The 144,179-nt window shown below is 41.9% G+C and overlaps 2 protein-coding genes and 1 pseudogene across 8 annotated transcripts; all 3 read right to left on the bottom strand.

The window, feature by feature from the left end:
- Nucleotides 1–3,385: 3,385 nt before the first annotated feature.
- Nucleotides 3,386–36,069, bottom strand: TFAP2B (transcription factor AP-2 beta). 7 transcript variants are annotated; one of them, XM_027127475.1, is made up of 10 exons: nucleotides 35,724–36,069; nucleotides 32,100–32,337; nucleotides 28,900–28,926; nucleotides 27,265–27,723; nucleotides 22,426–22,486; nucleotides 14,712–14,931; nucleotides 13,055–13,173; nucleotides 10,788–10,929; nucleotides 7,643–7,902; nucleotides 3,386–6,577 (listed from the first exon to the last, which is right to left on the bottom strand). In XM_027127475.1, the coding sequence occupies exons 2-10, from the start codon at nucleotides 32,178–32,180 to the stop codon at nucleotides 6,516–6,518; spliced, it is 1,431 nt and encodes a 476-aa protein (XP_026983276.1). In that variant the 5' UTR covers nucleotides 32,181–32,337; nucleotides 35,724–36,069; the 3' UTR covers nucleotides 3,386–6,515. The 7 variants fall into 7 exon arrangements, with proteins under 7 accessions (XP_026983276.1, XP_026983277.1, XP_026983274.1 ...); XM_027127476.1 differs by having other exon boundaries at nucleotides 32,100–32,236; XM_027127473.1 differs by lacking the exon at nucleotides 35,724–36,069 and having other exon boundaries at nucleotides 3,386–5,298; nucleotides 6,515–6,577; nucleotides 32,100–32,653.
- Nucleotides 36,070–57,619: 21,550 nt separating this feature from the next.
- Nucleotides 57,620–58,309, bottom strand: LOC113630902 (60S ribosomal protein L10a pseudogene; annotated as a pseudogene).
- An 11,285-nt stretch (nucleotides 58,310–69,594) lies between these two features.
- Nucleotides 69,595–125,314, bottom strand: TFAP2D (transcription factor AP-2 delta). The gene is made up of 8 exons (XM_027126820.1): nucleotides 124,766–125,314; nucleotides 123,273–123,770; nucleotides 119,729–119,789; nucleotides 109,213–109,378; nucleotides 108,917–109,035; nucleotides 95,510–95,651; nucleotides 89,243–89,356; nucleotides 69,595–70,108 (listed from the first exon to the last, which is right to left on the bottom strand). The coding sequence occupies exons 1-8, from the start codon at nucleotides 124,802–124,804 to the stop codon at nucleotides 69,889–69,891; spliced, it is 1,359 nt and encodes a 452-aa protein (XP_026982621.1). The 5' UTR covers nucleotides 124,805–125,314; the 3' UTR covers nucleotides 69,595–69,888.
- Nucleotides 125,315–144,179: the final 18,865 nt, after the last annotated feature.

The following is a 144,179-nucleotide window of genomic DNA, read 5'->3' as shown; positions in this document are numbered from 1 at the left end:
ATGCAGAGGCCTCTCCCGGCAGCATGTGTGACCCCTATTTGAGTCTGGACGCCTCTCGCCTGAGTCAGCTCCAGAAGGCTGCAGCCCGTCCGAGAGAAGGGAAAAAGCGAAAAGCAGCAGAGTGGGAAAGAAGAAATAGGTTCCGAACAAATGGGCCAAAAATCGCCGCTTGACCTTGCTAGTTTGAGACCAGCGGCAGCGTAGAACGTGTTGAACTTGTGTGACAAAAAGGCTCCCTCAATCTCAGCATAAACAGTTTGAAAAAAAAAGAAAAACGTTGCCCACGCCGCAGCCGTTTGCAAACTTAACCTCCAGGACGCGGAGCAAAAAGCCTGACGCGCCGACCGCGCCCTGGGTAGTCGCTAGGCCCGGAGTTACGCCCCGGGGCGCCGCGGCGCGTGCGTACGTGCGCGTGCGTAGGCGTCCGCGCGTGCGCGCTCGTTGACACTCGGCCCAGCCACCCGGAGAGCGTGCCTAGTCGCGGGGAGGGGCGCCGCGTGCGTGCGCTCCGCGCGGGCAGGGACGGCTTACGCGCGATACGTACGCACGCAGACTGGGCCAGGGGTGTGAATGGCTCAGCGCTGGTGCCTAGTCTCCGCGTTGCTGTCCGCGGTTGCGTCCTGGAAACGTGAGAAAAGGCGGTGGGAGTGCTCCAAGCTGTGACCTGAGGGAGGGACCCGTGCCAAGAAAGTGGACCCGGGGAGACGTTTGACTGAACTCGCCCTCAGGAAGCGCTGGGATTATTTATGAGGCCTGATTTAAAAGTAGTGGCTGCCAGGGATGTGAAAAAGGAGCTCACCCCAAGCTATGAGAGAAGTTATAGTCGTAAGAATGCTGTTTATGACGGTATAAATCAGTGTGGAGCTTGTGATGGGAAATAACGGAGAGCATGAGTTTGGGATAGACACAAGGAAACAAAGTCAAGAAGGAAAATTGAGTTTTCGCCCTCCGTGTTCTGCCCCCGCGCAGTTCCTCCTTTCCAAGGCGCCCACGATTCCTGCGGGGAAGCTGGGGAGGGGTGAGCCCACCCCGTGGCGGGTCGGGTCGGGTCGGTTCGGGTCTTCCCCAAGTTGAAACGAAGCTTGTTAGAGGGCGAGGGAATACATGTAAATAAACAACTCAGAAGATTTATGGGAAGGAGTTCAACTTTATAGGACTGTATTTATAGAGCCATTGCTGGTTCACTTTTTAAATAGATTAATGGGAAGCTAAAATTAATGGACTTGTGAGCTGCACATTTAATTTCTGAGGCTTCGACATGACACAACCGCCTTCGAAGTCCACGCACGGAAGGCAGCCTGCGTCGGGAGTCATGAGCGCCCCCAAGAAGACACACGTCCCATCGGGCCAGTATATCTCTGGTGGCTCTAAGCTCTGGCTGCCCGGGGTCCCAGGGAAAGGACCCCATGGGGCTGTTTTTGCAAATGAAGAGAAACAATGTGGCCTCATAAAAAAACAATCGGCTCTTCTTCCTCCTAGCATTATTTTTAATCAGGGCCCGTAAGCCGCTAATGCGGGCGGGCGAGCAGGCGGGCTTCTTGGCCACTGGAAGCCGCGCACCTGGGCTGGCTGCCTCCAGGTCACCTCCTCCAAGGTCACCCAGCGTCCCCGCGCTGGGCCTGTGGTCAGGGTCCACGGCCTAGCGGTTCCAGCTGCCGTTCTTTCCTTACTCCTTCTGCAGCCTGGTTAAGACAGTAACAAAAGGGCCGGCGAGGAGCTGTAACTAGCAGCCCAGGACCATTTTGTTAGGCAAGGCTCTCTCTGGCTTCCTATCTTTCCTTCCCTCTCCTCAAGTTCTTTCCCCACATTCAGGCCCCTCAGGACCTTGAGTTTGGGGTGACTGTCTCAGATCCTTGTCAAATGGTGGTGGAAAGAGGAAGTGGTCTGGAATTTACCTATGGAATAATAGATGGAAGGTCTGTTTCTCCAGAGCTGGTGTTAACCCTTCAGTAGGAAAACTTGCCATAGGGTATGGAAATTACTCATCACCGCCTTTGTATAATCCTAGTGGTAACCAACCCCTCACTCTCCAAAAGGCAAATGAAAAGGAAACTCAATGTAAAACATTTGAGCCAGAGACAAAGGCATATACCTATTTTCTTTCTAGATAAATGGATTGCATGCCCTCTTAATCACACTTCCCTTGTGTATTTTTTTCTTCCTTCTACTTCCCTTCCCTTTTTGATTCACTCATTTATAATTCTAGCCATGATACCCCCCCTTTTTTAGTTAATAGGGAAGCCAAGAAGTGGAAAATCTCACATAAAGCAGATTCCATTGTCCTTTCTGTCTTTCCCTATAGGGAAGTCCAACTGGGAGTGAGTCATCTGAAAAACAGAAAATTGATATGGGAGGCATATTATTAATTACCTGAGTGCCAACTATATGCTAAGCACTCTCCTAATCCAGGGTTTTCGAGATTTAACTTTGCCAGTTATCCTTAAATATATACATGTTGCTGTTCCTGCTTTTTACAATTAAACTAGACAATGTTGGAAAGGACCTTAGGAGGCCCACATTTTACAGATAAAGACTGAGGTCCAAAGAGAAACAGTGGCTCGTGCATACCGTTTAACAGCTTGGACGGATTTACTTTCCTAGCCTCAGGGAAGACACCCAAGCCTTGGGATGAAATACAGATTGAGAAGATGTTTGATCACTGCAGCCCATTAGGGCTGGGCTGCAGCCCATTAACCCAAATGAGAAAAGCTCTGGCTTCCCTGGGCATCCTCTGAGCCTAAGGTAGGAAACCTCCTAAGACAGCCTCTTTCCTCCTCTGGTCAAGGGAGCTTTTCCTCATTTGTTTACGGAAGGCCTTGCACTGCTGGTGAGGTCAGGGTTGGGTTCAGTCCTGAAATGAGCCAGTTAACTCCCCCAGATCCCAAGGTGTGGGGTGCAGGAGCCCATACCTAGCCCTGTGGGCTTCTGTCCTGCACCATCTCCGTCAAAGACATCATGGCAGAATGCCATCCCACCAGCAACATGAAGGGAGCATCATCTTTGACTTGGACCCAGAGGCCCTTCGTTCCTGGGACACGGACTCTTAATAACCTGGGAAGTAAGTAATTTGACAACCTCATTTTTTTAAAGGGCAATATAAACCAAGAGATGCGGTTAACGTGGGCTTTTATTGCAAATCCAGCTAGAAATAGGAGAGAAGAGTGTCAATTTGGAATTTTAATGAATCAAAAACACCTTCTAGTGAAAACAAAAGTGTCCATTTTTTCTGGGAGGCAAAATTTATTGTATTTATTGTAAGGAAAACACTGCCTGTGTTTCAATGATTGGGGGGACAAAAAGAAAAAAAATTCTTGGCCATAAATTGTTTCTGTCTGTAGAATTAAACAATATCTATACTCAAGAAACTGAAGATGAAAACACAACAAAAACACAACAATCTTTTTATTTATGTAAATCAGGTCAACACTGGACAATAAACCAATTTCTACCCATTACCATAACAGCTTGTCTATAAAGAACGGAAAAATTCAGATAGGATTCTACCTAGGGTCAAGCGGTTTGTTTTTTTTTTTAACCACCCATTCACAGAGGTATAGATTCACAGATAAATAATCCCAAACTACCTGCTCACCATATTTACACATTCCCATTAAATTAAGCATAAATAAATATATACAAACTTAACATGGATACCCTCCAGAGCTCTTCTCCTGAAGAGTCAATAGATTGATATTTCTCGATTGTTGTCAAAAACAATGTTAGTGAATTAGAGACCAACTCAACAGAGGAGTCGATTTTGGCATTTCAAGAATAGTGTTCATTCTACTTTTTAAAAGAAAACAAAACGAATTTTGTTATTTTTTTTTAACCTGATCATTTAACATACATCAGCACAGGAGGGGAAACACTGTTTGGGCTCTTGAGGCAACATCAGATGGTTTAAGGTTAATTCCTTTCCACAGAATGTATTACGCATACAGGATATCAAATGTGAGGACAAACTCCCTATAAACACTAAGTAGGGACGAGTTGCCCTTTTAAGTAAGGCTTTGTACCGGAGGAACAGTGTGTAGATAAGTTTGGGGTATTTCAGGTTTTCCATTCGACCGAAGTTTTCATAGGATATAAAATAGTTGCTTGAGAAAAAGTGGTTTCCTTGGCCAAAGAAAATAAAACAGCCAGGTCTTTGAAAGGTTCTTCAGTTCTTTATGTAGGGCTGGAGAAAGCTAAGGATGTGGTGCCAGGGAGAAGGAAAAAAGAAAGCGAGCTAACTAGGGGAGAATCCTCACCCAGAACAGCCCTTTTCTTCTCTCTTTGCTTCCAGGAGAGCCACAATACGTGCAAGAGGAGGCAGGACTGGACAAAGAATGGTCAGGAGACCTTTAGAACCTCCAAAGGAACTTGCAGAGAGGAAAGTGTGAGGGCAGCGCTGCCACGTCCTGACTCTTGCTTTCTACCTTTAGCTCTTTTGGTTTGGGACCGGGCACTTAGGAGTGGGCACGCGGCTTGGATACAGTGTCTTAAGAGTGCAGGGGTGGGGTGGGGGGAGAGCTGCAACTCACCTGTTTAGTTTGGAAACGAGACTCAAAGGGGCTTGCTTTAAAACGTTTCCCTTGACTTAAAAGGCAAACTCTTGAGTTAATCCCACTGTTTATTGATTTATGGGCCCAAGGAAACCAAATCTTTTAATAACTCAATTATCAGATAAACGTAGCAGGCCTGGCTAACGAAAGCAAGGGGGCGGGGGTCGTACAGGAAAGGAGAAGTGGGGGAGGGAGAGGGGGCAGGGGGTTCTCTCCACGTTGCGTGGAGGCGGGGTGCGGGGGAGAGATGCTAAGCGCTCTGCTCAGCCCGGGCGCCAAAGGAACGCCCGGAGGAGGGCGAAGGGCGACGAAGGAGCCTGCGTAGCCCAGTAAGACAATTCCTACCCCATCACCCGCCTTTGGGAGCCTGAGGGTGGAGAGATTTCGTACCGGCAAAGGCGGGGGAAGCTTCCGATCCCCTGGACATTTCTAGGCCACTCGCCCTCAGGAAGCACGCGCCCGGGGCGGCCGCTGGCAGCAAGGGGCTCGGGCAGCGCTGAGACCCCTCCCGCCTGCAGCCCGCGGGGCGCCGCCCCATTACCTACTGGAGCACCGTGCTTTCTCGGTCGCCTTAGCCCTTAGGGTGAGACCGAGAGCGGGAAGGGCCCGCGCGGCCCGCGGCCCCTCCAGCGGCTGATTCTATGTCCTCAACACGACTGGGCGCGAGTGGCCCCCACGCTCTCGGGACCTGCACAGTAAGAGCAAGGCGCGTCCATCGCGTCTCTCGCACGTCACACGCGTGGGGCGCGTTGCCCTGCAAGGAAAGGAGACGATGGTTTTCAGTGCGGTTTCTCCCGGCCTTTGGCAATCAGAATACGTCTAATGCAAGCGGCCAGGCCCTCGGACAGAGGCGCAGGCTTCTGAGCTGGGAAGAGATGGAGTGTCTACACGCTCCCTGAGGTCTAGTTCCCGGCCTTTGCACTCCTGTCATCTATGGCTGAGCCCTGAACACCCAGAGGCCCCCAAAGAAGCTGACGTGGATGGGCTGGGGTCTGACATCAGCCATTGCTTGGGCCCTCCTGGTGGTCTGAAACCAGCTCCCTAACTCAGCCCCCCCATAAAAATGTCAGTGCAAAACTCAGCAGGTTCCTAAATCCGACCCTCTAACCTCCCTCCTCCCCAGGCCAAGGCCCATGGGGCAGCAGACCTGAGAGTCCCCGTGGGTCCTAACTGTAAATCCTGCAGAACAAACCTCTGGATCTTTATATTCAAGGGATGCTGCAAAGGTCCTAATGCCTACTTTGTTTAAAGAGATGCGTTCATGCACACTCTATTTAGAGACCTAGGTCATCCACTCCTTCGCCCCTGGGGATTTCCCACTGCTTTGGGGATGGTGGGAACAATGGGTTTCAGATCTTATTTCAAGATAATGCTCAGGTGAAGCCCAAGAAAGGAGCAGGGCTGCCAGAAGTGAGAGATATTAAATGTATGAAACTTTATCCACTGGGAATAGTCCCATTGTATCCAGACAGTACCATTCAAAGCTGAAATACATCTCCTTTCACTTTGCATTATTTTACCATTATTGCCAAAAACAAGTGCACGTCTGGGAGGGGAAAAAACGCCTCATTCATAAAGCATCTTGTAAGAAAGCAGTTGTTGCTGAAACACGGGAGCTTGCACCACCCCCCTCCCCGCGACCACTCGACCACTAGCAAAGCTGCTGCTCTCCCCACAATCACCAAGGAGCCCAAGGAAATGGAATCCGCTTTAAAGGCAAGGCAATAATGTTAAAATACTGGGCTCCAAGAACACTTACTCCTCTCCCCTAACATTCATTTAGCAGCTCCCCACTTCCCCGGAATTCTGTGTTGAGGTATCTGTTAGCAACTAGACTCAAAGCTGCTTCAATCTCTTATTGGCCACTTTCTAAATTATTCCCTTTGAGCTTCTTTAAAGAAGTGCACCTGCAGAATTCTGACACACAGGCTGTGATTAAAAAGGGATCGGAATTTTTTTTTTCTCTGTACCTTATAGATTGTGTAGGAAGCCCAAGTCCTCTTTGAAGAAGCTCATAAACCATGCGGGCAAAGCTTTGGAAAACAGAAGAGAATGAAATGGTACATACCCCTCCGAAGGAATTACATACTAATCAACGTATTCATATTGTGTTTGGGTTTTACTATTGTTCTTAAAATCGGTAGATGACACATATGATAACAAATGCAAGATGCTCTGTAGGCAGATGCTGGCAAGGCTGGGAACTAGTAACGTTTCAGAAAAGAACTGATGAGGAGTCTGAATCAACTTATTGGTCCGGATTTTCCTCGGCCGGGCCGCGGGAGCCTCTCCTCGGCCAGCCGGCCCGAGAGCTGCAGCCACCGCCTGCGTCCCCGCGGGCCTCCCGCCCCGCCCGCCCTCGCCCTCCCTAATTAAGCAAACGGCCCGGAGTTGGGCCCCCTTGAGTTAAGGACACAGGGCGGGGCGGGGGCGGGGTCACCAAGGGGACCACAACAGCGCACCAGAGGGCTAACCACACGCCTTTTCATCCCGGAAGATTCCCGTGACAGCCGGAGGGAGGGAGGGCAACGTAGAAAAAGGGTGGCTGGGAGAGGGGCGAGGTGAGGTGGAAGGGCGGGGACTGCCAGAGAGTTTCCTAAAAATATATTAAAAATTTAAAAAGTTCGTGCGTCTCAGTCAACCAGCTCTCAAAGCACTGACACCGACACGGTTTCTCCGATTTTCTTCCAATAAGTTAGAGTTTTCTCACGTTTAGTCTTATGTTTATTTTCCAAAGGGAAAAAAAATCATGGTTTTCTTTTTATTACCAGTATTACTAAGCTCGAAAGAACCGAAGTGGAAAATCCGGACGGTTGTCTCCAAGTGTATCTTGAAATAGACACTGAGAACCGATACTGTTGCTCCGTGGTACGCCTCAAGTTTTTTTTTTTTAAGTTATTTAGCTTTGTTTTTTTTTTTAACTTTGATTGTATGTGTATTCTACCTAATATAATTCTTCCAAAGCCAATCCAATATTTTTAGAGCTAAAATTAAATTTTTTTTCTGTTTTCCTTTTGTATTTAAAACATTTTTCCTTTTTTTTTTTTTTTTAATTTTTCATTTCCTGTGTTTCTCCTCCTTGTCGCCAGTTTTACTACCTGGGCCTTCCCCAGACGTGTGCCTGTTAGTGGTGGTGTTGTTCAAGAACATCTTGTCCATGCCTTTGAGCGCCTCGGTGAGATAGTTCTGCAGGGCCGTGAGCGCGGCGCAAATGGCGGGGGCGCCGAAGCCGTGCGTGATGAGGCTGAAGTGCGTGAGGCAGCTCTGGATCCCCGGCTCCAGGATGGGGCTGGGCCGGCTGTTTCCGATCGGCGTCCGGTCCTGAGCAAGCAGATCTGTAAATTCTTTACAAAGTTGCCTGCAAAGGGGCGGGAGAGGAACAACAACAATAAGAAAGCAAAACAACAACAACAACGACAACAAAAACCACCCTCAGTGTCGTTGTCATTGACATTCTAAAGGAGACGCTCACAAGAGCCCAGGGGCGCCCAGTCACGGGAGAGCCGGAGAGCGAGGCTAATGTGGGCGATTCCGCTCTGTTTCCTTTCCCAGCGTTCTCCCTTCTAGAGCAGCTGGGACTGGAAGGAAAGCGGGGGTGGGGATTTTAGGCACCCCTTCCATCCCAAAGCCTGGCCTCTCCCCCCGCCCCCTGCCCGTCTTTCCCCCTTCATTCCAGGACTGCATAAACCTCGCTTTGGGAAATGTGCTATAGGCTTTAGCGTTTGATTTGCAATCTTCAGTAACTTTTAGCTCTTACCTGACAGTTCCTCTAAAAGCCCTTTCCCCCTCCTCTCCCCTGCCTCTCCAACCTCTTGGTGATCAGACTCAAAAAGCCAGGAAGGAGTTAGGGCCCTGGGCCACAAGCCTGTCCCTGGCACAGAAGCAGATTGCTGGAGCCTTGCGTGGCCCAGGGCAAGCAACTGTTTATTCCAGGAGAGAATGCCGATTCCATTCAAAGCAGAAAGCTGTTTACCTGCAGCATGTGAGAAGGGAAGTATTCCCACCACCACCACCCCTTTTTCCCTTTCTTTTAAAGTACAGGCTACTGAAGATCTTTGTACAACAATATTGTTGTCCATATAAAAGGATTCCCACATTGTTTAAATAAAACCTAAAGGTAGATGGTTAAGACTCCAGGGAGGGTAGATTTTTATCGTTGAAGGTTTTTATTTCAAGGCACTGACAATTTAGAGGAATCTCCCAGCCTTAGAAATCCTGCGTGCCTAACTATGGACTAAACTTATTTGAGAAAATTTTAATATAGAAGGTGGACAAAAGGATTTTAGCCCTGAAGGTCCAGTGGCTTGGTTCACCTTGTGGTCAGAGGTATGGCATCCCAAAGGTCATAGCCTTTCACAGGCTGGCAGACTTCTGCCAGCCTGCCTCCACCTGGTCTCCAGGGTGGTGAGAAAAGAAAAACTACAGAACGCCAATCACAGGCCTCCCTGGGAGAGTCTGACACTTGGTGACACCTGGCCTGGCCAACAGGTGAATAGGGCAGATACCTGGAGGCCCACATCAGTGACCCTGGGGCACCTTTTCCCAGGGGATTACTCCCGGGAGGAGAAATGGCCAAATTAGATGGGGAATACCTCCTCCCCAACCTGCAGCAGCCAGAAAAGGTGTTTGGTTTTAAGGCTGATGGGTAGAGGACACTACCAGGAATCCTCTCACTACTCGTTTCTCTGTTCGAAATGCATACATACATCCTCCCAACCAGGAAGACACGGGTAACAGTTCTGACCTAAATAGGGCAGTTCTTAAGTCAGACATACCTCAGGATCATCTGTGGGGTTCAGATACACACATCCAGGCCTCCACCCTCACTGATTCCCACTCAGGGAGCCTGGGGCTAGGTCCACAAATAATTATCTTGAAAATGCTCCCCAGCTGATTCTGATACTCCCCCCAGGTTAAGAAGTGCTGGCCTTAAGAGAAGCCACAAGCACTCCTTAGGGAAACCACAGAGTTGTTTGTGGAATCCTGTCATCTAATTTAGCCACTTTAGTTTTATTTTTTCCCCAAAGTACCTTTACTCTTTTATAAAGCACCAACAGTTCCCCTGCCACTAGCCACCAGGGCAAGGGGTAAGAGGGCGATTTACTGATAAAGATCTATTATATTGCTAGTTGGTACATCAGAGGAAAGCCTTCTAAAACGACGGTGGGTGCCAGGTTTTGATCGTTGGAAGAGATGGTTAAAGGCTTTCCTGAAGTTTGTACTCATTACCAAAGTGCCAAAAAGGAAATGCTGAACTGAGGAGAACAAATGCTTAGAGTCAAACATTTTAAATCTTCAAAGCCCAAACCAGGGTCTGTAAGCAATTAAAGTTCTGGGACATTAATATTTTTTGACCCTGCGGAAAGGGGCAATCAAATTCCAATCACGTCTCAAAAACATCTGGACAAATTTGAGCAAATGATTTTTCAGCCTTCCATATATTTCTTTAAATTACGCTGTCAACGGAACAAACCGCGTCCTCCAGCACTAAATAAATGAGCGCCGCTGTTTGGGCCGCGCCTGCGAGAGAAACGTGCTGGCGCACGCAGCGCCGCCCACTGCAGGCCTGAGCCGGCCATAAAACACCAGCAATATGACATCGAAGCCAAAGACAGGAGTAAATCAAATAAATAGAAAACCCACTGTAAAAGTTCAAATGAGCTCTAGACCTAAATTTAGCCAGAGATTTACTATTTTCCCCTCTGGAGTTGTAGTAAATTTTACGTCTGTGGAAGATGCCAAACAGCAACGTTGGAAAGAGAGTAATTAGAGCTGCGGGTAGAGATGGGTGAACGTGGGTGACATATAGACACCCTGAGCGAGCACGCGTGGCTGTGTGGATAAGACAGGGAGATGCGGACCCCACGGAGAGATATGCATCCAGGGATGCCGGAAAGAACTGGAACAGGGACCCAACCGGAAAAGGTCTGCCTGCCATCCCCAGGGTTGGGGATGTGAATTGTAAAAAGCCTGGATTCGGATTAATAATGCCATCCCTCTCAGAAACTAGGAAATAGAGAAAACACACAAATACGAAGCCCATAATCAACGCTGAGGGGTGGGTGCGGAGGGGGGCGGAGATGGGAGGGTTCCCTAGCCAGCCATCCACGGGCTTTCCACCACTGAGCTGCTTCCCTGCCCCACCGAGGAAGTCTGCGCTGCCGCTCCCACCGCCTCCTCCCAAGCGAGGCGGCTCCGCAGGTTGGGAGTCTGGGATGAGGACCACGAGTCCAGGACACTCACTTGGTGGCCAGCAGCATATTCTTCCGGGAGTGCAGGTCACTGGGGTCCGTGTGCTGCCGGTTCAAATACTCAGAAACAGCTTTGGCGGGAAACTCCGTTTCGCAAATGTACCCAAAATCCCGAGCTAAGTGAACAGCCTCTCCTGAAAAGACAACCGCAGAGGAAATAATCAGCACCCAGTCCCTGACCATCCCAAGGGCAGGAGGCGTTCCCTGGTCAATTCTGTTATTATTTACAAAAGAGGCCAACTGTTAAGGGTTAATAGCAAAGATGAGACAGATGCCCAAACTAAACATGGTTCTCAGACCATAATTGACGTTGATGGAACAAACTTTGTTCCTGCCGCTCTTTCCAGCCTCTCCCTGATCATCCTTCCAGCCAAGTCCTAGCTAGACATCCCCTGAACAGCTTCAGGTCTCCCACACCCCATGCTTTGTCTTAAGGGAAAGATGGGCAGGCATTCAGGAACCACCTCACAATTGCACGATAGACAGTGAGCTGGATTGTCAAGCCAGATTCCCTTTCTTTTTTAAAGCATCTGTTACACCTGCTTTAAATAAAATTTAAAAGTCTTCCTATCTTTTGTATCTTCCTATAATAACTAATATATACAAATATAGATCCCTGTGTGTCTATGTCCACATATATTAAAGAATATGTAAATCGTATATGGATCCGTTTCTATCTGGCAATGAAATATTTAATCTCCTTGTCAGTTTCCTGCCAGTTAGGTTTCAGGTTTCTCCTCTTCAGAGGTTCCTGCCATCATTCTCTTACTTAAGGACTTTCTACTGCACAAAGGTGACACAGCAGCTATAGAAAACCTGGACAGCTGAAAGATTCCTTAACTTATGTGGAAGCCCCTTTCGAATAAAGCATTATTGCCCTTTAAAGCACACACTTCAGGGTTCAAGGGAAGATCCCGACATGAAAAAGAGATATGTTGAATTATCCCATAGCTACGTTATTTTAAGGAGCATGACTTACTTTTAATCATCATTAGCATAGTAACCAAAGACTTCAGGTACAGTGCTTACAACAACTCATAACACTGAAAAACTGCCAAATGAATATTGGCATTTCAGTGCGTTTTCCAGTTTCCTTCCTTTTCCACCTAAATCCGTCTTGGGCTGAAATTACTTTGACTGCTTTTCAAAATGAAGATTGTGATATTAGCAATGCCTTAAAGGGCAAAAAGTAAAACCCCCAGGCTAAAAGTCAACCACTAATAAACGTGGTCTAGAAATTTAGTGACCGCTGTCCCTGGGGGTAAGTTTGGGCCAGGCAACTTTGCCTTAAAGATAGCAAAGTGCATTGCCTGTAAATGTGATGACTTTATGGTCGCTGCCTAAATATTCTAAGATCCCCTCCTCTAAAAACTAACTCCCCACAGGAGTGTCATAATATCACATCCATAAAAATAGAAGAAAAAACCAAGACCTACATGTTAGACTCTAGAGAAAATTCTACAACTTCCTCCATTAGGTCCATCTGGCTCTATTTCCTATCCCTTCCACATCCCACAGATTCAAATGCAGATCCTCTTGTTCTAGACTGTGGAGAAGATCCTGTTTATTACATACCATAAATATCATCCGCAATCCCAAAATGATGAGCAAATTAGAGTGTGTTTGTTATAAGTATGGGCCTTTAAATTCACAGCTGAAGATCATACACGACTCCGCTCCATGTTTCCTCACTCCCCACCCCATATTTTTCCTAGGTCACTGATCTTATAAAGCTGTATTTCAATAACAATAAGTCCCAGGTAATCAGCAGGAGATAGGGGCCCTGAGAGTGACACGAGTTTTAAAATAACCATTAGAGGTCATGAATGCAATAATAGTTTCATAAATCGACTGTGTTTTCTACTACTGACGACTCAGAGGTAAAATCTGGGAAGGAGAAGGGGTATAGAATGCATTGCTTCTTACAGAGTTACTGTTGCAGGAGTTCATACAGAGGGTGTTTCAGGCACCATGTCCTGCACCTGGCGGCAGAGACGACCCCTACACTGGCTTGGAGACTAGACCTGAGCACTCTCCAGAGCTCAGGGACCCTTGCATTGTCCCTTGGCCTCTGGACAATTGCCGCTCCCTCTAAGTAAAAGGACCTTTGAACTTCTCTCAAGCAATCGCTTGACATCCAACTCAAAAGGGCACAACAATTGCAATGATTTCCAGTTAATCATAAAACATGTAAAATGTCAGCCTTCAGCCGACAGTTAAGCTCCACCACTTCGTGAAATGGCCAAACGTCTTGCTTACCTTCCACCAGGGAGGTGAGTAACGTGACATTTGCTGCCTTGCGCCTGCCCGCGGGTAAATTCAAACCGATTTTTTCTAGCCTTTCTCGCAAAGATCTCCCCCCATTTTTCGATTTGGCTCTGAAATTGCAAGAATTAACATTCTGATTAACCTCAGAGTGTTCCTGAAACAAAGTTTAGACTTAGCAATCTAAAGCCCAGTGGAGCTTGAAGAGGTTTTAACTTGAGGTTAGCACTTTTTTTTTCTTCCTTTTGGTTATTTGCTGATAGTTTGCTGAGGTTTGCTTAATTTCTGCAATACAGAGCATAAAAAAAAATTGAGTCGTTTACTTTTTTTATCTGGTGAGAAAAAAAAAAAGATACCAGATGGGAATAATTAGGGTGTAGGTTGTCGGTCCAGAGAAGGTAGAAGTTGCACATTCACAAGCCCAGCTCTTTCCTTGTCATGGAGCCAGTGAGGTGAGCAGAAACCGGGCAAGTACAACCTTGCCAAAAAAAGGGAAAGAACTGTGTGGTCCAGAAAGGAGAAGGCTTGGCCTGAAACAGATGGGCTTTGAGAGGAAGAGGTCAAGAGTTGCTATAAAATGGAATTGGGTTAAAGGGGGAAGGACACTAATGACGATGGTAATCATAATAACACTAAAACTAGCATCAGAGAGAGTTTAGTTATGGGATAAGCACTTTATATTGATTACCTCACTTAATCGCATAGTAAGTTTCATATACCCACCATCAATGCCCAGGGGTGACTGAAAGAAACTTCCACATTGTGGGGCTCAAAGGACTCAGTTGAAAACTGAACTACAAAGTAGACCAGAGCAAAAGGACTCAAAGTGAGAAAAGTCTGTGGGTCACACCCTTACTGCTTCCCAACGACCCTCCTTTATGTGCTAAGGTCTGAGCAAAACTACAAGAAATAAACAGTTACTCTGACCTCTCTTGCTGTACTGTTCACCCAGCCACTTTTAGGAAAGAAAGGGACTTTCAACCCCCAAGATAGGCTAACTTGAAAAATTCATCTCATGCAATGTCACTTGCATATCAGGGACACTAACCAAAGGGTTCAGGCGTTAGCAGGGACTTTGGGGGAGGCGTTGAATCTTAAGATAAAAGCCACCTCCTTCCCCAGTTTCCACAAGGAGTCTATAAGATTGTCTTTCTCCAATATCGGAGAGCATATGAATGGCCCCAAGGAATAATTGTCAATACTTCTAAAGTGGTGTCATTGTTATTACTGGTGGTAGTACTGAAGAAAGGAAGTCACACAAGTCTAGAACAGAGCTTTACAAACTGCGAGGCACAATGCATTAGTGGGACTGGACCAACTTAGTCGGCTGCCAAGTGCACTTTCAAACAAAGTAGAGATCAGAGTACATTGCAGGTGCGAAAGGGGTTGCTCCATGAAACTCCTGTTTTAGGTAAGTTTAGGTTGTGGGTCCCATTCAAGGTAGAGAATGCCCCGAAGGGTCCTGGGGATGGGAAGAGGGGCGCCAGGTGCCGGGCAGTGAAAGTGGAAGGTTCCCAGCCCTCAAGGTGAGCGGAAGGGCGAGGCGGAGCGTACGGGGGCGCGCGGAGCCCTTGGCGGCAGCTGCACGCACTTAGGGATCCGGTTGCTAGGCAACCGCGCAGTATCAAAAGTGGTCGATACGGGGGGTTACCTTCTGAGGACGCCGCCGAGGAGAGACGCATTGAGGCATTCGGGGGGCGACAGCCGTCTCTGAACTTCCCCCACAGTTACTTTGTATTTTGAAGTTGAACTGAGCAGAGACAAACGGCCGGGGACCGAGCAAAACACCTCACCGGTGTTGACAGACATGCCTCCCAGGAAGCCATCCTTATTCATCATCAGAGAAGTCACAGATTTGGGAGGAACCGGAACTAGAGAGGGAGAAAAAAAAAATGCCATAAAGGTGACCGGGTTTCGATCCTGGTGACCGGCCGATAGAATGTGTCGCTGAGTGCGCAGGGGCGAGGCCACAGGGCAGGAGCCAAGCGGAAAGCTGCAGGAGGAAGTGTTTGTTCCCGTGGTTCTGCGGTGCGTTCAGAGCACTGTGTACAAACAAATGCAAAAGCCATCACTCCTCTGGAAACTTACCCCATGCGTGTGGACATGTGAGAGTCGCTTGCCACTGTCCCGCTCACTACACAAACCAAGAAAAACAAGCAACCGAGAGTTTGGATTGTGCTGTGAAACCTGGCAAATTCGATTCCATCACGTGCTGGCTGTGTGACCTTAAACATCTCACTAAACTTCTCTGAATCTTAGTGTCCTGATCTGTCTCCTGATAATCACATTTGGTGCTGAAGCCTGAAGGTGATCACCCCCATCAATGATATAAAATAGTAATACCAATGGTCTTTATGGGAACCCTTCCCTCCTCTCCTATTGGACACAAATCTATGGTCATCACTGGCAAGGATCAGGAGGGTGGGCATCATCTGTCACCCTGCCCAAGAACAGCCAAGTAATAATACCATTAAACAGGGAAGTTGGGCCCCAAAGAGCTGCTCATTTCTCTACAGTGGATCCCATTCTTTCCAACATCCTAACAACAGATTCGTTTAGAAATGAACCCAAATGCTCCTCTCCAGCGAAAGCAATTCTGCGGTGACATGAATTTTGTTTACAAATTAATGTAAAGCACCGGCTGGTGATTGTTTGGAGCAGTTATGATTTACAACAGGTGCCCTGATCAATCAACCAATCACTCTAATTCATGTGAGCAGCGGTCTTGCCTTGCCCCAGTTGTTTCATTTCGGCAAGTAATTGATAACAAACCGCACTCAAGGTATGTTTTATGCGGAAGTTAATAAGAGCTGACAGCTGGTTGCCACTGCTACCCAGCCGCATTCAGTCTCTTCAGCCTGTATTTCTGTTTAATTGTGTTTCAGTGTCATCTGCACCTCAGGAAGAGGCGGGGCTTGATAGAACCAGAGGCTGGCAATGAGCTGGGAATGAGGAACAGTGAAAGGTCAGCCTCCCAGTTCGCTGACAGTCTCCTTCCCTTGGACTTCTACACTGCTGATGCCCATTTTTCTTCTGTAGGCTCTAGAAGCCACTGGGCAGGCAACATCCCCTCCTGGCTTGCCCTACACCTTAGCTACTTCCATTGGGGTCTGAAGCCCCTCAAGCACTATTTGGTGATCACCAGTCCAGGGGATTTATGTAATGTTTCTGGCGTGAAAAAGGATGCTTCCATTCCCCCTCTTTAATAAAGACTCTGTCTCATTCTATAACTCTAGGAAGAGAAAGATATGCTCTTTCTACCATCTGGAGCCTAGAACCCCACACACCAAATAAGTTATATAACCTCCCTTGTCTAGAACAGACTAACCACCCTGAGGGTTCTTGAAACAGCTTATTCTCTCTACCACAGATCCTAGCACTCAGACCTCCATGATTATTTAGAGACTCCTAAAAGCCAGGTAGGTCCCAGATCTTTTATTCACTATGAATTGCATTTGGCCCTTTACAAACACCTGCAGAAAGGGCCTTCTGAGGAGAGTGGATGGGAAGACTGAAGCATTCCCTTTTTCTACTTCTTAGTAGACATTTTGGGATTTCTGGATCTGTCTACAGAGTCTGTCTCAGGGCAGATGAATGATGTGAGGTACCAGAGTGACTCTTCTGCCCTGTCACGGTGGTGGTGGGGAGTTACAGAGGGGGCTTTCTTATTTCTGATTCTCCTGATCATAGTGTCATCAGTGAAGTGCTTCTCATCTGAGAGTGAACCAATGCAAACTTGAAGTGCATTAATTAAATTTGGGTAAAATACGGATTTAAGTGACTTACTTAAAAAAACAGTGATTGGGGTGGGAACACCCTGACATTTAATTATCTTGCACAATATCCACATCTATTTTAATATGTCTTCTTTTTCACTGCAGTCCTGATTTCTATATTTCGGATTCATATTCAAGCACTATAAGCAAATAATATATAATCATGGTAACCCTGGAAAAACTTTTCCCCAAAATATAGACAGCCCTTTGTAGTTTTAACATGGTATGAACTACAGAAATAAAATGTATAAAAAAATCTCATCTTTGATATTCAGCAACATTTTAAAATGTAAACACTATTTAGAAAGAATATTTTAATGGCTTGCCCTACACCTTAGCACCAAGCTGAAAATAGTAAGTTCAGTTCCTATTTCCCGGACTGGATAACTGAGTATCTCCTGAGAACTGGAATTCTACCTGCTTTTCACAGTCCCAGGCGCCAAATCTCTTGAAAACCTAGGTCTATAGAGACATTCTATAACCTGCCCTCTAATTTCACCATTGTTAATTGCCTGATTTACCAGACAAGAGCAATTTCCTTTGGGGAATGTGTATCGCTCCCTCCCAAGGGCTGTACGTTTTTGCATATACATTATCGCCTAAACATCACCCACTCAGTCAGCTCCCCTCAGCATTCTGCTGTCTAGGGGGAGGGGGAAGAGGAGGGTGGCGTTGTTTTTTCCCCTCAAAGACCAAGACTATTAGAGCAGAGGTGCTTCAGGTTATATTTCTATTTTCTAATTTAAGTATCAATCTTGTTTGCACCCTCTACTCTCCCGTCCTCAGGTTCTAAACCTCTCTCCCACCTGGGCCTTTGCACTGGTCCCCTAAACTAGACTTTACATATTTCTTGTCCCTGCGCTTTTCTAAGTCCATCCTACCGTTAGCATCTACCTTCCCCACCACTGTCACACATGCTTTCCTCAGCTGATTAACCCCATATTTTATCCTCTTTGTCTTTTCCCTTCTGCTTTCCTCCAGCTTATCAATAAACCCAGGGAGTAACAGGGCCCGGTTGATTTGTTAGTAATTATGAGTGCACTGCCCTGCTCACGGAACCCAGAGATGACTAAGATAGGTTTAAAGCGACAGCAGGAAATGGTAAGGAAATGGAGCATAGCAAAACTCAGCGTGAAGCTTTCAGTTCTTTACATGTTTACAATTTTCTGTGCATACATTAAAACTGAGAGGTTTTTTTTTCTTCTTCAGTTCTCAGTTGGATAGCATGGCCAACTTCTGGACGTAACACCTCCCAAATTTGCTCCCCTCTCTTTAAACTTGCATTATATGGAAGGAAAAGACAAAAAGGTTTAAAAACTGATCAATATTTCATTACAAGGACTGGAGTTTTATTTAAGAGAGAGGAAGGAAAACTGGAGAAAATCTTATTCATTAGTGGACTCTACAGAGCCCAAGTGTTAATAAGTTAGCTCTTCATCTTTACTCTTTAAACTTAAGTATGAAATCACAGCTTTGAGATCTTTGTGTTTGACTGGAGGCAGGTCCTCTGTGGGTCTGACCTGCTGGTGGGAGAGAAGGAAGAAATGAACCCATCTAATAGATTGAAGCATAAGTCCCTCTGTAATGTACCTGGACTTAGATGTGGAAACTACACCAGGAAGCCACAAGAGGTAGAGCATTGCTTGAAATAATTACTTCTTACCAGCAGATCACCGCTTTCCTCATACTTGCATTGTTTCTCATCTACCTGTTGGCTAAATGTTATTCCACGTGTATGTAAGAGCATGGGTATAAATGTGACCACTGAAATCCTGGAAAGAAAAATAAAAGGATTCCCACAGAGAAAGCTGGAACTTAAAAAAAAAAAAAAAGTCCAGTGTTGTCATCCTTTGGGGGCAAAGCCTTCAAGAGGCTGAGTTAGGTCCCATCACTTACTCGGTGTGTGGGACCTTGAGAAAATAATTTGTCTTCTCTCTGTCTCAGTTTCCACACTGGGGGGTGGGGATGGGAGTTGGAGAAGAGTGTCTAACCTTTCCAGCTTTGAAATTCTATGAACTCTGATTACTCCCTGGGTGGCTGGAAACTGAGAGTCTCTAGTTGAATAAATACCAATTGGGATCCAAGTCAGCTCTGGAAATGTGAACCTCTCCATTTGAGAGGAAACTCATACCCTTCTCAAAGGCTCCAACAGATTCTGGGAGCTTTCACCTCCTAGGCCAGAAGGAGGAATCCCAACAGAACCCCTTGTAATTGAAATTGGCAATTTCCATATCTCCCCCCACCCAGAGAAAATCCACACCAATCAAAGTGCTTATGTGGGGAAGGGGCCAGACTAACGGGGAAAAAAGTGGGAGAGAACAGGAGGTTGGACTGAAACGAACCAAACAGGATATCCCCAAGACCAATGAAAATGCCCCACAGTCACAACATTTGGACCTTGGACTCCAGCCACTCTGGCCTTTCCAAGAAATCCCAGCATCTTTTCTGCTACCTAAGGTGTCAAGCCGATTGCATCTTGGCCTCTAATTGCACCAAAAACTTTTTCTGAAAGCCTAGGTGAGCCTCCTTTAGGTTAGGCTGTCGGATGGTGGCAGTGATCATTTACGTGAGCTGGGCACCACCCTGTCCCCTCCCAGCCCAGATTCCTAATCTTAATGGAACTGAGAGTTAAGAATGATTTTTTAATGTCTCGTTGGATTTTTAGACTGTTAATGCACCGAATCCTTCTCATTATTACTTTATTGATTGCTCGTGGACCAGCCCCCTTCAAATCGTATTAACCACCCTCTGCCGGTTTAGATTAGGAGAGTTTAAAAAGCACCTTTCATTACTCCCCCCACTCCTGCCATGGAGTTGAGACTCGCTGGCTTAATGGGAGCTCTAATGGGGCAGCTAAGAGGAGAGGGGCCCCCGTCCCTGCCGACTGCATTAATAGCTCAAAGGGGGCCAATACAGAAAATTAGCCGTAAACGAGCTCTGGAGATCTTCAAATGAAAGAGCCATTTATCACGCTGGCTACCTCCACTCCACTCGTTTGCTCTCTCTACTGGGAACAACTCATTTCCTCTTAACTAAATTACTTCAGAAATGTCAGCTAAGCCCAGATAGCAAACATAACAAGAGAGCTCACCTACAATCTATGGGGTGATATCAACACGGGTGAAAATGGGACTGGTTAAATTTTAGGAGGGAGACCTTCCATAATTAGAGAGAGAGACACACACACAGAGACATATATCCTGTATGTCTAAGTCTTCCGCCTCAATACATCACACAGAAGCAGAGACATCGAAACCTGGGCCAGTTGCTGCCTTTTTTAGTAATAAGGCAGAATTTTTTAAATCTCTCTAAAAGCCCATTAGAAAACAAATAAAGCAACCTAGTCCCTTGCCAGTTGTTGAAATTTAGAATATTTAGTTCAGGAAACGTTCTCACCTCCTCTTTTATGAAATTAATCTCTGGGAGTCATCCCTCATAAATGTGGTGGAGGGGCAAAGACGGGAGACCAGAGGGCAGGGAAGGAGCTAATGAACCCATAACCTTATTTTAAGTGATTCACAGTGATCTAGAAAAGTAAATCAACCACTTATTCCTCTTTTGCCCATGGCTCTCTAAAGATAAAAATATATTAGTATATTTTCATCATGTAATAAAGCAAATACTTGAAATATTAAATAATAGAATTGACCTCACACTTTATATTCATACCACACTCCCTAAATCAATAAAATGACTGGGGTGCCACTTAGACACTTTAAGCTGCACATTTTTAAAAAAGATTCTGGAGGCCATAAAAAGTACTCTGAGTTTCCAGAACAGAACCAGTGACAGTCAGCATTCTCCTCTTCTTATTCCTGGAGATACCCATATACATACGTATTCACATTTCACTGACAAACATATACAAGCCCTGAAACCAAAGCATCCCACATCTAAGAATATTTTCAGCTCCATTTTGTTAGGTAAGCTAAGTTCCAAATATTTTTATTGGCCTGGCTGTTAAGAACATTTCTGATTGGTCATCAGTTGGGCATGCCCTACAGCCAGCCCCAACGCTGTTTCTAGGATACAGAACCCTGAGCTAAGGGGTTCTAGCTTTCCATGAAAAGGGACGGGAAACTAAAACAGAAAAGAAACCAAGAAAGCCAATGACGAAGCGCCTCTCCTCCTCCCCATACCCACCTCCCATCAACCAGCAATTAACCAGAAGAGAAGACCCAGGAGGAAATGGTGAAAGTGAGCTGTCAGCGCAGTTGCAAATCAAAGCACGAGCCTGAGTGTCCCAGCAAACCCAAACCCCGGCATTAAAAACCCAAATGATACTATCTAAAGAAGAGCAGGAGAGATGTTTGGAGCAACACTTAAAATAGTTTTGCCCCAAACCCTAGTAGTCTTCTTGGGGATATTACGTTCCAAAGCCAAATGGCATCATTTCAGGGACAGCTTCCGCCTCCCACCTCCCACCTCTCAAAGCGACTTTTTCTGCTTTTGTGAGAGAAGAAAATTGAGGACACCTCACCCTGTTTGGAATCCTTCCTTCACAACCCTCCTATTCTACCGGCTTGATTCCGCATTACTTTCTGAAGCACCTTTTTCTCTTTTAATTGTTTTTGTGAATGTCCTCTGGCTCAAAGGAATCAGAAGAGACTGCAGCTAGGGATTGTTGACACCAAACAGAAGGACAGGCCTTGTCCAGCATCGATAAGAAAGAGTTACAGTAGTTAAAATTGTAGCTCCAAATACCAGTTCTTGTGATCATTAAAGATTGCACTGTTTACACATTCAAACGCCTAAATTTGTGGCATGTGAGTGACATTGGGGCCTTTCGGCAGGCAGCCATCCTAATCGCCAGGCATTCTCTCAGTGACTGTCAGAGAAGAGGGGGGAAAAATTAAGCAGCTGCAATACGCCCGAAATGAGTTATTGTAATTACATTTAATTAGTTTAATTAGTTAATTATTTTGCTTACAGCTGTACAAGAGACTGCAAACATTTGTTAATATCACATGCCCTTTAACAGTATGGGGTGATTCCACAGTCACACTAAATCATGAATGCATATGTAGGAAGATTGAGAAATGTGCGGAGCCCGGCGCAGCTTCTCGGGAAGAGCATATTTAGCAACACATTTGGCACAATTTTAAAAAATCTGAAGAAACAACTCATAAAACACAGAGAACTAGGAACAAAATTACCACCCCAAAAATCAAATACAAAGGCCAAGAGAGAAGGAGCTACCCCTAATGGCATAGGGTTTTTAGCTCAACAAACTCCAGTTATCAATGAAATAATTATAGCATATTTTTGAAAGCAGTGTCTCCCAGCCAGTTCCATACATGATGGTAGTTCAATTATTTACAATGTATCCAGAATTGCTAGCGAAGGTACTGTGAGAAAAATGGCAATAGTTTCTGTTCCTCTGTCTCTCTCATCCGGGTTTCTCCCTGCGGTCCCCCACCCCCATTCCTTCTTCCCAACAGGCATTTTCATCCAGATAGTCGCTGTGCTATGATTGTGAACAAACATTTGTGTCTTATAAAATAATGAAATCCTTCAAAGTGAAAACTCATCATAAAGACATGAACGCAGAGGAAACTTTTCTTACTTTGCGGGGGGAAGAATCCATACCTTTTTTTATGACAGACTGGTCCAATAGATTCATGCCGCTGTTATTGGCATCTTCAACTGACTGTGAATATAAAAACATCACTATTCAAATCGACTGGATATTAAAGAATCACACTCATAAATCATGTCATTCCAAACTGGAGTTGCTGTTATTTCCATTTATATTAATTCACAAAGGGAGGTTTTATTATTATCATTATTACCTCCAAATGGACACAGAAATGAAATACACCCAAATTATAAATTCTTCCAATGGAAGAAGAGGAAAAAGGAAACTGTGAGAGACATCTGGGATGCAGGATTGGTTTAGTTATTACATTAAACATAGATATTACATAGACACATAAACTTTTATATTATTTGCTCTTATGAGTTGTGAAAATCTAGCAGCACTGAAAGATTTTCACCAATATTAGTCAGAGCAGTTTCTGTTTTCTATGCTATCCCAGTGTATTTAACCCCAGAGTCATTTTACAAATACATAATAGTTTACGTTATAGGATTTTAATTAAAGTCTGAGCAATTTGGAATGGAATGCGAACAGCAACACATAGGAACACGTCTGCAGGCTGTCAGGACCGCACACCCACTGCAGTTCACACACATCCCTGTGCTGGGTGAGCTTCCTGCCGCAGGACAATCGCTTGGGGGGACCTGCACAATCTGCTCCCCTCCCAACCCTGCCACCTCTGCTACCCAGCAAGAAGCACACCTGTTAGAAAGGCAGTAACTACAGACACACCAACACACACACACACACACACACACACACACACACGGAGGATCTCCCAGTCAGCACCTGGGTAATGGCAAAGAACATTCACCTTCCTTGCCATTTTCATCCCAGAGAAGGAAAGTTTCGACCCTAGTTGTTGGCTGCATTTCAGAGGGGAAATAGCTGTTAGAATGATATTCTTACTGTCAGGGTGCACCAGAACAGGGTTCTAGCCATGCATCCCAGGGCATCCAAAGGCAGTAGATTCCCTCCCCCTACTCCCAAGAGAAAATCAATGCTAGGCCTTTCTGCCACGTACAGCTGCTTTCCTTGATCCTTAGGCACCTACGTTTGGACTAATCTGTCACCCACTCTACAAAGGAGTAAAAAGCAAAGGGCTTGTAAGGGGGGTTGTGTTTAGACAGCACTTCCCACCCACTCAAGCTGCGTCCCCAGACAGGGCGTGTGTTCATCACAAGGAAGAGACTGTGTACCCCAAACAAGCAGCACATTAGAAACGAGACGATCTAATCATGGAGGGGTCATGTTCATTTGTTTCTTTTCGTTTTTCGTAGCCACTCTTCTGTTCTCAGAAAGATGGGGGAAATTGTTATTCTCCGTAAGGACCATTTTCCATATTGCAACATGCCATCTCCAACTTAAGAAATAGTACAAAGCTTTAAAAAAAAAGAAAAATGCTTCATGTAACTTGTTCGGAACTCCCAGCAGACCCCACCATGCACACGGGCGCGCACACACATGATTCACGCCTTTTGTGCTCACGTGTCTACAGTGGCGACGTGTCCACGCAGAACAGAAATATTCGCCTGTGTCTGTGGGTGGGCAGACCCGCGATCTCACAGGCCCCGGACCGTGAGCGCCCACACCTCACCCTCACGTCGGTACGTAAATATGTATATACGCCTCATCAGCGACGTGGGGTAGTTGTGGTAGTTAATGAGAAGGCTCTTGTCTGATTTTCTATCTAATTACGGACGCCTGCTGGGTTTTTGTACAGGATATTCACGCAGCATGCTGGCGCTTAATCGTCACAGGGAGGATCGTAAAGATTTAATTAGGACTGCGTGCGGAAGCTCAGAAAAACGACTCCGACTCGTAATTACTAGACTTCTTTAGTTAAAAGTGATACCAGGGGTTGCTTTAAGACACTAGGGTGTGTTTGAGTGTGTGTGTGTGTGTGTGTGTGTGTGTGTGTGTGTAAGGGCTTTGACTTAACATCCTTATATGTTTACACTTAGGTAGTAAAGGTGATGAGAGGTTAGAGAGCAAAGATCGGAAGAAGGAAAGAGGTGTTCACAGCAACTAAACAAGCTCCAAACTAGCTGTCACCTCACGCTCTCTTTCTTTCTGATGCTGTTTTTCTGACTTTTAAACACAGCCGCCCCTCCCCACGTGCGCGCTCACACACACACACACACACACAATGGGTAGAATGTAGCATACCCAGAACCCAAGCAGCGATTTGCTGGCTTAATAGCCCCTGTGAGTAAATTGAAATAGAAATTGACAGGGTTTTATAGTTTCATTTAAAAAATTATTAGAAGCATTTGGTTAATTAGCTCTCCTCATTTGCTTCTCTCACGGTCGGGGCGGTGGCCCCGCGCGTGTGTCTGGGTCACACAACATCTCCCCCCAGCCCTAGGCCAGGTGAGCACCGCTGGGTGTGAGGGCCCCCGGCCTGGCGGCGCCCTGGGATCTGCCTGATCCGCGGCTGGATGGGGGAGGAGGATCCAGCACACACAACAGGCCCTTGAGATGGAACGAGTGACTGGGGTCCAGGCTGAGGCACCCCTGGTCCCTTTTACAGACAGGTGGGGCGCAGCCCACGCGTCCCGTAGCTGCAGGAAACGCGAAACGCCGAAACCGCCATCAGCTCCTGCAACTTCAGCCGCCGTCCCCCACCGCGTTCCAGATTCCTAAGTCAGAAGTGGACCCTCCGGGACTGGACGGAGGAGGCAGAGCCTCTGGATTCGAGGGTCTGGTCCTAGGTCCATCTCTTCCCCTGTCTTTCTTTGTCACCTGCCCCGTGTCACGTCAACCACACCCCGGCCTCAGGACGCCTGTCATCACGGCGGAGACAGAGATCGCCCCAGCCCCTGTAGTTCCCCTCCTGGGACGGGCGCAGAGTGTATCCCCCGCGACCCCTTGCAGTGAGGGTCGACCCGAGAAAGTCCCGCGGGCCTCCCCACCTCGCCAGGCGACCTGCTGGGATGCATCTGGGGAGGAACGGGGAGAGGTGGGGTGGGCGGGGAGCAGCGAGGGCCCTGGGCCTGTGCCGTCTCTGCTCTGGGCTCTGTCCACCTCCCGGATCTAAGCTCCGGCCACAACTCGGACAAGGGTGCTCTCCCTAATGCACACCGACCTGGCCCTGTTTTCCTCTGGTCCCTTGCATTTGACCGAACACTCCAAACCTCTCACAATTCTCTCTTTCAAAAAACAAAAAACTAAAACCAAAGAAATCTGTTCCCTCTTTGGGCGCAATCCTTGGGTTCCGTCGCCTAAACCACTAGGCCTGCCGAGTGTGGTGACACGGCCAGTGCAGCATTGCCAACAGCAATGCTGATGAGTTGATCCACTTTCATTATCTAGCACTTTGAACCGTACCCAGAAAGGTTAATTTAAAAACTTTTCCCCCCAGACATATATTACCCCAATGCATTAAAAAAAAACACGATTAAATATTTCCTTTCTCATATGATATTCTGAAATGAGCATTATCTCCAGACAGGGACAGTTAAGCTCGGCTAAATCAACAAAACTACCATTCTTATGACTATGGGTAAATCCAGCCACAACTCAGGTGATGCTGTCATTTTTGGAAATATTAAATAACTGAATTTCCTTTAAAGCAGTAAGCCATCATAGACTACACACAGACAGCATTTAATTCTGTCCCCACATTTTAACTGTTCAAAATACATTTTCTTCAGCAAGGTAAAGAGGAAGGACTCATGCACCCTTTCCCTTTCCCATATTGTTTTCCTTTTCTTCAGAGGTATGTCCATAATGATGCATAATATATACAACCATGCCAATGAGACCGAAGGATCCATTGAATACCTTTCAACCATATTTATCTTTTCTGGAGACTATTTAAATTAGGGAGGAAAAGGAGACCTGCTCAGAATCACCCAGAGAGTTTTTATAAATCATTTCTTTGATGTTTCTTTGTTTAGTTTAACCAAGTATTCTCCACCAAATCAGGCTCCATTGTGTAGATTGAAGATGGGATAGTGAGTGGGTGGGGGAGTGTTTGGAGCCTTTTAAGAAACAAACATATGATGTCTCTTCAACTGGGGTGGTGACACTGGGGAGAGGGTATTAGTGGAAAGGAGGACTGGAGAGGGATGTGGAGAACATTGCTCCACAGTCGTTTAATGGTCCACAGGGGGAAAAGAATCTCCAAAATCATATGTGTCCTCATGAATTCCCAAACAGAATTATGACTTTCTGGGTCTCTCCTCACAAATCTTCAATTTCTCAGATAATGACCCTGGAACTCAGTTATCTTGGAAAAGGGTTCAACAGCTCATGGGACATTCAAAGTAAGACCTGGCTTGGACAAAATAGCACACGTTTTTCTTCCACTGTGCATTGTCACGCTTAACAAAGTCTTTGCAAATCCAGCAAGAACCTCTATAGAGGTCCCTGCACCTCCATGCTGTAGCTTCAGGCAGTCAGGACTCCACCTGCCCTGTCAGGGGGCCAAGGCCCACTACTGGGCATGCAGAGCGGGTGGGTTGGGGAGGGCACCCAGCTTGCTCGCACGAAGCGCAAGAGAACAGGAAGGAGTCGCACAGCTAAGGCAAGACAAAAACATCTAGCCTTGATTCTGATGATCCTAAACTAGCCAAACACACATATATTTTTCTTCTTCATTCTTTCATTTCTAGTGCTTCTGGCTTTCCTCATCAGACCTCCAGAAATCGCCACTAGAGAGCCATACACGTATACACACAGTTACGTACGTGGTGTCCAGCTGGTGCTGTTCTAAAGATGAAAACTACCTCCCCCAAAGGAGACACAGCTGTCCCTCCCCGCCTGTCCCCCCCACCCGGGGCATTTGTTATTTGTTTACTGTGTGTTTGTTTGTGTGCCGTTACCTGGACATCTTCCATCCCAGGGTGGCCGAGACCATGCAGCGAGAGGCTGTCACCCATGCCCGCATCCAGGCCGTGGTGTGCTGAGTGCAGGAGCACGTCCGGCCGGCGGACCGAGTGGTAGTCCCTCCGGGGGTCGAGGCCCGAGAGCTGGGGCAGGGCGGCCCGAGGCTGGGGCAGGAGAGAGCCGGCTTCTGAACCCACTTCTTGCCGCTGTCGTTGCCCCCAGGGGTGCTGCTGGGGCTGGTGCAGGGGGTTCAGGGAGTAGGGGTCGTTGACGTGGGAGTAGGGGTCCTGGCTCTGGTGGTAGGGGAGCGGCTGGTAGGGGGGCGGGAAGTAGGGTGGCTGGAAATCTGACGACGGCGTGTGGGACAGCGGCGGAGCGCTGGAGTAAGGTCCTTGGGACACCGAGCCCAGCTGGGAGAGCCGTGAGCTGTGACTCGGGACGCCATCGTGCCGGTCCTGGGAGCGGAGAGGAGAAAGAGAGAGAGAGAGAAGGGGAGGAAAAAATACAATCGACAAATGGAGAAGCCCACCTACGGCATCTTCTTCTTCCCGAGACAGGGGACGCAAGAGTCTGAAACAGACTCCCAAGCTGACTCAGAGGGTACATGATTTCAGCAATTCCAAATGCGAGGCTTTGGGGGAAAAGGGGGAGAATCACCCACTTAACCAACATCTAAGCCCTCTGTTGGGGTGCAAAGCCGGCAAAAGGGGTGAGGGTAAAGTAACAGTGTGTATGGGGGGAGATTCTCAATTCCCTAATGAAAAATACAGGAGTCTGACATAGGGTATTTGCTTTTCTGGGTGTTTTAAACTATTTTTTCCTAACTCTTCCAGAGGCCCAAAGCATGACAAATAAAACTTCATACTATTGGCTTTGCTGATACTCTTCCTAACCCAGCCGGCTGACCAGGAGCTCCCCACACGACTTGGTCGTTCCAGGAGACCCAGGAATCTGCCTGATCTGAGTTTCCAGTCCCCCCTCCCTCCCCAAGAGGAATTAAATAATTTATGTAGTGTTTGATTGAAATGGATCTCATTCAAAATCATATCCTGAGTCCCTGTTAAAGTTGAACTGTGGTTCACAGGAGTTTTTCTAAGGTTGCTTTTCTAAATATATCTATTGCTGTCCTACTCCAGGGAGTGAAGATGAAGGACCTGGGATTGGGGGGGGGGGGGGGGAAAAAAAAAAAAAGGCCCCGACAACTTAGCGTGGGGCCTAAGGGGAGTGTTAAACTCAGTGAAAAGGGAGGGGGGAGGTGTGTGTGTGTGTGTGTGTGTGTGTGTGTGTGTGTGTGAGAGAGAGAGTTTCTCCCTCTCCTCTGTGGAAATGCCATGGTAAAGTCCCCATGGTTCTTTTTGGAGAAATAATAACCTAAATTTCCAAACTGCAATGGCAAAAAGTTTTTCTGTTCGGCCTCCCCCCTCTCCCCAGTTGACTCATGGAGCTCAGACGAACACACAATGCAGAGAAGCAGCTGCAGCCTCGTCCAATTATGGTGCTAAATTACCAAGCCAAAGGCGCTCGAAGGAAGACAGAGACGAGAGAGTGAGACGCACACGCAAGAGACAGAGACAGAGAGACAGTAAGAGGAGGGAGCATGCAATTCTGGTACAACGTGAATCCGGACTCACCATGGACGAATAGGTGTGCACTAACATCTGGAAAAAAAAGCCTGGTTACTGCTCAAAATCAAACAATGATTTAAAAAAAAAATCAAGGAGTCCAGCAGAGAAACGAGCTGGACACAGGAGCCGAGCTTGAGGTGTTTCCAGGACAAGCCATCAAAAAAAAAAAAAAAAAAATTTACCCCCCCACCAAACGAGATTGGCGTCGCCTGTCACACACACACAGAGCTGTTCATCGGTCTCTTGCTGTTTTTTTGGCTTTTTTCTTCTGCGGTTCTGCGGGGCTCCAGAAGCAGTCCTCTTCCGCCCGAAGCTGGGCTCAGACTGCTCGGCCGCCCCTTCCTCCCTCCGCTTGCCTACACCTCCTCATAATAATTGATATTCATGACTATTAATATTACACGAGTACTTTAAAGGGAGAATGGAGGACAAATGGAGCGTGAAGCAGCAGCGGGCGCAGAGCTCCCTACTATTGTAAATGACGTTCATTCAGTGGAGAATTACTAGATGTAATCAGACGAGGGGGCTGGCGAAGGCAGACCGGGGAAAAAGTTTAGCAGGAAAGAGGCAGAACTTCAATTAACTGAGCCGGGGACGCGCGTAAAGCAGCCCCTGCTCCCCTGGACCAGGCGGTGAGGGAGAGAGCATCGCTGGGGGCTTGTGCAGAACGTAGGTGTCCTGGTTCCTGGAGAGGGACTTTCCTACTGGGAAGAATGGATCGCCCTAGGTGCTTCCTGTGCAGATTAAAAAACAAAATAAAAAGGCGTTGCCTCCTCCTTTGGAGGGGAGAGCAAAGTAAACCGGTGGGCCCGGTTGTTTACAGTGACGTTTGCAGACTTTCACGCATACTGGAGATTATGCTTATTTATTAAAGGATAGGGGCGAGATGGGGGCTTTCCATCCCTCGTGCAGCCTTTCCCTCTTTAGTGCTCCTGCAGTCTGTGATTTTTTTTTACTTCAATTTAAAATATATGCAATCAATCTTCAAGTACACTAAACTTATCCTTTCCAGGCAAAGCCAGGGGCAACAGAAAACCTTTTTGGATGTTTCAGGAACCCGTTCAACTGGCCTAACTGCCATTTCTGTTAAAGTTCAACCTTTCTCCCGACTTAAATAGGCTCCTTCCACCGGGCTGCGGGTTCTCCTATATTTTTTGAGCAGAAAAATTAGGCAGATAGGAATACCTGCAGTATTTTCTCTCTCTCTCTCTCTCTCTCTCTCTCTCTCTCTCTCTCTCTCTCTGTGTGTGTGTGTGTGACTCTTCTCTCTCCCTCCCCCTTTATTCTGCCCTCTTTCCCTCTTCCACTCCACCCCTCCCTCTTCCTCCCTCCCTCCCTCCCTGCTTTCTTCTCTCCCTCCCTCCTTTCCCATTTAGCCAGTCTACCTTCCAGACTCTTAGAACGAGTTTTATCCTGCTTACTTTTCGGAACCCAGTGAAGTCCCTCTCTGTATACCCTGAGCTATTTACACCGTGGCCCCTTCCCCGCCCGTGCCAAGCCCACTTCGGGCGCTCACATTCTTTAGGACAGTTCGAGCTCCTTCGACTAGAGCATTATCCCGCCTGTTAAAGAAGGAAGAGGAGGCCGAACAGAAACAAACCCCACCAGGCGGAGGCGCGGCTCTTCGTTACAGTCAATACACAACCACAAAGAGGAAAGGAAAGCCCCAATCATCATTCCGCAGAAAGACGAATCTCCTCTCTCTCTCTCTCTCTCTCTCTCTCTCTCTCTCTCTCTCTCTCTCTCTCTCTCTCTCCCACACACACACACACGCACACGCACACGCACACACACCCCAAAATCAGGATTCGGGGCTGGGCAGAGCTGGGAGGCTCCAGGCGCGGGCGCCGGGCGCTGCTTGCGAAACGCAACCGGGCAGCGGCGGGGCGCGCGCGGGCTCCGCGGAGCCGCAGTCTGGGTCGCGGGGCTGGGCCGGCGGCGTCGGGAGGAGCCCGTTTCTAGCGTCCGCAAGGCGACTCCCCGCCCGGCTTTCAGGAGTCCTCCCGGAGCCGGCGGGATGGCGTGTCCCCCGCGGGCTGGGGATCCTCTTTGCGTCCCATCGCGACCGCCTCGTCCGACCGAGCGCTTCCCGCGCCGATCGCCCGAGACTTGGCTTCTCGTCCTCCCTCCCCTCTCCGACTTCCCCTCCTTCCGACCTCCGACTACTGCCCGCTCGCCAGCTTCTACCTTCCCCGTCCCTTACTCCTCTGCCCCTTTCTCTTCGCCTTCCGCCAAGTTTTTCTTTCCCGCTTCCCTCCCTCGACGTCTCCTCGGAATCTTCGCTTCCCCGCTTCCCCTCACGCCTAATTCGGGGACTCCCAGGCTGGTGAGCTCGGAGCGAAGTTCCGCGGTCCTGGGCCGCCGTCCCCTCTCCGCCCGGCAGCCCGGCCCACGCGCAGCCCCGCCGCCCCGCCGCTCCGTCGGCGCCCGAGACCCGAGCGCACGGCCGGGGCGCCCCGCCCGCGGGGAGGCAGGCTCCCGCCTGGCTTCGGGCAGCATCTCCACCCGAGTCTCCCTGGCCTCAGCGGTAAAGAATGGTGCGCACTCAACCCGGGCAGAAATTTTCGTTAAAAATGCCAAGACATGGGGTGGTTTGGACGCCCCGACTCTCAAAGAAGCAAAACACGAGAAAAAAAGAAAATTAAAAAATTGTCGGCTACGGCTCCTTGGCTTGTGCTGTCTCTGCATCCATCTATCCATCTGTCCGTCTATCCGTCGACCTCCCTCCTTCTATATTTTCGTCCTCTACTGGGATCCGTTGGTTATCGATTTCAAAAATGTTATTGAAAATAAAAATTAAAAGCTCGAATCTGTTACGAAGTAGTCTTGAAAACCTAATTCTCTCCCACACTCAAAACGTGGAGAGCCTCTGCCTTTATCAGTCTCTATTTTCTCTGCCCACATTCACTAGCACCACTGTTCCCCATCAGATCCTAAAGGGGGGGGGGGCGACGAAGAAAGAAAAATAAAATAACAAAAAAAAGAGAAATCCGCTAAGTTAAAGTAGTCAGATTTCCATCTTAAAGTCCTTTTTCAGAATAGCGAAGTTTCCCCAAGCCAGCTTTTCCAAAAGTTGGAGAAAGCTGAGAAAACCGACCGGAAACCTACGAGCAAATAGCTTAAAAATATAGATGAGTTGGGGGTGTCAAGAAGCTCAAATTCTCTATCTGCAAAGCTCTAAGATGCAACCGGGGGTGTCGGCTCACCTCATAGATATCTTCGTACTTGACATTCTCCACGAGCTTCCAGAGCATGATGGCAGCCGGGTCTCTAGGAGGTGAGTGCATTCATGTGAGGAGCAGATGTCTGGCTTCTCAGGACTCCGCTGTCTGTAATGATCCATCTATAATTGGAAATGGGGGATACACACCAAATCCGACGCTCCTCTCCCATCGCAACTTATATCTGTTGTCTCAAACAATAGGCTGGAGAAGTAAGCCTCAGCTGAGAGAAAAACATTATTACACACACAGGAGTTAGATGCAACCCACAGACATATATATTATAAAAATCATAAACACGTATTTATACCCAGACACCCACATTTAGTTATATAAGCACCCCTGGGTCACACAGAGCCTACAGACTCTGAACATGCATTTAAAGGAGAGAGAGTCGGTCAGTGTGATTAATATAAATATAGACATTTAAAAACCTCTATATTGAAAATGATGAATCATTGTAGCCACTGACTAAAGTCTTTACAGTTCATAAGGAGAAACCAGGGTGCCAACAGTCCCCCATTTTCTATGTAGATTTTTAAAGGGGACCATTACTGAGATTTTTAAACACAAAAGCTCCTCTTCTTGTTTGTTCAGCAGGAGGGTTTTGAAAGCTGGATTTGGGGATTTTAAGGGTGATCTCTCTGTGTTGATGGCTACACAACTTTTTCTTTTTTTTCACTGTACCTTAGTCACTGTAGAACAAAAAACCCGGCTCACCACAGTGACCATTTCTCATATTTTCCGGTCATTCTGCCCAACAAATTTGAAACCTTAAATACTGTATGAAGCACCTCAGTCTGTACTGCTTATCGTTTAAGGGTTGTTTGTCTGTATTTTCAGTGGATTTCATGTGCCATTCTTTTCTTGGCTGAAGTCTCCATTTTATGAAGGTTTTTTTCTTTTCTTTCTTTTTTCAGATGTAGGGAGCAACATACATGCACAATAACACAATATTAATTTCAAGCCTTCTTTGCAGAGACATGGGACATTTTATATCTGCATCTGCTGTCTATAACTTTTAAGTGATTTTAATCATGGAGAGTCAAGAAATGGTCACCTGAACCTCTGGAAGGTTTAAGCAGAATGTTTTTCAAGGAGATATTGAAAAATACTATAGGGTGTGTGGGGTTTTGTTTGTTTTGAGTGTATTTTTTCTTGGTAAGGTGATTTGTATAGCTTTTTTATCCCCCCAAGAAAAGGAAAACATAAACATCAACAAGAACAAAGTTAACCAAACTTCGAAAATGGGCACCCTTTAAGGCACAGGGTTTCCGAATTTCATCATAAAGTGAATACTTGCCTCACTGGCCCCTTTTCCCCCCCCCCCCCCCCTTTTTTCTACTTCCTTCCAGGGTGCGGAAGGATTCCCACAGCCAGAAGGGAAGTCCAGTGAAGGCTCTCTGCCCCTGGGGCAGAAAATAAATGACAGGAGGGAATGAGGAGGGACCAGGGCAATTTGGGGTGGAAGTTATTAAACCTGATAAGAGTGAATCTGCAAAGGGCGATTGTCTGTAAATCTCAGGACTGCTGAGCGCTGCTGTGCGCTCAGAAGAGAGGGCTCCGGCCAACCACGGTGGATATCGATTCGATAAAAACCAGGGAGATGCTTCATATCGTGCAGAATGAAAAATTCTGCAGATTTTTAATTTAATTTTTTCAAAGATAAGCCAAATGAAAGGAACTCGAAGAAGATGCTTCAGAAGGAACTTCAGAAATAAACCCTTTCTTCATTTCCTGTTTAATTTTTATGTTTTGCCTTTCCCTCCCTCCCTTTCCCTCCTTCCTTTTTCCTCCATCCCGTTTTCCTTCCTCCCTCCCTCCCTCCCTGACTCCCTTCCTTCCTTCCTTTTTCCTTCCTTTCTCCTTTCCTCTACGTTAAACATTAACAGCTTAAAGTATACAAAATCTGTACAGATTTTCCACTAGGAGCTTGAGCGAAGATTTCCTTCTTTGCTCCCAGAGCTAGTCTGGACATGGGGAGGCATTCTTCCTAATTTTGTTGTGTGGTGGGATTTGAAACGGCTTTTACCCTCCCTTTCCAGAACTAAAATCAGTCCCAGATCAATATTTTGCAAGATAAATATTATAGACTTGGAAACTCAGATTCTCTAGACAGAAATTTATTAATGGGAATAACTGTCTTTTCCTTTTCAAACCAATAACTCCTTTATCTTTTTTACCTAAAGATCATTCCAACCCAAATAAAAAGCGCTTGGAAAAAATCTTAATTTTTTTTCCTCTGAATGCTTTTAACACCTTTTTCATCTCTTTTTGGTATATCATTGCTTAGTCTATAATAAATAAACTCTAAAACTTGAAACTAAAAGAAAACCTCAGAGGGATACTTTTATATTAAAAAAACTACTTAAAAATATATGTTTTTAGTGTAACTATTTATATAGCCATATACACATAGATATAATTTCAAATTTTCATATGTAATTTTATTTTATGGTGAAATAGATATTTTTAAAATTAGAAACGTCTGGAAATATTTGGTTAACATTTATGTAAACTCTTCAGAAAAACTGAAATCTGGTTTATTAAGAATGAAGCATAAATTTAAAAATATACACACATATAAAGAGCTACTCAAAGAAATACATAAGTACAATTAAAGTCCGAGTCAATTTTTCAACGTGGGCCTTGTTCAAAAAATCCTAGAAATGGCAAGGGAAATTTTTCTTAGGGAACCTTCCGTAAGTCATTGAACGGGCAACAGCGCCCTCTGTCGGGATTTTGTGTAAGCAAATCCTGCACGGCCGCTCGATTTTTTTTTTCTTCTCCAGCGATTTCTTCCAGTTCTTGAAAACCTTTTATTGCTTAAGAGCATTTTAAAAGCTCAATTTTTATCATATCTACTAATTTTAGAAATAAGTGTTTAAGCATCTATAAAGTTCAAGTGCCTCAAAAAATGTACAAATAAAATCTCATTCTTTACTAAGAAAAATTTCCTAACTTGAGCCAGCTTCTCTCGCTCTTAACTTTCTGTTGCATTTCGCTTTAACCTTCCAATCAACGTGAGGTAAGGAAAGATTTCCGCAAGGACTCAATAAATGCAAAACAAAATAAAGGCAAAGGCAAAAACCCCTCTGATTTTGAAGGGAAGATAAACGAGCAAAATATGTATTTTCATCATCATTTCATTTTCCACTTCGTCTTGTCCTATGCCCATTTTTTTGTTTTGTTTTTGTTTTTTCAGGGGTGACACAGGCTTGCCTAAATAGAAGCGTACTGGAGACATCCCAAGTAGTTATATTCGTATTTTCCCCTCTCACTTATATTTATTTCACTTATATTTATAATAGTAGACAGGCGCGTTAGTAATACCCCCCTTTTCTCAGCCTCGGATAGAGGGACTATTTTCCGATAAATGTAGGAGCCACTAATGGAGGTGAATGCACCTAGCTTGGAGCCCTCTGCTGGCGGTTTTCCGAGTAAGTTTCTAACTTTTTTTTTTTTTTAATTTCACCGAAAAATATCATCATATTAAATCAAGGTCAGCTGTTAGCACTCTCTTGTCCCACTTCTTCTTTCTTCTAAAAAATCTAATTAAGAATTGTCTAAAGTTCTCAGACTTCCTTCCTTCCTCCCCCTATTCCTTACCTTGGCACCTGTGAGTTAAGGCTTCATGAGCTCTCTCCCTCTGCGGCTGCCTGATGGACTGCCTTTTCTCTTACACAATACACGGTCCGCCTGGATTTCCCTTTTCCGTCTTCCTAAGACACACAAATAATAAAATGGTAAACACCAAGACTTAGGATTATTGTCACAGTCGGGACCCCGACCCCTCTCATTATGGGCGGTCGTGTAAGCTATTTAATAGCCAGGGTACTGAGCTATACGATGGGAATGTAGGTGAGAATTTGTTACAACAACACAGTATGAAAGGAATCTATTCCATACTGTCACTTTGTAAAACAATTTAATTTCCCCTCATCAACTCAAGACACGAGCTGCGTGTCAAGAAAGTGAAGGCTTCCATCAGCTAGGGACGTGCATAATTTCCTGTTTAGAAAGTGTCTGTGGGAACACCAGCCTAGATCTCCCGACTCTGTACAGGCTCAGCAGTTTGCCCACGGCGCTGTGATACTGTCTTTCTTTCTTCTTTCCTTCCTCCCTCTCCCCCTCCCTTCCTTATTTCCTTCCTCCTTCCGAAATGAAGAAGACAGTATTTTTGGACAATTACTTTTTTCCAGAGTTATTTTTGTCCTGGATTCATAAACAGGCAAAGGAAGAGAGACGAGAGAGCAGTGACTTGTGACATACCAAGATACTACCTCCACCTCTTACTCCTCACGAAGCACGATCGTCCACCAAGTCGATTAATAAGTTGTGACAGGAGCACGTTTCATTGTGGTAGTCTAACTCTAGTTTTCTACCGTGTTTCTATCTGGAAGCTTCCTCATGATCATATTTTGGGGGAATCTTGATTATGTATTTTTAACATCGATTTGGAAAAATTGCTGTTGAATGTGTGAAACTACAATTCGAACCCCTGCCCTTAGATTTATAGGGCTTTGCTACCACATAGGTGTCAGCGATCTGGGTATGAGACAACAAAATAAGAGGGACTAATGTTTGCATAAGGGGATTTTAAAAAAATTAAACGGGGGTAGAATGATCTCCAGAACGACTCTTCGTGATCTTACAGATTGAGGCAAACATTGAAAAGGAAATAGCATTTCTTACTTTAACCACAATATTTAATCAAGGGCACAGTTGTGAATTTTTAAAGTGAAATCCCTTGTGAGAATGAAAAGCAGTGTGACTATGGAAACTTCTACTTGGTCTTGACCTTTGAGGAAGAGAAGTAATTTTATTGCATATTTTAGATGTTCTGAGTCCTCAGGCTTTTCTGTTTACTTGTGGGGCTGTGAAGTTGCCAAAGGGACAGTTTTCAAATTTCTATCTCCTGGAGATAAAGAGGTTAAGGAATGGAAGATGGGGGCGGGGGGCGGGGGGTGGGCTTGGAGTAAATGGTGCAAACAGCCAGAGAACAATTGTTTCCAATACCAATGGATACTTCACATACACAATGTGAGAGGTGCTCATTTTCCCTGGGGTGACCGATGCAGGAGGACAGGTATTTCCATCATTCTGGATATTTTCCATATTATTGACTTAAGAAGGGGCAATCTCAAAGGGTGAGAACACTAAACAATTTGGTTTCAAAATGCAACCAATAGACCAATACACATCGGAGAGGAAAAATTTGCAAATAAAGACATGGAAAGATGTAGGGCAGAAATCTAACCTTTAAAGCATGAATAAACACATAACGATGCATAACATCAGAGCTGAAATGTCTCTTAAGCACAAGGAACATTTAGGAGAAATTAGCATGACTTTGGAACTACTTCCTAAAACTCACATTCATGCATTTTGAGAAAAATAGAGAATGATGTGTATTCTATGACTCTCTTTATTTCTTTAACATAAGAAGATTCTTTCACTTACCAGCTATGTTATCTTGGGCAAGTCCTTTGACCTTTCCATGTCTCAGTTTTCTCATCTATAAAATGAGGCGAATTTACTGGATGATATATAAGCTTTTTTTTCTTAGAAATAGACTTAATGAGCTTTAAAAGCAGCAAATAGTAATGAATGAAAAGTTTAAAATGGAAGTATTTCTGTCTGAACATGTTGCAGCAAAATCTCAGCTCTCTGGGACCCTCTAGGGCAGAGTTTAAGAGAACTGACCCTGATCTTTTGATAAATACTAATCACACGCACACACACACACACACACACACACACATTTTTAGGAATATCATCTTAGAAGAAAACAAAGGAAGGATAAGAATACAGCTTGAGCAGCTCATGCAGCCCAATGTCAAGAAACCAAACAACCCAATCCAAAAATGGGCAGAAGACCTAAATAGACATTTCTCCGAAGAAGATATACAGACTGCCAACAAACACATGAAAGGATGCTCAACATCACTAATCATTAGAGAAATGCAAATCAAAACTACGATGAGATATCATCTCACACCAGTCAGAATGCCGTCATCAAAAAATCTACAAACAATAAATGCTGGAGAGGGTGTGGAGAAAAGGGAACTCTCTTGCACTGTTGGTGGGAATGTAAATTGATACAGCCATTATGGAGAACAGTATGGAGAATATATTAAAAAACTAAAAATAGAACTACCATACAACCCAGCAATCCCACTACTGGGCATATACCCTGAGAAAACTATAATTCAAAAAGAGTCATGTACCAAAATGTTCATTGTGGCACTATTTACAATAACCAGAACATGGAAGCAACCCAAGTGTCCATAGACAGATGAATGGATAAAGAAGATGTGGCACATATATACAATGGAATATAACTCGGCCATAAAAAGAAACGAAATTGAGTTATTCGTGGTGAGGTGGATGGACATTACTTCATACAGAGTGAAGTAAGTCAGAAAGAGAAAAACAAATACTGTATGCTAACACACATAGATGGAATCTAAAAAAGAAAAAAAAAAAGGTTCTAATGAACCTAGGGGCAGGACAGGAATAAAGACGCAGATGTAGTGAATGGACTTGAGGACATGGGCTGTGGGGGAAGGGTAAGCTGGGAGGAAGTGAGAGAGTGGCATGGACATATATACACTACCAAATGTAAAATAGATAGCTAGTGGGAAGCAGCTGCATAGCACAGGGAGATCAGCTCGGTGCTTTTTGACCTAGAGGGGTGGGATAGGAAGGGTGGGAGGGAGATGCAAGAGGGAGGGGATATGGGGATATATGTATATGTACAGCTGATTCACTTTGTTATACAGCAGAAACTAACACACCATTGTAAAGCAGTTATACTCCAATAAGGATGTAAAAAAAAAAAAGAATACAGCTTGAGGGAAGAGGCTATCATTTTAATAGTTAGTACCTAACTAACGCTTTGAAAGAGATGAAGCGTCAAGTCTAGATGAGTGACATCTTAATATAGTCAAGAGTTTGATGTTTTGATCTTGAAATTATGATCAGTAACCTTTGATAACACATGCAAAAGGGAAGCAATGTCTAATAGCTGAGGCTGGAAAAAAACTTCATTTTTCAGAAAGAGGGAAGAAGAGGGGCTCTAGAAGTTACAGGTGGGGAATTACGCTATTGTTTCCTCAGAAAAATGATAGTTTAGGTTGTCAAAGTGGTTAGTCATGCAGTCTGGGAGGGAAAGAGGGGATATCCCAAGGCACCAGTGTGGCTTCAGGAAGAAGAGATCATTCCATGTATCCTCATGTCCTTTGCTATAGATTTACTAGACTGAGTATCAGGCCCATAATGTATCTGGAGCTCATGGAGACATTTCAAAACTTTCTCATTGGCTCCCCAGTCTGAGCTGAGTGATGCCATGGTATGTGGAGACGGCCTGCCTTCTGACTCAGGACATGGGCTTTGGAGTGGGACAGACATGAGTGATTGCAGATCCACTCCTTACTCTCTTGGATATTAAAAAATTACTTAACCTCCCTGACCCATAATTTTCCTGTATGAGACACTTGAGGGACTTCTCTTGCCGTCCAGTGGTTAAGACTCAACGTTTCCACTGCAAGGGGTGTGGGTTCAATCCCTGGTCTGGGAACGAAGATCCTGCATGCCATGCAGCCAAAAAATTAAAATTAAAAAAAAAAAAGAAAGAAACACTTGAAATATATTTCCATATAAGAGACACATTCATTATATGAAACATGTGCATAGCAATAATCATTGCATGGGCCTGTTCATGATGATTAAATGAGATAATACATAAGAAATGCTTATGACCTCCAGCATAAGGAAAGCAGTCAGTATGTTGTAGTTACTGTTACAACCACAGATTGGCAGCTATTTGAATAATTCTCTCCCAAAGAGGTTGACTGATGAATGGAAACCAATTTGAGGCAATTGTTTCAATACCTTGCTATGGGGCTCGTTCTTAGTCTTACTCTTTCTAATATTAAAGAAAAATGGTGACTCAGAAGAAGAATTAGAATATGTGTCCATTATTTTTCAGGTGCTAAAATTGGGGAGAAGAGTTAGTTCCTTGGATTACAGGAGGAGGATTCAAAAATGTTTTAACAGGCTAATACTCTGGAACAAATCCCCAAAGCTATAACTTAACAAAGATAAAAGTAGCAAAAACATTGTGTGAAGGGGAAGATCAGAGACTGATAGAGGTGAACATATGTACAGTTTGGGAATTCCCTGGCGGTCCAGTGGTTAGGACTCTGTGCTTTCACTGCCGAGGGCACGAGTTCAGTTTCTGGTGGTGGAACTAAGATCCTGCAAACCGCGCAGAGCAGAAAAAAAGAAAATATGTACCGTTTTCCCCTGCAGAAGGTCCTTGTGGTTTCTGGAACACAATGATCACATCAGCATCATAACCAACAACTTACTGAGACTGACAAACCCAGAGAGTGAGGGAAATCCCAGGTTACATTAGTAAATTTCAGGGGTGACCTGCTTAAGACCTCATTGATAAATACAAATAACCCTAAAAGAAAGCAACCAGATTAAAGAAAATCCTGGACACCATGTCAAGGGAGAAGGAGTTGAGGAGACTGGGATAGTCATCCTAGAATAGAGAAAACTTAGGGATGTGAACCCTGTCTTCTAATATTTGGGACTGGTTTTGGGGAAGAAGGTATAGACTGGTGGAGAAGTTGGCATTTGTCGATTTAATTTTACATTGCCAGCATATAGCAAAGTGGCTAGCCCAGATGTGCTCAAAACATTTTAGGTGAAATAACGCTCTTTTCCTGTAAAGATACAGGATAAAGATCAGTACAGAGATGTTACCAGGAGGCCGATTAAACTCAATGTGAGAAAAATTTTTTCCTAAAAATTTAAAGTGCTGGGAAAGGCAGCTTTGATTGTGAACTGACCATCCCTGCAAAATACAAGCAGAGCCTGGGCGACCTCTGTCAGGGGTGGTGTAACACAGCCTGTATAGCGCTAGGCGGGAGGTCCTTAATGAGGCCAAGGTATTGGGATTCTACTCCATGAGCTTAGCTTGACATTCTGTTGCAACTTTAGCAGGTTACTAATTGTAAAGGACTGGCATTGAGAGGAATATGTGGAAGATGCCATTATTTCTGCATCTGTATAAGTATTATCTGACTGGGGAATTACACACATTTACTGAGCCCATGTTTCCATGTACTGCCCATGTTATCTGATTTTTATTAGTAGAAATAACATCACAGTAATTATACTCAGTAGCCTTATTGGTCTGTCAGTCTCTGATTGTTTTGCTTCTGTCATTATCGCTTTTTTTCTATATTTAATTGGATTTCTGTAGGTAACTTTATAGAATTAAAAAAGGAAATTTATTTATTTAGGTTATGGATGAAGGGCACTTAGGCTTTCATTTGTCATCATTTTTGAGGGACGTTTGTTTGCTCCAGAAAAGTAATAAACCCTTTGCAGAGGATTTATCCAATGATCACACTCCAAACCAGTTTGGAGCCAGTTTCAAAACTCTTTAAGCTATTAGAGCTTTGTTGCTTTAAACAATAAACAGTAACGTTTATTTCTGGATTCTTTTGTGTAATCAAATCTTTCTGTTCCCCATACTACAGTAATACTGTGTCAATTTAACTCACAGAAAGGTATATATAAATACTTTTTTTTTTTTTGCGGTACGCGGGCCTCTCACTGTTGTGGCCTCTCCCGTTGTGGAGCACAGGCTCCGGACGCGCAGGCTCAGCGGCCATGGCTCACGGGCCCAGCCGCTCCGCGGCATGTGGGATCTTCCCGGACCGGGGCACGAACCCGTGTCCCCTGCATCGGCAGGCGGACTCTCAACCACTGCGCCACCAGGGAAGCCCCTATAAATGATTTTAAACAATGACAACAACAACAAAATCTTTAGACAATTTAATGAGCACACAATAATAGAAAAGTCATTCTTTCTAAATCTTTCCTTAATTGCTTTCACTATTTTTTCTAAAGAAATTATGAAGTGTGTTCTTTTCCTGTTGTATTGTAAAATATTTTTATTAACTCCACCATCACAACCTAAACAAAGAGTGAAAAAATATTTTAAGACCCAACTAAGCATGGACAGTCAGTTTTTAATCATCTCTCTCTCTCACCAGTTTCCTTCACAATTTTGGTCAATAGATGAAATATTGGAGTTTTTGGCATGAAAACTCTCTGTAAGCTTCCAGGGAATTGAAATGGAAATTGGCATTAGGTCGTATTTGCAACTTCTGAAGCTGATGCTTTTATGGGGCCCATTATTTCAATAAATATTTACCAAGGGCCTATTTTTTTTTTTTTTTTGCAGCACATTATGCAGATATAAAGGCTAATCAGAGAAGGAAATCGCTTGGAAAGATTTTACTGTCTTATCAAAGGAGGTGAAATATTATAGAATGAGAAGAGTTTGTGATTTTGACTATGAAACTACATTAAATGGTATTTTATATTCTAATGTAAAGCCTTAAGTAACTTATCACTTTCTATCTAGAGTTTAAATGCCCGAGTTCAGACAAATTTTCCTTTTTTGCCTAGGAGTTTTGTTTTATTTCAAATAGAAGTCATGATTAGTGATTAGTAAATGAAATGCATGTGTGTGTGTATGTGTAGGGGGGAGGGTCTATTTGTTCTTCATCAGGCTCTACGATCCCAGAGTTTTCATTTCTTAGCAGGAGAAACTGTTCCCTTTTCTGCCACTGGTGATTGTGTCTCATAAAGTCTCACCCTGAGCATCCCCAGATCTTGATTTACACCTCACTAGTGGAAGCCTACCTTCAGGGCCACATCTCTTATCACCCTTGGTCCAAGGAAAGAAAACAGCATTGGACAGTGAACCAAAGAGGAGGCTACTCCTGGCCTTGACACCAGTGTACTTACTATCTGGTCTTTTGACCTCCCTGGGTCTCAGAATCCAAGGTCAGGATTCTGTGACTCACTGTGCCTGCCTGTTGAATGACAGATCAAGGAGAGAGCTGGCTCCGGCAGTAACGCAGCAACTAGTCAGTTATTGGAGATGCTAAAAAGGATCTGTTCCAGGACTTAACAGCTTTACCAGCTTTTCTGATTTTCACAAATCTTGAATGCAAGCCTGACCTTAGATCATTCTTAACTTGGTTTCTTGGGACAATGGCTCTTTTTTTTAAATCAGTGGGCTTGATGTTATTTTTGCAAATACTTTTCATTTCAGTTCTAGTATGGCGACAGTACTAGAAAATGAGGAATACAACTTTAAAGCATGTTATAATGTTGGCTGCAAAGTGACCTATTACCCAAGTGATTCCAACAACAACAAAAATGACTTTGGCTACAAAAAGAGGCCTTCCAAATCACATTCAACCTGAAGGGAAGCAGCATATCAGCTCAAGCCTTTGGAAATCAGGGTGTTTCAAAAATTTTCTGCAAACATTATTTAGTGAGTTTAATTATTGTTTCCAGCTAACATTTTTTTCTTCAATAGAAGAAGGGAGCAATTACTTTTGGAATGATTATTATATTAATATATTTTCTAGTACCACTGACTTACCTTCGAGAATAAATGCAGTTGTTCCCGTGAAACGGTCACATTACAGACACTTTGATGGAATTAGCAATTTTTTAATGTAACTCGGCAGAAAGACTGAAAGGATGACCATCACTAACTTGGCCCTTTATTCTACATTTATTTTCTTCGGCTAATTAGATTGTACCTGTTTTGACAACTAACAATAATAATGCTTTAATTTTTTTTTATTTCTAAGTTAAAACTTTACTGATTTTTTTCCAGCTTTATCAACATACAATGGACATATGACAATGTATAATTTTAAGGCAAACAATGTGAATTCGATACACATATATGTATATTGTGGAATGTTTACCACAATAAGGTTAGTTACACCCTTCATTTAATGTAATTATCATTTTGTTGTTGTTATGGTGGGAACATTAAAGCTCTACTCATAGCAACTTTCAAGTCTATTATATAATATAATATAATATAATAATATAATACAATCATAATGCAACTATAATTTCACCATACATTAGATCACTGGAACTTATTCAACTTTTAACTGAAAAGGTTTTTTTTGCATCAACATATATATATACATATATATATATATATATATATATATATATATACACACTGTAGTATATACTATATACGGTATATACATATATACTGTAGTATATACTATATATGGTATATATATATATATAGTGATAATGCTTTAATTTCTATTGTGAGCTCTTATATTCTTAAAATCTCTTCCCTGTGACTGAGGTATAGCTTCCTCATTTCTAGTAACATAATGTTATTAAGTAATAGCTGCTGCCTATTGAGACCTCCCCATGTTTCATGCCCTAAGCTAAGGACATTAAATAGTTTAGCTCACTTAATTTAATCTTCACAAGGTCTATGAAAAAGGCATTTCAGATGAGGAAACCAAGGCCCAAAGAGATTAAGCAACTTTGCCAAATTGTCACAGAACGAGTAAATGTTGCAGAAAAAGGATTTGAGCCCACCCTTGACTTCAACGCTGTCCCCTTAGCCTTATAGCCATTCTATGGGTGCTCAGCAAGGTCCAGAGTCAGCTTCTCTCTGACCTCCTAGTGCCAGTGGTTTGGACAATGGAAAAGCTAAATCAGATGCAGTAGAGACAGAAAAAAGAAACAGAGAAGAATAAAAGGAAGAGAAAAAAAGAAATCAAATGGAGGAAAGGGAACAAAGATGAATAGGGAAAGAAAGTTAGAAAATGGACAGAAAGGGAGGTAAACAGATAGAGCCAGGGGTGGGCTGTTGACTTTCTGTCTAGGAAGTGGTCCTCAATGTGGAGATGATCTTAATGCCCCAAAGACATTTGGAAATGTCTGGAAACATTTTTTAATTGTCACGATTGGGCGTGTAGGGGGTGATACTGGCATCCAGTGAGTAGAGACCAGGAATGCTGCTAAACGTTAAACAATGCATAGGACACCTTCCACAGCAAAGAATCATCAAAAGGTCAAAAGTGCTGAGGTTGAGAAACAGTAGTCTAGGGTTTGCTGGTCCAACCACTAAGATGGGACATTTTGGAATAACTTTGTAATTTTCTAAGAGATTTTAAATCATAATCCTCAAACAAGTCTAGGGCACATAAAAGAAAGAAGCCTTAGTACTGTCAATCTCTTTTTTTTTTTCCTACAGGATTTGAAAGAAAAATATTCTGTAGTGTAGTTTTAGAGTGATACAGTTTATATTTTTAATATAAATTGAAAATATGTATTATTCCATGTAAATTTCAATTCAACTAAATCCAGCCAGCTCTAAGGAAGCAGCCCTAGGTTGAACAGTTAGTTCTAACTGTTCTGTGTGAGGACTTTGGGAGGCCAGTATTGGAGCTGGAAGGAACATAAGGAATCATTATGCCAGGCCCTTCATTTTACAGAGGAGCAAGTTAGGGCTCAGGAAGATGAAATGCCTCGCCTGAGATCACAAGTGCTGGGCTGGGACAAAACCCCGGTTCTTCCACCTTCTAATTCTTAGTTTTTCACCTTCACCTAATTTGCTTCTGTAGTTCATTACTAACTCTCACGTGCAAATGACTTTTTAAGCATCTTTCTCTTTAATTCCACAGGTCTACTGATTAAAAGCATCTAAAGACACAAGCACGTCCCCTAACACACACGTTAACATTGGCACACTCTTTTAAAGCTTTGTGATGATGGATACAATATTTGCTCTTTCTTCTGTGGAGAGAAATATAAGAATAATGAAGTACTGCAGTTGATAGAACCAGATTACAGTTTTGCCATGACTGTAGTTCATGAGCTTTTATAACTCACAGTAACTGATGAAAATACTAATTGAGTGTTTCTCTTCATTTAATGCAGTTTTCAAATGTGTCTGACTTCCGTATCAGTGTAACTTAACCACAGAAGAATGAGCTCAACAATGAAAATCAAATACATGAATGAACTGTGCATTTCTCTGTGTCAGAGCTCTAAGTGTCTAGGTGTTATCCCTAAGTGTCTAGGTGTTATCCCATGTACTGCACTAGCCGCTGGATGATCTGGAAATGAGAAGAAATAGAAGTAGGATTCCTTTGTCCTTTGGGAATATGTATTTAATTAGAGAAGCAATGCATACGAGACTGAAACCCTCTTATATATGTAAATGCCTGACCCAGGGAAACGGGTAGGAGGGAAAGCTAGTACTAGTCAGAACATGATTGTATTCATAAAGAATTTCTAGGAGAATGTAGATGTGCAGCTAAAACTTAAGGGAAGCAAAAAACCAAACAAACAAACAAACATGAACAAAAAACAACTTAAGGGAAGCAGCAGAGAAGGAAAAACACAAAGAGAGGCGCAGGAGGAATGTGTACCAGGCATTGTGAAAATATAAAGACACCCCCTCCCAATGGCAACTGAGAAATCCTGTGAATGATACTGGAACGTGCCCTTGATTGATCTTTTCCCATGGTTATATCTGAAGGTGGAGCTCTAAAGCTAAGGAAATGATTCAAGATGACTAATTCAACTCGACACTCCTGAATTTGGGACCTGAATGAAGACTTCGTGTGTAAGCCAGAGGCAGCCAGAGCTGGGTGGGGCTCCAGCAGGGGGACTGCGCTCTTCCTGGATGCAGAAATGCATGTCCATGCCTCCAAAGTGCATTCAGTAGTTTGTTTCTTCATCCAGCTAACGATCTCACTCAGTGGCAGGAAAAAAGAAAAAAATATATATCTATTTTCCCGGTTGACCAGAAATGTGCATAGGATGGTGGATAATTGGCTTACTGATGTGGTCAAATATTTTTGTTCAGGGGTGTAACTCATTCAAACCTTATATATATGAGTTGATTTTTTAAAAAGCAGCAATAATACCACCTTTGGTTTCATAACACTACTTAATTACTTTAAAATTATTTTAGAGACATTGTAACAAAATCCTAAAACCTAGGTGTGAAATTTCATTATGTGGTTTATTAAAACTATGTTTAAAAAGAATGGTTTTGGTTAAAAAATATAGTCTACTAATTTACTATAATTTTGGGGGGGGAGCTACCTCTAGTTGAACTAATGCAACAGAGGCCTGGTTATCTTTTTTGTTATGTAAGGAAATCAGGAGGAATGGCAAGGTTCAGGGACACCCTTGGGCCCATGCAGCGACTTGTATCATTAGGGAGTAGACCATTCTTTTGGAAAGCAAATCGGGCTCTACTTTTACTTACTGATTTATGTTTGCTTTTACCTCTTTGATTTTTTTCCCAGCAGTTCTCACGTGCCTATTCCCTGGATCATTACTTTTGAAATCTTTAAAAGAAAGTTGTTATAAGCCTTTGACATTCCCTATCCACAAGATCTCAGGTTAGGAATAAATTATATTAAAAATCATATTTAGGCAGTCCAGTGGTTAAGACTCCACGCTTCCACTGCAGGGAGCACAGGTTCGATTTCTGATTGGGGAATTAAGATCCCACATGCCACATGGCGTGGCCAAAAAAAAAATCATATTTAAAAGTTTTGTATAAAGGGGATTTGTAATTAAAATCAGACATTTCAGATTAATCCCTGATACGAAATGAAATAAATAAAATGAATGAAATATGGTGAAGGAAGATAAATAGCAAATGCTGATAAAGAAAATATTTCTTTTCATTAGCATGTAGCTTGGGTTTCATAAGGAATGAAACTTCATATGGCTCTGAAAATTTGAACTTTGGCATAGTTTGCTATTAGACAATGGGAAAAATATAGCTTTCAATTTCTATGCAAATAATAGCAATATTATACTTGGAGCATTCATGGGAAAAGAGAAAGAAAATTTACTTTAACAAATATTTTAAAAATATTTTGGGCCTTTTAATTCAAGTGAAAAAGTCTACACCAGCTTCAAGGAATCAGATAAAAAATAACATAATAAGCAATCTTTTTTTTTTTCTCCAAATTCTGGGACATTGGATAGGAACTAAATTTTCACTTCAACTTTCCAGATTATGGGTGTACATATTTATATACAGAGAAATAGTGAGAACATAATTGGTTAGATACAAAGGGTAGAGGAAATGATGGGAGCCTTGACACCCAGATGTGATTACAAATGAAAAAAATATACTTGGAGTTGTCTTTGTAGCACTCACCCTTTTCTTGCTCATGAAGTAAATCATGAAGTAAATAAGGTGGTAGGGGCTTCCCTGGTGGCGCAGTGGTTGAGAGTCCGCCTGCCGATGCAGGGGACACGGGTTCGTGCCCCGGTCCGGGAAGATACCACATGCCGCGGAGCGGCTGGGCCCGTGAGCCGTGGCCGCTGAGCCTGTGCATCCAGAGCCTGTGCTCCGCAATGGGAGAGGCCACAGCTGTGAGAGGCCCGCGTACCGCAAAAAAAAAAAAAAAAAAAAAAAAAAATAGAGGTGGTAGAACTCAGTCCTTGTGATCTAATGACACATGGTTCATTCTGCAATTATGACAGATAGACAAGGGGAGAATGCAAGGAGAGACATTTTGCTTGAATGTTTTGGGCATATTACTAGACATAAAAGAACAAAATTAGATTCATGTTATGAATTTTGGGTAGGAATAGCACAGAAATTATATGTTCTCATTGCATCCTATCAGGAGGCAAATGATGTCAGCCTCTGTCATGGTTGGTGCTATTAATGCTGATTGCTTGGCTCCAATGGTGTCTGCCACGTGTCTCTACTGTAAAATTACTCCTTTTCCCTTATGAGGAGGGAACACGGGGCACGTGCAATTTGAGAGATATATGACAAAATAATTGCTCATGTAATAAAAGAAAGATGGAGAAACTGTTCCATATTAAAGGAGATTAAAGAGATAGGACAACCGAATGCAGTGCATAATTTGATATTCTCTTTTTCTTTACAAGACCTTATTGGTATAATTAGCAAAATCTAAATAAGGTTGTAGATTATAAATAGTATCCTATCAATACTAAGTTCCTGACTTTGAAAGTTGTGTTGTGGCTATATAAGAGAATACCTTCGCCTACTGTATATAAAATAGATAACCTAATAAGAACTTACTGTATAGCACAGGGAACTCTACTCAATACTCTGTGATGACCTATATGGGAATAGAATCTAAAAAAGAGCAGATATATGTATATGTATAACCGATTCGCTTTGCTGTACAGCAGAAACTAACATAACATTGTAAATCAACAATACTCCAATAAAAATTAATTTTTTTAAAAAAAGAGAGAATACCTTTACACTTAGGAAACACACACTGAAGTATTCCAGGATGAAGCAGCATTATGCCTGCAGTTTGTTCTCAAATGGATATATAAAAAGCAAATGAGGTAGAATGTTAATATTTGTTCTTCTTTAGGTTTACAGAGGGAGGCTGAGTCAAGACTTTTGTGTCACCTTTGGATCTTCCCAAATAGTTGCAGGTGGAGGACCTAGAGGTATAGTGATGACAGGTTTCTTCTGGTGCACAAGGGGTACATATATTTCTCCTCTTCTTCCAAGACTTCAGAAGTTCACTAAGTCTGGAAAAGGAAGGCTTCTGATCCCTGGGAGAGGCTGACAATGTCAGGACATGCCTATTTTTGAGGGAAACTTACAGCAGACTCAGTATCTAGCTTAGACCCTCCTAAGACAGCACTGTTGGTGTCTCCCCTTCATGCTTGAGACTTCCACTCTATTGCATCAAACTCTCTGTCTGGACTTTAAGGCCTCCAAAATGTTTCTCCATGCCCTTCATAGGGCTTATTGTTTCTCTCAGTCCTTGTCAAGCAATTTTCATAATTGTACATCATTACATAATTGCACATTTCATAATTGTTACATCATTCCAATCCCCATTAGTGACTTTTGTTACTCTCTTCCCAATTTCAATATTATTTAGGAACCAGTCCAAGTTTTACCTTCTCCTTGAATCATCCCCCAGTAGTTAGTGCTCCTTGATTTCTCCAACTCCAGTTAAAGTCAGCAGCACGCAGTTTAGTGATTCATCATTATATATCTCATGGCATAGCCATCTCCTTGCACAAGATTAACACTTCCTTGAGGGTAGACAATACAGCTTATCCCTAGTGTATCCCATAAATGCCTCCTCTATTCTTTTGTGTACATGGCTTTCTGTATCCTTGTTATTTTAAATTTCAAAACACTCAAATGAGGTGGATGAAAGGTATCTTAAAAAACAATTATTTAATAGGAAGGAAAGCCATAAGGCTAAGAGAAGTGAAATGATCAATGGAGAATAAATTGCACAATAAAGATTCGAACTCAAATCTTGTTTCCTAGATCTTCCATTAGGTAACACAAGTAAGAATGCAAGCTCCATGAGGGCAGGGACATCAGTTTGTTTTATTTGCTGATACATCCCCAGTGCCTAGAAGAGTGTCTGGAGCACAGTAGGTCCTCAGTAAACATTTACTGATTAACTGATGGGAGCTTTTGAGCCTAGATAATAATTTGTTCTTTATTTAAAAAGACCACATGGACAAATAACTGTTGGTGAGGATGTTGAGGAAAGGGAACCCTCCTGCACTACTGGTGGGAATGCAAATTGGAGCAGCCACTATGGAAAACAGTTTCCTCCAAAAATTAAAAATAGAAATGTCATATGATCCAGCAATTCCACTTCTGAGTATTTACATGAAGAAAATAAAAATACTAATTTGAAAACACATATGCACCCCCATGTTCATTATAGCATTATTTACAATAGCCAAGCTATGGAAGAAACCTAAGTGCTTACCAACAGACGAATGAACAAAGAAGATGTAGTATGTATATATGTATACACAATTGAATATTATTCAGCCGTAAAAAAGAATGAAATCTTGCCATTTGTGACAACATGGATGGACCTAGAGGGTGTTATGAAAAAAGTCAGATGAAAAAGAAAAATACTTTATGATTCCCTTTTAATGTGGAATCTAAAATAACTAAATAAATAAACAAAACAGAAACAGACTTACAGATGCATAGAGAAAACAGGTGGTTGCCAGAGAGCAGCAGACGGAGGGGGGGAGGGTGAAATAGGTGAAGGGGATTAAGAGGTACAAACTTCCAGTTATAAAATAAGTCATGGGGATATAATGTACAAGATAGGAAATATTGCAATAATTTTAAATTATGGTAACTAGACTTATGGTGGTAACCATCTCATAATGTATATAAATGTCAAATCACTATGTTGTACACCTGAAACTAATATAACATTTGTACTTCAAAAAAAAAAAAGCTATTTTCCCATATATTCAAGAAGGTGTCAGAAGAAGTTCAGTCTATTTAATGGCAGGAAGCAAACAATAATACAAGGTATGTTTAAAACAAAGAAAAATATGCATAAATATATATGAAGCACCTATTTCTCTCACGTTCTTAATTAGCTGATAAAATAAGACTTCAAAAACCAGGTTAGTAAAATTGCTATTTTTTGTGTTTACAAAACAAAGCATATTTTTAAGACACTAAAAGATCACTTATAAAAAAGGAAACTGATAATATATTTTGAGAAGTGAAGAATTCTTAAATGTGACTTTATCGCCATATAAATTTGTATTATATTTACAGGGGTAGTAATTTAGAGTATTTTTTAAGAAATAAAGATACCACATGCAGTTGGAATGTACTGATTAGTACCATGGAAACTCACATGAAGTTAAGTGGAAATCCCCTCAAATTTTCCAACTTAGAGTCATAAAAGCCTGTTTCACCAGAGGGTTTATGAATGAACCACATAATTTCGTGGCTCACAAGTAAGGTGTAGTCATGGCACCATCCCATCTGTTACATAGTTATGCAGGTTGGAGCCACAGACACATGAGGAAAGATTTGAAGGATAACATTTTGATTCTTTGGAGGAACCACTTCAGCTGGTTAAGGCAACCAAGGAGAGTAAACATTCTGTACAGGGGAGGACATTATGGAATGATTAATGGAGTAATCTGGGCTGAAGACATGCCTGCTGAAAGGAAATAAAACACATCTTTCCTAAAGCCATTGAACCTGCAGGGAGGAAACCTCATTGCCCAAGAGACTCTGTGAGTCAAGAATGACAACCTAATACATCTCTACTGTGGTCCCCGGATCTCACGTTGCTTCTAAATAATGACTCGTGAGAATGGATTGATTTTCACTTGTTCTATGCATTTGGGACATGTAGATTCTTGTAATAAATACCAAGTTCAAATAGGGTGGGCTGGTCCAGGTCTTGGTAAGTCATGGGATTACTCCATTAGTTAAGATGTGAGTGCTGGAAGTAGGAAAACCCCACCTTCAGAGCCGCTCTGGTTGCGAACATCATCTCAGCTAGGTCGGAGAAAGGGAAACCGTCTTATGGCTGTGTCTAACCAAGCTGGTCACGAATAAATAAGGGGGAAAGAGCTGGGGAAGCAATAGCACATGTAAAAAGAAGGGTGTTTCTCTCTCTCTTCCGATTCTCTACAGGGGCTCCAGTTTCTCCTAGCTGTTCACATGCTCTTGGGTCTCCACCCTCCAAATGGAGGGTCTAGGAAAGGTCATTTTTGGGTTTTCTTCTAGCCCTGAATTCTGCAGAAAGACTCTGCAGTGGCTTTATTGAGTGATTTACTGCTGTTAGAAACTGGATAAATGTCAGGTAGTCCATAAGGACCAAGTCGTTAAGGGACAAAAATACCAGCAACATTTTTTTTCAGCACCTACTAGATACGAGGATCTGTGCTCCACACTCTGTATACGTTTCCCCTCATCCTGCCCCAAATCCAGCAAGCTGTGTCTCTTTACTCTCATTTTATAAATGAGGATAATATAATTCAGGGAAGAGACTGCGTGACTTACTAACTCTGGGGCTTAAGTACGTGAAGGGGCTCTTAAACGCGGTGCATACTACACAAGTGTTTGCTCTAACAGTTATTCAATGTTTTGTTAGAGCCAAGATCAAATTCCAAGTTTATTTGAGTCTAAAACCCATGCCTGTTCCCTGCCTGATGATGGGATAACACCCTTGAGCCAGTGTTCCAGCCCAAACACGACCCCAGTGAGTCATGGATGGAGGCATCGTTCAGAAGGGAGTGTCAGCACTACCTGTCAAGGGAGGACACAGCATGTTCCCAAACTAAGACCTATCAAATTTTTAAGCCATTATATTTCACATAACCCTTCTGGAAACTTTGAGTTAAATCTATGCTTCCAATAATACTATGACATTAAATATAGCATCCATATTTTAAGAAAATTTACACAGAAGCACACACAGTTTATTTGTCACCCTCAGTGTGCTCAGAATGTTGGAGTAAAAACTTTAAAGGTGGGTGATCTAAGGCACAGTGCAATGCAGCTATTTATTAAATGTTGTATGAAGTGCTCTCATGGACTTCACATAAGTAAATGGAGATTTGACAACAATTTTCCTGTGTCTAACCTAGATCTTTCCCCTCTCCTGAGCATATTCAGCTTATCAGTTATCTGTACATTGGTTAGGAGCATCTCCTTCCACATTCCCTACTTGTCAAGTGCTTACCATTTAAAAAGTGTTATCCTAGATTTATTTTGCAGGTTTATAGAAGTTTGACTTAGACCGGAAAATAGATCTAGTATAGTGGCAGAATATGCTCAGTCTTGTCTCTGAATAATAGTCTATCTATACACCTATCAATTATCTATCATCTCTATCTATCTATCTATCATCTATTATCCATCATCTATCTACCATTCATCTAGTATCTATCTATCTATCTATCTATATCTAGATATCCATCAATCTATTCATATATTGTCTATCTATATCCATATCCATCATCTACATTAGATGATACATTAGCTGTCTGGTGATAACTAGTAGTTGAAGGGATTATGGAGAGAATAGCCATTTCCTCTCCAGTTGATGGGTGATAACTCCATCTTCCAGCAGAGGGCAGTAGAATACACTCTCTTGCTTATCAAGGCCTTGGGAGCTATTGCTGATATTTGGAAAGGAAGTATACGTCTGAAGACAGTAATGTGAAAATTCTGGGTGCAAAAATTTAGAGGAACAGTAAGGGTTACATTAATTCCTGTTATGAGAATGAGAAATTATTTTTTATTGTAACTTTTTTCTTCTTCAGGGAATTGGTAATTGGTGCATGACTCAAAAACATTCATCATGACATAACCCTGTACTTTTCCTGTATCTTTGTGAATTATCTTCTATATTTGCATAATATTTCATCCATTTTGTATTTCCTTGTGAACTGAGTTATAGGGAAAGTAAATATAATCCCTATGGTTACTAGTTTATTTAGTAAGGTAAATCTGTGCCTTATAGTTCCTAAAATATTTAGTAGTCAGATAAACCTGTGCCCTATAATTGCTTGTTTGTTTACTATTCAAGAAACATTTAAAAATAACTTTTAAAAAGTTTTGGGGGCAGAGATCGTCTTCCAGAGCCCCGCCTCTATAGATGATTTTATCCCAAACCTTGTGTATTTATGCCACTCCTGTAAGTGTGTGAAGATATGCAGGAAGTTCCCTCAGTTTTTTGATCTCACTGCCTGTTTGATCATATTTTCATTCCCTGTCACCTGCACATACACATCTCCACCATCCACAAATATCCCCACCGCCCTCATCCCTTCTTCCACTGCGGTGATCACTGTCGGTGCCAAGTTTCGATTAGGAAGACAAAGTGCAAGGAGTTAAGAAAATGGAACTGTTCCCCTAGATCACATGTGTTCCCCTGGAACACGTCTTTTATAAAGGGCAGTAAACAGAAGCATGATTATCCCCTGCCCCAGAAGTAGACACTATTTTATCTCCCACGAATGTTTACAATACAAACAACCTCCAAGAGCTAGTTCAGACCAGAGTAGTCAGTGCAAAAGAGAGAAACACAGGAGACTCATGGAGAACAGTCTTCCGACAGATTTGTCTTTGTTTTAGTCAGCTTAAAACCTGGGCCACAATATTATTACATGGCCAAAATAAGACTGAAGTTCATCTGCTCCTTTGATTAGAAACAGTATACCTAGACATATCCTTAGTGGGTCTGTACAGGTGAGCTTTTGTGACTAGCTGGCCTCTGTACATTAGATCTGCAGAGTTTAGTCCTGCCTACAGACATGTTCTGAGGGGCTGGGAGGTTTGGGGTTTTATATACTCCCTTTTATTATTGCTGGAAGTTTGTTACACATTTTAGCAAACTTCAAGGCAGCATTTTCTGTTTATGTGGCATTTATGTGTTTATATAAAAAGATAAGAACAAGGTAGGATAAGATAAAATATACCCAGAAATAGGGGCTTCCCTGGTGGCGCAGTGGTTGAGAGTCCGCCTGCCAATGCAGGGGACACGGGTTCGTGCCCCGGTCTGGGAAGATCCCACGTGCCGCGGAGCGGCTGGGCCCATGAGCCATGGCCGCTGAGCCTGCGCATCCGGAGCCTGTGCTCCGCAACGGGAGAGGCCACAACAGTGAGAGGCCCGCGTACCAAAAAAACAAAACAAAACAAAAAACCTACCCAGAAATAAATTTCTCCTCAAAACTTAGTTAGTAAAATTGTCAGAGAGAACGGACTGGTGGTTGCCAAGGGGGTGGGGGGTAGGAGAGGGATGTATTCAGAGTTTAGGGTTAGCAGATGCAAACTGGTATATATAGAATGGGTAAACAGCAAGGTCCTATTGTATAGCACAGGAAACTGTATTCAATATCCTGTGATAAACCATAATGGAAAAGAATATGAAAACAATGTATATATGTATAACTGAATCACTTTGCTGTACAGCAGTAATTAACACAACACTGTAAATCAACTATACTTCAATTTTTAAAAATTGTCAAGGTGGTAGCTATTAAGGAATTGCCACAGAGAATTTTCTGGCTGAACTTTTACTTAGATATTAAATTGGGCATCCTTTTTGATGACTACTTTACTCTGCCAGTGCCTCTAAGTGGTTTTTAATCATATAAATAATATTTTAATTATTACTTTTAATTCTAGAACTCTAGTTAATTTGAAATTTAATGTTACAATATTTTCATACAACATATATTTCATTTCTTATGCAATAATTATTATGAATTTAAAAAATGAGAAATGATACACTTGTCAAACATACAAAACAGCCATTTCGGGGGGTTGCATGGATAAAAGTACTTTAAAATACCAAAGAAGACAGGACCAATGGCTTAATTAGGTAGGCATAGGATTTTTTTTTTTTGAAAAAACCTCACACTTGAAAGATTCATTTTGTTTAAAACCATTGATCAAACCAAAGCAACATTCAAGTTCACATATTGATTTTACCCCATCTCTGTCCTCTTTTCTTAAAATAAACAATTGTATGCTAAATCTAGATGACTCTTACCTATTTAAATAGGAGTGGCTTTTTCCCATTTTATCTCTGAAGAAGGTAAGGTGGGCATTTTTATACTAATGTCATCAATATTTATATTCCTTGATATCACAGGAACATTCATAGTTTTAAAAATTAACACAGCATGAACTGGAGTTCTTTAGGCAAGTCTCAGTATTTTTTGCTTATTTTGTGCATCAGTTTTGGGAACAATCTCATTCATGTGACAATGTTAAACTTTACGGGAGCCCTGTGTTCTTGGGAAACAGCAATGGTTAAGAAATCCTCCCACTCTTCTATGTGCAGGGAAATGCCTTACTGCTAAGAAACATTTTTTCCCATATGACTTAGATAAGAGCCAGATGTCCCCTTGCTGACCTTTGGCAATGCCAGACACACACCCTCCACATTCTCATTCCTTGTCTCATAAATGATGGGTTGAACTGTTTGTACCCACTGACTAATCTGAACAAAATACCTGACTTGATCAAACTAGAGTGAAGCTGGTCTCCTTCCCCCAAGCCCTTGAACTCTGAGTTACGCTCATTCTGAGCCAGTGTACAAGCCTTCCTTAACCACCCTTCTGAGAATCAGCTGACCCAAAGGAAAGACATTCCTGGATTAACTGTCCTGCCACTCCACTTATTTCCCCACACCAGATTCCTTCTAGCCTTGTTTACTCCCCATCCTTTATTAAAGAAAAATCCTTTCCTGCTGGACCGTTGAGATCCCGCAGATCTTCCAGTTGGGGGGTTCTCCCTACCGCAATAGGCCCCCTTCCCTTCCTGACCCCTTTGAATGACCCCTTTGAACGAAACTTCTCCTTAACTAAGCCCAGATTAGTTTTTTTTTGTGTGTGGTACGCGGGCCTCTCACTGTTGTGGCCTCTCCCGTTGCGGAGCACAGGCTCCGGATGCGCAGGCTCAGCAGCCATGGCTCACGGGCCCAGCCGCTCCTTGGCACGTGGGATCTTCCCAGACCGGGGCACGAACCCGTGTCCCCTGCATGGGCAGGCGGACTCTCAACCACTACGCCACCAGGGAAGCCCAACCCAGATTAGTTTTTGTTTAACACATGTTTAGTCTCCAATACTGTTCTTTTCACCTCTCTGAAAGGAAATTGTTAACCTTGTTTATATGGAAAATTAAGTTCAGTTCACAGACATGTTCAAAACACTTGACTGTAGCTGGTGATGGATGTTAACTAGGTTTATTGTGGTGCTCATTTCACAATACATACGACTATTCAATCATTATATTGTACACCTGAAACCAAGATAATGTTTTATGGTTTTTGTTTTTAATGGTGGGAGTATGGTTTATTAAGCTGTGCCTTAGTACGGGCACTGGGGCTTGCCCATGGTCCTCTTAATGTACAAGGCCCGGACATTCTGCCAGTTTGTCTTGAGCAATGACACCAGGAAGTTGACAACTAAGTGGATGTTGAACACAAGCTCATCGCGTGTCATCTTCAGGTGGCCAACAGCCACTGCCAGACACAGCACCTTCTTCACATGGAACTTGATTGTGGACTTCACTTCATCAACTTTGGCCACCATGTTCTCATTGTGGGTCAGCAAGGAAGGGAACTTGCCGGCCTTATTCAGGCCTGGGCCCAGGATTCGTGGGATCTGCTTAATCAGAGACTCTGAAGAGAAGAAGGCATCATCCTTCTTGGCCAGCTTCTTGACCAGTTGCTTATTCTTGTTGACTTTCTTCAGTGCCTCGATGTCTATACGCGGAATATTCACAGCCTTCGTCACATCACTACGTTGCTGGTCCCCCAGAACACATACGGAGAACTTGGGACGGGAGTGGATTTAAGCCGGACGGTGCCTGAGAGGCATCTGTCCTTCTGAGGGTCATAGTTCTTCAGGCAGATCTGAAGCTACACCGTCTCCAAAAACTTCCAGCACTCGAGCTGGTTCCCCTGCAGCACTTCCTGCACCACCTCGTAGAGGGAGTCGCCGGAGACTTTGCTGTTCATGGTGCCTCGCGCTGCGATAACCGGAAAAGAGCAATATAATGCTATTTGTCAATTATATCTCAATGAAAAACAAAACAGAAACATGCTTGACTATACTTTACAAAAATGGTTGGAATACATATAAAATGTCAAGTTCACTTCCCAAGGAAGCCATATACTAAAGATAAAACATGACGTGGCAAATACCCAAACATCAGTTGACTGCCAGATCCACTATCAGCAGCTCCTTCCCGGAAATTCGAAACCTCAACTTCGAAGAAAGTGGCTCTGATGTGATCTTTATGTGGGTGTCTTCACGGAGGGCTTCAGCATCCCTGGTTTTTGCAAATGAAGCTTATCATGCTCACACCTGTTTCTGAGGGTCAGGGGGCCGGGCAGATACTAGCGTCGCCCCCTGGGATCTTGCCAACGTTCTTTGTCCACCTGATCCTACGGACATGCACCTGCTTTTTTTTTATCAATAATAAGATTTTAAAACACTTATTTCCACGCTCCCAAAATCACTCACCTGTTTCCAACGGGAAATGAGCCCTAAAAAGAAAGGAGATAAAGAGTTCTAAAGGGCAGATAGGAAGAGGTTTTGAGGACTGAAAACCCCAATTGGTTTCATCACTTTCTGGATTAAAAAACCCTCACTGGCTGGGGCTTCCCTGGTGGCGCAGTGGTTGAGAGTCTGCCTGCCGATGGAGGCGACACGGGTTCGTGCCCCGGTCCGAGAAGATCCCACATGCCGCGGAGCGGCTGGGCCCGTGAGCCATGGCCGCTGAGCCTGTGCGTGCGGAGCCTGTGCTCCGCAACGGGAGAGGCCACAACAGTGAGAGGCCTGCATACCGCAAAACAACAACAACAACAAAAAACCCCTCACTGGCTCTTTATTGCATTTAATAATGAAACACAGGATCTTCAGTTGGACCGCAGGTCTGGAACATTCCTGCAGTCTCATCCCCACTCCCACCCCTGACTCACCTGCTCCTAACTCACCCCATGGCAGCCGCACTGACCTCTGACAGCTCCTACAGACGCCAAGCTCTGTCCCTCCTTGGGGGCTCAGCACACGCAGTTCCTCCACCAGGAATGCTCTCCCCTCCCGCTTTGGACTGGGTAAATACCATCATCCTTCAGGTCATATTCTTTTCCATTCCTGGGGTTTGCCTTATCTCTTCTTGTCTAAATTAAATCTTTGTCATTTTGTCTTCATCATCACACTTAACACAATTTGTCTATTTGTTCATTCATTTCAAAGGTGCCGAGGCTGAGAAACTCTAATCTGCTGAAAGAATGTCACGCGTAGTTCTTTTTCCAAGGATTCTTTTGAAAAACGTTTTTCCTCCCTTAATCTAACTTTCAGAAATAGTTGTATTTCTGCCGACCAACTGTTTTGGCTTAGTCTTAGGCACAAACACAGTGAATTGAGTAAATGCTCAATTTCCATTTTGCTATTAGAGAAAGCTCAGAGTTAAATTTGTTACTTACCTGCAGTACTGTAAATATTCATAACTCTATTTTGTTTTAGCCTTATTTCTGGCTCTATTTTATACCTTTATCATTAATTTGCCTTTGTATTTCTTGCTGTTCCTAACATGTAGTATGTTATTATTTGTCTAAGTTTCTGAAAGCTGTATTAAATCTTATTTTTGAAGAATCTAGGGGTATACGTGAATTAATGCATAAAATAAAATACCATATTTCTAGTCAAGGACTCACTAAAAAATAAGTACATAAAAAGAATTGCTGTATAGCCAGGAAATGAGCATTAATCTCTCAGGTCTAGGACTAGAAATTAATATGAATCTTAAAGAAACAAGACCAATGAAAACAAAAAGTTGAATAGGATTTAAAGTTCCAGGGCTGAAATTATTCAGAATCTTCTATTAAATGTTTAGCATATGACCTGCATATACTAAGTTCTCAATAAATATTTGTTGAATGAATAAATAGATGAATAAATTTGATTAGTTGCCATTCTGATAATGACTGTGAGAGGATTTTATAAGAAAAATTTCTCGGTTCAAGAAAGTCTTTGTTATTCACTATGATCTGTTGCTGATAATTAGAATTTTAGCTTGACCAATTTGTAAAGAAATGTGGAATTCCCAAAGTTACTGTTATTTGTTCTAGGAGTTATATGTCCATGTAACAATTAAATACATGCTTTCATACAGGGTAGCAGGCATTAGAGGGAAAGCTTATATACAGTATGCTCTGAGCATAATACTGTTCTAAGGCAGTCACAGGCAATCTTCTCCAAAACGCTTTCAATAAAACCATTATAACAGTCTTCTGTCTCAAAGCCTTTATAATGGCTTTATAACCTCTAGGATAAAAGACTATAATTTTCAATGGAATTCTGTCATTCATTAAGAAAACAGAACTTATCTTCCACTGTAAATGGAAGTTAACTAATTAGAGAAAACATTTAGGAAGCCAGAAAGGAAATGCATCTTCTCCATACCCTCTCCATTACCCCAGAAAAAAGAAAACATCTTAACTGCTAGTAAATAGGCTTTAAATAGATGATTAGGATAATGAGGAACAATAAGTATTTATACCCATTTCAGTGCTGTTTGAGGATATGATACTTTGTACCAAGAAGGCTTTGCTGTCCATGAGACAATAAGTTGTCAGTTTTATTTTGCATTGCTCTTTTATTCAAAATCTTGGTTTTAGCAACATGCTTACAGGGTTTATACATTGGAGACTGAATATGACAATGACTTTCTGTGTTAATGCAGGAGATATTTTGCACCTATCCCTTTTCTTTCTGGCACTGTGAATCTGAAAACACTTCTGGGGGTCCCAGTAATTTATGATGGTCTCTTTTCTTAGAAAGAACCTTACATATTTTCTCTATAGACCTCGGACAAGTCCTTGAATTTGCCTCATTTGCCCATCATTCGTGTCTTGCCAGTCATATGCCAGGTAGGCGCTGGGCTAGTTGCTGAGGGTAAAATAATAGGCAAGATATATGGATTCCCACTTCAAAACCTAATGATGTTTAATACTAACAATTCCAATATTTGCAATAATATTAACAGCTAACATCATTTGGGCCCTTAGTATGTCTCAGGCTCAGTTATTGTTTTACATGGACATTTTCATTTAACCCTTATAACAACCTAATGATGTGAATACTTTAATTATCCTCACGTTACAGTTATGGAAACTGGGGATTATCTGTCTGATAGGAAAGATAATTGAGCAAATTATTGTTAAAAAGGCTTTAATAAGTGACACGATAGGGATAAATGATGGTATGAGGGCACAAAGGAGAGAAAAGCAACTTGGTTTAGGGAATCAGAAAAGGCCTCTGTGGTAGGACCAATTCTAAAGATGAACTCCCATGATTTCCCACCCTAATCCCCGGGGACACTGAATATAATGTGATATCACATTCATAAGCATATTAACTTGGATGATCAAGGAATTTTTCAGAAGTAATTAATGCCACTAATCAGTTGAAGCTGAGTTAATCAAAAGGAAGATCACCTGGGTGGGCACCATCTAATCCTGTGAGCCCTTTGAAAGCAGTTTTCTCCGGCTGGTAGCTGAAGGAAACGTCAGAGAGATACTTGTGATTTGATGTGCTGTCACTGGCTTTGAACATGGAGGGAGGCATGTGATAAAGACTTGAGAGCAGACCCTGGGAGCTCTGAGTGACCCCTGGATGACAGCCAGCAAAGAGATGGGGACCTTAGTATACTACAACCACAAGGAAATGAATTTGGCCAACCATCCGAATGAGCATGGAAGTGGATTCTTCCCATCCTGGCTGCTTTCTTGAATTCAGCCTTCTGAGAGTCTAAGCGGAGAATCCAGTTAAGCCTGGCTGGTTTGTGATCTATAGAAATGTGCACAAATAAATGGATGCTGTTTTAAGCCACTAAGTTTGTGGCAAAATGATATGTAGCAATAGAAAACTCATAAAAGTTGCACCAAATTAGTGAATTCAAAGTTGATACCCCAAAGATAAACAGAAGCCGGCTTGTGAAGGAGCTGAGGTAGAACATAAGGTTTCAAGCTAAGAGAACTAATAAGCTAAATCTTAGATCATGGAGAGTTTCAGGAATTTATAAAAGGCTTGTGTGGCTGGACCATGGAGTGTGTATGTGGTTGGGAGGAGGAGGGAATGTGATGGGGGAAACAGAGATACTAGATAAAGCTGGAGGAGGCTGGAGAAGAGTGCAAACACCAGGTCAGAAGGATGTTGTAAATCTTCTAGAAGAGTTTGACTTTATTGTAAGGGCAACAGTAAGCCATGAAGTGTTTTATTTGTGATGTGCAAATCAGATTTGCTTTTCAGAATGATTTTCTGTGGTGTGGAGAATGGAATAAAAAAGAGCAAGGCCAGAGGCTGGAAAAACAGTGGAGATATGGATTTGGAATTCATCAGTACTGTGTTAGGATAGGCTAACAAATAGACCCTCCTACCCTCCACGCCCACCGCCAATTTCAGTGGTTTAATGTAGTAGAAGTTTAGCTTGGAGAAATGTGCACTTCTCTTCCATATGGTCATTCAGGGATCCAGGCACTTTCCATCTTGTGTTTCTGGCAACTCTAAGACAGTGGTTCTTATCTAGGAGTGATTTTCTCCCCCTGGAGACATGTAACAATGTCTGGAGACAATTTTGATTGTCACAATTAGGAGAGATGTTACTGGCATCTAGTACATAGAAGCCAAGGATCTGTTAAACATCCTACAACACACAGGACAGCCCCTCACAATGAAGGTCCAGTGGAGCCAAGGTTGAGAATTCTTGCCCTAGGGCCTCATTGTCATCTCATGCAGCAGGAAGAAGAGGACATAACATGAGGGAAAGTAAGGACAGGGCTGGTTTTTATTGGTAAAATCTGGACATGGCAAATATCACTTCTATTCCTCCAATGGAGAGAACTTAATCATATAGCTACAAACAGCAGGAAATGCTGAGAAATTTAATCTGGGTTAGAGGTTAGCAAACTACAGGAATGCGTGCTCCAATCCATCCCAATGCCTATTTTTGTAAATAAAGATTTATTGGAACAGTCATGGCCATTTGCTTACATATTGTCTATGGCTACTTTCATGCTACAATGGCAGAGTAGTTGCAACAGAGATCATATGGCCTGTGTAGCCTAGAATATTTACTATCTGGCCCTTTACAGAGAAAGTTTGCCAACCCTCGGCACAGGTAAACACCCAGGACAAATGCCCAATGGACTTTCATCAGATGGCTATTGGTCTTTGCCACAAGAAAAGACATGATAGTTGAAATTATACAAGAAGATATTGCCCAGGGAGAATGGGCATGGTAGGAAGATAAATGATACTAATATTTACGCATACAGTTAGCTTTTTTTTTTTTCGGTACGCGGGCCTCTCACTGTTGTGGCCTCTCCCGTGGCGGAGCACAGGCTCCAGACACGCAGGCCCAGCGGTCATGGCTCACGGGCCCAGCCACTCCGCAGCATGTGGGATCTTCCTGGACCGGGGCACGAACCCGTGTCCCTTGCATCGGCAGGCAGACTCTCAACCACTGCGCCACCAGGGAAGCCCTACTTATTTTTATTTTTTTCTGCCTTTTATGGGGGGTTATTTCAAATTTTCTTAAGTGTCTTGGTCCTTTTGAATCCTCTGCGATGCACATGGGAAGTAGCTGAAATACAGTTTTTAAAAGTAGTAGGTATGAATGCCTTTGTGTCAATTTGGATATATGAGAAATGTCACTTTATTTTATATATATTTGAGCCTTCATTTTAAACGTGGCAGAAATTTTATCTCAGTCCATTCAGGGTCCTCTTGGTTTGCATCTGTGTCCCAGAACTGGGTGGAGAAGGTTTATGTACCACCAAACTGTGTGGGGGACCATGTGGCCTGGATCGCCATCTGTGGACACTGGCAGCTGCAGAGATGCCCACCTTTCTGTATTGCCTTTCTGAAACTATCTTTCTCATAACCCTTTGCCAGCAAGCTTCTAATTAGGTTCTGACAATGGGAGATACTGCTCAGAATTCGAAGGAAGAGGAGACAGAAAGATGCTCCAGGTATTTCCGATTCCTGTCCCCAACCCTCCAGCAGAATAGGAAGGTTATGGCTCTAGCCTCCAGCTTCTTTGCAATCCCAGCATTAGCCAAACTCTACCCCCTCAGAGGTACCACCAGCATTAATCTCAGACATTCAAGCAACAACTGTGGGGAGGGGGATGCCCTCTTCCAAGCTCCCAGATTCAGGTAACCTCACCTCTTTCCTTTTGTTCTCTCATCTATAGGGTGGTCACTACTTTTTCAAATTACTAGTATTTGGGTGATTCAGTGTCTCATTTTCTCCTCTTTCAACTTTCTGACACCTGTTTCACCTGTTATCTTTATTAAATCCTCTCTCTTTGAAATCCCTAAAAAGGTTTTTGTCCTCCTGACTGGACTCCAAGTGGTACATCTGAATATCCCATCTGGTCTTTGATTGTCATATGTGTCATGTTCCTCCTGTGTGTACGTGGGTCCAACCTGCATTGCTTGCGTGCTACCTGGGTTGCTTCTGGGTGGGCCTGAAATACCCTTTTTTTTTTGCTATATCTCTATGGATTGCAGGAATAGCTGCTTCTTTGTTTTCTGCTCCCACACACATCATCCTGGTCTCTCCAGGCCATGTTGAGAGAATCTCCTTTGGAAAAACCCTGTGAGGTTGTCTGAGAACCATCTGCCTAGACACACCCCACATAGACAGCACCTCTGCTTCTGCATGATGCTGGGTGGGCTTCCTCCCTGGACCTTCCTCTGGGGTGAAGACGTGGTTCCCTCCATCACCAGACGCACCCCCAGGATGTGGCCCCTTCTCAGAGAGATGCAACGATAGCTACCCTTTCTTCAATTCTTCTTTAATCCTCTCCTTCTTTCACCAAACTGGGAACTGTTTTATGGGCTCCAATGTGTCTGTGTCTGTGTCTCCGTGTGTGTGTGTCTCCGTGTGTGTGTGTGTGTGTGTGTGTGTGTGTGCGGAGGAAGGAAAAAGGTCCGGACTGATATACTTTTAAACCTCAAGTCCTCCTTAAGGCCTAGGATTTTGAAACTGAGAACTTGTATAAAAGTTCAATTCCTTTGTTGCCTGCATTCCCTTGGGTCAAGTTCCTTCCCTGAGGCAGTATGGACAAAATGTTAGGTGCCCTCGAAAATGGAGCAGAGGTATAGGAATAACCAGAAATATAAATGGCATTGGTTAGTTTTCAAAATCACATCCTGCCCCAAATATTTTTAATTCGCCCAGAACCGTAAAGTCTCCTCTTCCTGGTTTCCACCTTTCCCTTCCCTTCCACCTTTACAACCCCTCCTTTGATTTCTCCCTCTCCCCTCTCCTCCCCTCAGTTCCCAGGACCTGGGTCTGGTTTGTGTTGGGATAACTCGTGCACATTTACATCAGGGCACTTACCATATTATAATGGCTGGGATCTTCATAGGAGACTGCGAGAAACTCATAAGAAAAATGCTGTATTCCTCGCTTTATCTTCAGTCTCTAAGACAGAGCCTGACATATAGGAAGGATTCAACAAACTGAGGAGAAACTGATATCTAGATAAAAAATATGGTTTGTCCCAACTCTAAGTATTAATGACAATAGCTAACACTCACATAGCACTAACCATGCCCCTATTCTGCTCTTAGCAATTTATATATATTAACTCTGATTCTGACAGTAGTTCTGTGAGTAGGTATCTATTATTATCCTTATTTTACAGATGGAGAAATGGAGACCCAGAGAGGTTCAGCGATTTGCCCAAGGCCACACAGAAGCAAACGAAAGATCCATGATTTGAACCCAGGTTATTTGGCTTTAGAGTCTACGCTCTTAGTCACTATGTCAGGCCACCTCTCATATATTGACCTGGCCTACGTAGGGAGATGGCATATTCATTGTGTAAAGGATGCTGATACATTTTAAAAATTGCACTGGTTGGGCTTCCCTGGTGGCGCAGTGGTTGAGAGTCCGCCTGCCGATGCAGGGGACACGGGTTCGTGCCCCGGTCCGGGAAGATCCCACATGCTGCGGAGCGGCTGGGCCCGTGAGCCATGGCCACTGAGCCTGCGCGTCCGGAGCCTGTGCTCCGCAACGCGGAGAGGCCACAACAGTGAGAGGCCCGCATACCGCAAAAAAAAAAAAAAAAAAAGAAAAGAAAAAATTGCACTGGTCAAAAATGCCTCCAAAGAAGCCCAAAAGGAAGAAAATATAGGGTAATGAAATTATATTGTTTTACTCATTTTAACAAGGATAATTCATTGACACATTTACTTTAAAAGCGCCAGGTGACAAAAGTCAAATTCTAATCACTGTCACACTAGGGTCAGGATACTCATAGGTGCTAGAGGGTCATGTTCTGTCTTAGACAGTGAAGAAAACACACCCTCAAAGAAGGGAAAGGAAAAAGGAACTGCAAAGCCAGAAAGAATTACCCATTTTTAAAGCATCTGAAAAGAAGGGTGCAGGAGAATAGACTAGGCATCTTCCCAGGAATCTGATCTTTCCAGAGAAGAAGATATAGAATAATTCAGTTTTCCTTTATTTTTCGAGAACCACCAAACTTAAGTCAAATGGTAACTCTAGTGAAATAGCCATAGAAGTGGCATTTAAATTGGTTATTGAAACAGCCTTAAAATGAACATTTCTTTTTATAGGAGTTTGACTCAATTTTTCCTAAGTTTAAGTATATTAATTTTGAGTAAGTATGAGAGGTTTGGACAAATTGTCTTGGCCAGTGGTAGTTAATCTGGAAAGCTTTTTCATTGCTTTATTATTGACTGTAACACTGAAAATCAGATTTTGGTGACCTACCTTCCTTAACTATAAACTATGATACTGATAACAATTATAACTTTACTTTTGTTGAAATTATGATACTTACCTACTTGTTTTTATTGTTTTATATTAAATGCATCTAGTTGCAACTAATGTGATAGAGTGGAAATATTTCCCTGTTCATTAAAATGTGTTATCCATAAATTACCATGGAAGAAGCCAGCCAGATTGAAGCAATGGGTATCAAAAAAAAAAAAAAAATCAAAAGTAAAAGGTCCTTTGGCCCACTTTGGACAAAGAACACACACACATTCATTTACTCATTTATTTAAAAAGTGTTGAGTACCTTATATACAAGGCAAAAGTAGGTAGGTTAACAATGTCTATTAAATATGATAATAAATAATTACTCTAAACATGACCAGTCCATTAATTCACTTATGTCCTAATGGCTGGTTAAGTTAAATGATGGGTGCTGTCCATTTAAGGCTCTGAAGACACCCAAAATCCTGGTAAATAATATGCACTGTAGTTATAGTTATACTTCTGTTTCCAAGGCTAATAAATAATAACACCCCATTGAGGTGTTAAGAACCCCAACTAGTCACAACTATGGGTTGAGAAGTAAGCTGGTACTATAAGCCAGATCTAATTTTTTATCTGATTATGGGTAAACATTTGACATGGTATATAACTACATTAAGTACTTAGCAGATATGCATATGAAAATGCCATATTAAATACATATGTATTGTTAATAATAAAAGGAATAAAAGTCAATGTGGAAATTTCATTAAGGAAATATTAGTAGCCCACATTATGTGTATATAGCTTTCCTACTACTTATTAAACTGAAATATTCATTTTTGTTTCACATGTATATTTTACAGTATGAGAATTTTCATGTAAATGGAAACAATTTATTTTGTGATGAAATTTGGAACTGCAGCAGAATCTCAGCTTTATTCTATTTTATTTCAAAAAAATTTAAAGCCATGAATAACGGTAAAATTTAAAAAATGGAACTAGATAAACTCATGAAGTCACAATTCATTACTTTTACATTTTCTTTATTTTAAATTCTTCTACTGTGTAACTATAAAACCCCTTTATTATAGAATTCCTTACTAGTGTGTTTTGTTAACTGAATTTAGTCTAGAAAATTTAGATATTCATTGATTATGTTCCTCTTTTCTGTATAAGATTGAAGATAAAAGTCGAATGATTTTAAGAATTATTGTTAGGTAAAAATATTTTCTGTGATCTCTTGATGAAAATTCTTAAGCAATTTTCTCTCAATTAAAAAAATAATAATATTCCTCATCGGGTTATAATGTGGCAGAGACATTCTGAAAGTAATTGATATATGTTAACGAGAGGAGAATATTTTCATGCTAAACGATGTCTGGAGTCCACATATTTTTTAAATGATTTTTTTCATAGACGATGACCTACATCTTTATTTGCTTAGAACTTTGAAAACTGTTAACAGTAGAAAGGTTAATACAATGTGGTACCAGTCAGGTTTCTTGACACATTCAAGTTTTAATGGTCTGAACTTTCATTCAATTAGCCCTTGGCCTTTGCAGCCAGGAACCTCTTGTTTTCAGTATTATAACTACAGGACAATAAAGCTTAAGAACAAGCTATGAAAAAAGGAAGCATCTTAAAAGCAAAAGCCTTCTCTGATCATTGTTTTTGTTTTCTTTATTGAACACAGACCTGAATGCTTCTGTGCCTCTAACGGTTTAGAACACAGCTATCGGGCAGGTAGCAGAATCACAAAAGTAGAAAAAGAATAACGGCTGTCATTTTAACCATACAATCATTGGCCGCTAACACTTTGAGGGGCCTCCACTAGTTGCCTGGGCTCCTCTTCTGTCTCTGAGGGGCAGGGCTTCCTGGAAAGATCGCTGTTCCTATTCCCTTGCTTTTCCAGGCACGACAATACCACAGCTTTCCGTCAGGACCCCAAGTGGCAAAGCTACCCTTTCCTATATCCAGCCTGCCCTGACCCAGTATATGCAGTCTGTTTCCTTGAACAGTTAGGTTGGGGAAGTGAGGAGAATGGATAGGAGAGGTCATCTTTTTTCTCTTCAATATTCTGCTGAGTCTCTTCTTTAAAAAATGGACCTAGGGTGGGGTGGAATAGTCACACAAAGAGGGGACAGAGTTTTCTGGAATTTTTAAATACCACCAAGGCACTGGTAGTTAAGTGGGTTAGCGGTGACCGAAATTTTTAAATTGCTGTCAATTCACAGGACAGAGATTCATGACTGCCCTTTTCAGTTCCCAGAGCATTTATTGATGGATTGATTGCCAGATTGGTCTATTTAATGGAAAGAGGCACTGTTTTGTTATAGGGGATTAAGTCAAGAAAGACTGGCGCTGTATGCGCTGGTGGTGGAGTCCAGTTTGGTCATGCTTTCTGATCCCTAACTACAGAGTTGGATAAGAAAGTGCAACAGTTAGATGTGAAAAAGCATGTGCTGCCTCTCCAAAGTCCAGAAGTGCTTAAAAACTGTGATGTATATAATTCGGAACAATAAATTACGTGCACAAAAGGAGTTTATCATAACATAAAATTAAAAAGTGACAATTTCATCACACAGTTACACTGCTCTTTTCCTTTTTTTTTTTTTGTCTTTTTTTTTTTTTGGTTTTGTCCTTTTTTGTTTCATTTCCATTTTTGTTTTTTATGGAGGGTTGGGGGAGGGCAGAGATTTGGTCCACTGAAGATTAATCACCCTCAATGATATATATATTAGAAAAAATATCAGCAGCAAGACTCTCTGGAAATAGATTCTGTTTGATGTAGCTAGTCTGTCTTTTCTGTTTTGCCCTCTTTCACAGCAGCCTCTGAAGTTTTCCGCAGGGGGGCTTTCTCCGAGGTGCCATGTCCTTGGCCAGAATCCGCCGCTCCGCCATTTTTGTGAGTAGTGTGTTTTTCCAAGTAGTTTAGCATTTCACTGAGGACTGTTTGGAAAGTGCTTAGGGCTGCGCATATTGCTGGGGTCCCAAAGCCATGAGTGATCAAACTGGAAATGAGAAGCGGTAGGAAAAAGAGATGAGCAATTTACAGTATGATACGGGGCAACAGATCCCCCCATTTAATCCAGAACAGTCCATTAAACAGGCATTTATTGTGATCTGAAACGGCGCCAAGCATTGTGGAAGGTAGACGCAAGTCAATGTATTGCTCTGAACAATAAGAAATTCAGGGACTATCTGCAAGAAATCGTCACTGATAGACTTGATAGGCACTAATAATTAGCAGCTCTGAGTGTTTAACGCACGACTTAACTCTGAGTCTCGATCTCATTAAGAAAGCCAGAAAATACAACTTTCTATTGTGTGGGAATCATCTCGTTTTTAAGAATGGCACGTATGCTTATATAAGCATATATCACACGAGAAGAGATCAAAATTGGCTGAGTGTGCCTGGGGTTTAGCTGCTCCTCTAACTTCATTCTTCTCTTCTTCGAGGTTATGGAGTTCTATCTGGGCACAAGGCCATCCCGCTGGAGACAACATTCCCAAGCTTTCCTCGCCGCTGTTTAGACACAGAGCTAATCCTTCCACTATAGACCACAGAGGAAGTGATGTTTGCAATTCCCACCTGCTTCAAAGGAAAGGGTGTGCCTTCTATTTCCTCTCAAAATAGCTATGGAGCTGTGCAGCTGAGGACAAAACAAGACGGCAGGAACCTACTCACCTCCAGTCTCCTAAATGAGAGAAAAATAAAATTCTACCTAATGCAAGCCACTCTTTTTGGGGGTTTCCGCAGCTGACTAATTCATTAATAATCATAACTAGTGAGCCAGCATAGGGAGGGGTGGAGCAACTTCAGCGTCGGTAGCCCTTCCAACCACAACAAATAGCATCTCTAGCTGAACAAATACATGAGTGTAGATTCATTCTTTCTGTGAACAAAACCCACCCAGATGGTTCATTTGCGTCCATTGTTTCTGAAGTGACACTGCCAGGTTCTCCCCATAACTCATATCTTGTAAAATATAGAAAAACATGACTGACATATATCATGCATATATTATATCTATCTATAAATAGCATGACATATATACTGTATATTCAATATATGAAGCCATTAATTGCTTACAAGCCCTAGGTTGTTCAGTTATTGTGATATTAGCAGTTTTTAAAATTAATCAATTTTTATTTATTTATTTTGGCTGCGTTGAGTCTTTGTTGCTGTGTGCGGGCTTTCTCTAGCTGTGGCAAGCGGGGGCTACTCTTTGTTGCGGTGCATGGGCTTCTCATTGTGGTGGCTTCTCTTGCTGTGGATCACAGGCTCTAGGCAAGCAGGCTTCAGTAGTTGTGGCACTTGGGTTCTAGGGGGAGTGGGCTCAGTAGTTGTGGCGCACAGGCTTAGTTGCTCCGCAGCATGTGGGATCTTCCCGGACCAGGGATCAAACCCGTGTCCCCTGCATTGGCAGGCAGATTCTTGACCACTGCGCCACCAGGAAAGTCCCATTAGCAGTTTTAAAATCAAATAGTACCATCCTTCACAATCTGTTAACTAGCTAATTATCCTTCTTAGGGTATGTAACCTTTTTTTTTTTTTTTTTTTTTGTGGTACGCGGGCCTCTCACTGTTGTGGCCTATCCCGTTGCGGAGCACAGGCTCCGGACGCGCAGGCTCAGCGGCCATGGCTCACGGGCCCAGCCGCTCCGCGGCATGTGGGATCTTCCCGGACCGGGGCACGAACCTGCGTCCCCTGCATTGGCAGGCAGACTCTCAACCATTGCGCCACCAGGGAAGCCCAGGGTATGTAATCTTTAGGGGCAAAAATTACAAGATCTTAAAATATTGCAGATGAGGGCTTTAGGATCTCAGGCAGCCTATTGATATGCCTCAGTGGTGATAATAATAAGATTAGCACATGGAGTTGTTGCTCTGTTAATACACACAGAAGACTCAAGGCGATGCCAGACTTTTAGGAAGTGCTCCAATAAATGGTAGCTACTGTTGGCTGTGGAACGTTCATGCTGAGAGGAAACTTTTCTGCATGTCCTTTATATTTTATAGGTTGCCACCATCTTTCATCCAGACATTTTACAAAGCCTGCCCTATGCCTAAGTCATAATTTCAAGTCAAGTCAAGATTTCAGTCTCCAATTATTTAGAAAACAAGACTGGGCAGTGTTTTGCCAACTATGTATACCAAAGTTTGTAATATAAGGCATCATCATAGTTCAAGCGTATGCATACGTCACATTGCTGAGCAGGAAAACTGACTTCAGCTCTATTTCTCCAATGATATAAGTAGAGGGGAATCCAAATGTTTTAGGACTTAATCAGGGAGGAAGGACATAAATGGAATTAACTGAAGTGCTAGAAGAACTAATCATGGCGGCACTTGCAAAAAAGAACCAAATGAAGCCATCTATTAGTGTCTAGATGCTTGGCCCTGGGCAAAACCTGCCTCTTTTCTCTTGTTTTACTCCTGTTCAGGGCTCCTCGTACCATTAGATAATTTGTTTTTCCTCTCTATTGCCGTGTTCTCTCAGTTGTGACTCCCCTTTTCATCTAGGCTGAATATAGAGAATTTAGTTCCACTTGGGTAAACATTAAGGTTAATAGCCAATATTTGAGTCCTGACCACATGCCAGGCCCTGTTCTAACTGCTTTATTCTGTACCCCCTCACAAAATCCTGTCAACAACTGTAAGAAGTAAGTATTATTATTTCCATTTTACAGGTGAAGAAACTGATATCCAGAAATGTTAAATAATCTGCCTGAGAAATTCCGTACTGCCTCTGTGCTTATCTATGTTCCACTCAGGCTGTGGGTGCGTTTTACACCTTCTCTGTGAGAAATCGCATTCTGTTGGCAGTTTTAGCTCAGCTTCTCTAACTTAACTTTGTTCTATGGGCAGACTTGTAGACCTGGAAGATCATTCCTCCTCACTTTCCTGTCTAAGACCAGGGTTCTAAAAGGCCAGATACAAAGTAGATGTGTCTGTATAAATGTTTTACTTTTCCATGTTGAGGAGAGTGGTTGCCATAATGAAAAATTCTCAGGCTGGCATCCCTTCTTGACTGATGGCCTTCCTTACTTCTAAAATATGTATCTGGTCTTTAGTAAACTGCACTGTCACCTTTGCCCTGGATTGAGACCTCCTTGCACAGAGTTCTTCACACTGCCTTCAACCTTGGGCACTGTGTGATTTGTGGGAAGTTATGTAGCCTTGTAAGACGACAACAATCTGACGAAAACATCTGCAAGTTTCTTTCCAGCACTAAGCTTCAATTCACTGGTATAATGCTTAGGGCACACTTCTTAAAACCAAGGACATGACAGAAGGTTATAGATGTTGAAAAACCACTTATCTCAACAGATAAGTCTCAAACTGTGAAACAGTCAACATAAGAAAAGTAAGGACTTGGGCTTCCCTGGCGGCGCAGTGGTTGAGAGTCCGCCTGCCGATGCAGGGGACACGGGTTCGTGCCCCGGTCCGGGAAGATCCCACATGCCGCGGAGCGGCTGGGCCCGTGAGCCATGGCCACTGAGCCTGCGCGTCCGGAGCCTGTGCTCCGCAACGGGAGAGGCCACAACACTGAGAGGCCCGCGTACCGCAAAAAAAAGAGTAAGGACTCGAAGTGTTATCATTCTGCATAAAAAACATTATGTAAATGTTGTTAATGTCCTTGATTTCACATGACCTGCACATCAAAATTATGCATGGAACACTACATAGGATGATGCTAAAAGCAAGGTATAGCCTCTGTTCTAGCAGTTTTCGGTAAGGTTTATGAATCTAAATAATTAATCTAATATTATATGAGAACAGCACAGAACAAAATGTGAAATCACAGAATGATTAAAAGAATTTCTGGGAACGTCATGTTTTTCTTTTAGCCCCAGCCATTCCAGAAAAATAGGTATATATCTCATTCACAGTGACATACAAAAAGGAGAAAAGGGATAATGTAGAGTCTGCAGAAAAATAAGAGAAAAACAGAAAGAAGAGGCTGATTTTCAGTTCTAGACAGAAAATAAACTAAGGTCATCTATCTGTAAGGTAACACACTATAGTCAAATCTCTAAAATCTTTGATAAGGTCATTTTTTTGCCCTTAGAAAATATTTTTTAGCCACAGATTTAATCTTTAAGTTATATTTGGCATTTGCATCTATTTTCATCAGATTAATATCAGAGAGCATTTCACAAGTAAATATTACCTGGGCTAAACAGCAGCCATGATGGTTTGAAGTAGGTTGTCAAAATATGGAAGTCCTTCTAAATTTAACTTCATCTAAAAGTTTGTCCTCAAGTAGACAAGCTAGAGAGACAATCAGCATTGTTCTAGGTGTATCATCTTCATGCCACGTTTAAAACATTTTGCTGAACAGTGGCAGACAATACAAATGTTGTATCAGATTTCTTAGTGTATTTGCATTTTCCACCTCTCCTTCCTTCACCCTTTATAATCATATGTTCTATTATTTTACTTTTGAAAGGCTTATCTCTTCTCTATCCTCAAACCTACGATGGTCATTCCTGCTTGTGTACCTTTGTTTGTCCTCCCTCTTTTTTTTTTTTTTTCAGCCAATCTAAAAATCACTCAACCTTCAAAGTATCTTGGATGATACTGGAAAAAAAGGAGTTAGTTTCCTGTTCCCTTGATTAAGATATTGAAAAAGATGTGCTCCTGCCAAAGGATAGAAACTTGCCAAAGTGATGAGAAAACTTAAATAGAATTCTGAGGAGAAAGGAGTAACATTCCCCACCAAAAGTGTAAAACAATGGGAGAAGACAATGGGAAGAAAATAAGTGAGGGCAAGATCTCATCATCAAAGTGGGAGCTATATGCAGCCATATCACTTAGAGTATAAGTGATCATCGAAGTATCCTAGATTTTAATGTAAGTGGCAAATAAGATGTTATATGTATCTCCAACAATCTGTGGCTTGAGTTCTTACCATAAACTGGTAATCAAAAGTAAGAGTCTTGGACTTCCCTGGTGGTGCAAAGGTTAAGAATCCGCCTGCCAATGCAGGGGACACGGGTTTGATCCCTCGTCTGGGAAGATCCCACATGCCACGGAGCAACTAAGCCCGTGCACCACAACTACTGAGCCCGCGCACCCTAGAGCCCAAGTGCCACAACTACTGAGCCCGCGTGCTACAACTACTGAAGCCCGTGTGTCTGGAGCCCATGATCCACAACAAGAGAAGCCACCGCAGTGAGAAGCTGGCACACCGCATCAAAGAGCAGCCCCCACTCGCCACAGCTAGAGAAAAGCCCACGCGCAGCAACGAAGACCCAACACAGGCAAAAATAAAATATAAATAAATGAAATTAAATTTTAAAAGAAAGTTAGAGTCTAATCTTAAGAAAAGAAAAATACGAAGGGTTGTTACAAAATAAAACCAAACCACCAGGCAACAGCAACAACTAAAACAAACAGGACTGAGGTAGAGCGCTCCTATTGTCAACCTACACTCTACCTGACATCGTCTGCTGCCAGCATCTGGGCATTTATCATTTCCAGGAGGCAGCAGCCTTGAGGATGAAGAGGTGGGACTCCCGTGTATGGAATAATTGACTTAGCAAAGGCTAAAGTTTCCTCGGTTTCATTCAGGAGACTCTGTTGCCCAGGCCTATAGGATTTAGTTTGAAGTTCTGTTCCAAGAATGAGGAAGAGGAACAATGAAGAGAGAGGCCTGGGGGAGAGAGTGCTACGTTAGCAAGTGAAAGATTCAATGGTAATTAAGAAACTTAGTTTTCTTTTCAAAGAGTTTAATCTTTAAAACTGGCAATGGTATTAATGGAACTGCAACTTTTTTTTTCAAGTATAGGAAACTCCTATTTCAGGATCAAGAAAACAGAGGCATGTGTTTCTGAGACACTTGAGTGGTTAGGTAACCTTTAAAACTCATGGAAAATGGGGAGGAAGTAGTGAAATGGAACAGAGTAACGTGCCTTAATAATTAAAGCAGGAGAAAAGAGACAGATTTTAGAAATTCTAGGTTATTAAATTACATTTAATTAGTCCTTAACGAATTTCTTAAAATGGGATATATTAAAAAATCAGGTATATCGACTTTAAATTTACATACGATAATATTAGCCCTTTTAGGTATATAGTTCGTTGAATTTTGACAAACCCATACAGTTGTGTAATGACCACCATTACCCAAAACGTTTTCTCGTGATCCCTTTCGGTCAATGCACTTTCCCCACCCCCAGATCTTGGGAATCAGTGTTCTAATTTCTATCTCTATAGTTTTTACTTTTTCCCCCGAATGTCGTATAAATTGAATCATGAAGTCTATAGACCTTTATGACTGTCTGTTTTCACTTTGCCTAATAATTTTGAGGTTCATCCATGTTTTGGTGTTTATCAATAGATTATTTCTTTTTATTGCTGGTAGGTATTCCATTGAATGGGATTATTGCAATTTGTTCATGTAATGGGTTATTACTAACTTAAGGGCTAATATTTAAGAAATAGAAGTGATCGCTGAAATGCTGCATGGCTTCAGTAATAATTGAGTTAACAAGGGCTAAAGGGTCCTCAGTTTCCAGTGGAGTGCTGCAAGACTTTCCCATTAATCCCACTCTCCTCCCCATCTTAATTGACAACGTGATTGACAGCGTCATGGATTTGTAACTTAATGGCTGGTATTAAAACAGAGAGAAAAATTCCTGCACTGGTTAGCAGAACCAAAGTGCTGAAATACCTTCACGTGGTAAAAAGCTTAGTTGGTGGGCTAAATCAATGATGTGAAATTTAGGAAAGATTAAGGAAAACATATCTGTTTGCAGTATGTTGAGAGAGGGAGAGAGTTGACTCAAGCAATTCTTAGGGAAAAGGCACACCAAATCAGTAAGTCTAAACCATAAAGGGAGGATCAAAATGTGAGCTTCAGATCATAGCTCTTCAGGCTTAGAACTCCATTTACCTTGAACTATTCTCTCTCTGTCTAAGCAGATTCCAGCTCATTGATTTAATTTTCCTATTTCACCCTGAGGAGCAGGGTTCTGACAGACACCTGCTGAGAAAATCCAGACTGTTGAAGTTTACGCACCTGATGTTCTAGAAAATGTAACTTATATTTAACAGTCATCTTCTTAATTTTATTCGTGGTTTTAAAAACTCCTATTTTGCTAGACTTCCTAATTAACATTCTTTAGAGCATCTTTCTTCCACATAAACCATCTCTTCAAATTGGCTGTTTGCTGGATCCAGAGGTGAAGCTCTACTTTGACTTTCCCCCTAAGTGTTAAAGTGTGTTCACATCTCAGCAGCTGGAGAGATACCACAGGGTAGAACCACCCTTTCTAGGGAGATGGTGTTTGTTTGAGTGTGCGTGCACATGTACATGTTGTTGACTTAACACTGTTTTTATTAACCTGGATACGTCCTATAGATATAGATTTTAACTTTTTAAAGGAAAATATACTGCAACAGTTCAAAATGTATTCTCTATCAGTGGGATTAAAAATGAAGAAATTGAGACAGAAATGAAACAGGAAATAGAGGATGGTAGAAAAGAGATTGCTATTTGAAAAAGAATAAATTATAATCCTTTCTCCTTTTTCCCTGTGTAATTTTGCTAATAAGGTGTTATTAACAACCCATCTTTAACTCCAGCAGTATTTATTTATTTATTTATTTATTTATTTATTTATTTTTTGCGGTACGCAGGCCTCTCACTGTTGTGGCCTCTCCCGTTGCGGAGCACAGGCTCTGGACACGCAGGCCCAGCGGCCATGACTCACGGGCCCAGCCGCTCTGCGGCATGTGGGATCTTCCCGGACCGGGGCACGAACCCGTATCCCCTGCATCGGCAGGCGGACTCTCAACCACTGTGCCACCAGGGAAGCCCCTCCAACAGTATTTATACTTACAAACTATTTGACATTAATGATGAGGAATTATAATAGAAATTTCACAAACTCCCTGTGACCTCTGGCTAAATGAATTTCTTTTGCTTGTGGACAAGGCCTTACGTATTTATCTTTAGACTCTCCAAAGCTTCAGTGCTTACTTGGAATATAGGTTAATATAGGATTCTGAATGAACATATACCAGAGGAACAAGAGCTGCTTAACTTTCCTTAATCTAAGTAAATATGGTTTACATTTCACCAGCTCTCTTGTCCGCTAGAGACGTGGTACAAAGCTGTTTCCATATTGCTCTAATTGTCCTTTGGAAATGTTTTATCATTACTTTAATTGATTTGTCTAAACGAATTCAAATTAAACCACTCAGGCAATTTTCTAAAACATAGCCTAAAGCAAATTCCTATGGAATCTTCCCCTGAATTCTTCCTATCTTGGCAAGAGTTGGGCCTGGCACATGAAAAGATGCTCAACATTGCTAATTATTAGAGCAATTCAAATCAAAACAACAATGAGACATCACCCCACACCTGTCAGAATGGCTATCATCAAAAAGTCTGCAAATAACAAATGCTGGTGATGATGTGGAGAAAAGGAAACCCTTATACACTATTGATGGGAATGTAAATTGGTGGAAAACCATATGGAGGTTTCTCAAAAAACTAAAAATAGAGCTATCAGTATGATCCAGCAATTCCACTCCTGGGTATATATCCAGAAAAAAAAAAACGAGAGCACTGGTGCAAAAAGATACATGTACCCCAATGTTCATAGCATCATTATTTATAATTGCCAACATATGGAAGCAACCCAACTGTCCATCAACAGACAAATGGACCAAGAAGATGTGGTATGTATTAGCCACACACACAAAATTAAAACCTCCCATTTGCAGCAACGTGGATGAACCTAGAGAATATCATGCTTAGTGAAACAAATTAGACAGAGAAAGACAAATACTGTATGAAATCACTTGTATGTGGAATCTAAAAAATAATACAAACGGATGACTATAGCAAAACAGAAACAGACTCACAGATACAGAAAACAAACTAGTGGTTACCAGAGGGTACAGGGAAGGGGGGAGGGGCAAGTTAGGGTTATAGGATTAAGAGATAAAACTACTTTGTATAAAATAGATAAGCAACAAGGATATACTGTAGAGCACAGGGAATTACAGTCATTATCTTATAATAACATTTAATAAAGTATAATCTGTAAAAATACTGAATCACTGTGCTGTACACGTGAAACTAATATAATATTGTAAGTCAACTGTACTTGAACTTAAAAAAAAGAGTTGGGCCTGGGCTCAAACACATCCTTTCCACCTACTAAGGGAACACTGATTTAACAGGATTAAAAGGAAAATAAAAGTCTCATTCCTATTTGCCACTGAGGACTGCCTCACTCAGTTGTGTCTGACAACTAAGGACGGATTCTTCTAGCTTTCTTTTGGGATACAAAAAGCTGGAAGTAGTAGATACTATTATACTACAAGCTAGAAGACTGAAAATCAAGAGAAAATACTCTACCATCATCATTTAGATAATTAAAGCAAAAGCTGATTTTTCTTTGTCAAATTTCAACTTTCTATCTGGAGAAGTTTTTGGTGTGTGTAAAGGTTGAAATAGTTTGGGCTATTGTTCCTATTATTTTGTTATGTTGCATCATTCCAGTGGGCGTTTGGTCTCATGTACCTTTGATTTTCCGAATAGCATAGAGATGCCACTGTTATCAACCTCAGTTCTGCTTTCCGGCCTCTGGGAGGCATGCAGGCAGCAAGATTTAAAGGGAAGACAAGCCTCCTTTTCCTTCTCTCCTGGATTATTCAGAGACTGCAGGTTTAGGTCCAACTGTAGCCTGAGGCTCAGTCTGTACTCCTCACTACTCTTTTAGGTGGCAGATGGAAAAATGCCTTCTTCCACTCATGAGAACAGCCATGAGGGCAGGAGGCTGGGAGACAGACCCTGGAGAACACCAGCAAAGGACTGTGGGGCTTCTCTGCAAAACCTTAGTTCTTTTCAGAACCATGAGGGGAAGATGCTTCATCTCTCTGAAGTGGCACAACTCCTGAATATAGGTCATGGGAAGAGACCTCAGCCTGAGGAAAGCAGCTGGGTCTTAAGCACCCAGAACTTGATGGCATCTATCCTTTCTAGCCAAACTGGTTGAGGAAGCAGAGAAAAAGGAAACTGACTGATTGTGCTTATTTTCTACATAAATTATATTATCCCCTAGCCCCCAGGGCTTTTAACATGGAGTTTAATTGAGGTGCATAATTAAGGTATATGGTTCTCTGGTAGTGAGTAGCAACTCACTTGTTAGCAAGGCCTTGTCAGCACCCACAAATGTTCTATGGTTTCTTTAGCTGGTGGTTCGCAACCCTAGATACATGCAAGAATCACCCAGGGAGTTTATTTAAAAAAATGCCAACGTGCGGGTCCCACCCCAGAGATCCTGATTTAATTGGTTTGGGATGGGTCCAAAACATCAGTATTTTAGAAACAGTACTGAATAGTTTAAATGTAGCTAGGGAGTTAGGCATGTTCCCTTAGAGCCAAGAAATGACACCTAAATACCGGGTTGGCTAACCTCCCTGGGTAAAAGAGGAAGATGAACTTTTCCAGCATTTCCCCCAAGAACTTCTGCAGAGCCTTAGTTCCATGGAATGTTAATAGGTATTCTGAGAAAAAAACAGTTTCTGTGATCAAGTTTTGGAGACAGGAAGCTAAGCATTCCTTCCATTCAAAAACAGTTTTGGGAGCTTATAATATGCCAATTGCGTTGGCGTACCTCTAGAGGAGTATGGTAGGGTTTCTTGAGTCAAAAAAAACACTTGACCATGACACACTTTCAAGGAGCAGCTCATGGGACTGTGAAACTCACTTTGGAGAAGTGCATTTATGACTGTCCTGAACCTCTGCCAGGTTGGGAGACGTGATTGCCTATCCATCACTCTAAGGTCACGTTTCTCCTGTTTTTCTCAGCCACTTACTCTGAGGTCCCAAAGGGATTGAGTCCTTGTGATTCCATTTTACTTCACTCCATCTCATTAGCAAAGGAAGCTCAGGGTATAATCATTGCACACACATTGGGGAGACCAAAGTCAATCACATCCAAGTCAATTTTTTGAAGGTAAAGACATTTTTTTTTGATATCTCCACCCTATTTTTTACATATGGAAATAGAGCTTTTGGGGATAAATTAACCATGTCCTTATATTTCTCCCTATCAGACAATTCATATTTTCTTTGTAGAAGAGGGGAAGGAAAATGCTAAGCTGAGGACTCGTGCTCTCTTAGATGAATTTAGTCAACTGTTGACTTCTGGGGAAATTTTTTTATTGAAGTAACCTTGGTTTATAACATTATGTAAGTTTCATGTGCACATTATATTTCTACTTCTGTATATACAACAGTGTGCTCACCACCAAATATATAGTTTCCATCAGCTGTTGACTTTTTTAAATGAACAAGTTGCTAAAACATAAAGAGAGGAAGTGAGATCACATGGAAACACAGCATAAATGATTGACTGAGCAGTAAATGGAGAATGGAATAAAGAAGCTTAGAAGGAGCCTTCAAGATCATCCAGCTTAACTGTTGTCAAGTTACAGATGAACCTGCAGAGGCCAGACTGGTAAATGTCTTCTCTAAATCCACACTTCCAGCCGGAAACCGAGAGGAGACAGAGCTAGACGCCCTGACATCCATTCTGAGTATTTCCCATGATTTCGTGCTGTCTCTCCCCCAACCCACAGATCAACAAAGATAGAAATTATTTAAATACAAATTTACCAAATTATTCACATGTAATTGTTAGGGGACAATGTTTGCAAATTTTTATTAGAAACAGTTGCTTCTGGTTTCTCTTGTTTGAATTACCAGTCTCCTATGTGCTGAACCTAAAACTCCATTAAAATGTCATCAAATCACCTGCAATAGATGTTTTTATGTTCATATCTCCTGCAGCATTTGGTTTGGGGCCACGCACTTTGTGAAGGACAATAAATACTGGCAACTGATTTACACTTTAATTTCTTGCTTAACGTTAAGTAAAGGTAAGTAATTTAATGTAGATTCATGCAAGAAGGGCATCATGGTCCCACTTACCTGCTAAGGAAGTGAAAACTGTTGCCTGTTTTATAGTCTACAGTTTTTTTCTATTGAAAGTTTTACTTCAAGGGAAAGAGGTTTTTTTCTCTTATGTAAATACAGGCTGTCCTTTTTTATTTAAGTAGTGAATAAGACCACTTACAGGTATGTTTTTTCTTTGAAGTTGAGAATGTAAGTGCACTTTTGGAGTCTAGGTTAAAGTTTTAAAGTTTAATTTCAGCCTTACATAAAGGAGCTTCAGTGTGGAAAACATAGGATTTTTTTTCCTTCACAATTCAGGCCTATTATTTCCAACATTCTTAAATAAAATGGTCTTCGAAGTCCCCTTGAACTGGCAGAACATCCTGAAGGGGTCAATAATTCTGTTTCTTAAATCTAAGCCTAGGCATGTAATTTATTTTACGATGTTTTCTTTTGGGGTTAGAGATTTAATTGAAATTTCTTTATTTCTCTTCTGACACTAAAAATGCTTTCACAAGATTAATAAAATCCTCCACTCCTGGTTACCTTCCCCACCATTTTCCCATCCCAAGAAAATGAAAAAATAAAAAACAAAAACTATACACATCTTAGGCTCCTTGGAGAAGACGTGTCCACATTTAAATAGAGACACACATCCTATCTTCAGTGTGTTGTCAAGCACATAGCACTCAGAAGATTCTAGTTGCGTTGACTGGAATGCATGTCATACGTAGAACACAAAGAGAAGGGGGATGAACGGCCCAGGAAGAGAAAATTCAGAGAGACATGAGCGCTGCCTCTAGAAACTGGGAGGGAAGCAGGATTAAACTGACTCTATAGGGCCCCCAAGGAGTGGGAATGTTAGGGAGACAGATCTTGGCCCAACGGAGGGAAGGCATTGCTAATAGAGTTGTCAGAGATAGAAGGGATGCCAAGGCACGAAAAGAGCAGCCTATCACTGGAAGTTATTGAGCCCGGGATGGGTGACAACTTGACAGGGATGTTGGAGGGAAGATTCAAATGTTGGAGGAGAGTGGGGAACTTAAGGGGCCTTCCAACACTGAGAATCAATGAGGAGAATTGAATCACCAGCAAACACAGACATCGGGGACAGCCTATGCATTTCTTATTTCCAAAGCGTTATGGGAGTTGTAGGAGGGTCTATTTCTAAGAAGATGTGATGTCAGTATACTTTGTGACTCAAATAGAAGAATTTAAGCACATTGAACATTTCACTTCCCCAGCCCATGGTCCAATGAAAACACCAAGGCCCTGGGAATGAACCAGAGGAGAATATATCCAAGACAAAACAGAGTTAGTATCGTATTCTACACTTAGTAACATATAGGTATTGGGCACATACTGTGTGGATAGACAGAGGAAATCCTACAAGGACCTACTGTATAACACAGGGAACTATACTATTTTGCAATAACCTATAAGGGAAAAGAATCTGAAAAAAAAAAGATACATATGTATGTAAAACTGAATCACTGTGCTGTACACCTGAAACTGACATGGTATTGTAAATCAACTATATTTCAATAAAAAAATATTTACAGTAAAAAAAAAGGGGGGGAAATCCTTTCCCAATTATCCCAGGTAATTACCTGCACTCTACTTAACACTCTTATAATCTCTCTATGTTATATTTTAAGTCTTTGTATGTAACTGTCTTCCACTTCAGAAGTACTTAAAGATGGGACAATCCTTTGGCCATCTTGGCACCACCTGCCCTTCGCACAGTAAAATACAAGAAACAGTAAAATACCATGCTCCCAAGGTGGGTGTTGACAAAGAAAACAACCTCATTTTCCCAACAGGTTGTTTTCTCTGAACTGAGCATTAAAAATAGTCTAGCTTCCTCCCCTTACTTACGTTGTTCAACGTGCTTTTGCTTGACTTTAGATTCAAGGATATTATGAGAACATAAGACACAAAGAAGGGCAAAGTAATTAAGATTTCTTGAGATCTCAAAGAAGGGAATTCCTAACATTTCAGAAAATTAGGGCTCTGGTTTCATCTGAGCTGGGTCTGTTCTGTCCGTGAAGTCCCACGCCACCTTGGTCTAATTGTCATCACCATTCCGGGGAACTATGTCTGTGGGGACTTCCGCAGATTTCAGTCAATCGTCTTCCCCTTTCCAGTAGATGCTGTGGTGTCTGCTCTGGTCTCTAAAGCAATATACACTTTGGATGGTACTCAGTAAATTATAAATAATGGAGAAAGCTGCCTCCTGTCATTTTGATAGAAACGAGCAGCTTTCCAGGCTGTGAGTCAGTCACGAGAAGGGTCACTACTCTCCCCACCGTTTCCCAGAGCACCCTGATATGTCAGTTACCACAGAAAACTGGAAGTAGTTATCTGGGCTTTACAAGGCCAGATCATTCCCTAGCTCTACCTAGACATATTCAATCTGCTGAAAGTAAGCCATGGTTCTCCAGGTACCAAATCAGCCACCCTGGAAGATGTAATTCAAGTGGTCTGCACTGGGAAGGAGATTCTGACGAAATAAAATAGTAGCACAAGTGGATGCTACTAATCACAGTCGTCTCTATGCTTATCCAGTCACACTCTCTCCTTACTTCTTTCCCAGACAGCACTCAGCAAAAACAGTGGAAAATCAGACTCTGCTAATGGACTGTTTGCAACATCAGATGTGATATGTTTCCTTTCTAACACATTTTTCTCTTGAGCTGATGCTTCTATCAAATTAAAGTTACCACCGTCAGTAGGAAATTATGAAAGAGACACCTTCCATGCTAACACATTGTTACCCAGATTATTAGCAGGATAATAGATGTAGAATCTCTTTAATTCATTAGAGTATAAGACAGAACTTTACATAATTCTCAATGTCACTTTGAAAATGAATTAGAGGTTTCCCTGGTGGCGCAGTGGTTGAGAGTCCGCCTGCCGATGCAGGGGACACAGGTTCGTGCCCTGGTCCGGGAAGATCCCACATGCCGCGGAGCGGCTAGGCCCGTGAGCCATGGCCGCTGAGCCTGCGCGTCCGGAGCCTGTGCTCCGCAATGGGAGAGGCCACAACACTGAGAGGCCCGCGTACCGCAAAAAAAAAAAAAGAATTAGAAATGTTTTCCTTCCAAGGGAAAAGAAGCTAATAGTCTTGGAATATCCTAGGACTGTGAGCTGTCTAGTCTTAAAGCTGTCTAATTATCAGAATCAACTTCAGATTTTGCAAATTATACAGATGGCTGAGTCCAATCCTAGACTTGACCTATTGAATTAGATCTTTAAAAGTGTACTTCAGGCCTCAAGATTTTTTTTTTTGGCAACGCCATGCAGCTTGCAGGATCTTAGTCCCCCAACCAGGGATCGAACCCGTGTCCTCGGCAGTGAAATCACAGAATCCTAGCCACTGGACAGCCAGGGAATTCCCTTTTGTCTTCTTTTTTTGGCTTTTTTTTTGGCCTCAAGACTTTTAAAAAGCTCTAAGGGAAATCCCACTATGAACCCAGGTTTAAGAGCTACACTTCTAAAGTGTGAGGTATTTTTCCAAGGTCAGGCAGCAAGCTGATTTTACAGTCCTACTGAGATATTTTATTGAGGCTACTTTTAATAAATACACAGTAAAAACCAAAAGAAACACACACTTAAATTCGGTTTACATCAGGAGACTTAAACTTGGATTTTAATTGGAAATGTCAACCATGTTTAAAACTTTTGTTTAAAAGAATATTGTTTAAGACATGCAAAAAAAATAAAGTTGGACACATCTTACACCATATACAAAAATTAACTCAAAATGGATCAAAGATCTAAACCTAAGACCTAAAACTCTAAAACTCTTAGAAGAAAACACAGTTGGGGGAAAGCTTCATGACACTAGATATAGCAAGGATTTCCTGGATATAACATCAAAAACACAGGCAACAAAAATGAAAATAGGCAAATTGAACTATATCAAAAACCTCTGTGCATCAAAGAACACAACAGAATAAAAAGTCAACCTACAGAGTGGGAGAAGATATTTACAAATTGTATATCTAATATGGGGTTAATATCCAGAATATATAAAGAACTCCTACAACTCAACAACAAAAAGCAAATAACCAGATTTACAAATGGGCAAAGGATGTGAATAAAGAGCTCTTCTAAGATGCCATAGAAATGGCCAACAAGCATATTAAAAGATGCTTAACATCATAATCATTATGGAAATGCAAATCAAAACTTCAATGAGATATCACCTCACACTCATTAGGATAGCTACTATCTGCCCCGCAAATAAAATCACAACAGTAAATAACAAGAGGTAGAGGTATTAGAACCCTGTGCCCTGTTGGTGGGAATGTAAAATGGTGCAGGCACATTGGAAAACAATATGACATTTTCTCAAAAATTAAAAATAGAATGACCATAGACATAGTGATGCTACTTATGGACATATATCCAAAAAAAATTGAAAGCAGGATCTTCAAAAGATATTTGCACACCCATGTTCAGAGCAGCACTATTCACAATAGCCAAGAGGTAGAAGCAACCCAAGTCTCCGCTAATGGATGACTGGATAAGCGAAATGTGGTATACATGTACAATAGAATATTATTCAGTCTTAGAGGAAAGGAAATTTAGCATGTACTACAACATAGATGAACCTTGAAAACATTATGCTAAGTGAAATAAGTCAATCACAAAAAGACAAATACTGTATGAGTTTACTTATTTGAAGTATTTAGTCAAATTCATAGGGACAGAAAGTAGAATGGTGGTTGCCAAGGGCTGGGGGGAAGGGGAAATTCGTTGTTTAATGGCTATAGAGTTTCAGATTTGCAAAATGAAAAAAATCCTGGTGACTGGTTGCCCAACAATGTGAATATACTTAACATTACTGAACTGTACACTTAGAAGTGACTAAGATGGTAAATGCTGTTGTGTTTTTTTAACCACAATTTTAAAAAAAGATATAATTAAGGAAATTTGCTGTAAAGTGAATTTTGGTTAAGTGATTTTTAACGTCATACTACCCGCCATTGTGAAATCCAGAAGATTTCATCTAAATAAATAATCAGAATGTAGTTAAAGCAAAATATATGAAAAAATCTGACAAACATTACAAAAGCATAATAAATGGGAGTCATAACTTTCTGATCGCTAACTACTCAACATATCAATAATAATACCAAAGTTTTATAGGTGATACATTTATAAGTAGATATACCATGTAATGTTAAATGTGTTAAGATATGGCTGTACATTTCAAATTGTTGTGACTGAGAATCTGCAGGCATATATCTTCTCGAGAGCTTTATACCCAAAATGTAATCTCTCTTTTTTACGGAGAATGAGGAGGAACAATTTACCATATATTTAGCTTTTCTCTAGGAAACATCAGACTAGCTTCTCTGGGTAATTCTAGACTAGCTTGTTACTATATTTTGCATGGGGAGGAACCAAAGAGCATATAAAGCACATGTAGGAAACATTCAGCTCAAGTTTAGAAATGAAAGTTTTCTCTAAAGAGTTCTGTGGCATTAAGTTGGCAGATGACTCAGGTATCAACAAATTAGCAGATTGTACGTACACTAAACAGACAAATCGTTTGCCTATTTATTTTACACTGTAGCTGATACCCAATTTACCCATTGATGCCGTAGTCTGTTTTGAGCCTTGAAAAAGGACAGCTCACTGTCCAATAAAGGCTATGACCTCTGTGATTGGAAATGACCTAGCAGACATGACAGAGAGCCCCAGTTCTCTGTATTCCAACAGTAAGTTCCTTCTTGGAGTAAATCTGTAACTCAACAAACCTCCTTAAATCCAGAATTGAACTTGGATAAAAATTATTAAGCTGTGAATTGAACTTCTGTAAAAACTATTAATCTCTTAAGTATGTATACAAATAAAAATGTGGAAAAAATTTGTACAGATATGATAGTAGGGCAGTTTGTACTTTTTAAACTTGGATCAGTGGTGCAGTAAACAGTATATCATTTATTGAATGCTTACTCTGTATTCATTTTCTCATTTTAGCTCACTACCACCATGTAATGGAGCGGTTCTTATTCCATTAAAAGCTAGGGAAAGAAAAGCTTGAGAAGAGTACATACATTACCCCAAATAACCCAGCTCAGATGTATTAAGGGTCTGGATTTGAAGACCGTTCTCTTGACTCCAAAGCCTTTTGCTCTTAACTTTTAAGCACTACGCTTTCTCCCAGTTTTAGTACACTCACCTTCACTAACCCAATTGAATGGTAGAAGAAAAGTCCTGGGAACTTATCCTACATTTGGTGCATTTTTAGAAGACAAATCCTTTAATCTTCAGAGAGGTGTCTATTACACCTTGAGGCGTATTGTGACATGATGAAAAATTAAGTATTTTATTTAAAAGTCTCTGATGTTGCAGATAAAATTCCAACTTACTTAAATATCCATTATTTTGTATAACAGAATATCTTCCTCAAAAGCATTATAATCATTGAGAGGTATTCAAAGCATTTTGAAATTTAATTATGTTGGTCTTTCCTTAGCATTGATTTTTTAAACTAAATGATAATAATAAAAAGAGGATAAATAAAAATTTTTATTGATGAGAAATGTCATGTAGGCATTAGAATTCTAGAGTTTAACATTTGGAAGGCACCTGAAAAATTATCATGTTCGTTTCCACATTGCAACCAGGGCATAAATTAACCAAGAAAAATAGTCTATTCTCTTCCAAAGAATTTCAGAAAATGAAATTTAAGATATACTTTCAATAATACATCCTGGGTTCTTTAAAATATGCTCGTGTGGTCTAACTTAAGAACCATGCGCAGTTTCTAACTGCAGAGGAATCATTAGCGTACTCCTGGAAAATCAGTCTAGGATGTCCCATTAGTTTCTATCACATCGTCTGCCTATTCAACGATTCACCTAATCAAGGTAAAGAACTGTTTAAAGGATTTCAGGATCCTGATCTAAAAGTGCTATTGTTTGAAATAATAGTGCTCACAGTCACAGGTTCTTTGAAATCACACAAAGTTATAAATTTTCTGATCCAAAGTGCTTCATGCTTTAGCTACTCTTACAATTTGATCTTAGGTGCTTGGAATTTCAAAAATTTCAGGCAGTCACCATATATATATATATATATATATATATATATGTTTTATCTTTAAATGGAACTGTGATAGGACTACAAACATGTCTGGGTTAATAAAGATGGTTTTAACAATTTAAAAGAGAGTCTGAACAAATTGAAAAACGATTCTTACCTGAAATGTGTTAAGTGTCTCTGGATGTCAAGGTCTAGAATTGGAGTGGGTCTGGAGGATCCCAGCGGTGATCTATCTTGGCTCAAGAGGTCTTGAAATTCTTTACAAATTTGTCTAAAATAAAAGATTCAAAATTAAAGTTGAACTCTTGAGACGGGGCTTTAATTTCATCCCATGATATTTTTCCAAAGGCTTGTTTTCTCTTTTAAAAGAGGACTAGATAAATATCATAAAGCAACCTCTGAAGTTCCATCTACAACATACAGATGAGGTTACAATGAGTTACAATAGCAACTATGCTCTCAAGTTGATCATGCTCTCAAGATGATCATGAAAACTTTCAAGTGAGTAACAGTCCAGGAACATTGACAAAACCAGTGTTCATTTTTAAGGTGAATATTCATAGATTAACCTCAGTATAAGGGAAAAATCTATAAAACAGGATCACAATTAATAATTCCTTTAAAAAAATTAAAATGTGATTCTGGGGGTGGGGTGTCATGTCTGTAAACAAGTTTAAATCAAGCTATAGGCTTATTTCAGAGCCATGATTCAAGTAGACTTTGGGAAATCCCTTTCCCCAATATTTCATTATAATTCAGACTCTTCTGGACTAAATTTGTGTTTTTAATATTTGAAGTAGACAATCACCCAAATTTAGTCTACTAGCCTCATTTTGTCTCAGAAAAATGATTACATTGTGCTCCACGTAAGATAGTTTCTTGCAAAAAAGTATCAGCAAGGGCATTTTTCTGCTGCTTTTCTTAATTTAAATGATTATGATTTCTGATCATTGGTTTCATATTACCATGATTGTTTGATAACAGTAAAGCCCTTGTGATACATAGTCCAAAAGATATAATTCTGAAGAAGCAAACATATGAAGGAACCGTGTGTGTGTGTGTTTTTTTAACAACAAAACACTAGATTAAGGCAGAAGCTGAAGAGTGAAGTAAAAGACTGCCGAGGAATTGCTCAAAAGAATCCATCAGCTAAGTGAAACCACTCCACATTCAAGGCATACTATGATAGTGAAGGTTTTTTTTTTTTTTTTTTTTTTTTTTAAAGCCTCTTTCTTTCTTTATTTTTGGCTGTGTTTGGTCTTCGTTTCTGTGCAAGGGCTTTCCCTAGTTGTGGCGAGCGGGGGCCACTCTTCATCGCGGTGCGCGGGCCTCTCACTGTCGAGGCCTCTCTTGTTGCGGAGCACAAGCTCCAGACGTGCAGGCTCAGTAGTTGTGGCTCAGGGGGCTAGTTGCTCCGTGGCATGTGGGATCTTCCCAGACCAGGGCTCGAACCCATGTCGCCTGGATTGGCAGGCAGATTCTCAACCACTGCGCCACCAGGGAAGCCCGATAGTGAAGGTTTTTTGTCTGGATTTACAATGGGCGGTCACAAAATGTAATAATGTAGCCCTGACTATAATTACCTATGGAGCCAAAATCAAGTCCAGAAGGGTCAAATTATTCCAAGTGAAAGCCACTGCGTGGGCCCAGCCACAAAGTCCTCTCCAAAGCATTTGTGTCATTAAACAAAAAACTACTACAAAGTGACAAAATGTCTTGAAGCCCAAATAACGTACCATTGAGTTAAAATCAGAGGAGGCTTGTTTATTATAAGGTACCCCATATTTATCGAATTCTTCTGGAGATCATGTGAGACTTTTTTTTTTTTTTACAAGCAATGAGTCTCAGTTTTAATGCCAGTGTTCAAATATCATCATTTCACAGAATTTGCCTTACTCATTTTGAACAGAAGTGAAAGTAAAAGAGGGTCATAGGGAAAGGAAAAGCCAAACAACAAACAGATAAGTCTTTACCTGCTCTAAATCAAACAGGATCCTCCACACCACCTGTTAATGTTTGGTTGCGTCTCAGATGTAGCATCTAAACGCATGTTTTAACAGTGCATGTGTGTACTTCCACTGAAAATATTTTATCTGAACTTCTCACTTTTTCTGTTCTGAGTTAGACTCAGTTGGCTGACTTTCAGGTGTATTGCCTATTTTTAATTAACGAGTAGCAACTTAAATTAAATGTTGATATTATTTGTTGGCATCAAACAGTGACATTTGGTGGGGCATCGTTATCTGTTGCACTTTATGTTATTTAATAGTTAGATATATTGTTATCTTTGTTTTTAGAAAATGTCTTACTAAATTTTAAAATACAGACTCTTGCTATCACTTTTCAGACTAGCAATGTGAATTACTACGTGGTAGGTCATCAGTATGATGCATTATTACAAAGGAATATTGGAGTTGTTTAACGACTGGTCTCTTAATTTTCTATCAGATTAAAATGTATTAAAAATTTAAGTGGAGGTTAAAACATTGCTTTAGTTCGTGTGTTATGATATGGGAATTTCTCGGATAATTGAATAAGCTAATTTAAAGTTGGCAGATCAACTTCTTTACTGTTTAAACAACAGAGCAAGTTACAATAAACTTAAAGTTGAGGAAGAAATGAGGAAAAGGCAAGTGTGCAAAAATTTAACTTATGCTAAGCAATTCAACTACTCCACATATGAAGCTGTATCAGGAGAAGTTTCAGAATTTTCAACCTTGATATTTGATTCTTCTGCTTAATTCATTGACTTTGGACAGCCTCCAGACTTAAAAACAGATGACAATTTTGTAGATTTCCTTTAGGCAATTATCATCATCACATTATGACAGTTACAGAGTTATTATTTTTATGCTTAGTTTTATTCTTATTTAAATTTTTATCTATGAAGCTACAGTAAGAAATACTCTTATTTCTCCAAACAAAATGTCACATTATGAATTACGTAACACAAGATGATCTTCGATGAATCATACATTCTAACTTTATCACTTACGTCATTGTCCTTAAGGATTTAATTTTTTAGCTGATGTCTGAATTTAAAGTTCTGTTTCTCCTTTTGACTATTAATGTTATGGTAAAAATTAAAACTCGCTAACTATTCCGCTTTACCCTAATGCAGATCAAGTGTTAATCATATTTAGTTCTAAATTCAATGAAGAGGTTTAAATGTGTTTTTCATAAATCAAATAAATGTTTTGTCCAGTACATTTTTAGATTTCAAAAACTGTCTAACTCAGTTTCTATTACCCCCCTTAAATAATTATCTAATTACACGAAAATGTTTGGTTAATCAACAAAGCACTGGGAATAAAGAGGAATTAGGAGGGTAACGGCACTTAATCAATGAGCCTTTCTTACAATTGTATACTCGGCAATATAATTAACTACAACAGAATCTGTTATTCATAGAGGTAAAAAAGAAACATGTAAGCCATTGTGCCCATGTGGATCAGCAGTTGGATCTCTCATCTAAAGAATTTTGAATTTTGTATATATTTTTGATACAATTGTCACAGTCCTGTGAACAAAGAAAGGTGAACTGATTAGAATGTAATGAATATCCAGGTAGATTACTTAATTTCAACACTGAGCATTTTAATCGAAAACAGCCAATGCTTTACCATTGGAAAATTTAGAAACTACTCAGAACACATGTTGGATCCATTAATATGTTGCAGAAAGGCATTTATTCCCACACACCCCTTAATTTATCTACTTATATTGATGACTACTTGTATTGAGTATGTTTGCTATGACTGCATAGTCTCCGATTCTTCAATTCTTGTTTCACATGATCTAATAAGAAGATGGAATGGATATAAATAACCACAAAAACAAAACATTTAGTCTGTCTCCTAATTTCTGGATGTTTATAGTCTATTTACTCTTACTTAAAGTAAGGTAATTGGAATTAGTGAATTCAATTCTTGCTTGACATTTAATGGTCTGCAAATGTCCAGCTGCGGGAAGAGGGATCAAAGAGAATTACATGTTCTTGAAATATTTCATGAAATCAAAGTTCAAAATATCACCTAAAATAATATACATTACTTAGATCCCATGTAAAAGGGAAGTACTACTCCCTAGTTGAATCCACTACTATAAAATAGATGTCTCCATACAACTTTGACAAATATGAAAGTACTTCTCCCAAGTTCTTCTAACATTTACTTCTGTGAAAACAAAATCTCAACATCAGTTTGAATGCACTGACTCCCAAACACTTAGACAGAGTGATGGGAATTCCCAAGAAAATGGGAGCTTGTGTTGGGAAATGTAATGGTGGCCTTGCTGTGGATGGTGGGAGTGAACAGTTCTAGAATCTGGAGGAAGGAAGACAAGAAGGATTTCTCTGGATCAGGGGGTGAAAGTCTTAGAAAATGCATGATAAAACCACAACCGAGTCATTTTGAGGTAGGAAACATGAAGGTGTTTTCTCTTGGATAATTAGTATTTGGGGATAATAGTATCATTCAGAGGTATCACATGGGTATGCATGTTGGGAAATTTGTAAAATCCTACCAGCTAGAATGATATGCTTTGGGAACACCTAGGAGATGCTACCTAACTTCTAGCACTGTCTATTTCTCCTGATCTGTAATAATTTGTTACAGTCTCCTGAGATTACATTAAGGATACAAACGAACGAACTACATGTACTTTCAGTTCCTTCTGGTAAAATTGAAATGTGGAGGATGAAGACCCCTCTGGGTCAAAAACTGTTTGGAAGAGGGAAAAAGTAGAAGCAAAGTAGATGTGAAGACCACCCCCCCCCCCCCCCCCCAGGGAGATAAACTGCACAAAAAATCTAGGTTTAGGTCTTTCTACTAGCAAGTGTTCAGCAGCTTCCCTAGCACAAAGCTCCTCTCAAAATTTTAAATCCAAGTGTTACATCCCTTATAATGTTCTTTCTCTAACTCTTAGTCTTACTTCTGTCTTTCTGCTATTCCTTTCCCCTTTATCTCCTTGTTTTGTCTTTTCTCTTCTTTTGCCACCACCTTTCATTTCCCTTTTCTTTGGGGCAAGGTGAGAGAATTATCTAGTACTCTCATAAGAGCAATGAATAAATATATCTGAAACCCAAACAGTGACAGCCACAAGCAGCACAAACCCCAAATAATGGACTTAATGTTTCCTGGGCAAAAGCCTGGTGGGTGGTAGGTATGCCACACAAAACCTTAAATTTGTAAGAAGATCCATGTTACTTTAGATGTAGTAGAAGGAGGAATATTTATTTTTGGTTTTGTGCATTTTGAGACATTTACATTTTAGCCAACATATCGTAAAGTCATTTTAAAAAATCAGTTTCTAAGAAGCAATGTTTCTAACACGATCTACCACATACTTTTTCTTTACAAGTTTTCCCCAAATAAGAAACTAATGTATAAATGATAATTTAACCACCTGGGACTCTTAGTTCTAAAATCTGAATATAGAGTTAGGAAATTAAATAAGATTATTAATGGTTTATCTGTAGCAATAACTTGTTTCAGTAAAGAGAAGAGAGCAAGAATTAGCTACCACTTGAAAGATTTTCATCTAAATTTTTTTTTGTCCATGCAGCGCAGCATGCGGGATCTTAGCTCCCCGACCAGGGATCGAACCCTCAACCCCTGCAGTGGAAGCATGGAGTCCCAACATGCACTGTTTTTAGAAGTCCTCTTCTAAAAATTTGAACGTGATTTGAGTAGTACTTAAGGTTCTGCTGGGTTTTCATACAGTAAATGATAGTTCTTTCATTAATTATCAAAGAACTTTCAAGTTTGAGGGAGTTTGAAGTTATCTTATGAAAGCTTCCCCTTTTCCACATCATTTCCCTCATTATTTTAATTCACATTTTAATTGAACTTTTTACAATTTTCAGGAGCTTTCTCACACATTCTATCTTTTCTTTTCGACAATATCACTACAGGGGCTGGGGCAGTTCTGGGATTATTTGCTTAATTATATACAAGAAAAAATGGGGGCACTGATGCCAATCCTTGATCCCAGAGGTCTCTCTGTTACCTCTCATGCATCTGGGTCCTCAATGTTTCACATTCTCTGAGAACTTATAGTGTTTTAAGATCTTTCTCCTCATTTATTAAGGCACAGTGAGTGGCTTAGACCGAATTGCATAGCAACCAACCAGCATATTTGCCTGGAATCTACATCTGCTAAACATGTTAGGCATTCCTACTATTCCGAAGAGGTTTTCTAAGAACTTTTGTCAGTGTCGGTGGTAACTCCATCACTATACAGTTTGCAAATCTTGCTATGGGTGCAATGTTGAGGAAGTCCTTGTTTAATACATCTAGCTGCTGGTGTGTGAGACCCCCCTTAGAGACCAGGTGCTTTCTAAACTGTTTCCCTCATTCAAAGAAAATGAAAAAAAAAACCAAAACAGGATGAACGCACACAGAGTCTTCCCCATTCTGCTTACTTGGTCGCTAGGATCATCTTTTTTCTTGCTGTCTGTTCTTTCTGTTCCATATGTTGTCTGGCAAGATGTTCTCCTACTGCTTTGGCTGGAAACTCTGTTTCACAAGTGTAGCCAAAATCTCTAGCCAAGTGTAACGCCTCCCCTGTTGGCAGACAATAAAAGTCAGTTTCTCACTAATTTCCTTGGCAGACAATAAAAGTCAGTTTCTCACTAATGTCCAAATTCAACAAGAGGAACACCTTCTCTTTCCTCAAGCCTCATTCCTGGTTGTGGTCACGTGAATCATTTTTCCTATTCATTCTAAATAATCCAAGGAAAGGAGCTTTGGGGGTGGGGTGGGGTTAAGAAACATGGAGAAACAGAAGCTACTTACCCGGCAGGGGTATGTGGGAAATTGAGGGGGAAAATCAGAAGCACAGTCCAGGAGTTTGGATTCCCCTGGAGGCTCTGACCATTAGACCAGATGGACATCTGAGATCTTACACATGAATGCCCTGGGGGAAAAGCTCTATGGGCATGTCATTTTGTTGCTGCCCAACCTACAACCTATTCTCAATGTATCCTAAATATTCAGATATCTTTTCCAGGAGGCCTATCAAAACACTGGCAAAAGGTCCACATAAATTTTCAAAGAAGTGGGAACACTTTGGAAAGGGAAATAATTGAATTATATCAATTTCACAACATTATGTTGCTAAAGAGATTATACTGCCTAATTACAGTACTAGCGTTATCAGGCTTCATGGTGAGCCTCAGTACCTTTTAGTACTATGTATAGTACTTCTTCAGTACCTTATAAAAAATATAGTGCTTCCTAAGTACAGTATAATGATAAATAACTTCTGTTCTTTCACAAAATCTGAAAGACATGGGGTAAAAATGACTTATTGGCAAGGCAAGATTTGGCCATGGACTCCAGTTTGGAAAACAACAGTATTTTTAAAGCTCAATCAAGCCAATACTTACTTGACCATTAAACCTTTAAAAAAGCAAGCTCTCACTACCTATATATTGAGCACCTACTTCATTCAAGGCAAAGTGCTAGGGAGGAGTAAAGGCAGATATAAAAGGGCACCAAAGATTGTCCCTGTTTCTAGGAAGGTGACAGTCATATCAATGATAGTAGTCACAACAACAACAAATCCAGAAACACCTCAGTAGCACTTTATAAGTTATACTGCATCTACATAAGCATTATCTATAGTCTGTACATGTTCACTGACATTATATTGATATTATATATCAATATATGTGTTGATATATAATATCAACACATATATGTGTGTATATATATATATTTTTTTCCCCTCTACTGTTTGTGCAATAGTAGGAGAAGTGAAACAGTGCAAACAGGAGGATGGCAGCGTGCCTCTTAAATTTTGTGTTAAAACCTGATTCTTGAGGATCTGGCCCACTTTAGGCAAACCTCTCACCGTGTGGTAGTTTTAAAAACAGTTTGAATGGAACAGCTGCTATTTACATTTACACTGACAGCCAGATCCTTCCTTCCCTTAGCTCTGTTTACTGCTTTCTCCTGCTTGCGACGTAACATTGTTACTGGATGTATAGCGATGCTACATCAAAAGAAGTGGCAAGTGAAGACACTCTGATGTGTGGTTAAAATGAGTAGACCATGCCACAAAAGCTTTGTGTGTGAGGACCCAGGAATGAATTAATTAATGGATCCATGGATTAAAAGACACATGACATTCAGGAACAATGACAAATCTACAGTTCAATCCTGTACCACAGATATCTTAGAGTCAACGGGTTTAAGAAAAATAGAAAACTTTGGAGCAGAAAAGCATGTGAATAAGACTCTAGGGGATTTGACTGATTTGTGAAAATAAAGAACTACGAGCTTCTCTGTCTCTGTGGGGAGACGAAGTACCCACGTGAACAAGTAGGTGCAGTAATCTGGGGTGACAGAGTGATCCCTGGAGGGCTAGATCCCATATAGCAAACATGGTAGCAGCTGTCTCATTTCTGTGCACGATGAGGTGGGATGCCCCGTGGTGGTTGTTTTCCAGAGAGGATTTAAGCTCTTCCTTTACTTCAATGCACTGTGCCACCTGACAAACCAGGACCACCCCACCTCTGCTTCTTTACACCACTGAAGCAACAGAGTAACTTTGGCAAATACGTCCATTGTACTTCATGTCATTCCAAAAATTACTGTTTTAGAAGTAGGATACATGCGGGATAGTTTGAGAGCTTGGACAGAATATTCTAAGTGCAAGGCTTTAGGCTCTCTATGCCAAGTAGTGACACCCCCCTTCCAAAAAAGGGGAAAACACTAAGCATTTTTCAATAGTAACAGCAGCAGTTAATGACTCATGTTGAGGACCTCTCTCTCAAAAAACCAACACAAGCAAAGTTACAGAATACGGGAAGAGCATAAAAAGAGACTTTGCTCTTTTTCAGGGCATCCATTTTTCACACTCAAAAGCAAAAGGTAAAAAACTAAAGGTAAATATTAGGAAACACTTACATGGCAATTATTGGTGAAGCCCAGAAATGGAAAGTTAGTGGAAAACATGTTTTCTGAGGAAAGTGGATTGATCATTTTACTGAGATCCCGGGTTCCCACATTATTTTACCTGAAACAGGTCTAAATGCATTTTTAAAATAGAAATGAACACACCTAATTTCAACATTTTATCCGGTCATTAAGGATTTTTTCTCCTTTTAGAATTATTGTATTTTAGAAGAAAATGTACTTTAGACAACTGTAAATCAATATCTAAAACTAATTTGTACTAAAGGATACTTTTACATTGTTATTCGCTAGACAGTTCTCACCAACTGTCACTAAATTCATTGCCTTAGAAAGAATTCAGGTTTAACTTCTTATTGTAATACCCAATATTATTAAATGAAAGCAACAATTCATACGTGTTAAATTCCAGTCACATATCTGTGATTTCAATTTTAATTACATGTATGGAAAACAGCACATTCAAATCTCTCTCTGGGATTATTCTGAGAAGCACCTATTAGATAGAAAATTTGAGAATATTTTCAAATCTGGATGAGATATTTAAAAAGTTATAAAAAAATATCAAGCTTCAGTAAACCCTAGAGCTGAAGGACAGGTTTAATGTACCCGTTACAGGCTTCCAGAAAGATTCTAAAAGGAGTGCACTCTGTAACACTATATATCATATAATCTACACTATAGGTAAGTGCCTTATAATGTGGTAGTTTCCCTATTTAACGAGGATTTTGTTTAAATACCAACACTTTGTTCCTCAAAGTGATAGTTTTGTTCCCCGTTCCATACTCTGTGCTTAGTACAGTGCCCAATTCGTAATAGGTACTTAGTAAACATCTGTTAAATGGAAAAGCTTACAAATATTTTATTGGTTAATTATAACAATAATCTTGCGAGGCACCCCTTCCAAAGAATATAAGTGAAAAAACTAGAGCAAAAGAGAATTGCTAGAAAGAATGAAATATATAAAAAACCCGTTGAGTATATCATTGTATCAGTGGAGCCATTTAGTAAAATAGATTATGCTTGAAGACAGTGTTTTTCAATCCTTGCTATTCCCATAACCTGGGAGTTTGTTTAATATGTGTGTATACAAGCATGTGTACATACACACACACACACTCCACACACACACACACACACACACACACACCAGGGTTTCACCCCCTGTCATTCAATCTCTGGAGCCAGGGCATCTGCATTTTTTGGAAGCTCCTGACCTCATCTCAAACCAGGGCTGTCCTAAGGTTAATGGAAAGCATTATGTGGGGATGAAATATACACCTTCCCCCAAAACAAGGATTCTGTGGCTTATATCAATAAAAAAGAAAACAGGGCTTCCCTGGTGGCACAGTGGTTGAGAGTCCGCCTGCCGATGCAGGGGACACGGGTTCGTGCCCCGGTCTGGGAAGATCTCACATGCCGCGGAGCGGCTGGGCCCGTGAGCCATGGCCGCTGAGCCTGCGCGTCCGGAGCCTGTGCTCCGCAATGGAGAGGCCACAACAGTGAGAGGCCCGCGTACCGCAAAAAAAAAACAGTTACCATGGAGTTAATATTAAACGGTAAAGACCTCTGTCTATCTGGGTTCTTGCATACTGAGTTCTGCCTTATTTGGCTGATATAATACACACTCTAGAAACAAAAATGGCTATGTGGTGGGGTAAAGGAGAGACACTGTTAGGGGAACAAAGTCATCAGTCGATTAAAAAAGTATATTTGTTTAAGGAGATTTAGTGTAAGATGAAACTTGCTTTTCATAACAGTAGGGGAAAATGGATTATCAATAAAAGATGTTGGGACAACTGGCTGGCCATCCGGGGAAAAAAACCATGTAAAATTAGATCTATATCATACATCCAACAACAAAAACAAGTCCAGATGGATCAAAGATTTAAACATAAAATATAGATCCACAAAGTAATTAGAAGGTAACATGGGAGAAATATTTTATAATCTTGGGATAAAAAAGGACTTTCAAAATATTACAATAAAAATGAAAGGCCATGGAATGAAATATATGAGAAATATGATTATATCAATATAAAAAAGTTCTGCATGACATAGATCTGAACAAATAAGCAACCAAACAAAAACTCATAATAGTAAACAGACAAACCAGAGCCAGGGGTGGAGACGCTCTGCAACTCCTATCAGAGGCACACGGCCCGTTTTCCTTATATACAATAAGCACTTACAAATGAATGAGAAAAATGTAAAACGTTACCCTATTGGTACAAAGTAAGTGAACAGACAAAAAAGCTCATAAAATTCTCCTAAGAATATACTCAACCTCCTTCATAATAGAGGTAGTTTATTTTTTTTTCCACTCAAATGAGCAAAGATCAAAAAATTGATAGCACCCTGCTTGGGCTAGAGTATAGGGAAGTACTAGCATATCGATGCTTCTTACCCCCATCACTGATAGAATTATAAATTTACAACCACTGCAAAGAGCCATCTTCCAATAATCTTTTTTTTTTTTTTAACATCTTTATTGGGGTATAATTGCTTTACAATGGTGTGTTAGTTTCTGCTTTATAACAAAGTGAATCAGTTATGCATATACATATGTTCCCATATCTCTTCCCTCCAATAATCTTTTAAAATTACAAATGCAAATATCTTTTGACCCTGCAACACATTCTTAGGAATTTATTGAACAGATATACTTGCATATCTGAAGAATTATTTATGTAAGTGTGAGGTTGCTTATTGTAGCATTATTAGTAATAGCCAAAGATTAAAAGCACCTATATGATATTTAGTAGGTCACTGGTTAAATAAATTACGATGCACTCAAAACAACGGAATACTGTGCATGTTTAAAAGAATGAACAACTTGTAAAAACTGAAAATAAAACTAAGATAATGTGTGAAAAAATGTGCAGAACAGTGTGTATAGAGTGCTATAATTTTTAAAATAAAAACCAAAACTATGCATACACATATATATCCTTGGAAGGAAACAGAGAAACCAGTAACATTTGTTTCTTCCAGGAGGGGATCTAAATGGGGAATAGAGTGAAAAGGAGACATTTCACTATATATCCTTTGTAACTTTTGAATTTTTACCATCTAACGAATTACCTACTTAAAATTATATTAATTAAAAAGCAAAACTGCTCTCTGACTCAGTTCTTAGAAAGATTTCATCTAAACTAAAATACTTGTTGTAAATTAAAACCTAAGCAATTCCAAAACTTTCATTACTATTCAGTAGGAGTTAGACGTCATTAGGAATAATTACAATCTACCATTTTATTAGAACACCTACGCATTTTGACAAATGTAAACAATGGAGAAAAGCAGAAACTGAGTTTTGAGAAGCGCATTAGTTGGCATGAACTTTGAAAGAGAGCATAGTAGAAAAAAGAACAAACCTAGGAAAGTAATGCAGAGACGTGCTTCTGAGGAAGCTTCGTGATTTGCAGGAGTGAGTAGCATGCTGGACCAAAGGGGCAAAGGCAGGACTGAGCCGAACAGGCTTGGATGCATTTGTTTTTTTGTGCCAGAATAGGAGTAGGAATCCAAGCACACCACAAGCACACAGTCAGACACAAGGGCATGTGTGCAATAGCCTATTTCCTCTACCCTCTACATGTAAACACGTTTCTCCCTGAAAATGAATGAAACCGTAAGATACAGGTCAGGGGAGCACTATTAGGAAGTAAGCGAATGATTTAAGAAGATTCCTCTGAGATGATGTCTATTTATCCATAATATTGTAAGATACTGAGATCAATTATTGAAAATTCTGATAGACATGAGTTCTCAGATATTAGACAACAATATCGAATTGTTACCTAATGATCAATTATCAAAGCAGGGTCTCTCGATAGAAACCATTCCATGACTTAGAATAAGAAATTTACAGATAATACCTATAAGTCTGAAAAAAAAAAAAGGCATTTTTCCAAGAAAGACCTTAAAATGACTAACATAGACAGCACTAGCATTTACTTATTGAGTCCAATTCCACTGGCAGCTCTGAAATGCAAAGCTGTGCCCGAGAAGACATTGTCAATGCTAGAGTGTTTGTGTGCAAAAGGGGACACCAGGGTCCCCTAGTGATTAGGCTCTTCCAGGTCATCGTGTGACTAAAGTGATCACCAGTTAGAACTATTATAACAATATAACAAGGGGTCAATGTATTACCCTTTTAATATCACATACAGTTTTAGAAGAAAGCTGGAAACCTTTATCCCAGAGGAGGGACTTAGGTGGAAATGTGATGTCTGGAATGGCTGGTGAAGGAGTTATGTTGGGATGATGGTCCTTTCAGACCTACAGCCATGCTGTGCGTCCTCAGAGATTAGCCCTAAGCTCCACATATCCAGAGAAACCCACTCTGGTACCTGTGTGAAGACAAGGGGAATAGCACCTTTGTCCTAAATTCCGAGAGAAGAGCAAATAATGCTGAGTGTGCCCTGTGCGTGTATTATCACTGATACTTGGCAAAAGGATTTTGGCGTTTGAATCCTACAAGCCTCAAGTAGTGAACAATACCTCTTCCTAAATTAAAAAGCCATGGACTAATCGTACGAAGAAAACTTGCTCCCTAATATCTCGTTTATAGGAAAGCATTCATTGTCAAGTTGATCGTTCTTTTCCCTGGTTTCTTGGAAATGCAATCATATAGGCTCAGGATTAAAGACAAAGGGGAAATAGCACCAAGTGATTACATTCCTGTCTCCTACCTTAGGTTGATTTGGCTGAAGTGGAAGGAAAAGGTTTTGTAGGATAGTCTCCTAACTAACTAACTAGATTGGCACCCTTTTGAAAGCACAAGAGACACTATTGATAATTATTCCAGAAAAACAGAAAGAACCAAGATTTAATGTCATCCTAACTTTGGGGGATTAAGTGGCAGCAGATGGTGCATCAGGATGTTAAAAACAGCTTGTACTATTGGATGCAAAAAAGCCCCACAAGCTTGCCCAGGATTCCTAGCAGCACGGATGTCCAATCCATGGTGAAAAACCGGCTCAGGAATTGATAACTTCTTTCTATTCCTTAGTTATATTGTTATAACTGTTGTAACTCTAACTATAAATATATAGTTAAATTCAGAAGTAGTTCAGCAATGCAACTGTTCAGAATCCATGCCACTAACATAAATCCGAGTGGAAAACACATGGTGATGCTGCAAACCAGAAGACCTGGGTTCTCCTCCTTGCTGCTCCCATGATCCTGTGCAAAATGGTTAATCTCACTGTACCTTAGTTTTCTCACTTGAGAATAAAGATAACTAAAATTTATCGACACCAACTTTTTGCTGGGCACCCTGTGAACTGCTTTATAAACATTCTGATTTCACTCCGGCAACAACCTTATGAGGAGGGTACTATTATTAACACCCCTTTATAGGTAAGGACACTGATGCTCAGAGAGGTTGTGAGTCTTTCCCTAGAGCACACAGCTAGTAAGTGGTAGAAGTGGGTTCAAACAAGGTTATTTGGCTCCAGAAGCATACTCTTTAACCACGTGTGCTATGTCCCACTGCCTTAGACTACTCAATCTTCCATTTCCCTCCAGGGTTAAAGTTTTATGATCCTGAGTAAATTCTGCTATTAAGTAACACTATTGTTTAGGGAGAAAGAGACAAGAGAACAGGTACTAATTTTTATTAAGTGTCTCTTTGCCCCACTGTGTCAAGTGTTTAATGTAGCGAATGTATTTAATTCTACAAAAGACACACGAGGCAGATGTGGCAGAAATGGGAGCTGGACCGTCCAAGATTTGTCCTTTCTTTTACACTATAGAGTTGTTGCTGAGAAGATTCTGCCCAGCTAGACACTACATTTTCTGGTATATCTCATGCCTCTGGAATTAGGCATAGCCATGGGACTAGTTGTCATGGAATGTATACGGTAGCAACGTGGGCCAATTCCTGGCCAAGTGGATTGGAAGCTGTGTCCTTTCACCATCGTGTCTTTCCTTATTGTGAGCTGAATGCCTAGGGCTCCCAGGACCTAGAGGAGGGCATAGTTAGAGGTGGAAGTACTCTGGTCCCTGAATGAGACTAAGAGGAGGGAAGGGCCCGGAGGAGAAACACCCACGTCATCTGTGAAGAGTGAGAAATAAGCTTCTACTGTGTTAAGCCACTGAAAATTTGGAAATTAACTGTTATAACAGCTAGCATTACCCTAAACATCACAGATAGTGTGATCCTTATCTGTAAGTTAGGAAAATGAAGCTCAGTCAGGTTAAGCAACCTGCCCAAAGTCAGCCAAATGTCAAAAGTGTTATTACTGGGGGCAGAGGTGGAGGCACTAGGCCAAGGGATGAGGTGAGGTGTGCAGGACAGGGGCTGGGAGCTTACTTTAAAAAGAAAGGAAAGAAGGAAGGAAGGAAGGAAGGAAGGAAGGAAGGAAGGAAGGAAGGAAGGAATGAGGGAAAACTAAAGAAGGAGGCAAAAGGGACTAAAGGTTTAGATTTGAAAAGAGTGAATAGATACCACACACAATATGTGTAAATGGTCCCCTTTCTTTTGCTGATGCATATTTATACCCTTCACTGCCCCATACTGTTTTTTAAATATATATATAAACAGAACTTGATATCTGGTCACGACAAACTGAAAGCCAAGGCATTTATGTTTAAGGACTTAACTATGCTTTTGGAACTCCTGGTGCTGCCTGAGAATGCTCTATGAGCCTTTGCAAGTCCCAGGAAAGCACCCCACTCAAGCGAACAAAACTTCCCTCCAGCAGCACTCCATAACTTTGGCCATCTTGGAAAACCTCAAGTGAGGTGGGAGAGATAGACAGGAATGACTCCTCATTCCTGCCACAATTGACCCCTTATACTTGTTTTAACAACCACCAACGTTGCAAAGATTGTTCTGGAATAAAATATAGAGGAAGCAGCTAATTGGTGATTCATAAATAATAAATATATAGCAGGAGTATTAGAACTAGAACAATAATATTGGCCAAACTCTTTGAATGTTTTCCAGATATAGAATTTCTCCCACTCTGGAAGAGTCTGGGATTATCCCAAGATCTCAGGAAGATCAGCGAATCGGGTTAAGCAATTCTAATTCCCTGAATTTTCCAGAAAATGACAACTCTCTAATGTTATAGATACCAGAGTGGACAAAGAAGAAGTCATAGCAATGTGATTAACAAGGGAAAATAAAAAGAACTCCAGGCTTATGATAAAGTGGGTACAAGAAGTTGTACCAACCATTAGTTATATATCTAAACCCCATTAAATGAAGACATATGGTAAAAAAGGAATATGATCCAGTATTACATTCAGTGGACTCTGAATTCAAATACTCATATCTCATTGTAGGTCAAATATATCTGTGCTACGTGGACCGAAAAAAAATCCCCACTCTAAATATGTGCCTTACTAAAATGTTCACTTTCCAAACAACTTTATCTGGTGAAAAAAGTTAGTCAGTCTTGAGTTCTTCATCCCACTGATTATTAGGCGCAATGCTATTTGTAACAGAAATGTTGTGAATAATTTAAATATTATAAATTTGCATGAAATAGCCCTCTCATAAATTCCTAAAATAGTCCCTAAAATAATGACTCTAAGATGTTGATTTGACAATGATGCTAGAATGGCACTATTAGTAGAGTGACTCCATTTAAAAGAAATACAGGGGGAAATGATTATAAAATAATTTAAAACAAAATGATTGAAAACCCAAGGCAAATGTGGAAACCTAGGAATATCACGATGAAACCACTGTGAGGTTAGTGACAAGGGTAGTTTTTGAAAACCATACCTTCATTTGCTAATTTCATTCCCTGTTATAAGGTACCTTACTGTTCACTGATTGAATCTTGACAAAGGGTAAATCATGTCTGCATGGAGAGTCTAGCAGGGTCCCCATACACTACTCTGTCTTTGGGATTTTTATCAAAACAGCATCAATGGCAAGGCTGTATTCAAAGCATCCCCACAAAGGGGCCGAGACAAGTACTAAAAAGTCGCAGAAGGTCAACCTTTAGGAGATTTATTTCCAAGTGTGGTCGAGGAGGAATAAAGCCAGTCAGAATTATCTTGTTCTCAAGTGCTGTACCAAAATGGAGAAGGATTGAACCATTGCTGGACTGAACCCCAGCAATGTCTTGGGCCATCAGGAAGATAAAAAGTTTCTAAATGATGAAAACAATTAGTATTCTTTCCTACAGAATCTTAGGTTTATAAGAAAGCTGATGGACCATTTTTGACAATTGGAAATCTCATTTTAGAATTTCTGGAAAAAACTAATCTAAAATGTCACTGGCTCCCGCAAAAATGTTTGATTGAGGGGCAAAAATATTACCAAAGACATGGTCGATTCAAGGTCTATGAATACCAACCAGTAACCATGGTAAAGTTTTAATTTACCAGCTAAAATGGTATAAGCAAAACAAGCTTGAAATAACTGAATTAAATCCATGTAAGCACAAAGAGGACAAAGGTCACACATATTAGGTTCTCCTCTTGTCCTAAGACCACTTGTAGTTTTTTAAACCATGGGTCATGACCCATGACTCAACAATGAGTCTTGAAATAAATTTAGTGGGCTTACACTCAGCATTTAAAAGTAGTGGGTTTACAATCAGCATTTTAAAAGAATACAAAAATATGAAATGGAATAAAAATACCACAGAACATAGTACATAGTAGTGAAACTTAAGACGCATGTGTGTGTGAGAGAGAGAATGCACACATTTGAGGGTCATAATGTAACATGTGGGGAGTTGAGGAATGTAAAAGGTCCCTTTGCCCCTAAATCTCATTTCCTCAGTTCCATCAGAATGCCTGGAATTCAACAATAAAATATTTATTTCTCTACACCATGAATATTTGGGGGATTTCAAAAGCATCCAGTTAAAGTGAGATGTATCTGAGAAGGATACAGTCTTAAGTTCCATCAGCCAAGGCTGATGTGACACCTCTGTGAGCAGAGGTGAACACAAGCGAAGCACTTTTGTGATAGGAGAGTTTTGCTGGAAGAGTAGATGGCAAGACCACGAGATTGTCCTAGGATTTCACGTTTTAACCTGTATCCTTTCTGTGAGCGTCCATCAATGATTCCCACACAGGGTGCTCTGGTGTTGTGGGCTAACAAAAAATCAATAAGAAGAATTCTGAATATACCCTTTTAGGGTTCTTCAGGTTTTACTGGATAGACATTCACAGACACCTTGGATAAAGGTCTCTCTTAGGGCCTTTACTTTTCACACCAGTTACATGAAAAGTATCTCAAGGAACATTTAAGTCAATGATCCTTAAGCCTCATTATACATCAGGGGGTGTTTTTGAAAATGTAGATACCTATGCCGTACCCCCGGAGACTGCATTTCAAGTGGTTTGGGAATGGGGCCCAGGCCCATGATTTTACTGTGGAATTGGGTTTGAGAACCAATCATGTTCTACGATTCATATGATTCTTGAATCCACTCATATTTTGAACAGATTTTGTTCTTTTGTTAGATAGCTATAATTTTCATGATGTTTTCACTTAAACTAAGCGGGAATCTGTCTCTCTTTAGAATCAATCCATGAGTCATTTTTTTCTACTTTGCTCTTCCTTGAGTACGCCCAGCCCCCATGGATGGATTATGGGTCAACTCCCTTTACCATATGCCAGCTCTTAGTATTAGTATACACAGCAAACAGCACAAGATATATAACATAGTAACAGTTAACACTTATTAAATGTTCATGACCAATAATACTATTGTGGTTGTTATCATTATTACAATTAGGGAGTAAAGCAAAGATACCTGTTAATAGCAAAATCAGGGACTTCCCTGGTGGCCCAGTGGGTAAGACTCTGCACTCCCAATGCAGAGGGCCCGGGTTTGATCCCTGGTCAGGGAACTAGGTCCCACATACATGCCGCAACTAAAGATCCCATGTGTCACAACTAAAACCTGGTGCAGCCTAAATAAATAAATAAATATTTTTAAAAAAAATACCAAAATCACCAAAGCAATTTTGCCAAGACCAAGGTCAAGAACACACTACTTCACAGAGTTGTTCAGTAAGTAGTGTGTGTTGATAATCTGGAAAAAGGCAAGATGTTTGTTTGTATGTTTCACTTACCTTTTACTTCCTACAGTGTCTTATGGTCAAGTGAGAAACCAATGCAAGAAAAGTGTCATAGGTGTGCTCAGATAAGGCTTGGCAAAAAGGCTTCTTCGTTCATATTTAAGGCAATAGCATTCTAGGTTATGGAAGAACTCTCCTTTGAATTCAAAAGCTCCTCCACAAAGTTTAAAAGGTCTCCAATAATACCTCTTCTTAGAAGACTGAATGAGAATATGTAAAGTTTAGTTCTTACAGAAGAAACACAAGGGAAAAGGTAAATTGGAAAACAAAAACTTCTGGGAGTATGTTTCCACGTCTGTGTCTACCCCACTGGCGAACCTTAACCTTTCTGTGAGTCAGCTTACCCACACATAAAGCCGTGGAACTTCACTGTACTTTAAGAGATGTCTATCGGATTAATACAGTGTGCTCTCAGGCTTGGTGCCATGTCTTGAGTCCTGTGAACTCTCTATAAAGGATTATTATTTATCCTGTAGATCATGTTGCACTGAATAACAATGAGTTAAACCAGATTTATCTGAACGCTAAAATAAACAATAATAAAAATCACAATTGCAGAGTTTTTTTCTTGCTGTTATGTGGGGAATACTTGTCTAAGTACCTAAATCTTCTATTGTTATCTTCTTTCCTATTACTGCCAAGATTAGTAAATCAGATGATAGTTTATGAATCAATATCTAAGCCTTATATTAAGTCTAATTTAATCTTCATTATCATGATTAGTTGGGAAATTCACCTGTAACTATCGTAACAGTATAGACAAAAATGAAACAGCATAATCAAACAAACGTGAATTTCAAAGAATTGCTAACCTTCCATCATTACCTTGCGGAGCTAAAAAGTCATACCTTCAACTAAGGAAGTGAGGAGGGTAACGTTGGCTGCTTTCCGTCTTCCGGCTGGCAAGTTCAGGCCAAGCCTATCCAGTTTCTCCCTCAGGCAGCGACCCCCATTCTTGGATTTTGCTCTGTCCGAAAACAAACAAAAGCTAGGTTTTGAAGGTTGACATTCGGAGTAAAATGATGAGAAGACTTGACCACATGGGGTATTCAACATGGGACAGAAAATGTAAGGGCTGAGGGTTGGGGAGCGTGGTACCAGTACAGTTAGAAGACCGCAGTGCCAGAAAACACCTTTTTCTTACCTTCTCAAAATGCCTCCCAAGAGTGAAGCATTGAGGCATTCAGGTGGTGAGAGGCGTCTCTTCACCTCAGCAATGGTCACCTTGTATTTGGAAGTAGAACTGAGAAGGGACAAACGACCAGGGACAGAGCAAAACAAGTCTGTGGGGTTGACCACGCAGGTGCCACCTTTGGAGGGAAATATATATTATATATTAGTGACTGTGTGAGCAGATAACAACATAAAACACATGTGATAAACTTACTATCACAACACTACATAGGATTTGGAAACACCTGGCACAATTTTCCTTATACATATATCACCTGGATCATCTCAGACAGCTGCTCTGAAGATGTCCTTTCAAATAACACTCAAGGTTTGTCTTTCAAATATCACACAGAAAATATTTGTGAGGGTATAAAAATTAAAATATTTTAGCCAAAATTAGCATCTTATGGAGTGTTGGCTGGCCCACCAAATTTAATTTTGACATCATCCACAACAAGAAACACTTCAATTAGGTAAATACCCACAAAGGGTAGATATTATATATCCATGGCTCTGTGTGTGTGTGTTTTTGTATGTGCACGCATAAACACAATGGATAGGGTTTTTTTTTAATCCATGACTTACTATATAGACAAAAGTTTTGAAGCTCTTTTCTAAAATGTTTGAGAAGCGCCATCTCTCTCCCCTCGATCATCTAACAACTATAGGCACCAGAGTCATTCAATCCCCAGGTACCACTAAAACTCATGTGCCCATTGCCAGAAACTCCCAACCCATGTGAGTGGATAATTGGTCAAATTTCTCTACATATGTCAGCCGTCAGGATCAGCACACACAATCAAACACAGCACCAGACTTAGAACATAGTAAGAGTAACACATTAAATGTTAATGGCCAATAATGTTACTGTATTTGTTATTATCGTTATTACTAGTAGAGAACAAAGCAAAGTTAACTGCTGTTAGCAAAATCACTAAAGCAATTTCGCCCTGCTGGGGCTCCTGGAGCAGAAGCCTTCTGTCTCCAAGGTCCAGAAAGCCCCTTGGAGCTTTTCTCTCCTCCAGGAATAACAGAGAACGTCCCCTAACCTCAGGCAGCTGAAGTAGATTTGAGGACGCAAAGTGATCATCAGTGGGGAGGGTTTCCTACTGCCGGATCCTCCCTTAACGCAAAAATCCTGAGCCAGTGTCCACGCTGCTAATGCAGTGGCTGTACAGCCTCAGGATCCAAGGCTCCTCCCTGTGCCCTGAATAATCTGAGGGCAGAGCTTTGGAGGTTCAGTGGCAAGTTCAAATTCAAAGGTTGCTTTTCTGAGCATACATTGTATTTCTTCAGTTATGGGTAATCTTAAGACCCATCTCCAGAAAACAGTCAAGTTCTATGAGGGAAATGAGAAAAAAGTAGGTGGAGGAAGAAAAATGGGCAAGAGAGTGTTGTCCAATATTTTTACTCAAAGGGTAGTTCTCAACTGGCAGCACTGGCATCTCCTTGGCAGCGTGTTAGAAATGCAGAATCTCAGGCCCAACCACAGACCTTCTGAGTCAGAGTCTGCATTTGAACGAGTCCCTCAGGTGATTCATATGCTCATTACTTTTTTTTAACATCTTTATTGGAGTATAATTGCTTTACAATGGTGTGTTAGTTTCTGCTTTACAACAAAATGAATCAGTTATATATATATATATATGTTCCCATATCTCTTCCCTCTTGTCTCCCTCCCTCCCACCCTCCCTATCCCACCCCTCCAGGCGGTCACAAAGCGCTGAGCTGATCTCCCTGTGCTATGCGGCTGCTTCCCACTAGCTATCTGCCTTACGTTTGGTAGTGTATATATGTCCATGCCTCTCTCTCGCTTTGTCACACCTTACCCTTCCCCCTCCCCATAGCCTCAAGTTCATTCTCTAGCAGGTCTGTGTCTTTATTCCTGTCTTACCCCTAGGTTCTTCATGACATTTTTTTCTTAAATTCCATATATATGTGTTAGCATACAGTATTTGTCTCTCTCTTTCTGACTTACTTCACTCTGTATGACAGACTCTAGGTCTATCCACCTCATTACAAATAGCTCAATTTCGTTTCTTTTTATGGCTGAGTAATATTCCATTGTATATATGTGCCACATCTTCTTTATCCATTCATCCGATGATGGACACTTAGGTTGTTTCCATCTCCGGGCTATTGTAAATAGAGCAGCAATGAACATTTTGGTACATGGCTCTTTTTGAATTGTGGTTTTCTCAGGGTATATGCCCAGTAGTGGGATTGCTGGGTCGTATGGTAGTTCTATTTGTAGTTTTGCTCATTACACTTTGAGAAGCACTGGTGTAGGAGTCACCACCTGCCTTCCCTTCCTTGAGTGAGCAGCTCAGATGGAATGTTATGTCCATCAGGTCTGTGGCATTCAGATTCAGGTGTGTTTTCTAGGCACCAGGGCTAAGGAATCTGGGAGGATGTTTAAAAGGACAAAGGGGCCCTGGACCTGGGTGCAGAGAACAGGCTAACTTTGCCCCACTCTTAAAGTGTTTCTACCCCTGTGCTTTCTGGAATTCCTCCTGCTGTCCTACAGTTATCCAAGATTCCCCTGAAAGTGCTAGGACCCGGGTCTTTCTCCCTAAGCATTCCGAGGCTGGAGATCACCCTGAATGCCCCCTACTCCAAAACACAGGACCGGATATTGAGAACATCCAAGCAGCCAGCTCTCTACAGGCTGGAAGACGAGTCCTGTACACTTGGCTAAATTCCCAATGCTGGTGTCTGGAAACCTGCCCTCAGTTTGAAGCCTGAAAGGTCATAGTCTCAATGATCGAATTGAAATTCTTCTTGGCAGTTAAACTTGTGGCCAATATAGTGAAAAAATATACAAATGCCTGCCTCAGGAGCTGGAAAAACAAATTCAACTGTGCTTCCCCACCTCACAATCTCAGAGAGAATTTTTAAACAAATAATAATAATAATAATTTCTGCAGATTTCTGGTCTTGAAACTACCACTATACTTTCACTGATACTCTCACTTTTTACCTCTAGATGCAAAATGTATTTTAAAAGTAAACTCAAGTGACCTGTCAAAAGTTGAGATGAACAGGAAAGTAAGCTAGATATCAGTGAATCTGGGTTTTATTGTTGTGTTGTAAGAATCATGACCCTGTTAGCTTTAGGACTTAGGCAATAGTGAGGTCATCTGAAGCAAAAATATTAAGAAAATAAGGGAGTTCCCTGGTGGTCCAGTGGTTAGGACTCTGAGTTTCCACTGCTGGGGGCCTGGCTTCAACTCCTTGTCAGGGAACTAAGTTCCTACAAGCCGCACGCACAGCCGAAAAAAAAAAAAAGAAAGAAAGAAAGAAAAGAAAAAGAAAGGAAATAAATAATAATGTTTTTACTCAAAATTCACACATTTTCTCCTGAAAATGGGCTTTCAACTATGGTCACTATGAATCATCAGCAAATTTATATTCTTACATAAATCTTCCTCTCTTGCATGCTAGCCAGTACACACACAGTGGAGAACACAAGAATCTCACCCAACCGGTCTCAAGTTCATTATCAGTGTACATGTTGTTTTCCAGGAAAGGAAAGGGCACAATTTTAGAACTTTCCTATCTTTGTTAATCTGCAGTAGGTTAAAAATCAAATTTAGGGAGTTGCAGAAGATTATAATTTTTGTAAAAGAAGGAGTTATATTGGGCTTTCTCCAACTGGAAAACTGCCCCCTTTGGGCAAAGTGAACCCCCTGTGCTGAAAGCCAGCTGTTCTCAGGGAAGTCACTGAGTCTGCCAGCTAGCCAAGAGAGAACTGTCTGGGCCCTGGGTCTTCTCTCCTGCATCCAGGTTAGCCTTCTGGCTTATGCTCAAATAAGCATTTATTAGGTAAGTCACACAGGCTGCATATTAAGAATATGCTTTATGCACACACAAATCGCCTGGAGGATTTATTTTGTATTCAGGATTAGCCATCAACTCTAGAGTCTTTTATTTTTTATGTCACAGCATCTTTAAAGGGAATTTCTGTTACTTTGATACTTGGCATTGCTGCAGCCTTGGGGAACTCTCTTGTCCTGGTTAAAGATTTGGCAACTTGTAGAGTTTACAGCAGCATGTGGGGAACCTGATGTCTTTCTTCCCAGTGGTTTATTTTTTAAGGAGAAAGAAAAGAGTAATAGGTCAACATAACCAGCGTTTTGCATTTGGAATGAAGGTGGGACGTCTCTAAGGGGCTCCAGACTACAGATGGCAATGATGAGATTTCAGAAAAGGAAAGTCATGAAAGGGTCAACTACGTCAAGCCATTTAGAGTGTTCCTCCCCAGTGTCACTAGCTGAAGTTCCTCTTGGTGCCTGTGTTGCATGTCAGCTCTTATTGAAATTATGCAATATTCATTCTAGACCCAGCACTCCAGTTAGGGGTGTCTCTGGTGCCATAGCTAGGGTTCTCATGCCAAACTTCTCTAGAGTACTCCCCTTTTCCATTCATAGTGCACAGACGCAATACTTCCATGGAATTTACTATTTTAAAAATCGACATTTGGAGATAGAGCTTCCTACTTCCAGTGATGCTGCAAACTCAGATGGGTAGCTATAGTAACAGCATAAGAAATCATCTACTCAAGGTCACTTGTTAGGACGTGGCTATCATAAAAGGGATAACTTTGCCACAACTACAGTGAAAAGTCAACCAAAGCCTGTGTGGGGAACAAAACCAGCACAAAATACAGAGATGCAGATCCTCCAGCGGCCAGACTTTGTCAGATCCCGTGAGGCCAAAAAAGCACGGGGATGGGGCTGCACCCGCCTTGGCGTGCTGGGGACGGTGTGGGGGAGGGAAAGAGGTAAAAGGTTGGCCAACTAGTGACCCATGCGACCTTAGGCGGGTAATTCTGGGCCTCCGTCTGCCCATCTCAAAAATGGGGATGCTCACACCTGCTCCATTTATTTCCCTTATTTATTGTGAGGAGGTACAACGGAAAACGGACGCACGCGTGCTCGTTAACCCGAGTTAAGGCCACTCAACCTTACCATTGTGTTGAACAACCGCCGCGGCGCTGGGCGCAAGCTGCAGAGCGCGACAAGACCCGCCCACTTTTTACGCAGCTACGGAATCGGAAAGCCAGGCGCCTCTGCCTGGGTCCGCTTTTCCTCTTCTCCTTCCAGGCAATTAGGGCAGAGGTAAGAATCCGGGCCCTCTCCCAGGAACTGCGGCTCCCCTGGAACCCCTAAAGCTGCCTCTAAGCTACTCTTCCCCTCCGGGTGCCTTCCCGCCTCGGAGCAGAGCTGAGGACGGCTAGAGGCCCCGCACGCTACGCAGGTGCGATCAATACTTCCCGCGGGCTTCCGGGCGCGGGCCCGTGCGCGCAACCTCTCCAAAGCCGCAGCGCCGCCCCACTCGCCGCCGCCTCGGTGTTGACATCATTAGACCAAATCTGGAGAGCAAAATAAATGCTCTGTTCGCCTTACAGCCAAACAGATGTTTACAATTCAAATGAAAGAAATACAAATGGCAGGGATTTTTTTCTCCCCTTCTTCATCTCCAGTGATCGCTCGTTTTTTTCTGACACATTAAAAAATGTGTAAGTGATTACAGGAGTTTCCTGTCCCTGTTTGTTCTGCGGCTGCATTTCTGTGAGGTGCGCGTGTAAACGGGGTAGGGTAGGAGCATTCTCGGCTGCTTTCTCTCTAGCCTCTCGCCCTTCTCAGTCCCAATTACCCATCCCTCGCCCCACGTAATCCCCTCCCTCCACGCAAAGCAGATGTTAATTGTAATCAAACAGTAAAGGGATAAGGGGCCTAACTGCAATCAAATAGGCCTCGGATGCCGCATCCGCAGCTAGTTGCACTGTTTGGGGGAAGGATAGGTCGTTACAGGTATTACTGGGTTACCAAGTCTGAATGCGCTTATCCAGGTCGAGATTCCACGCAGAACAAAAGAAAGGGAGGTCTGCACGGAGAGACCTTCTGGTTTAAGGTAGTGGTCGGTGTGTAACGTGTGTGCAGAGAGTGCTTTGGCTTTTGGTGATGTCCAAAGCAGTAAAGAAATTAGAGAGACATCAGTAGGCTATGGAAAAGTAGCTCCCCTGCCCCTAAAATAGATTTCCAACAAACCATGCCTCTAGATCCTTCGGTACATGAATTTTATACTTCATATAAAGGAGACTGAATTCTGCATCTGCAGCATCTGTGTTTGGGCACTAAGACGGCAGGCGAAGCCCCAGGTGTATTTCTGACAGTATTTTCACAGTGGATGAGCCACAGTGATGAGTTTTGGTGATTTAAGTAAACAGAGATTCCAGGGGCTCTGACAAAAGAAAAGGAATAGGGCTTCTCACTCCCCCCCCCCCCTTTAATCTTACTCCTTCCAGGAGCTGCTGAAAGAGTCAAAGTCTCTCTCTAACTCCAGTTCCAAAGCCCAGGGCCCTCGCGAAACCCGAAAAAACAAAGGAAATCTCATCCTTCTGCTCAAGCCGCCTGTGGGCAGCCGTGAAGGCTGCAGACGGGAAGAGTGGTCGGGTCCATCCACCCGGTTAATGGCAGACTGGGCGACTGATGGTAAGCCCCCCTTTCACGGAAGCATTTTTTGTTTTAAATTAAATCAGATCTGACAGTGTTTGCACCGCAGCGTAAATGCCTCCGCTGGTGTGCCAGTCACCTCTAAGCGATCTGACGCACTCCAGCTCTCTTAAAACGTGCAGAGTTCAGATCATATTAATTCCCCCAAAATGTTTTGATTCAAAGTAGTTTGTATTTTGTGTAGCCACGGGCAATCCAGTAAGCGCTCCTTCCTTCCCGTGGCCGGGTCCGCTCCCTCTCCGCGTGGCCCAGAGGCTATGGCGGTATTTAAGCTTCTGAAATTAGCCTGGGGCTGCAAGGCAGAGTGATCACAAAGCGAAACAAGGGCGCTTCCCCTCTTCACTTTTTTCTTTTTTTTTTTCTTCCTTTTTTTTTTTTTTTTTTTGAGTTTGCCATCCCGATTTCACAAAAAAAAAAGACCAGGGCCAAAATGTCCCTTTCCACCCAAATATGAAAAAGCTGGGTCTTCTCATCTCATCTCCATCCTCTTCTGAAAGCCATGGGCCAACTGAACCCCTACTCCTGCATTTCCAATCTGAATCCTCTCACTATTAGTTTCATCATCATCATCATCGTCGTCATCAACATTGTTGTCCTACTATTAAATTCTCAGAGCGAGAAATGAAAGGGATGAGCATCTGACAAAGGGGAAGGGGCCATAAGGGAGCCTCGGAAGATTCAAGGGGAAAAGAAGAGTGGGTTTTCCTTTCTTTTTCTTCTTCTTCTCCTTTTTTTTTTTTTTTTTTAATGATTAAAAACACAGACGACTCCTGTAAATAGAAGCCTCATTTCTTCAAGAGATGCCTTTTGAAACCCAGTATCTGAATATTCAACGAAGGCAAAGCTCCACTCTGTACGTACAACATTAATATGATCTCTGCAGAATTTGCTACTCAGAAATATTAACATATCAAAGCCAGTGCCGGAGGCGAGAGAAGCTATCGATACGCGAGCACAGGGTAAAGTAAAGATTATTGGTTCTGATGGTTGGAGTGGCGGAGCTGCGGGCAAAATCGCGCACACCATTAACCGAGAGTGAGCGCTCGGGGAGCTGCACCTCCGACGCGGTGGCAAATATTTTATCTAGGTGGTAATTACCTCGCCGCTGACCCTCTTCCGCGTTCTTTGGCTATAGGGCTTCATTATAGGCAAAGACAGTGTAACTGCCACTTACCAGAGTGAGTCAGGGAAATGGTATTTTGTTCTTTGCAAACAGAAGTGGCCAAATTTAAAGAACTGAGACACACACCTCCCCCCGACAAGCACACGTACCACACTGCAAACAGGACAGCCTCTCCCTGATGAATTCGTGTAGGGCATTTAGGGCACTGTCCTTTTTTCTAAAAGAGCATCCAGGGGTCTTGAGAAGTGAAATCTATTTTTTTCCTCCCACAGTAAATTCTGGAAATCATTAGAAATGTAAGTTCATCCGAGAGCTCAGCAGGAGAGGAAAAATGGCAAAAAGTTTTGCTTTTCAAGAAATCATGTTTCATATGGTGAGTCACCTGTAAAGCATGGATTAGAAGAGAAACAGACTTTTCCATCTGAGCTATTGCACAATATGGCGACATAGCAGAGAGCTTGAGTTAAAGCCCTCCCGATTTTTGATGAACAAAGGTGACTCGAGCTATTGATGTTAGAATCCTGTGTGCTACCAGTGACAATAGAGAGAAGGGACTTCCTTAGCGTTTCTTCAAAAACGGGGAGTCCTGAGATGAAAGAGCTGGGCAGGCGGCAGGACAAACATCACCTTTTAATGCAAGACTTCCTTGCTATCCATTTGCAAATTGTCCTGAACATTGATCCTTTCAGAGTAAACAGACACACACAGACACACACCCTGGTCTCCGAGGCTCAACTAAATTAATTGGCCTTTCTCTAAGACACGTGGAAATGGAATAAACTCAGCAGCTAAATTCTGAATGCCTTTGCATGGAGGGGGGAAGGATTAGGCTTTAGTCAAACAATACAGTCGTAAACCCCAAGTTACCTCCCCTCTCTCCTTGGAGCCACGCCGTTCTTCTAAAAGATCAATGTTTGGTTTAAAATAAATTCGGCTCCTATTTTTAGGTGAATGACACCGAATTCTACAAGAGCAATCAAACGTTACCTAAGGAAGCCCATTTCCATGGCCCTGAGAGGACAGGCACGCAGTTTCCATCTTGTAGTGACTGGAGAGCTTTGGCCTTTCCTGGGCGGGTGGTGAGGGCTATCCCCTAAATCTCTTAACGAAAATTCAACGGATTGCACAGCCGCCTCCCTTCCAGCTCTCCGCCTCGGCCTCATAATTCTCATCCCCTGCCAGCTATTGTACGATCGGATGTAATTGCCAAGCATTTGAGAAGGTGATGTTGGAGCCACTGCGGAACTGAATGCAAAAACGCAGTAGCGCGAGCCGGGCTCTGGGAGGAGACAGCTCCGGGCTCTAATTAGTGGCGCTGTCCTTCAGCACCACCGACATCTCCGGGAGCCCTGAGTACTTGGCCTCACCTTTAGTGTGAGCACCCCAACGGACCCGGATCAGCACGTCACCTGGTCCCTCTTTCACTGTGTATTTTAATCCCTCTCTCCAATAATATGTATATTTTATTTCAATTTTCACTAGTCTGGGCCTATTTCATGTCATTTCAAAATGGCTGAGTATTGGCCTGTCTGACAAGCTTAATACGGCTCATTTTTTAAAATCTCTGTGGAGCAACAGTAGTAGTTTAAAAAATACTAATTTTCAAATCGCCATGGGGTGAAACAAAAGATTTAAATAGCCATTTAATGGAAGTTCCAAATATCCACTCTGACAATAGTCAGTTTCCCAAAGGAAAACTCTGTTTTCTTCCCACCTCAATTTAAACGGAGTTTCACATTGGACATTGGGTTGTAAAACCTGCAGTTTAAACATGGAATAATCCGTTGCTTCCTATAGATGCATTTTTTTCTTTGGAAAAACACTGGAGTCTTTTAACAAGCTTTGAAAGGGGTGGAGAGGGACTGAAGGACATTTATTTGGTGCCGTCAGAAATGACTCAGTTTTTAGTGGTTCGGTTACTAGAGACAACTGCGGCCCTGGAGCTGGAATTAGTCCTAGTGAATAGGCCACATCTTATTAATTCATATGAAGTTGGGGTAACAGCTGGTCCGCCTTGCCTCGTGTGCTCCTCGGGTTACTCAGCTTGCTAGGAAAATAAGCTTCAGAGGCTCTGGGTACAGTGAAGTGGGGAAGCCAGCAAAATTGGCACTGCCTTGAGGCCCTTAAAATGTCATAGTTCAAAACCTTTTGTCAAAATGGAATATTTGAGATGCAGCTCCCATCAGCGTCTGAGCCAAAATCAACAGCTCTCCACTCTTGCCTACCCCCCACCTTCCAATTCCATGGGTAACTCTGGATTCAGATGTTTCCCTCAACAGATGGGAACAAGAAAGCTTTATCCGGTACAGTTAACACCACCTCCTCCTCTCACCCTCTCTTAAAGAAAGAAATGTTCTGGACACTTAGAAAAATGAGGGCAGCTACAATATTGGTGTTTCATTAGCCTTCCCTGAAGCCCAATGAATTTAACCTCTCAAAGCCTCAAGCTAACATCATTACCTCAAACACCCAGGCTGTGGCTGGCACATTTAGGGGTAAAAGAGACCAGAAATTCTGCTCGAGGATGTGGTGATGGGAAAAGGGAGTGTGAGAAGGATTTTTTTCCCCCTTTTTTTTTGCCTCTAACTTTGGTTCTGTCACTGCTCCATTGAGGAAGAGCAAATCTCTTCTATCACAGCCTTTTGGACACAGGCTGGTTCAAGCCTCAGTAGAGGAAGGGAAACTTTTTCATGTGGGTATGCCTGTGTGGGACAAGAGTAATTGACCAAGAGTCATTGTTTCCTCTATCATCAGATGGGGATCTGATGTTTAAAAGCATCACTGGACTTTGAAGGCAAAGTAACAGATGAGAGAAGAATGTTTAGTTTTAATATGTTGTTACTTACCTCTTCTTATCACTCCACCTTGGCCATTGAGAACGAGCCCACACTGGGCTTCCACAGAGCCCTTAATAAAAGAAAAAGAAAGAAAATCACTCATATAGATACTAAGAGATACATTAGTTAAGTCTTTCAACCTGTCCCACCCCGAACCCCATCTCCCCATAACCCCAAAGTAGACATTTAAATGCAACCACTGAGCTGAAGCAAGTTTGGAAGCACACACAATTTTAAGGGGAAAAAGTGTCAGAAAAACCACAATCTAAAAGTTGTATAAATTTTAAGGTATGCATTTTACAGCACCATACAATATTACACTTCAAAGCACAGGAGCGCCTTTTATCTTGGCATAAGAGAATGAGAAACGCTTTGAGTCTCCATCAAGGCACACAGCATATATATAGACAGTTTCCACGGCATTTTCTGCGTGGAGCAAATGACACCAGAAGCGTCAAGTCTGGCACTGTGGGTTTCTTGGGAGCTCATAGGAGCTATTTCAAGTGCAGGATTCAAGATCTCTTAGGAGGGTTCTGTTTTACTCCAGATGTAGGAGCATCCTATCATGCTACCCAAAGTGTGTCTTATGGAGGAAACACCTTCAGTGTCACTCACTGTAGACCTTCAGCCTCCTAATGGATTGAGGGATCATTTGAGCTGGGAAGGAGGAAAAGGTCTGCTGATTTTTGATTAAGAAAAATAAAAATTTCTCTCTCTCTGTCTTCTTTCTTTTTTCTGAGTCGAAATGTGTTAAAGGCTCATTTTCCTTTACAAACAAACGAGGTATTGGACTTGAAAGAGGCCTTGAAGGGTGTTAACCTACCCAACAGCCCGTGAAGAGTTAAGTAAATGCGGAGAGAGTCGGTGCATAATAAAAACCCACTTTACAAAACAACCTTTACAGCCCTGGCTCCCTTTCGCTTCCCCATTTTCACCATATTGAGGCAGGCCTGTAAGACCCCCCTTTTCAACCTACTCACGAGTTCTTTCTTATTTTAACTGTTCTGCCTTAAAGTGATTATCAAATCAATATGAAAAAAAAAAGTTGGAGACTGAGCATAAATTAAAGCGGTGATGGGAAAAGGTGTGACAGTTTCCTTTGTTGGCCATAGCAAATCTTTTTAGGGGACTCAAAGATGGAACTGAAGCCACAAGACTGTTTGCATCTGTTAGGCAGACTTAGACCGCCCTCCAAACCATTGGACTTTCACTTAAAATTCTGTGCAGGGAAAAGTATATTTACATTTGTTGCATTTGAAATGAGGCATATGCTGATGAATGTTTTAAAAAGGAAGAAATAAAAGGAGAGAGACGGGTTTCTCCCACACATCCCCTCCCCATTTCTCTTTTTAAAAGTAGCTATGACTTTTTTTCTTTTTCTTTTTCATTCTGACAACTAAGTCCAGGAGGGGTGGAAGAAAATAACTTGCCAAACTTACAACTTGCTTCTATATCTGTATCAAAAATGTATATACACCCTTCTGTAGACATAGATGCATAAATATATACCATTCTCCTCTATTTCTTCTAGTGTCTTGGAGTGTTTCTCTCATGATGAATTTTCCCTCACTATGAGCAAAAAATGGCAAAAAGGAGGTTAAGAATGTTAAAAGACATAGGATGAAAGTAAAGTTTTCAAAATGTCTGAAATGGAAAAGGTAGAGGCCAGAAGTTCTCCAAGGAAGTGAATCACTTTCCCTCCCTGTCTCTGGCGCACCGTTAAGATGTTTATTTTCTTAGAGGAAATGAATCTTTGTCTCTTCACTTAACAAACTTTTCCCCCTCATAAGTAAAACATGTTGTTTGGTCGGATGACATTGCATAAATGACCAGTTGAATGGCACTAAGTCGAAAATTGGATAAACTACGGTGTTCTTTTGCACGGGATTCGCTCTTTGTCTCGTGCTTGCAAATGTTCTAATCCCCTCTTTTGAAAAATGCCCGGCTTTGTGCCTAGCACAGGAAAAAAATTTGTACAGATACAAAAAAATCAGCGGCAGACGTGGCTATTAAAAGGAGTAAATAGGTTTTAGTTGAGCTAAGCATTGAATGGCAGATTTTTTTCCTCTTGAGACATAAGGAGATCCTTGTGAAAAATGTAAAAATGCCCTGAGCGTATAAAATTATTTCGTGAATGTAAATGTAGAAAGCAAGGTTTATGGAGCCAAACCTTTTTTCTCGTGCGCGGATTTTGTGGCTTGGGCTCTTTGTTGGGACTGTAAGGGCTTTCGCTTTAATTTTTAAATAATCCCTTGCTCAGAGGTAAGTGAGGGGGAAAGATTTTCTGTGCGCAACGAGGGATCTCTTATGTCTCCGACTCGTGCTCTTCCAGTATCTCTCCTTTCATTGTGGGGACCTTGGAGAAAGTGGCCACCTTCGTGTGGACTCGCGGGCAGAGCTGTACTTTCAGCCAAAAGAATGCACAAACTCGTGTCTTCTGGGTTCTGTTTGGGACATGTGTGGACTTATTTGTTTGAAATGTGGCTGTGACAGTATGTCTGCATAATCATATATTCTATTGTTGGCAAACAATGTGCAAAAATACATTAAGAGAGAAAGTAGGAGAGATCATTTGATTGAGTCATCGCCTTCACCATATCTGAATTCCTTCCTTCCTTCCTTCCTTCCTTCCTCTCTTTCTCCCTTTATTACTTTCTCCCTCGCTCCCTCCCTACCTTTTCTCCTTTCTTCCTCCCTTCCTATTCATTTTCTCTCCCCCTCTCTCTTCCCTTGTTTCCTTTCCTTCTTTCTAAGGAGTTGCATCTTTTGTAAAAATTAATGGCTTGGAGAGTGAAAACAAAGTTGTGACTCGTTCAGCCAGGTGACGGGATTGGGTGCTCCTCGGGCAGCGAGAATCAGGCTCAAGCCCACACGCCGGCCAATTGCATTGTGCAGAGCCTTTCATTGGGGTAAATTTTTGAGGCTTACATTTGCGATTCTTTACTGTCCACAACGATCTAGGATATTTGGTGAAATTTTAGCTGGCGCTCAGGGTCCCCCAAATGTTCTGAGAACAAACCAGCCCCCCCAATTCATAGTACGCGCCCCACAAGCTCAGTCTGGGACAAATGCCTGGAACACGCGGGTAGACGCAGCAAAGCTCCGAGACTGAGGGTACGATTGGTCATCAACTCATCGGGTCTTACGCTGAGTCCAGTTGGCTCAACCCCAGCCTACGTGATCTCCCCCACCCCATGCCTCAGGGACAGAAATGTGGATTCACAAAAGACCTCAGTGCAGAACGCCGGAAAGTGGGGGGGCCCGCAGCTAGCTGGACTCCCGAGCGTCCAGGTGAAATGCCTGCTCCAATGAGAGGGACAGAGTGGCACACGCCTCCTTTAATTGTTTTGATAACTTTCCCTAAGTGGTGTGTATGTGTGCGTGTGTGTGAGTGAGTGTGTGTGTGTGTGTGTGTGTGTGTGTGTGAGAGAGAGAGAGAGAGAGAGAGAGAGAGAGAGGTGGCGCGGGGAGACGGCTTACAGTCGGATTATTAACGGCGCGGGAGGGGGAGGGAGAGGAGGGGAGGGCGCAAATTCGCCGCATGCTTATTTACCTGCAAGTCTTCGGCTCCCGCGGCGGCCAGCCCCAGGCTGGGCCCTGGCAGGAGTCTTTGATCTGGGTGCATTCCATACTGAGAGCCATGGCTCATGAGGGACAGGTCGTGGCGGCGGTAGGCATCGAGGCAGCCCAGCTCCCGCCTCTGCTCGTCCAGGCAGGACGACTTGAGCGCCCGCGCATTGTGCAGGTTAATAAAGTCGGTGGGCTCCCCGTGGTGGATCTGCTGGTAGTACTGTTGCGAGTGGTGGAGCGAGTTCAGAGAGTAGGCGTCGGGAGTGACGGCCGGGTGGCTGTGCTGAAACTCGTAATGGAAGGACTGGTGGTGGAGCGGGGTGTACTGGTGGTTAGTGGAGAAGTAGGGGGACGCAAACTCGGTGCCGGTGGTGGAGTAAGTTAGAGGGGAAGAGGAGGAATAGGCGACAGTGGAATTGGCTACGGACTCCAGACAGCCAAGCTGCATCAAACGGTAGCTGTTTGATCCGTCGTGACGTATCTGGAAGGAAGAGGGGGAAAAGGGAGAGCAGAAAAACTTGAGGTTTGTCATTTTGCAACCGAGGCGCGGCTGTCCCGGAGCCGGGAGCTTTTCTCCGGCTCTCCGAGGGGCGCGAGCGCGCAGGGCTCGTGCCGAGCCGCAGCCGGGCTGCGCGCCTTCGCCGGGGAGCCTGTGCGAGCAGGCGGACTGGGGGTGGGCGGCCTCGTCCTCACAGTCGAGAGCTCGGAAAAATATCCCCCACCCTATATAGGTGCGGGTGACACACACACGCGCGCGCGCGCGCACACACACACACACACACACACACGCACAGCCCCTGCCCAACTTGCACAGGGAGCCGGACCCGGGAGCCAGATTTGCCACTGACTCCGGGGCTGCGGGCAGCAGAACGAGAGCGTCCACAGGCGCAGCGCCTCGCCACTCCAACCCGCTGCCAACGACGAGATGCCGCGGCTGTGCACGCTGGGATGTTCTGCCAGAGCTGCTCAAAATCTTTTATCTATATATTTAAAAAAAATCCAGTCTGTGCAAATCGCCCAACTTGCTCATTTTCTTAACCATTTGGGGCAGGGAATCCGACTCCCCCCTTTCTGCTTTAGTCTCCTAGAATAAGCCCATTCCAAAAGGGGTGCGTGTTCCCCACCCCCTTGTCCACCTACCGCCCCCCACCCCATCAATCTCTTTGCCTTTCTGAGTATCTTTTTCCCATCTCTATCTCTCTTCTCACCCCCTCCTCCCTTTCTTTATTATTAGGATTATGTTTTTCCCCTCATTATGCCAAATGTTTCTTAACGTGGCAGAGAGTTGCCCTTCCTGGCGACAGATGTCATAACGAACTTTCTCCCTTTTCCTTCCTTAACTTCCCCCGAAAGCCAGATTATAATTAAACGTAACGGTCCGATAAAAATTAGAGACAGGGGAAGCTGCCACCGCCGCCGCCACGCCGCCGCCGCCACACACACGCGCGCTCAAAAAAAAAAAAAAAGTAATAATACCTCGGCATCGTGGACTAGTCCCGGAAAGGTAGTTGACATGTTGGGTTTCTCCGAAAGCTTACGATGCAATTTCCCCCTCCAAAAAAAGAATCGGGAAAAAAATCCAAACTTCTTGTATTTTCCAATTTTTTTTAAGGAAAAAAAATGTTCTATAGATAGAGATCTAAATTGTAATGGCTTTGCCCAGATCAGATAGCTCCTTGCCTAGTACCCACTTAAAAACCTGTAGGAACAAAATTTTCCCTCTGCACAAAAGCAGCTCCCTGGAACAGATTTTGTACTTGCTGAGTATTTCTTTGGCTGATGTCGTAGGTCCCTTGGTAATATAGAAGTTTTGAAAATTAAGCATCAGCACTGAGAACTGGGCGGACAATAGGCAGAAGAGATTTATCCCAGGAGACAAGGAATAAATATTGTATCTTCGCCTAATAAGGAACTGGAGGTTCTTTCAACATTTTTATCCATTTTTTCCAACCTTTATCATGCTTTTCTATACCGACTGAGGTGGGGACTCATCTCTGCAAAGAGCATTTGCACACATTTTATTGTGAAGATAAAGATCTAGCCCCGATGTGTGTATATTAGAGATAGAAATATATATTAATTAAAGCTTCCTTTTACACAAGTAAGTGTTCATGCCTATTGGTTCCACTCCCTGGATGCTGAAAGCTGCTTTTTCCAACGAGTACCCAAATCAATTTCACCCAGACTTGGGGGTATCTGCCTTTGACCAAGTGGGAACAATACTCCTCTTTCCATATTTACATGAATTTGGGTTCTTTTCCCTTTTTTGAAAGGCAACACCTGGCAGTAGCTTACACTTTCAGCAGCTTTAAAACAAATAACCATGATGGACAGTCCCAAGTTTCCATCATAAAGAAAGAGTGTAACTGGCCATATATTTAAGAAAAATATAAGAGAATAAAGACTTGTGACAAGATTCTACATTTAGGTGAAACGTTGTCTTCCACTCCTCAACCCAACCTATTTTCCCCCTCTTTTTGTGTTTTACTACTTTTTCGAAAAGACTGCTGAATGTTGTATGGACCATTTAGCAGGGGCACCAGGTATTTGAATACCATTACCCCCCCCAGACCCTTAAATGTTTGAAAGTAATATTTTACAAAGAGAGGGCATGAAGGAGGCAGTGCACACTTATCTCTGTCTCCTCGGTGGATTTCTCGACTTCCAAACAGTATTTGAGTTTCACTTCATTCAAAATTCATCTTCCCGCATCAAGTGGTCTAGCGCCTAGAGCGGGTAGCAGTGGCTACAGGCCCGCAATACTGAGGCTCTGCTGAGTCCGCTCACCAGCCCTGCCTGCCTCCTAAGAACCGGCTGGCCCCAGACTCATCTCAGAGATAGAAGGGGTAATTTCGTCTTAATTGCCATTGCATTTGGTTGGCTTTTGAGTGTTTAAGCTGAGAAGGTGTCTTAATAACAAGCCGCAGGCAAACAGGCAGGCATGTGGCTTTTTTTTTTTCTTTTTCTTTTTTTTTAGGTCGGGGTTTGGGAGGGTTTATTAGGATCTGCTCATGCAGGCTAACTGGGGCTGTCACTCAGCACTCTTTGCTTTATATAAATGGACAAAGCCACACGACAAGAATTGAAATGCACTGTCTGAGATGGAGATCCGCGGTGCTTCAGTCCTGCGCAGGGATCAGCTGCCAGCACTTGCTCCCCTTTTCAGGGTGCGCAAGTGCCCCCCTCCCAACTTCTCGAAATTCCATATTTTGGTCTAATGAAGTCAGCTCAACAAAGATGAAAAGGAAGGATGACCAACTTGATCTTTAAGTAGGAGGGGTGAGATAAAGGCCATTGCCACTGAGAGGCTGACTCCCAAAATGCTTGCAGTGGAATCTTTTGTTTGCCAGGACGGAGAGAGGCCTCTGTATTCCACCCACAGACAAAATACGCGTCCGTGGCAGCCGGGGCCTGCCCCCAACACCTTACCCCAGGAGCGCCCGCCCCTGCGGAGGTACAAACCTCCCCCCAGAAGAATGTGCAGGTTATCTAGAGAATGGCCAGACGCGCTTTTCCTGGTGGCTCTTGTTGGTTTCCCAGTACATCCCAGCTCAAATGGGAAAGGACGGCCCCTTCTCAGACAAGCCGCAAACCCCTCCCTCAACTCCCCTACTGTCAGATACATCTTCATTGAAGGCGAAGGGACCTTCTTTGCCTGGCTTAGGTCCAGGCAGCAGACGCAAAACCCTCTCCCTCGGGAACGACCAGGAGGCTCAGGACGTCTTGGCCGCCTGCTCTGACTGCTGTCCCAGCGCATTTGGCCTCTGCGTTTGGCCCTGTTGGGGCGAAGGTCCACACGCGGCCCCCGCACTTCTGGTACTCCCGGTAATGAGCTCTGGCCTGGAGCTGAGTACATCCACAGAATGACCTCCATTTGTCCCGGCCATCTGAACCCTTCTGGACATCACCGAAGAACTGACAAACGTACCTCTCCCTTCCATTCCCTAACCCCACCCAGTTTTCCTGAGTGACTTCTAGGTACCAAGACAAAAGGCGTCCAGGCTTCATTTACTGTGCTTCTTGACCGCCCCCCCCCCCCCACGCCGTGGTATCAGAGGAAAGTAAAGATCACGAGGGATGAGAAAAAAAACTTGTATTTAAAGGAGATGAAGCGGGGAGGGTAAACAGCATCTCCTTTAGCTTAGGAGTCTACTTTGCCAGGGCCTATGGCTTCTTTGGAAAGCTCTCCTCCCATCCCAGTGCCCCAGCTTCCCACACCAGCGTCTAAACTGTAGGGAAACCCCATTTGGCCAACTGCTCCCTCTCGCCTCATCCCAACTTTAAAAAAAAAAAAAAAGAAAGAAAGAAAAAGAAAAAAAGCTGTTTGTCCGTGAAAGAGAAGTTGGGGAAATCATCAGCGCCATATGTACATACTGGTCAGCAGCTCCCTTCCATCTGCTCTGGGGTTGCTTGGCGCGCCCCTTTTCTAAAGAAACTCATTGAGGCAGGTGTGTGCTGTGCTTGGTGTCTGTGTGTGTGTGTGATGAGCGCGCTCGGGGTTTGTTTCTGTCAGACAGTCCCCCCCACCACCTTCCCTTCCCATCCAATTAATAGTCTTGAGCAATTAATAAGTGCCATCCTGCTTGACCCAAAGGCTGGGCTTTTCAGCAAAGCTAATTCCCCTTTCTCTGCTTTGGCCCTTTCCGGGAGAGCGACTGGCCACACATTCTCCAGCGGGAGGTGTAATTGAATTAACTGGCCATGGTGAGTTGGAGACACAGTGACAATCGCCTGGGGCTCCCTCCCTGGGGAAACCGGTAGTGAGCATCCCAGCCTGAGCCGAAGCCGGACCCGCTCCGGTGCACTCAAGATAGCTCATAAAAGCACAGAGCAACCCTGCCAGCCCGGCACCCTAGAAGCTGGAGAGGGTCTCTCTTAGCACCCAGCGCTTCTGCTCTGCCTTCTGAGTCCACGCTCCACTCCAGGAGGGATTGTTCCACCGCAGCCACTTTAGGAATCAGCAGAGAAATCTTTATATTTAACGGGTTTGTTTTGGTTAGGATCCAGAGCTAGAGAAGAGAGTTTCTGAATGGTTTCCTACAGTTCAGACTCTGGTGTAGAAAGCTCAGGTCCCTTCCTGGGCTTCTAGGCTGGTACCGTACTGGTCACCCCAGTTTTCATCCAGTCCCAAACATCTCCATAGAAAGGATCTGCCACTCAGTGCGTGTTTGAGTTTTGTGGACAAGTAACAACAAGCAAGTGCCTATCCCTAGTTATTAAACACGTGTTTCTCCTCCTCCTGTTTCTTCTTATTCCTACTTGGGATTTCTTTTGCTCCTCCAAATGGATTTTCTATGGACTTTGTTCTCCTGTTGCTTGAACAGACTTTTCCTACAGAATTGCTTGCATAATTCTAAGTGAAGTAGAGTGGTTAAGGACTGTAATTATTTGGGCATTTTCAACCAAAAATACTTCCTTGGATATACACATACATCGACCACAGTATCTTCTTTCCCTCCCTCTGTTCTTCCTCATTTCTTTTGTTTCTTCCTTCCTCTTTAGAGGAAGGTAGAGATGAGATTGAATCCATTAAACTTATGCCTTAAGGGAGCATGTGTGTACATTGTCTAAGAATGACATTTAGTGTGTTCTGCTCCAGCGGGGCACACAGTTCCAGAGCCCAGACATGAGCTGGCACAATAGGAGACAATTTTCATGATCGCGAAGACCCTGGCTTCGGAAGGGTACTTGTACAGGAGGACAGTGGAACACTGAAAAATCCACTATGTTCTTTCCACAAAGTGACCAAGAAGTGTAGATCTGTTCATCAGTACTTCTCCTAACCCTTCCAAGCCTCCAAGCCCCTTTCACTCCTTATTCTGGATGCACATAAAGAGCAGAGGTGACTTTAGAGATTCAAAAAAAAAAAAAAAAAAAAAGTAAACAACTGCTGTGTCCTATCTTAGTGGTGTTTATTCTGGTTCTATCTGCCCTCACTTCTTTGTGAATCTCCATGAGCACTTCCACCCTGGTTAGTCTTCTAAGACAAACTCAGCCTGGGGTTTCCAAGAGCCAACCTCACAGGGAGCCCTCGGGGGCCCTCGCTCAAGAAGCCCCAGTTTCACAGTTACTCAAGCTTTTAATGACCTGGCAACCTCTTCTTATTCAAGGACCTACTCTGGTGTGATTCTCCTAGCATCTACCAGTAGTAACCGTGGGAGAGTGGGTGGGTGGTGTCAATCCTTCAGGTGGTGGAAAGGGAAACATGCTGGGTCCACCAGGCAGTATGCTAATCCCTGGTTCATTCAGTTTTCCTGATTAGCCAAGGTGGACAGAGAAGAGTGCTCCAAATCAGGCAGATTCTGGGCAGGAGGCAGAAATCGAAAACTTGACCCAGTTACAGGACCAGGATATTAAGGGAGAAAAGTCATGGCAACGTGGGTATGTAGGTGCTCGGGGTCAGACTCCGTCTCCCCCCCCCAGCCAAAAATGAATAACTTGCCTTTCTTACTTCAGTTAGCCTCAGCTGGTGCCAACTCTGGGTGTCTTTCTAAAGGTCCCTCCCCTTTCCTTTCCAGTTAGGCTTTGCTAACTCTTCTTCCTCTTGGTATTCCCCACCCGCATCCCCATTCTTCCTTCAACAACAGAAGGGTCACTTTTTGAAAAACGTTACCTTAATTGCAAATGAGAAATGGCAGACCAGTCTTAAAAAGAGCTGTGGGATATTTAGGGGAAATTAACATTTCTGATAGACTCCCCAGTCATTTCAGTTTAAGAGTTGTCATTGATTTTTTTAAACTCCGTTTTCTTTTTCTTTCTTTCTTGTTTCTTTTTCCCCCTCGGTAAAACCTCCTCCGGCAGGACCCTACCGCCCCGCCCTCTGGGCTGATCGTCAAAAGCCTAATGCGGATCTGTATTCCGCCTTAGCCTTGCAGCCCACAGGCAACATGGATTCCGTAATCGTACAGAGAAAATGCATTTGCAAGCAATTAAAACGCCTCGCGAACGTATTAGTCGAAAATTAAACAGAAGAACTCTCCCGTCTGAAGTCTTCCCTTTGATAACAGTGAAACTTGGAGCGGAGGCCCTCATCCGAGAGGGCGGACTCCTCGCCCTTCTGCAGCAGCTGCCTGGTTGGACCGGGGCTCCCACCCTCTCCCGGCAGCGCAGCCGGGGCGCCTGTAGCGCCTGCCTTGTCGTCCCCGCGTGGTCTGGGGGCGCTCAACCCCAGGCAGCGGGGCGAGCCCGGGAGGGCGCGGCGCCTGGAGACCTCTGGGCTGGCTGTGCTCTTTGTGACAGGAAGCTGAGGCCTAGCTCTCCCAAGGGAAACTTGCCTCTTTTAGCTAAGAAATGCATGAGTTCGGAAAGGACCGCGCTGCGTGCTCTCTCCTCCCTCGGTGGTTTAGCCTTGCAGCGCACTAGGGGTTTTGGGAAGTCGGCCGGCGGCCGTTTCAGTAAATGGAACCTTCGTTTACTAAGCACTTTTACAAGTGTTGACTCCTCCGATGCCGAGAACACTCCCTCTCCCCATTACTCTCTTTTTATAGAGCAAAGAATAAGAGTAAAGTGACAGCAACAGCTAACACTGAGCACTTAAACGTGTCAGATCCGTTCCGAGCTCTTTACGAGCATGGTGTCATTGTATCCTTACAGCATACCTAGGAGTTAAGTATTCTGGGGTAGGTAGAGTGTGTATTAGTGTCAGTATGAGGTAGGTATGAGTGCAAACGGGGACCCTGAAGCCCTGGACCCTCCCTCGCCCAGCAGGTAAGCAAGCAGTGAAAGTGGGGGTCAAAGAGGTTTCAGTGATAGCCTAGGTCACACGAGCTTTTAACTCAGTGATTTTTGGCATCAAATCCAGACTTTTTTTCCCCCCTACTACATCTTCTGGCTTCTACTGCATCTAAACTTTTGCAGGTTTTAATTTCCTCCTTTTATCCCACATCTCCATTCCTTTCTAGATGCCTAACAAAACATACCCACATTGAGGCCCGGCCCAGGTTTCTTTTGCAGTAAGGGAGGGTCATCTTGACACCTCTGGCTGCAAATCCAGGCTCCTTGATCTGACTCCTCAGTTTCCTGGTGACGGACTGCGTGTGGGGCTTCCAGAGGCTGCCCGCCCTACCCAGGCAGGTCAGGTTCTGGCTCTATCCCCGGTAGGCAGGGGCAGAGGCCGGCCGGCTCCGCACGGATGCTCTGAGGCTGCGGCGCACACCTGGAGCCAGGCCACAGGGGCGGCCGGCGGTACCCGCCAGGCTCCTCTTATACGCGCTTCCCAGTCCCACGGAGGCTGTGGCTTTGTGGATCCACTGCTGGCCTCCGGGACCCCCTCGTAACCGAGATGCAGCAATAGGACTGTTGGACTTGGAACCACAGAACCTGAGCTTCAATCCTGAGTTCTACCTGAGCAAGTCACTTAATTTTCTCACTTGTAAAATGGAAAAAAAAAAAAGTTACTAACACTTAGCTCCTCTGGCTGTTGTGAGGCTTAAGTGGAAAAATTGCCTATCTATTATCTATCTATCTATCATCTCTGTGATTAGCCTGGACTGAGGGGAGCATTTAATAAATGTTGGGTATTATTATTTGGAAGGAGGGGATTGTTAAGAAGGCCCCAGAAGAGAGCCTTTATTAGTAGGACATCCTTGCTTCCCTAGGGTCCATTTTTGCAGACCTTGGACAGATGGCACCAAAGAAAACCCGGCTGGGAGGGACTTCAGAGGTCACAGGATCCTACCCTTTGCTGACATATGATGTATAAAGTCACACAACTAAGCGAGCGACAAGGACAGAGCCAGAGCTAGAACTCAGACGCTTGCATACACTCAGTCCAAAGCCCCTCATTCAGGATCCAGGGAATGGACCACTCGCTACCCGCACCCTCCCGCTTCTTTTATGGCTAATTTGTATTTCCTCCTGACTTAATTAACATTTTGGTCTTTAAATTTTTTTTTGAATTTTGTTTCTTCTCTTTCTTCTCACTTTCTCTCTCCCCCCTCTTCATCCCCCCCTTCCTCCCCCTCTCCCCCCACTTTTGCCCCAGGGTCCCCATATGCCTTCCTGGGATTCTGCTGTTTTAGCTCCCTCCCCGCTAATCTTCAAAGGCTTCTGTCTCACCTTTGGCTCAATATCCTGGGCATCTTCTCAGTGACATGGTTGAGGGAGGGGGAGCGTGTGTGCTTCTCCATCTGCAATACTTTGAGTCCTGGTCACCCTAGCACATGTCATATCACCTACCTTCTAACCACCCCCTGTGGGTCTGCCTGGTTGCTGACCCCAAGCCCCTGCCTCTGCTTCTTCTCCCTCCTAGTGGCCTTGGGGAGCTTTGAGGCAATCAGGCAACCAAGGCCTCCTCTTTTTTTTTTTTTTTTTTAAACTAAAAGAGCTTTGTCTTCCTCTTCTGTCAATTACCCCAGCAGCCTCTCAGAGGTCCCATTTATTTTTCCATTGACCTTTTCTTCCTTATGTACTGGAACAATGCCTTATTATTTTATTTATCTTAATCTCTGGTGCAATCGCCCTTTTATTCTTCAACTTGGCTGCGCTAGTGTTTGCTTTTACACTTTCTCGACTTCATTATGTAATCTTGCCGAATCTCCACGCTCTGTGCATGCTGTTTAAACCTCATGTCTGTCTTTTACTTACCCTTGAATAGTTCTGTTTTGAAACTCCAGGTCCACCCATATTTACCGTATTCCTTTTTTCCCAACTATCTGTCTGCTGCCTGGAATGCCCAGGGATATTGTCCAGAAATGTGTACCAGTTCTGCTTTACTGCACATCTTACCCAACAAGACGTTCTGTTAAAAAAATTTTTTTTTCTACTTGGGCCCTGCCATTTTTGGTGGCCTGTGGTAACGCCCCTTCCTCCAAAGTCTTTTCTGGTTACAGGGTTCATGTGGTCCTTGGAGAACTGTTAAGATACATTTCTCTCTTTTGATTTCCCTTTGAGCAAGTAGAGGATGATGAAGAATACGTAGATCGTGCCACCGGTTAGCTCTGTGGCTTCAGAAAAGTTACGTAACCATTTAGCTCTCTCTCACAACCAGGTTACATTAAATGCGGTACGTGTATATGGAACCACGTCATAACTGATAGTGTGCTTTAAAATGATTGGTTATGATTTATTTCTGCAAATAACCTTCTTGCTGGTAGGTCAAGTTGCCTCATTAGGTTTGTATCAACCTTAATCGTGATGAGCAGTACTGTGTCTCTTCCACGACCATCCTTTCCAACACTGAATTCTGGTTTGTCTGTCTTCACAGAAATGTCTACATTGCTACTAATTTCCATGTCAGAGACTGTGTTCTAGAAGTCTAGAATCAGAAGGGGACACTTCTCCATTCTGGATTCACAGAAAGCCTTGAGGGAACCTATAGACACACTCTATTTATTTATTTATTTATTTTTTGCGGTACGCAGGCCTCTCACTGTTGTGGCCTCTCCTGTCGCGGAGCAGAGGCTCCGGACGCGCAGGACTCTCGACCACTGCGCCACCAGGGAAGCCCTATAGACACACTAAATCTCCTCTGTCTCTTAATGTTTTCTGCAAAGGATGGAGATTGCCGTCCCAGAAACAGCCTATCGCCATTCCTGCCCTTTGGTAATCCTCTCTCCATCAATTTCCTTTTCTTCTCTCAACCACTCACTCCCTTTCTCTCTCTCTGTCTTCAGGTAGAGAGTCTTAACTGAAGGAAGAAATAAGCACAGAAAAGAAGACAGCCTACTTGGAGCTTTTTCCCCTGAGGGATATCCTGCTAACCTGGCTGGGAGTAGATCATGTCACGGAATGTCCACTTTAAGAAGTTCAGTGAAGTGGGACAGTATGGGTTAATGTTTTTGTGATCGTCAGATGTGAAAATGACACCTCTCAAGCCTTCCCTTTTGGAGGAATTAGAGATTAAACCTAGCATTGAGATTTCTCTCTGGTACAAGACCCTGGAAACACGTATAGACTGTGATGTATTAAATATGTGTCATATATTAGAAATATCTGTAATGAATGCAGACATTCTGATAAATAATACAGTGTACGGTTCTTTGTATGATTGAACACTATCTACTTCTCATATACTTATGTGCCAGCCGTTAAAGAGAACAGGTTTCTTTCCCTAGTTAAATACGTTGAAACAGCATTAGTCTTTCAGGAGTGTGTTCCAATTTGAATGCTAAGATTTAGATGGTGACAAAACTAAGCACATGTAGTTTCTCTGCTTTGGTACATTCAGTTTTGACTTAGAGGAAGAAGCTCTTCCATTAATTATCTGGACTCTGGTGGTAGAGGAGGTGTAGTAATGCAGGATGTTAGAGAGACATCATTTCAATGGACTTTTCATTGACAAGGTCCAGTGTATCTCAGATACAGCTGGCAGCAAAATTCAAAATTCTTGAGATGAAGAAATTGTACACCTTGACCATGTGCTTGTTTACCACTGTTGTATAGATTATGGTGACCAAAATAACCCAAGTTTTAAAGAAGTCTAGGATTTCAAATTATTCACGCTAACACTTTTTTCTCCCTTTACAAAATTAGCAAACCAAAGATAACTCCAAAATCTGTCTTTTTCCCAGAGAACATGGAACCTAACTCATACTTCCACAGATAAGTAAGACTACTGGCTTAGTAGGAAATAAGTGTAGAAAGGTAATCTTATCTCTTCCCAAGATGGTATATCAAACATGAGACTGAGGCTGTGTTATGACTCTTACTTGGTTGGAAAGAATGTCAGTAGGGTGACTTGAAATGACAGAGTCAGTGTTTTATGACACCATAAAATCTATTTTTAAGAAGTGATTCATTGACTGGGCATTAAGAAATGCTAAAAAGCAGAAAGATGTTTCACCCATTTTATTTAACTCATGCAACTCCACACCAATGCAGAAAATTGGGCCATCTTCACACCTGATTACAGAACTCTACCATGAAGTCAGTACATTACATTATAGGGGAAAGAAACATAAAGAAAAAGAAAGACCAAAGAAAATCCAGAGCTCCATTACTAGCAGTGAAATTTGCAAAATCTTTTGGATTCTCCTGGGAAATATCTCCAGTCAGTGTGACTCTAACAAATAGATACAATCAATTTCAGATTGTCTGAAATAATTGTGCTGTCTCATGCAGTCATAACTAGGCACATGTGGCTATTGTGCACTGTTATGGACTGAATTGTGTCCCCAGAATTCATTTATTGAAGACTTAACCCCCGATGTGACTATATTTGAAGATGGCCCCTTTAAGGAGGTAATTAAGGTTGGGATTTCCCTGGTGGTCCAGTGGTTAAGACGCTGAGTTTCTGCTGCCGGGGGCCCTGGGTTCAATCCCTGGTCAGGGAACTAGATCCCATATGCCGCAACTAAGACCCGGCACAGCCAAGTAAGTAAATAAATATTTAAAAAAAAAAAAAAGGTTAAATGAGGTCATAAGAATGGAGCCCTAATCCAATATGACTCATGTCCTTATAAGAAGAGGGAGAGACACCAGAAATGTGTACCTGCAAAGAAAAGGCCGTGTAAGGACATGATAAGAACTCAGCCATCTGTATGCCAAAGAGAGAGGCTCCTGGAGAAACCAAACCTGCTGACACCTTGATCTTGGACTTCCAGCCTCCAGAACTGTAAGAAAATTAATTTCTGTTCTTTAAGCCACTCAGTCACTGACATTTTGTTGTGGCAGACTTTGCAGACTAACACAGGCACTCTGAGAATAAAAAAACAAACTGACCCTCCCCCCCTCCCCCTCCCCCCCACACCCCGCCCAATGTCCAAGAGTTGGACTAGTATTATCAGTTAGGCCCTGGTGTTGCTACAGGCTGGCCTGACACTCACAGTCAGATCTTGGTGTTTGGTTGAACACAAACCATCTCACAGAACATCAACATCAGACAGGGCCACTCTGTGACCATGATGGATCAAGACAGAAACAAGACTACTCTATAAGCATGTCCAAACACAGAACACAAAAGTGCTCGACATACACCTCTCTCTCTTTTTTTTTTTTTTCCTGTATGCGGGCCTCTCACTGTTGTGGCCTCTCCCGTTGCGGAGCACAGGCTCCAGACATGCAGGCTCAGCGGCCATGGCTCACGGGCCCAGCCGCGGCATGTGGGATCTGCGACATGTGGGATCTTCCCGGACCGGGGCACGAACCCGTGTCCCCTGCATCGGCAGGCGGACTCCCAACCACTGCGCCACCAGGGAAGCCCACCTCTCTTGGTTAATATTGGTGACTGCTGCTTCTTCACCAATACAGCTTTATCTTCAGTTTTTCCTCTCTATAAAAAGTTTATTGATATACCCAATCATAAAGTTCTCCCTCTTTCTGAGAGCACTTAATCTAGTGTGAACATTTGCTCCCTTGGACCATCCCTGAAATCACCCAACCAAGACCCAGATCCTATCAGTTCTTTCTAACACACTTTATTGGGTGTTCCGTGATTCCTCATGATGTGTGTCCTCCCTTATTACAACATGTTATAAACCCAGTTTCTTCAGCTACAGACATGTGTTTGGTGGTTTTTGACTAGAAGGCACTGGCAATTGGAAATGAAGCTAGTCCAAATTGAGATGTGCTGTAAGTGTAAAATTACACACCTGATTTTCAAATACTTAGTATGAAAAAGATAATGTAAAATATCTCAATTTTTGTACTAATTATAAAGATAATATTTTGGATATATTGATAAATATATTATTAACAGTAAGTTTACTTGTTTCTTTTTTCTTTTTAAAATGTGGCTACTAAATATTTAAAATTACTTATGTGGCTTGCATTTTATTTCTTTTGAAGAGCGTTGGTTTATAATGTCCCAAGAAATGTCAATCATTGACAATTCTGACCATGGGCAGCTTACTGTTGTTTTTTTTTTCTTTTAAAGGAGTTTATTAGTCAAATTACAACATGCTTCAATGTGGTAACAAACAAGTCCAAAATCTCTGTGGTTTAACACAACAAAAGTTTATTTCTCTCAAGCACACAATCCATTGTGGGTTTGGAGACCTCACCAGGGCGGCTATCCTCCATTTCCATAGCCTCAGGGATCTAGTGAGATCTTTATCTCTGCATTATCAGGAGGTGAAGGTTGGGGAGGGCTCTGCAGGTTCTGGTACAAGTAAATTATCCTTTGTTCCAGAAGTATGTTGGCCAGATCTAGTCATGTGGCTCTGGTTAACTACAGGGCAGGGAGAGTGTAATCTCCCTATTTGCCCAGAAGAAGGGGAGAATTGAAAATGAGAAACAATAGTAATTAATATCTGCCATAAGGGGAGAAATGTAAATAGGAATACAAGTTCTAGGTCTTAGCTTAACACAAACTTGTGACATAGTTGATATATACTTAAAGTATTTTATTTAGGAGACCTAGACTCAGAGGACATCAGCAATGATGTTGAACACACAGTCAGAAAAATCCTTAAATTTTCCAACTCACATTTCTGTGATAACATTTTAATGTTTCGAGGCCCTTAAATGAACACAACATGTGGTTACCAATAGCTCACAGTTCCTTACATCTTTTTTCTTATAACTGGATGAGCCTTATATATCTATTTTTTCTAGATGAACCTTAAAACAAAGTTCAAACTTTGTCTGAAAGCAGTGTACAATTGAATTAAATTAAAAAGGAGAAGTTTTTCAAGATCATCGATATTTTTAAGTTCATGGATTAGGCTCTGTGTCTGTATCTATCTATATTTATATCTACTCTATTTCCCTGTCTCTCTATATACTTTCAGATATATACACACACACTCATGTATATACACATGTATTCACACACACACTCCACTTGCATGTATTACTTTACTCAACAAGGTTTCATAACATTAAAAACAAATGTGATCCTGGAGATTTCAGTAGTTAGAATCTTCCCATCTGCAGGAGGGATTCCTAAAACGCAGGCGAACTTGCCTTTCTTATCTTCAAAGGTCTCCTCCCAGCATTAGAAAAGTTGTTTGTAGTAAGCCCAGGGGAGGGAGGAGGGTCTAACAAGCTTTCTCCTCCTCTTTTGTGGCTGAACTGAGCAGGCTTCTAGTATGACTGATTTTACCAATATACATCAGTAGGTTAATTTCCAGAGGAGGCAAGCCTATGGCTGTGTGGAGCGTGGGCGGGGGGAGTCAGCACTCGATCTCACTCTCCCGCCCCTTCGTCCTCTTCTCTCTCCTGGGTCTGCCACTGCCCTCCTACTCTGCTAGCCCCCAGCACACAGCCTAAGAGAAAGGAGCTGTCCGTTCAGTACCAGGGCCACGTGCAACCTGCCCGCCAAAACACAAAGAACTGAAATATTAATTAAAAAAAGCCAATCTGCTCAATCCTCCGCCCGCAGGCAGGCTCTAACGGAAAACCGCATATGCTTTCCCTTTCTCCTCAATAAATCTTCATCTGGGCATTAAAATACCTAAAAGGATTAGTCATTAAATGCTAGTACATTTGGCTTAATTCGCAAGAAACTGTGTGTCACAGGGTTACATCAGAACTGCAGTTTAATCTAATTTGCAGTATTTGTGTAAATGCTTTATTTCTTCTGCTGATTGTTACAGAGGATAATATTAATATCCCAAGTGTCCAGAGGGAGAAGGTTAACACACCGGCACGGAAATGAGCTGGATGCTGACTGATGTATAAAAATATCAAAGCTTCTTTTAAGGTAAAACACAAAAAAGAATAAATGGGAGTGTGGCTTTTCCTCCTCAAGCTGCATTTATTATTATTATTTATTATTTGATCCTCAGGTAATAAGGAAAAGACGTTTTTTGTAAACGAGTTTTGCACTTCAGTTGGGTATGCTGTCCTACAAAAACGCGTTCAAAAGCTGTCTGTATGGAAACAGTGAAACAACTCTTCAAAGGATTTAATTGCAGAATCATTTTTTTCTGAGGAGTTTCTGTTGTAACAACAACATCCAGTCCAGTTATGTGAGTCATCCTTTCCTCCCACCCCCGCCAAGCATTTCTCTGTCCACTGAACTACTGGAGCATGTATTGTCTGTTTTATGCATCTACATCTGGCCCTGATAATTTACTTTCTGGTGCTCTTACTTATTTTTGTACAAGGTTTTTACAATTTTTCTGGACAGTAAGTCCACAGGCAAAAAGGGATAAAGCTCTATCACTAGCTAGAAGAAAATAGTCTTATTTATTAAGTGCATATTTATTGATTACCGACTCTGTGTGAGTACTCTGATGATTTTTACTTATGATATACTTTCCAAATATATCATATCTTTTTTTATTTTATTAGTTTTTTAATTTAATTTTTTATTTTTTGACATCTTCATTGGAGTATAATTGCTTTACAAAACATTGTGTTCGTTTCTGCTGTATAAAAAGTGAATCAGCTATACCTATACATATGTCCTCATAACCCCTCCCTCTTGCTTCTCCCTCCCACCCTCCCTCTAGCTGGTCACAAAGCACAGAACTGATCTCCCAGTGCGATGCAGCTGCTTCCCACTAGCTATCTATTTTACATTTGGTAGTGTATGTACGTCAATGCTACTCTCTCACTTTGTCCCAGCTTACCCTTCCACCTCCCCGTGTGTTCAAGTCCCTTCTCTATGTCTGTGTCTTTATTCCTGTCCTGCCCCTAGGTTCATCAGAACCATTTTTTCTTTTATAGATTCCATGTATATGTGTAGCATACGGTATTTGTTTTTCTCTGACTTACTTCACTCTGTATGACAGACTCTAGGTCCATCCACCTCACTACAGATAACTCAATTTCGTTTCTTTTTATGGCTGAGTAATATTCCATTGTATATATGTGCCACATCTTCTTTATCCATCCATCTGTCAATGGACACTCAGGTTGCTTCCATGTCCTGGCTATTGTAAATAGTGCTGCAGTGAACATTGTGGTACATGACTATTTTTGAATTATGGTTTTCTCAGGGTATATGCCCAGTAGTGGGATTCTGGGGTCATATGGTAGTTCTATTTTTAGTTTTTTAAGGAACCTCCATACTGTTCTCCATAGTGGCTGTACCAATTTACATTCCCACCAACGGTGCGAGAGGGTTCCCTTTTCTCCACACCCTCTCCAGCATTCATTGCCAAACTTATCTTTTGATTACATATTTTGGACATATCTTAAATTAATGAAAGAAGCCCTTCATTTGGGTTAATGCTTGCTTTCTTTTGCCAGAATGCTCATGGAATACAAGCTAATGTATTTATTAAAATATGCACTTAATAATTAAATTTTACATTAATTTTTAGTGGAATTAATTTTTAAGAATATAATGAGAGATTTGAATACGAAGTTAACACTTGATTGCCCAAACTTTATCTATTGGCAATAAGTAGTCTCAGACTGGTAAAGAGTCCATTTCAATCCAGGTTTTCTCCTTGTCCATGATGTGCTAGATGATGTGAACAGGTATGTTTCCTCTACCAACTTGGAAGGTTAGCAGTAAGTACTCTATTGACATATTGTACAGGGGGTGAAAAAAGATGATAAATGGACAATTTGAGACATTCCTTGGAAAAGAAGACGTTTTTAGGTGATTCCAAACAACAGCATTTACGATTAAGCCAATGTGCATTACTCTTCATGATAGATGAGTGAATATCTGTATATTGTGCTAAAAAGAGCACTTACAGGGGGTTGTTTCTATTCTTGGTTTAGTCATCAATTTTTACATGTATAGCAAATCTCTTGATCTCTGATATGTCAGGCTGGTATATGGGCCATTTTTAAGATTTCTTCATGCTCTGACCTTCTACGGTCTAACTGAACATCTTCAACTCCTGAAATTTTCATTCCACGTCCCATCATGACATTCTTATCTAAGTTAAAAATTGTCTTCTTCGAGTCACTCTTTTTAGTTTGTTTTTAATAAAGAGATAACGAAATGGAGATTTTAATTAACAAAGCTGAATCACCACAATTATTTCAGCTTTCACTTATTTTCTCTGACAATTTACTGTTTGTTATTTTTTTACTCCTTTAGCTTGTATTATTGCTGAATAATTAATTGTTTGTCAAAACATAAATGATAATTATTGGTCATTACTTGATGTTTTTATCATCAAAGTTTTGTTTTACTTTGAAGAGATTAGTTATACAAAATTAAACTGATTCTGATATCCATTGTTATTTTTGACTCTATTTAGATGTAAGTTTAACATGTTACTTCTCAATAATTTAATTAAATTCAAATAAAAAACAATTACATAATTAGCAAGGGCCCATTATATTTATATCCAATACTTTATTAAATAGTGAGGAAGGCATTAAGAAGTGTATACAAATAATTTTTAGTGTTTGGGGAATTTACAATCTAGTTGGGGAAACAGTATTCATATAAAACAGTTAATTAAGAGTACAAAACCATATATAATGAAAGGCAAATGTGGTAACAGAATGTGACATCATGAAGTGGGACAGAGAATGGTGTAGGTTAGTTTTCTGGGACTTGATGAAGAGGGACATTCTTAAACAACATGGTCACAGCCCAGGCTTTGATTCATGGCATTAAAAATCAAGTTACAGAATCATAATAATTTATTCACATTTTCAACCTCTAACTCTTCTTTGACAGATAAAAATTTTCCCCCAGTTTTATATTAGAACATGGCTATATTTTGTCCTTCAGATAAAGGCTTTTTTCCCCCAAGAAACTCTCATGTTTTCTTTGCTCTGAGGAAGGAAATGATACTCACATTCAAAGCATAAACCTGAACTTCCCATGGGACTGCTTGGATGATAACTGGATAAGAGAATTACATTAGGGCAGAAGTGCAGGTCATACCATATCAAACCAAAAGCATGAGGCGAGAGTCAATTTTAGTGAATTTTGTTTGTATCTGATCATTTTTAGGTCAGCTCTACAATTTGTCTTCCCTAAATAAGGATAATATACTTGTCAATGAATATTAAATTGAGTTTCTTTTAAAGTAATGAACTAGCAGAGGGTCACAGACTCAGACATTAGACTTGATCTGGAACAAATTGTGATGAATAATTCCTAATTAAAATAATGACAAAAGGCTTCCCTGGTGGCGCAGTGGTTAAAGAACCCACCTGCCAATGCAGGGGACATGGGTTTGAGCCCTGGTCTGGGAAGATCCTACATGCCACGGAGCAACTAAGCCTCTGAGCCACAACTACTGAGCCTGCACTCTAGAGCCTGCAAGCCATAACTACTGAGCCCACGTGCCACATCTATTGAAGCCCGCGTGTCTAGAACCCGTGCTCTGCAACAAGAGAAGCCACCGCAATGAGGAGCCCGTGCATCGCAATGAAGAGTAGCCCCCCGCTCACTGCAACTAGAGAAAGCCTGCATGCAGCAACGAAGACACAACACAGCCAAAAATAAAAATAAATAAATTTATTTTAAAAAATAATGCCAAAATATGTGAACCATAGAATTGATTATACAAACTTTTAAGCTAAGGACATCACTTTTTAACAAATGCATCATTTCTAATGCACTGGTAATTCTAGGGAGGGAAGTTTGCGGGAACCTTATCTACAAGACTATTTAATATCATCTGTTGCCTACAAAAATACATAGCATTTACATCTAATTTGTATTTTTAACAATTATTTTGAGAAAGTTCCCGCTATGACAAACGCTTTTTGCTAATATATTCTGTTACATTTGCTACATATTTCCAAACTCTGAAAAGAGAATTTAGGGTAAAAGATGCCTTAATTAAAAATATCTACTACATGCTATATAATAGTTTTGTTTAAATAATGTTTGAACTATAGTCTTAGATCTCAAAATAAGTGGTATGTTCAGTATCCCAGACCCAGAATACATATGTAAAAACCTAGAACCTGAGTCAAAAATATAATAAGTATAACAATATATCATATGGAGTTTTAAAAGCTTGTCTGCAAAATTTTTTACACTCTTTCCATCAAGAAGTGTTTGTGTGTGTGTGTATGTGTGTGTTTTGCTTAGTTTTGAATCTAGGCTAACTTTAGTGATTCTTTTTTTTTTTTTTTTTTTTTTAGTGATTCTTTTTAACTAATAGAATGCTGTGGGAGTGATACTGCATGACTTTCGAAACTGGGAAAGCATTCACTCCGTGGGCTAGGACACTTGTTTTGGGACTTTTTGTTAATATTTTCTTGTTCAGGCCAAGAATTCCTACTGTGCCCCCAAAATGTTAAAGCTGGGAAGAATGATTGCTAGAATTTTGTAATAGTCTCCAGGCAACATTCTTAAGTGGTTTAAGACGATCATTTCTCTTCTGTGTCTTCCTATTGTTATATATTTGTGTGTCTGCCTTTCCTTATTTTTTTTTTTTTAATTTTATTTTTTGGCGGTGCCTCAAGGCATGCGGGATCTTAGTTCCCTGACAAGGGATTGAACCCATGCCTCTTGCAGTGGAAATGCGGAGTCCTAACCACCAGGGAATTCCCATCTCTGCCTTTCCTTTAATACCCTCCACTAGATATATTAAGGCCCTTATATCACCCTTGGTCTAGGTGAAGGTGAACAAAAGAAATGGCGGTCTCCATGAGGTTAAATACTAGTTTAACTGACTCAGGCCAATGGCTGACCATGGTGGGTGCCTACCATGGTGTCCCACACCAACTGTCATGCTTGGGAAATAAACAGACATATCTTTGCCTTACTCAGACCCCACAGAAATGTATTTCTTTTCTTTTTAAAACTATTATTATTTTGGCAGCGCCTGCCGCGAGGCATGTGGGATCTTAGTTCCCCAACCAGGGATCCAACCGGAACCCCCTGCAGTGGAAGCGTTAAGTCTTAACCACGGGACCACGAGGGAAGAGCCTGTATTTCTTAATAACGATTGATTTGGCACATACTATGTGCCAGATACTACGCTAACTACGTATATTATCTTTTATATTTATCACCAAAATTCTAGGAAGTATTCATTATTGTTGTCCACAATTTATAGATGAGGAAACTGGCTTCAAGGAGTTAAGTCACTTGCCCAAGGTGACCCATATTAGTCAGGGCAGGAGC

Source organism: Aethalodelphis obliquidens, unplaced genomic scaffold (genome assembly GCF_003676395.1).
Source record: "Aethalodelphis obliquidens isolate GAN/ISIS:26980383/991018 unplaced genomic scaffold, ASM367639v1 scaffold31, whole genome shotgun sequence".
Lineage (NCBI taxonomy): Eukaryota > Metazoa > Chordata > Mammalia > Artiodactyla > Delphinidae > Aethalodelphis > Aethalodelphis obliquidens.
The sequence above is the reverse complement of the archived record's forward strand: the minus strand, read 5'-3'. Positions and strand labels throughout refer to the sequence as shown.

Excerpts from the sequence above, each read along its gene's own strand:
- TFAP2B (XM_027127475.1), bottom strand. The coding sequence starts at position 32,180 with ATGCACTCACCTCCTAGAGACCCGGCTGCCATCATGCTCTGGAAGCTC. Across the intron at positions 27,724-28,899 it reads TGCACACCTATTCGTCCATG|GACCGGCACGATGGCGTCCC; the intron begins GTGAGTCCGGAT and ends CTCCGCTCCCAG. Across the intron at positions 13,174-14,711 it reads CTCGGCGGCGTCCTCAGAAG|AGCCAAATCGAAAAATGGGG; the intron begins GTAACCCCCCGT and ends TTGCAATTTCAG.
- TFAP2D (XM_027126820.1), bottom strand. The coding sequence starts at position 124,804 with ATGTCAACTACCTTTCCGGGACTAGTCCACGATGCCGAG. Across the intron at positions 119,790-123,272 it reads CGGGAGCCGAAGACTTGCAG|GGCTCTGTGGAAGCCCAGTG; the intron begins GTAAATAAGCAT and ends TCTTTTATTAAG. Across the intron at positions 89,357-95,509 it reads AAGATGATCCTAGCGACCAA|ACAAATTTGTAAAGAATTTC; the intron begins GTAAGCAGAATG and ends CTTTTATTTTAG.